The sequence below is a fragment of the Pleurodeles waltl genome, chromosome 1_2, assembly GCF_031143425.1.
Source record: "Pleurodeles waltl isolate 20211129_DDA chromosome 1_2, aPleWal1.hap1.20221129, whole genome shotgun sequence".
In the NCBI taxonomy this organism is placed as follows: domain Eukaryota; kingdom Metazoa; phylum Chordata; class Amphibia; order Caudata; family Salamandridae; genus Pleurodeles; species Pleurodeles waltl.
In genome coordinates this window covers 1,071,291,759-1,071,435,937 of record NC_090437.1, presented here as the reverse complement: position 1 = coordinate 1,071,435,937, position 144,179 = coordinate 1,071,291,759, and positions in this window count along the sequence as shown.

The following is a 144,179-nucleotide window of genomic DNA, read 5'->3' as shown; positions in this document are numbered from 1 at the left end:
TTCTGAAGACTGACAAGGTCTTATGAAGGCTTAGACAGGCACAATCCTATGTCTCAATACTCATAATTATTATAGTGTTGACAGTCGCAAATCATGGATCAGAAACCAAATGGGCATATTCCACTTTGGGAATCATGACTGAGGCCTTGGGGAGAAAAGGCAGTGGTCTAAAGTATCAGCGCTTACTCTTCCTAACGTCTCCCCAAATGGCAATGCTTTGAGGCCGCACTCATTTTTATAATACATATGGTCTTCTTTTGAAAAATATGTTCCCTGTTTGGGAAAGGAATGAAAAAACGTATGTCTGCCATGATTGCAGGTTTCCATCACTGCATTTACAGACATTAACAGGGGGTTGTAAATTGGGAACTACATAATTATTATTCATTAGGCAGTTTGTTCTGTGACACCCTGTGAATGTACAATTTGTGATATGACCTGTTCGTACTTAGGCCACATTGCAAATTGCACTCTCAGTCTCAAACCCTTAGGAGTGCAAACTGGACATCTCTGGGTTGTGAATGGACATAATACACAATGCCCGCTATTGCCTACCTTTGTAGGGGCTCTTTCTTTGCACTTCTCTTGTCTTAATTATCCAAAAGCTCCCTTATATGACGTGTGGATTGCTGTCAAATATAAAGCCATTCTAGAGAGTTAGGAGGACTTTAGTCAGGAGGTTTATCCAACATTTTACTCTGGAGAGGAAACTTTTGGCATTTAGCCAGTTTGTAGCAGCATCAAATTATTTTCAGGACCAGAATTTTCCATGTGATTTTCTCGGTAGTACTATAGTTTGGTGTTTGTGATGAAAGTTGCATGTGATTTTCTGGCTCATTTTTAAAGTTTTAATACACTTTGCGTCTAACAGTTCTCTATACATCGCTGATAGAAATGGGGCCTTTGGTTGGCAGTCAGGTTACCCCCTGTCCATGCAAGGACCCTCACTCTAGCCAGGGTAAAAGAGAATCACCCTCAGCTAACCCTTGCTTACCCCCTTTGCAGCTTGGCACGAGCAGTAGGCTTAACTTCACAGTGCTAGGTGTAAAGTATTTGTACCAACACACACAGTAACCTAATGAAAACACTACAAAATGACACAACACAGGTTTAGAAAAATAGAGAATATTTATCGAAACAAAACAAGACCAAAACGACAATACACAAGTCAAGTTATGAATTAAAAAGCAGCAAGAGCCGTCATGTAATTTTAAACACACACTAACACTGTTAGCGTGAAAATGTACCTTGGGTGAGTCAAAAATAACCAGCACGGGTGTGTGTGCGTCAAAAAGGGTTTGCGATGCATCAATTTCACTCACGAGCGAGACCTTGTGTGGTTTCTCCTTTCGTCAGGTCGGGTGCGTTGTTTCTTCTCTCCGCAGGAGAGCGATGCGTCGATCCAGTCAGCACTCTCGGGTCCGGGCAGGCCTTGTGTTGTTTTTACACACACAGCGTTGCTTGCATCGGAAATCCACCCACATGATGATCCGAAAACCACAAAGTGCGAGTTGCTATCTCACCAGCCTCCGTCAGCGATGCTGCGCACCATTTCCCCAGCTCCGAGTGTCGATTTTTAGCCGCCAAGCCGGCTGCTCTTCGATTTTCCAGCCGCAGATCTTTTCCCGCACAGCGTTCTGTGCATGGATATCTTCCTCTTAGGCTGCCAACTTTTCCTTTCAGGCCCCCAGGAACTAGGTAGACACCACAGGGCAGAGTAGGAGTCTCTCCAGAGACTCCAGGTGCTGGCAGAAAGAAGTCTTTGCTGTCCCTGAGACTTTAAACAACAGGAGGCAAGCTCTAAATCAAGCCCTTGGAGATCTTCACAAGATGGAAGGCACACAAAGTCCAGTCTTTGCCCTCTTACTCTGGCAGAAGCAGCAACTGCAGGATGGCTCCACAAAGCTCAGTCACAGGCAGGGCTTCTCTTCTTCCTCAGCTCTTCAGCTCTTCTCCAGGCAGAGGTTCCTCTTGGTTTCCAGAAGTGTTCTAAAGTCTGTGGTAGTGGGTGCCCTTCGTATACCCAATTTCTCCTTTAAAATAGGCTTACTTTAAAGCAAAGTCTCTCTTGAATGAGAAATCCTACCTTGCCCAGGCAAGGCCCCAGACACTCACCAGGGGACACTAGTGCCCCAGACACTCACCAGGGGGTTGGAGTCTGCATTGTGTGAGGGCAGGCACAGCAATTTCAGGTGTGAATGACCACTCCTCCCCTCCCTCCTAGCACAGATGGCTCATCAGGATATGCAGACAACACCCCAGCTTCCTTTGTGTCACTGTCTAGTGTGAGGTGCAACCATCCCAATTGTCAAACTGACCCAGACAGGAAATCCACAAACAGGCAGAGTCACAGAAATGGTATAAGCAAGAAAATGCTCACTTTCTAAAAGTGGCATTTTTAAACACACCATCCTAAAATCAACTTCACTAAAAGATGTATTTTTAAATTGTGAGCTCAGAGACCCCAAACTGCACATGTTCGTCCGCTCCCAAAGGGAATCTGCACCTTAATCATATTTAAAGGTAGCCCCCATGATAACCTATGAGAGGGACAGGCCTTGCATCAGTGAAAAAAACAAATTTAGCAATATTTCACTGTCAGGACATATAAAACACATTAATATGGCCCTCATTACAACATTGGCGGCAAACGCCATTTACTGCCGTGCAGAAGACCGCCAACACACTGCTGCGGCTGCGGAATTCCGCCACAGTCATTATGACCCACTGCTCAGAATCTGCCAAAATTCAGACACCCACACAAGTCCGCCACACCAAAGGTCACTGATAAACTGGTGAAAACAAAACCTCCACCCTCACGCCAACAGAAATACACCCACACTATCACGACCCATGAATCCACGCGGCGGTCTTTCAACCGCTGTATTCCATGGTGGTACACACCACCGCGCTCAAAATACACACACTCTTACAAAACACAGCCACATTGGACAAATCGAAATACACACACCTGATACAAATACACACACCACTCCCACACACTCATTACAATATAAAACACACACCCGCATCACCCACAAACCCCTATGACAAAATTACAGAGAGAAGGCCAGAGAGAGACACTACAAACAACTACCAAGCATCCACAGGCACACAATACAATCACTTCCACACACCTCACACAACACACCACTAAATATCACCCCACTTATAACTACACACACCACCCCACACATCACCCACATCACCCCATGGCACGGCAAAGACAGCCCAAGTTCTCTGAGGATGAGCTCAGGGTCATGGTGGAGGAAATCGTCCGGGTAGAGCCACAGCTATTCGGATCACAGGTGCAGCACACCACCATAGCTAGGAAGATGGAACTATGGCACAGAATAGTGGAGAGGGTCAACGCAGTGGGACAGCACCCAAGAAATAGGGATGACATCAGGAAGAGGTGGAACGACCTACGGGGGAAGGTGCGTTCAGTGGGCTCCAGACACCACCTTGCGGTACAGAGGACTGGCGGCGGACCCCCACCTCCTCCCCCACAACTAACAACATGGGAGGAGCAAGTCTTGGTGATTCTGCATCCTGAGGGCCTCGCAGGAGTAGATGGAGGAATGGACTCTGGTAAGAGAATCTTAACTATTACATCCCCCACCCTACTTGCATGCTATCACATACCCCCTCCCTCACCCTCACCCCCATCACTCCAACTCCTCACAAATGTCCCAACATCACAAACCGCACATCCAAACACCAAAACCCTGCATGCAAAAACAAAGCATGGACACCCATCACCAAAGCATGGCCACTGCACATACCCATACACCCCCCTAAACCACCATCACACAAGGACCCACACAGGAATGCAAGCACTGGGGTACACGGTCACCTACCCATTGCACTCCATGGCACACACAGATGTAATAAACATCCTTTTATACACCTGCAGGACCCCTACCCAACGTCACCGGACAGGAGGGTCCACACATGTCCACACCACAAACAGAAGAGGCCCACAGTGAAGACAGAAGCTCTGTCCAACTGGATCTAGATGACCAGCCCGGCCCATCTGGGACCTCAGGACAGTCGGTTCCCCTGACAAAGTCACAGGCCACCACAGAGCTTCCCCCCTCTGGAAACACCAGCACAGCACCCACCCAGTGGGCCCATACCTCTGTCCCCAGAAAACATCAATCAGCAGTGTGTCCACCACTACAGGGAACCCAGGCTAACCCACCACCCCAACAACAACAGGGATCTGGGGGCAGTGGCAGTGGGCACACGGTCCAGGGGACGGAGGTCCAGGAACACAGGGGAACTGGGAGGGCTGCTGTGCGACAGGGAGAGGACAGGCCAAGGGAATCCACTCTCCACAAGGCCCTCTCCAACATCATGGGAGCCTACCAACATTCCCAGGAGACAATGGCAACGGTACTGGCCAAGTTTCAGGAGTCCCAGCACCTGCAGGAGGAAAGGTATATGGGCTTCAGGGAGGAACTCAGATCCATCAATTCCACCCTGGGCACCATCGTAGGGCTGCTGAAGGAAGTCCTCAACACCAGGAGGGACATTGTGGCACAACAAGGGGCCCCTGACACTAGCCTGGATGATGAACTGCCTACCACCTCCTCCGGCGCTAGTGGACAGGAGGCACCGCCACAGGACCACAACACCAGCACCCCACCCCCTGCAGATGGAGAACCACCCGCAAGCGGTCCCTGAGATCCAGGACAAAGACAGAGAACAATGCCAAGACCCCCGCCAAGAAATGAGACCACCCTGATTGTCATCCTTTTGTCCCACCTTGTCACCCTGTCCATCCTCAATCTGCCCCAGCTGCACTTCCTATGCTCATTTGGGCAATGCACCTGTGAGACTAATAGACTGGACTCTCCCATGGACATTCCTCCACCATCACCCCTCAACATTTCACAACCCCCTCCAATATTGAGCACAGAAATAAACACCCTTAAAGCACAAAACAATCTGGAGTCATCTGTGATTTCGAAATAATGTATTAGCAATTACAGTGACAAAATGCTCTTACAATTGTTATGTCAACATACCTATGTCACACAGCTCTAGTCCATGAGGAAACAAAGCAAATGTCACACAGTGGGACCCACATCTGTGAAATCGTAAGGGAAAGTGAAAACTCAGTGACCATACACTGGGTGAAAAGGACAGACAGTAGAGAGGTAATAGTGTTAAAGTACATGTAGTAGGCGTGTTTGTAATCTTACCTGTGTGTCACTGGAAGTATTGCAGGATAACCGAGTTCCTGTTGTCGATGTCCTATTCTTCTGCTTCCTCATCTTCACTGTGCACAGGCTCCACAGCTGCCACAACACAGCCACCTGGACCATCCTCCTGCAGAAAAGGCACCTGTCGTCCCAAAGCTAAGTTGTGAAGCATACAGCAGGCCACAATGATCTGGCACACATTCTTTGTTGAGTAGAATAGGGATCCACCTGTCATATGGAGGCACCTGAACCTGGCCTTCAGGAGGCCGAAGGTCCGCTCTATAATCCTCCGAGTCCGCCCATGGGCCTCATTGTAGCGTTCCTCTGCCCTTGTCCTCGGATTCCTCACTGGGGTCAGTAGCCATGACAGGTTGGGGTAACCAGAGTCACCTGCAAATGGCGGGGGCAACTGTTAGACACACACTAACCTGTAGGGATATCCCCAGACCCAGACAACCATTCCCACTGACTTGCTTCCAGGTGCTCACCTAATAGACACATGGTGCCTCTTGAGTTGACCCATCACATAAGGGATGCTGCTATTCCGCAGGTTGTAAGCGTCATGCACTGAGCCAGGGAATTTTGCATTAACATGGGAGATGTACTGGTCTGCCAAACACACCATCTGCACATTCATGGAATGATAACTCTTCCAGTTTCTGTACACCTGTTCACTCCTGCGGGGGGGGCACCAAAGCCACATGTGTCCCATCAGTGGCACCTATGATGTTGGGGATATGTCCCAGGGCATAGAAGTCACCTTTCACTGTAGGCAAATCCTCCACTTGAGGGAAAACGATGTAGCTCCGCATGTGTTTCAGCAGGGCAGACAACACTCTGGACAACACGTTGGAAAACATAGGCTGGGACATCCCTGATGCTATGGCCACTGTTGTTTGAAATTACCCACTTGTAAGGAAATGGAGTACTGACAGCACCTGCACTAGAGGGGGGATTCCTGTGGGATGGTGGATAGCTGACATCAGATCTTGCTCCAGCTGGGCACACAGTTCCAGGATTGTGGCATGATCAAGCCTGTAGGTGATGATCACATGTCTTTCCTCCATTGTCGACAGGTCCACCAGCGGTCTGTACACCGGAGGATGCCGCCATCTCCTCACATGTCCCAGCAGACGGTGCCTATGAAGGACAACAGCGAGCACAGGGTCAACCAACTGAGAGGTACGTACCCACAGCTTACACAGAACACAAATCATAATCCAAAATGTGGCCTGTATGAGTTTTGAGTCAAGGCCTAGGTATGTGTGACGCAGTTAAAAATTAAGCCATGTGGGCCCCTGAAATGGCAGCTGCCTGACCTGTAAAGTGGGACAATGGGATGTGAGGTAACTGCTCTGGCGTTGTACACCGTCGAGTTAGGCAGTCGAAGACCGCAGCGCAATTCTGCATTGGTTAACATTGGACCCTATGGGTCCCAGGAGCCAATGACGATGTACGCCGGCGGTGACAGTACGCACCGCCGCGGACATGACCGCCATTTTCTATCTGTTCAATAACTGGATACCTGAACTTTGACAGGAGAGGACCTACACTGCAAGTGCTGCTGTGACCTCGGTCTGGAAGAGACAATGGCTCGTGCGTCTGGGGAAAGGGCCCCTGCCTTCACATCAGAGGAGTTGGAGAAACTCGTGGATGGGGTCCTCCCCAGTACACGCTACTCTACGGTCCTCCAGACAAACAGGTAAGTACACTGGGAGCATGCTGTATGGGCTATGCCTGTGTGGAGTGGGGTGGATGAAAGATGGGAGGGATTGAGGCGTGCATGAAACGGCGGTGAGTGCATGTGCCACATGGCAAGGGTAGGGATGGGGGCCAATGACTGTGACAGTGCAGTTGGTAATAACTTTTCTTTTCCCCCTGTACAATTCATGTAGGTCAGCGCCCACCAGAAAAAGGATATTTGGCGTGCCATCGCCAAGGACGTCCGGACCCTGGGGGTCTACCAGAGACGGAGCACCCACTGCTGTAAGAGATGGGAGGACATTCACCGCTGGAGCAAGAAGACGGCGGAGGCCCAGCTGGGGATGCCCTCCCAATGTGGGAGGGGTGCCCATCGCACCATGACCCCCCCCGATGTTCAGGATCCTGGCGGTGGCGTAGCCGGAGTTGGATGGGCGCTTGAGGGCATCACAGCAGCCACAAGGGGGTGAGTACAGTCAAATTCTGCTGATTTTGCGCGCAGTGGAGGTGTCTGGGTGTGGGAGGTGGGCTGAGGGTTTCCCTAGGCCAGGGCGAGTGTGCTAGTTAGGTCCCCTTGTTCTGGCAGACCCTGTGGCACCCCACCCCACCTGTGTACAGTGCCAAGTACCCCTTGACTGGCTCCTTTGATAGCCATGTCCCAGGGATTGAACAGTGGAGCCCAAGTGTGTGGCATAGTGCAGGGGGCTTCTGTGTCTGTCGTGTCCGCCAACGGTAGCGGTAATGCATGCACTCAACATGTCTTTCTTCTGTCGTTCCCCCCCTTTTTGTGGTCTCCCTGTTCTTGTGTGCATTAGCATCATCAGGCGGACGAGCAGTTGGACCAGAGCAGGAGGGAGCTGCATCCCACATGGCCCTGGAGGGCGAGACTACGGACTCGGAGTTCACCAGTGGGACGGAGGGCGAGGGGAGCTCCACGGCGGGGACAGGAGCTGAGACCAGTGATACGGACTCGTCCTCTGATGGGAGCTCCCTTGTGGTGGCATCCACATCTGTGTCCCCCGCATCTACAGGTACAGCCGCCACCCCCCCTACCAGCACCGTCCTCCCATCAGCCCCTCAGCCTTTGCCCCGTGCCCACTCACCCAGGAGGGTGGGCATCACCTTCGCCCCAGGCACCTCAGGCCCTGCCCCAGTCACCCCTGCTGCCCTCAGTGAGGAGGCCATTGACCTCCTCAGGTCCCTCACTGTTGGGCAGTCTACCATTTTGAATGCCATCCAGGGTGTAGAAAGGTAGTCGCAACAAACAAATGCATTCCTGGAGGGCATTCATTTTGGTCAGGCGGCCCTTCAGTGAGCTTTTCAGACTCTGGCCTCAGCACTGATGGCAGCTATTGTCCCTGTCTCTATCCTCCCCCCTCCAACTTCTTCCACCCAGACCCAATCCCCTGTACCTCAGCCTATAGGAAGCACACCTTCAGACCAGCATGCACACACGTCAACACACAAGGGAAGCTCTGGCAAACATAAGCACACAGGCACTCACGCAAGCATCACAAACATGCAGACACACCAACATCCACTGCCTCCACTGTGTCCCCCTCCTCCTCGTCTCCCTCCTCCCTCCCAGTCTTGTCTCCACTCACACCTGCATGCACTACATATACAGCCACTACTTCCATCACCAGCACACACACCACCACACCCCGCTCACGTGCACTCAACACCCCCACTACCATTCACACACACCCTGTGTCCTTTCCCAGAGAGTCTGTGACGCCATCTCCCAAGATACACAAATGCAGGCACACACCCACCCAGCAGCCATCCACCTCACGACAGCCTCCAGCGCATGCGCCTTCACCCAAAGTCACCAAACGAACACCTTCTACAACTACAACCTCTTCCTCCACTCCCAAACCCCCTCCAGCTACCTGTCCCAGTGTTCCCAAGAAACTTTTCCTGTCCAACCTTGACCTCTTTCCCTCATCTCCCCCACCCCGTCAGTCTCCTAGGGCCCCACTCTCCAGGTCCCAACCTAGCACCTCAGCCACAACATCTCCGGGACCAGTGGTGCCTGTAGTCACTGGAATCTGGATTGCACCGGGCAGCAGGGCAGCCAGTGTGGCACGGAGCCACAGCATGGACAGTCCCCCACCTGTGAAGCATCAAAAGTTGGCCAGTGCCCAGGGGGAGAGGGGGAAGACTCCAGACACCAGAGCCGCTCCCAGGGGTACAGGTGGGAGTGTGGAGTCAGCTGTGACACCTTCCAAGGTGGGGAAGGGCCACAAGAAACTCAGCAAGTCTGGGAAGAGCAGCACAGTGGAGAAGACCGCCATCATACCCGCTGCCCAGGAGGCCACTGCCATCATCCCCGGTGCTCAGGAGTTCACCGCCATCATCCCCGCTGCCCAGGAGGCCACTGCCATCATCCCCACTACCCAGGAGGCCATCGCCATCATCCCCGCTGCCCAGGAGGCCACCCCAGCACCAGCCCAGCTGCCCAGGAGACCACCGCCAGCACCAGCCCCACTGGGCCATAAAGGACCGCCAGCCCCGCTGGGCCATAAAGGACCACCAGCACCAGCCCCTCTGGGCCAGACAGGACCGCCAGCACCAGCCCCGCTGGGCCAGACAGGACCTCCAGCAGCTGAGTCACTGCCAAGGACCCCGCCGCCACAAGCACCGCTGAACAGGACACTGCCGCCACAAGCACCACTGAATTTGGCACTGCCGCCACAAGCACTGCTGAACAGGACACCGCCGCCACAAACACCGCTGAACAGGACACCCCCGCCACAAGCACCGCTGAACAGGATACTGCCGCCACAAGCACCGCTGAACAGGACACTGCCGCCACAAGCACCGCTGCCAAAGACACCGCCGCAACAAGCACCGCTAGCCTATGAGCGCCAAGGGCACTGACGCTACTGAGTCCGTCACGAGCAGGATGAAGCACTCTGGGCACAAGGCACCCTCCAGGACCAGTGGAGAGATACATCCACTACTTCTGTCCTTGGCAGGATGAAGCACTCTGGGCACAAGGCCCCCTCCAGGACCAGTGGAGACTGTTATCCACTTGAGAGACTGTGGCTTTGCACTCCCCAGGATGGAACAGTGGGCAACCAACCCACTGTAGAGACTTGAGAGACTGTGGCTTTGCACTCCCCAGGATAAAGCAGTGGGCAAACCACCCACTGTAGAGACTTGAGAGACTGTGGCTTTGCACTCCCCAGGAAGGAACAGTGGGCAACCCACCCACTGTAGAGACTTGAGAGACTGTGGCTTTGCACTCCCCAGGATAAAGCAGTGGGCAAACCACCCACTGTAGAGACTTGAGAGACTGTGGCTTTGCACTCCCCAGGATAAAGCAGTAGGCAAACCACCCACTGTTATCCACTTTAGAGACTGTGGCTTTGCACGCCCCATGATGGAACAGTAGGCAACCCACCCACTGTAGAGACTTGAGAGACTGTGGCTTTGCACTCCCCAGGATTGGACAGTGGGCATGTGGCCCCCTCGTGGATTTGGCGTTGTGCACTCAACCGGCTGAGGTGCCCCCCCTTTCCCTTCCCCCTGAGGTGCCTGTTTGATTGCTATCTGATGCCCCTGCAGTGTTCTCTCCGTCATGTTCGGGGATTGAGTGTGGGCCTCGCACATGCCGTGTAGGGCCAGTGTTCCACGGACTTCAATGGAGCACTACCTGGACTACTATTCTTGGTGTATATATTTGTTCATAGTGTATATATATTTTTGCGTACTGGATTTTAATATATTACAATGGTTACACTCATTTTCTTTTGTCTTTGCATTCTTCCGGGGCGTTTGGGGGGTGTAACTGTAATGTATCATGCTGTATTAGTGCGTGTGTTGTGGTGGGTGAGGGTGGGGTGGTGGTGTTGCGTGTGTCCTTGTTTTTTCCCTCCCCCCTCCTCTGAGTCGTAGGTGCAGTACTCACCGTGGTCTTTGCCGCCGGCATGCGTGCTCCTGGTAGAGGAGAAAGAAGATAAGGGCTGGCAGGATCTGGAGCTCGGGTTCCATGGCATCCGGATTCCGCGTGGGGTGTGTAGAGGTTTCACTTCGAAGTCCTATTTCCGCCGTGTTTTTGTTTGCGGTGAATCCACCCCGGAAAAGGTGGCAGATTGGTAGGTTGTGATACGGTGGGCGGTACATTGTCCTCCGCCTGTCTGTTGGCGGTGACCGCCGCGCTGTTTGTACCGCTGTGGAGGTCAGAGTTTTAAAGTGGCTGTCTTTGTTGGCGGTTTCCGCAATGGTCGTGATTCCATTTTGTTTACCGCCGGCCTGTTGGTGGTCTTACCGCCGCTTTAACACCGACCGCCAGGGTTGTAATGACCACCTATATGTCCTACCTTAACCATACACTGCACCCTGCTCTTGGGGCTACCTAGGGCCTACCTTAGGGGTGCCTTACATGTAAGACAAGGGAACATTTAGGCCTGGCAAGTGGGTACAAGTCGAATTAACAGTTAAAACTGCAGACACTGGAGTGGCAGGTCTGAGACATGATTACAGAGCTACTTATGTGGATGGCACAACCAGTGCTGCAGGCCCACTAGTAGCATTTGATTTACAGGCCCTGGCACCTCTAGTGCACCTTACTAGGGACATACTAGTAAATCAAATATGCCAATCATGGATAAGCCCATTACATACATATTTTGTAAAGGAGCACTTGCACTTTAGCACTGGTTAGCAGTGGTAAAGTGCCCAGAGTAACAAAAACAGCAAAATCAGAGTCCAGCATACATCAACAACCTGGGAAACAGAGGCAAAAAGTTAAGGGAGACCAGGCCAAGGTTGGAAAGTCTAACAATCTCAAATTGTGTTTAATTTCTTTTTGCTTTGTATCTGCCAAGGCACTATTTTAATGATTTACTCTTATTTTTCTTTTTGATGTTAAGGAAGGTTTATAATATTATTTTATAGTGTATTATAAATGCGTCAAAATAGGTTTTCACAGAATGAGACAGGATGAAGCTAAACGGTCATTGACAATATTGTTCTGCAATGGTTTTAAGGTTTTCATTTCTTCTTGCTATATGGCTTTGCAGTGGTCTTAAGAGGTATGGCCAGATTATATACCTGGTTTAACCTTTTTAGTGCGGGCGTCGGCCACTGGCCGACGCCCACACTCCTTCCCTGGTGCGGGTCACTACCAGTGGCTGACACCAGGAAGGGTATTAATAAATCCTCGGGTGCGTCGCACCCGAGGATTTTATTTTATTTTTTTCCTTTCCCCGGGAGACACGGAAGCTTCCGTGTCTCCCCCCCACCCCCCGCCCGCCCCTTTGTGACGTCAGCACGCCGTGAGGCGCGCTGACGTTACAAAGTTGTTTTCCCCATCAAAGCAGGAAGCAGCCTTGTAAACAGCTGCCTCACGTAAGGACCAACATTGACTGTTGTGTGATCTATTCCTGTCGCGGGCACCAGGCCTACCCACACAAGTGAGGTATCATATTTATCGGGAGACTTGGGGGAACGCTGGGTGGAAGGAAATTTGTGGCTCCTCCCAGATTCCAGAACTTTCTGTCACCATAATGTGAGGAAAACTTGTTTTTTCCGCCACTTTTTGAGGTTTGCAAAGGTTTCTGGGTAACAGAACCTGGTCAGAGCCCCACAAGTCACCCTATCTTGGATTCCCCTAGGTCTCTAGTTTTCAAAAATGCATGGGTTTGGTAGGTTTCCCTATGTACCGGCTGAGCTAGAGGCCAAAATCTACAGGTAGGCACTTTGCAAAAAACAGCTCTGTATTCTGTCAAAAAATGTGATGTGTCCACGTTGTGTTTTGGGGTATTTCCTGTCGCAGGCGCTAGGCCTACCCACACAAGTGAGGTATCATTTTTATCGGGAGACTTGGGGGAATGCTGGGTGGAAGGAAATTTGTGGCTCCTCTCAGATTGCAGAACTTTCTGTCACCGAAATGTGAGGAAAACTTGTTTTTTAGCCACTTTTTGAGGTTTGCAAAGGATTCTGGGTAACAGAACCTGGTCAGAGCCCCACAAGTCACCCCATCTTGGATTCCCCTAGGTCTCTAGTTTTCAAAAATGCACAGGTTTGGTAGGTTTCCCTATGTGCCGGGTGAGCTAGAGGCCAAAATCTACAGGTAGGCACTTTGGAAAAAACAGCTGTGTTTTCTGTCAAAAAATGGGATGTGTCCACGTTGTGTTTTGGGGCATTTCCTGTCCCGGGCACTAGGCCTACCCACACAAGTGAGGTATCATTTTTATCGGGAGACTTGGGGGAACGCTGGGTGGAAGGAAATTTGTGGCTCCTCTCAGATTCCAGAACTTTCTGTCACCGAAATGAGAGGAAAACTTGTTTTTTTAGCCACTTTTTGAGGTTTGCAAAGGATTCTGGGTAACAGAACCTGGTCAGAGCCCCACAAGTCACCCAATCTTGAATTCGCCTAGGTCTCTAGTTTTCAAAAATGCACAGGTTTGGTAGGTTTCCCTATGTTTCCCTGAGGTAGAGGCCAAAATCTACAGGTAGGCACTTTGCAAAAACCAGCTCTGTATTCTGTCAAAAAATTTGATGTGTCCACGTTGTGTTTTGGGGCATCTCCTGTCGCGGGCGCTAGGCCTACCCACACATGTGAGGTATCATTTTTATCGGGAGACTTGCGGGAACGCTGGGTGGAAGGAAATTTGTGGCTCCTCTCAGATTCCAGAACTTTCTGTCACCGAAATGAGAGGAAAACGTGTTTTTTTAGCCACGTTTTGAGGTTTGCAAAGGATTCTGGGTAACAGAACCTGGTCAGAGCCCCACAAGTCACCCCATCTTGGATTCCCCTAGGTCTCTAGTTTTTAAAAATGCATAGGGTTGGTAGGTTTCCCTATGTGCCGGCTGAGCTAGAGGCCAAAATCCACAGCTAGGCACTTTGCAAAAAACAGCTCTGTTTTCTGCCAAAAAAATGGGATGTGTCCACGTTGTGTTTTGGGGCATCTCCTGTTGCGGGCGCTAGGCCTACCCACACAAGTGAGGTATCATTTTTATCGGGATACTTGGAGGAACATAGAATATCTAAACAAGTGTTATTGCCCCTTATCTTTCTCTACATTTTTTCCTTCCAAATATAAGAGAGTGTGTAAAAAAGACGTCTATTTGACAAAATGCCCTGCAATTCACATGCTAGTATGGGCACCCCGGAATTCAGAGATGTGCAAATAACCACTGCTCCTCAAAACCTTATCCTGAGCCCATTGTGGAAATGCAAAGGTTTTCTTGATACCTATTTTTCACTCTTCATATTTCAGCAAATGAATTGCTGTATACCCAGTATAGAATGAGAACCAACTGCAGGGTGCAGCTCATTTATTGGCTCTGGGTACCTAGGGTTCTTGATGAACCTACAAGCCCTTTATATCCCCGCAACCAGAAGAGTCCAGCAGACAAAACGGTATATTGCTTTTGGAAATCTGACATCGCAGGGAAAAGTTACAGAGTAAAACATAAAGAAAAATGGCTGTTGTTTTCAGCTCAATTTCAATATTTTTTTATTTCAGCTGTTATTTTCTGTAGGAAAAACTCGTAGGATGTACACACATGACCCCTTGCTGAATTCAGAATTTTGTCTAGTTTTCAGAAATGTTTAGCATTCCGGGATCCAGCATTGGTTTCACACCCATTCCTGTCACTAACTGGAAGGAGGCTGAAAGCACCAAAACTAGTAAAAATGGTGTATGTCCCAGTAAAATGCCAAATTTGTGTTGAAAAATGTGGTTTTCTGATTCAAGTCTGTCCGTTCCTGAAAGATGGGAAGATAGTGATTTCAGCACCAGAAACCCTTTGTTGATGGCATTTTCAGGGAAAAAAACACAAGCCTTCTTCGGCAGCCCTTTTTTCAAATTTTTTGGGAAAAAACAAAGTTTTCACTGTATTTTGGCTATTTTCTTGGTCTCCTCCAGGGGAAACCACAAACTCTGGGTACCATTAGAATTCCTGGGATGTTGGAAAAAAAGGACAAAAATTTGGCGTGGTTAGCTTATGTGGACAAAAAGTTATAAAGGCCTAAGCGCGAACTACCCCAAATAGCCAAAAAAGGGCTCAGCACTGGGGGGAAAAGGCCCAGCAGCTAAGGGGTTAATGAAATGTCCAATACTTTTAAAGTATTTGATTGATCTAGGCTGATAAGTATCATGCTCCCTTTGTTGTCAAATGCAAGAAAATAAGAGACACATTAATGTCCTGGATTGCAATGCTCTTGCACCACACAATGTGATGCAAGAGCAACGCATACCTTAGGTGAGATTTATGAAGTCACACAAGGCCACCTTGCATGGCCCTGTGTGGCTTCTTTAATCTCGAGTAATGTAATCAGGTGGATATGAAGACTGTTTCAAGAGTGGAACAATCTTCCTATCCACCTGCAACAGACACAGGAACTGCTTACCTTCAGGAGACACACAGGACCTGCTTACCTTCAGGAGACACCCCAAGACCTGGCTGTTCGAGCAGTAGCAGCACACCCCCCTCAGCTCCTTGAGACCCTCACGGTGAGTAGTACGCTTCACAAATGCTATGATTGATTAATTGATAATCCATCTCAAATTGCTGTGTTAAATTACTCTGCAACAGGGAGGCATTTCCATGGGTGGTACGCAGGTTTCCCATGTAACATCCATGGATTGTGATGCATTCCCAGATTTACAAGAACTTGTAAACCTGGGAATGCGCCAAAAAGATACGCCTCCCGAAGAAAGGCATAACAAGGAGAAATATTTGTATTTCTCCTTGTTTTTTCCTCCTTCTATGCATGCTGCGTCCTGCAAAAGGCGTCTCAAGATTGTTTTTGCGTGGGAAGATGGTCCTTCTTGCACAAAAATAATCCAGCCTGCAACACAGGCTCCCTTTCACTATGGTGCAAGGGTGCATGCATTGGTGCTAGGTTGTCAAAAGAGCACCAGCGCAGAGGGAAAGGACAGGCATGGGCCATGTTGAATAAATACAGAGCATTCCTACCCTTTAAATGTGATGCAGGTGAAGGGCAGGACACCAACTTCACTGTGCCACAAATCCCATAAATATGGGCCTAAGGTTGGGTTTATCAGTAATGGTAGGTATCATTTTTTAATGTGTTCTTAGTTGAGTTTTATTTCTTCTTTCAGAAGAAATGGACTCATCTTAGGCATAAATCACTTGAGAAGCTAAAGCCTTGGACACAAAAATATTTTTTACGAGTTGTAAAAATCAAGCTGTATTGAGATGGGCAAATTTTTTGTGTGAATACGATGGTCAAAGAAAGTGAGATGTTTTTGACTACAAAGAGAGGTGCAGAGCAGGAAACGGATCGAGAGATAGTCATTTTGTAACTACAGCACTATTCATGTGTTAAGACAAGTCCACCTCCTGAATAGTTTGGAAAGAATCTTCTTATATTTGGGTCATCAATTTTTCTGTGAAATATGAAGATCATCAACGGTAAGATTTTTTTGCCTACAAAGAGAGGTGCAAAGCATACATCAAGCGGAGAGCCTATAGGGACTGCCAGATATTGGAAGTAAATAGTATTTGTATTTTATTTTCACATGTAATTACTTCACTCATTTCAAAGATATTAAAATAAAAATAGTAAAAACGTTAAAACAAGAATAATATTCAGGGCTGCAAGCAATCTGGTGACACATGCTGTAGCTTCTAGCAGCCCCGATCCATTGAAATGGGCACTGAGGCAGGTGGAGAGCACTGAGTCTCAACCAAGCACTGGGCTAGTGACTCTAGGGCTACTCACAGCCTCTGCACCCACAATATGTGGCAACTGCAAGAGCAGTAGTCCTGGACTGTGGCCTCAAGTGTACGGGTGCCAGCGTTAGACTTGCAGGACTGTGGCAAAGACGTATGGAGCTGGAGACACACACCAGCAGCCCAAGGCAGCTTATGACCTTTCATCACAACTCGCTGCCATCCTAAAGCCCTGACTAGGGTAACTAAGTACCTGTGTTAATACTGGATTAATAGATGTTGACCCCCACAGTGATGAAGTTATGTACATGAACAAAGTCACATCACCATTATTAGTTTCCCCCATCATGAACTCTCTGTCAACCCTGGCATGTAGGTAAATGATCATGCAGGCTCTGAGACCTAGGCCTGAGTATAATGAGTGACAGTTCACAGGTGGGGTAACACTTAGCCGGCAGTCAAATGCACAAATAGGAAAACTTAGATCAGATTCCACAGATAGGCAGCAACACCACAGTGGTCCCCAAAGACTGGTCACAATAAAGCACACATGGCCAGAGGGACGTGGCATTTCCAAACACACCATAAAATTAGATGCCACATGTAGTTAGGAACACATAGCCAATCACAGCACAGATCACGCAGTGACCATGTGTCCCTGCGGCCAAACATCTGGACACTTACTCGCTGGCCCACATTGTGACCACACCAGGTCAAGGCCCACCTGCGTCCATTATCTGGAAGTATATGTATGACTCCTTGACAATTGTTTGCATTTTGTACCAAGAAAAGAATGTCCATTATGGTTTTATTGCACTCAGAGAAACATATAAAAACTTGCTTCAATCCGATGTATAAGAGACAGTCCACCGACCCCGGTTCTGTAACTGCTTTCCCAGCCATAAAGTTTAAATCAACAAACCATTTCCTTTCTTGCCAGACACCTCTTGTCTTTTATTTTTTAAGGTAAATTTTCTTTCAAACAACATTTTGCAGATTCAGATAGGAGTTGATTGGTTACTCTGACCTGATTGTGACCAAAGGACGGGGACCCAACCCAGACAGATTCACATTTGTACAACAAGAAAGGTGAGCAGATGCTTCAATTGATAGGGAGTTCTGCTGAATCCGTAGATCAGAGGTCTGTTCTGAAGCTGGCCTAAGAAGGGAGAGAAACTACATCACAGCTTTATTCCTAGCACTTGGCATGTGGCAAACTATAAACAAAGAGTTCCAGCACAATTCGCTGAAGTCACCTTTGTTGATCATCAGCGTCAGGGGGGGTGAATATTGTTTGTTTTTTTGGTTTGTTATTTTTGGGGTGCTGATTGCTTGGACAGCTGGGCGTGACACAGATGGTACACATAGGCTCTGGGTGTGATATGGGGCCCGCATTTTGATCTTTTTAGATGAACTGGTTTTCTCAGTGCCACCGGTTCCTTAACACTTGTGGTATTTGAAAAAAGTGAGAGGTGTATTTGCCTGGACCACTGGGCATGACTCAGATGGTACACATGACTCCTGGGTATGAATTTGGAAGTTAACGAACTAGAACGATTGGGATCCAGGAGATTAGGCATACCATGTGTCTTGCCGGGAATGGGCTATGTTTATTGAAGGTACCTCTTCCTTTCTCTGAATAAATAGTAGTTTTTTCACACCTGACCTGATATTGGCAAGATTATCAGGCTCTCCTAGTCCCGCGCATTGCACAGAGTTTCCTTTGGTTACAGGACATCATACACTAGGAGTGGGCTATGGTAATTCTGATAGGCCATTCCATTTATTTCTTAATGTGTTTTGTCATCTTTTTCTTCGTACCAGTTGGAAAGGTGTTGGTTTGATATTGTGATCCTGGTGAATTAATATGACTGTGTCTTGTCTTGAGTGTTGTGTCTATTGGTGACCAAGTGTACAGTATCAGCAAATTTATGTAGTTGTGTGTTGCCTTAAGTACTTAAGGGTGAACAGGCCCAGGCACATACTGCACCACCCCAATCCAGTGCTATGGCTCCCCAGAGTTCGACGCTCCCTTCCCTTCGGACCCCAGCAGCACAGGGAGCGCACCCAAGTAACAGGGAGAATTGTAGCAGGTGCAATTAGTGACAGGGAGGAAGGGAATACCAGTTTTTTGGGTCTCGATGACAAGAGTGGATGCTACCTAGCCCGGGCACATGAAAATCTCAGGCTGACCCATCAAGAAGTAGTTGCAAGAAATATGGGGAATTCTTTGCACGCCCATTCTACGGCTTGCTGCCAGAGTAGACTAAGGAGGGGAAACAATTTTATTGTTCCTGACGTAGGTGAGGATTATTTGAGCCAGAGGACATGGTGATGGAAGAGGACTGCATCAGATATGGGAACTGGAGTACTGACGGAAATTTCACCTACAGGCAGCAATGCCTTATAAAGTGGGAGAGAAGGCAAGTTAAGGCAAGGAGAGAAGAGAAAGAAGGCAGGAAATTGGTAGGATTGAAACAGATCATTTTGCAAGATCCCTGAGCTGGGAGCAGACGTTCTAGATGAGAATAGCAGTGACCGCAATGGCGCAGAAGGCGTGGCACCGATGGTGGCTCCACTGCAGAGATTCAGTGAGAACAAAGCCTGTAGTAGCAGGACGTGAGGAAACTGTACAAGAGTCTCCCAAGACCGGGTCTGGGTCGCAAACCCCCTTCTGCTACCTGGGCTATATAAGCCACGAGGCCAACATGTGTCAGCCCTACGTCAAGTGGACACTCATCCATTCTTGAGTGTTCTGTACTGTCAGTAACTTGACAATTAGAGGATGAGCCCACCATGACATTACTAGTAGATAACATACCCTATTGCTTCCTAATAGATTTAGGAGCAACAGAATATTGATTAAAGGAAGGGATAGTGCCCTCATTCAGAGACTCCATGGACGCACAGGGGTTCTCAGAGACAGTCGTGAGCATCCCCTCTGCAAAATCCCTGGAGTTAGACATGGGAGGCAGCCGTGTGAAGGGACAGCAGCTCCATCATCCCTCATCCCCTACTAACCTAGTAGGGAGAGACTTGGGGCCAGATGTAGCAATTTCCGATTCGCAAAATCAGATGCAGTACGGTGTCTCAGACACCGACTGCGAGTCGCTATGGGGTCGCAAAGACCCACCTCATTAATATTTTGCGACCCCATAGCGAGTCCCTGCAATCACAGGGATGGTGGTCTGCTGAAGTCAGCAGACCTCCATGTCTGTGACTGCTTTTTAAATAAAGCAGTTTTTTAAAATTTTTATTTTGCAGCCCGTTTTCCTTAAAGGAAAACGAGTTGCAAAATAAAAAAAATAACAAAACCTTTTGGTTTCGGTTTTTCAGAGTAGGCAGTGGTCCATTGGACCACTGCCTGCTCTGAAAAACCCTTATTGGCAACATTCACAAAGGGGAAGGGGTCCCATAGGGACCCCTTCCCTTTTGTGAATGGGTTACCACCAGTGTGACACTGGTGGTAACTGCAAATTGCTTTGCGAGTGCATTCGCGGTCACAAACCAATTTAGCATAGCGATGCGAGTCGCAAATAGGAAGGGAACACCCCTTCCTATTTGCGAGTAGCATTCACAATTTGCGAGTCGGTACTGACTCGCAAATTGTGAATGTGCATTGCAAACGGCATTTTGCATGGCGCAAACTGTGATTTTCGCAGTTTGAACCATGCAAAATGCTTTCTACATCTGGCCCTTAATTGCCAAACTAAACATGACCATTAGTTTCTTGGAAGACGGAACAATAACTTGCTCAACCAGTGAGGTTACCCACTCAAATAGCACAGACCATCTGATAAGAGCAGCGCCCATGGACCTGACGGCCTTACTAATGTAGGCCTCACATCGCTAATGCACCGGGACTGCTGAGCCGTAGGCTGCAGCTACCCCACAAATGCATGTTCTGCCGGGAGGGTCACCTTAATATGGAACTCTGAGAGGAGGCTCTACTTTCTTTGGAGACCATCTAGGACCAATCTGAATACACGATCCTGCCGGCCTCTGACCAAGCGGGTGCCACGTGGGCATGCATCACCTAAGTCACACCTGGTTTCAGTGTACGGGAGGTAACTAAAGAACAACTGTTCAGCGAGTGTCCAAGAGCCTCAGAGATAGTATTGGGAAATTCATTTAAGGTGATTGTAGAGCTGCTGAATGTTGCTCCATCTCCCATGGCGGTACTGAAAACAGGGCAGGAGCAAGACTTGTCAGTAATATCCCTCAGCTATGGGTGAGAGGTTCCTATGACGTGGGGCTCATCAATACTGCCAAGCTGGTAAAGATATCCTTGCAAGAACGTACCCCAGGACTCATCTGTACCCTCTCTCCAAGGAAGCTGATGAGGGTATAGCACCCATAATGCAAGCACTAATTGATCAAGGGGTCCTCCACATGGGGTTATCCCCCTGCAATACGATGGTCTTCTGAATCAAATGGAGTAAGGGAGGGACACGGAACCTGGTGCAGGACCTGCTCCCCCTCAATGACATTGTGGTACAGGAATTTCCCATGGTGCCAGATCCCTCCATCATACTAACCAACAGAAGCCCACTATTTCTCAGTGATACACTTTGTAGAATTAGCCTCGACACCTGAGATGCACAATGCCTTCTGCAAATCCAAGAAAGAGATCATGTATTTCCCATGTTAGAGACGCCGGATTACAGGGAGGAATTCTTCTTATTTAGCCACAGTGACTGTTAAGTTATATCAGCTGTTCTGACACAAAAATACCCTGTGGGGCACAAGCCACTGGCATCATACAGCTGGCTAGCAGCTGCAGCCTTTGCCATTGACAAGAGCACCTCCATTGTGATGGGGGCACCGCTGATGCTGTATGCAGAACATTCAGGGCCTGATTTATTCCAAAGTGGCACATTGCGGTGCTGCACCAAAAATACCAGGGCCGCGCTGTGCCACTTTTGAAACGCAGGCATGTACCATATTTATAGAAATACAGCGCACCCTTTGTTTCCCCCTGCGCCGGTGCTGAATTAAGCTGCTTGCGCCAATGCAGGCATACTTGCACCATAGTGCAAGGGTGTCTGTGTTGAGGGGATAGAATATTTAAGTGCCCAAGGCCAGCAGTAGTCATGGTCCATAGCCACAAGCCCTCAGGTCTTCACTCAGCTAACTTTCCTTTCCCACCTGTCAGCAGAGCTGATTGCACTAATTGAAGCCCTCACCCAAAGCACGGGTTAGAGGCTAACAATTTATTCAAACTCAGCTTATGTCACTACCATGGTGCACTCAAGCATAGAAAGGTAGAAAACGTAAGGTTTTCTGAAGTCAGGCAGCACATCCATCACACAGTGGGGCCTTCTAGAAATACTTTTCAATGCGCTGACCCTACCCAAGCGTGTTGCCATGGTAAAATGTGCTGCCCATACCGGGGGCAAGGATTTTGTATCCCGGAGAAATGCACTAGCTGACCAAGTTGCAAAAAGAGCAGCATATGGTATGGTTGAGTAGGCCTGTGTACTGTCGGTACAACAGGCATCAGAGTTGGAATACCCTAAGGACAAGCCTTACACAGAAACAGCAGGATTGTACTTGAGGAGGCTGCAGAAAACTGCATTACCTGAAGAAAAGAAGTGATGGGTAGCCAGAGGCTGCACACAGGCAGCACATAACTTCATACACAGACACAAACTCACAGTGAAAATAGCCATGCCACAGAGCTTAGTCATGTTAGCTATGCCCCAATTATATTTACCAACACTTAAGCCAAGAACATGATAGTGGAACTTTAGAGCGACTGGTTTATTCCCATTCTCTCTGAAATAGTTGAATGAATGCAAATTCTGCCAGTTATACTTCCACAAACCTACTCTCAAGGTTGTTACATCGGTTATCCCCAGACAACGAAGACTTTCAGGGCCTTACACATTGACTTCCTTGACATGATCGATCAATGTGCTAACTATCAGCTGGTCCTTGCGTGCACTGCGATGCCAAGGCAGTAGGAATGTTCCTAGTGAGAGAGGTGGGTACCCCCCAGGTGGCGGGTACCCGATGTGATCTGGCCAAATTACAGAAAGAACTTTGTAAACTTCATGATTGACCACATCTGCATCTTATTAGGTATTACACACAAATCATTATGAGATTCCACCGTCGTAAACTCTCTGTCAACCCTGGCACATAGGTACATGATCAGGAAGACTCTGAGACCTAGGTCTGAGGTACTGACTGAAAGGCCATAGCTTAGTTTAGTTTACTGAATTTATAGAGCGCATGGCTACCCAAAGGCTTCCCAGAGCTAAAGTAAGAGTAATAAACTAAAAGAGGGCCTATGCTGAGAATAAGTCTTCAGTTTCCTACGAAAAGCAAGTTATGAATTATCTTGCTAGAGCTCCAGAGGAAGAGAATTACAGAGATTGGCTGCTCTAAAAGCAAAGGATCTGCCTCCCCATATTGCTTTCTTAACACAAGGTGTGTTGATTAATTAAGCTGTACTGAAGCTGTTGATGATCTAAGCGATCTCTGAGGAGTGTAGAATGTTACGATCTACCTGAGGACGGCCAGAACCTTGTTGTGAAGGGCTCTATGCACATTGCACATTGCACATAGCTTTGAAGTTAATATGCTGTTCAATGGGGGGCCAGTGGAGAGAGACTAGGGGGGTCATTACAACATTGGCGGTATAAGGCGCTTACCGCTGTGCAGAAGACCGCCAATGCACCGCCGGGGCCGTGGTAGACCGCAACAGCTATTATGACACACATCACGGAATCCGCCGAAATTCAGACACCCACACAATACCGCCACACCAAAGGTCAGTGAGAAACTGGCGGAAACACATCCTCCACCTCCACGCCAACAGAAACACGCCCATGCCATTACGACCCACAAATCCACGTGGCGGTCTTTCAACCGCGGTATTCCATTGGCGGTACACACCGCTGCGCTCAAAATACACACACATCTACAAAACACCGCCACATTGGACAATTTGAAAGACACACATACACACACCGCTCCCACACACCCAATACTATATAAAACACACACCCACATCACCCACAAACCCCTACTACCAAAAATTCAGAGAGAAGGCCAGAGAGACAGCACAGAACACAGAGGCACACAACACCATCATCCACGCAACATCCAAGTCCAAAACACCACATACCACTACACTCACCACACTCATCAACACATACACCACCCCACACATCACCTACACCACCCCATGTCACGCCAAAGACACCCCCGCTTCTCCAAGGAGGAGCTCAGGGGCATGGTGGAGGAAATCATCCGGGTAGAGCCACAGCTATTTGGCTCACAGGTACAGCACACATCCATAGCCAGGAAGATGGAGCTATGGCAAAGAATAGTGGACAGGGTCAACGCTGTGGGACAGCACCCAAGAAATAGAGAGGACATCAGGAAGAGGTGGAACGACCTACGGGGGAAGGTGCGTTCCACGGTATCCAGGCACCACATCGCGGTACAGTGGACTGGCGGCGGACCCCCACCTCCTCCCTCACAACTAACAACATGGGAGGAGCAAGTCTTGTCCATCTTGCATCCTGAGGGCCTCGGAGGAGTCGTTGGAGGAACGGACACTGGTAAGTCTAATCTTAACCATCATACCCCCCACCCTACCTGCATGATATCACACACCCCCACCATCACACCCTCCCATATCCCCCCAAATCCTCACCTATCTACCCATGACACCAACCACCCATCCCAACCCCAAGACCTGCATGACATAACTAAGCATGGACACCCATCACCAAAGCATGCCCACTGCACAGACCCACAACACCCCCCAACCATCAGCACACAAGCCCCCACACAGGAATGCCTGCACTGGGGTTCACAAACACCCAACCATTGCACTCCATGAAACACACACATGCAATAATCATGTACTTATACCCCCGCAGGAACCCGAAGGAACGTCACCACACCAGAGGGTCCAGACAACACCACTCCACCCCCAGAAGAGGCCCACAGTGACGACAGCAGCTCTGCCCCACTGGATCTTGATGACCAGGCCGGACCATTGTGGGCCTCAGGACAGTCGGTTCCCCTTGCCCAGCCACAGCCCAACACCGAGCTTACACCCTCTGTTAACACCAGCACAGCACCCACCCTGTGGGCCCAAACCTCCCTACCCAGGACAGGTCAATCAGCGGTGTGCCCACCACTACAGGGCACCCAGGCGAACCCACCACCCCAACAACAACAGGGACCTGGGGGCAGTGGTAGTGGGCATACGGTCCAGGGGACGGAGGCACAGGAACACAGGGGAACTAGGAGGGCTGCTGTGCGACAGAGGGAGGACAGGCCAAGGGAACCAACTCTCAACGAGGCCCTCTCCTCCATCATGGAAGCATACCACCACTCCCAGGAGACAATGGCGACGGTCCTGGACAAGTTGCAGGAGACCCTGCATCTGCAGGAGGAACAATATTTGGCGTTCAGGGAGGAGCTCAGGACCATCGGCTCCGCCCTGGGCACCATCGTAGGGGTGCTGACGGACATTCAAAAGACCTTGAGGGACACCGTGGCACTCCAAGGGGCCCCTGACACTAGCCAGGACGATGAAATGCCCACCACCTCCGCCGGCGCTAGTGGACAAGATGCCCCGCCACAGGACCAACACACCAGCACCCCATCCCCTGCAGACAGACAACCACCACGCAAGCGGCCCTGAGATCCAGGAACAGGACAGAGCAAGATGGCAAGACCCCCACCAGGAAATAAGACCACCCTGATTGTCCCCCCACTGTCCCACTTTGTTACCCTGTCCAAATCGGAACTGACCTAGCTCCACTTCCAATGCCCAGATGTGCAATGTACCTGTGAACCAATAGACTGGCCATGGACATTCCTCCACCATCACCCATCACCAGTTTACAACCCCCCTTCATTTTTTGAGCACTTAAATAAACACCCTTGAAACACTAAAAACAAATGGAGTCAGTCTATGATTTGTAAATCTGTATTATAAATTACAGTTTCATAATGGGTTACCCATTGGAAGGCTAACATACCTATGTCACACATCACAAGCCCTTCAAGGATGCAAACAGTTGACACGTAGGTTGCCACACTTGTGAAACTGAAATGGAAGGGTACAACTCAATTAACAAATAGTGAGTGAAATGTAGGTACAGGATAGAGGTAGATGTGTGAAAGTCAATGTAATGGTAACAATGAAAATGTTCTCACCTGTGTGTCACTGGAAATATTGCTGTATGACTGACTACCTGTTGTCATTTTTATCTTCCTCCGCTTCATCCCCATCACTGTCCACAGGCTCCACAGACTTCACAGCTGCCACAACACCGTCATCTGGATCATCCTCCTGCAGAAAAGGCACCTGGCGTCGCAATGCCAAGTTATGGAGCATGGAGCAGGCGATGATGATGTCGCACACCTTCTTCGGTGAGTAGAATAGGGACCCACCTGTCATATGGAGGCATCGGAACCTGGCCTTAAGGAGGCCGAAGGTGCGTTCGATAACCCTCCTAGTCCGCCCATGGGCCTCATTGTAGCGTTCCTCTGCCCTGGTCCTGGGATTCCTCACTGGGGTCAATAGCCAGGAAAGGTTGGGGTAACCAGGGTCCCCCAATAGCCATACACGGTGCCTCTGGAGTTCACCCATCATATCAGGGATGCTGCTATTCCGCAGGATGTAGGCGTCATGCACTGAGCCAAGGAACATAGCATTTACCTGCGAGATGTACTGGTCTGCCAAACAGACCATCTGGACATTCATTGAATGATAACTCTTCCTGTTCCTGTACACCTGTTCACTCCTGCGGGGGGGACCAGAGCTATATGGGTCCCATCAATGGCACCTATGACGTTGGGGATATGTCCAAGGGCATAGAAGTCACCTTTCACTGTAGGCAAATCCTCCGCCTGAGGGAATATGATGTATCTCCTTACGTGTTTCAGCAAGGCAGACAACACTCTGGACAACACGTTGGAAAACATAGGCTGGGACATCCCTGATGCCATGGCCACTGTTGTTTGAAATGACCCACTTGCAAGGAAATGGAGCACTGACAGCACCTGCACGTCAGGGGGGATTCCAGTCGGATGGCGGATTGGTGACATCAGGTCTGACTCCAACTGGGTACATAGTTCCTGGATTGTAGCACGGTCAAATCGGTAGGTCACGATTAAATGTCTGTCTTCCATTGTCAACAGGTCCACCAGCGGTCGGTACACCAGAGGATTCCTCCATCTTCTCATATGTCCCAGGTGACGGTGCCTAAGAAGGACAACTGCGAAGAACCAGTCACTATTCCTCCGGGTATGTACCCGCAGTTACACACAAGACTACAGCAGACACAAAACCCTTCCTGTATGTGTGTTGAGTGTAGGCCTCAGTATGTGTGACGCAGTTGAAAATGAATCCATGTGGGCCCCTGAAATGGCGGCTGCCTGACCTCTAAACTGGGACAATGGGATTGTGGGGTAACAGCGCTGGCGTTGCACACTGTCGCGGTAGGCGGTCGTAGACCGCGGCGCAATGCTGCATTGGTTAACATTGGACCCTATGGGTCCCAGGAGCCAATGAACAGGTGCGCTGGCGGTGATGATGCGCCCCGCCGCGGACGTCACCGCCGCGGACGTCACCACCATTTTCTATCTGTTCAATTACTAGATACCTGACCTTTGACAGGAGAGGACCTACACTGCTAGTGTTGCTGTGACCTCGGTCTGGAAGCGACGATGGCTGCTGAGTCTGGGGAAAGGGCCCCTGCCTTCACTGCACAAGAGTGGGAGAAACTTGTGGATGGGGTCCTCCCCCAGTACATGCTACTCTACGGTCCTCCAGACCAACAAGTTAGTACACAGGGAGCACGTTGTAGGGGCTAGGCCTGGGTGGACAGGGTTGGGTGGAAGAGGGAAGGGGGCAGAAGTCATACTACAGTAAAGCATGGGAATAAATGGGCCACATGGTCAGAGTAGGGAAGGGGCCACTCACATTGATGGTGCAGTTGGTAATGACTGTTCCTCTTTCCTTGTGCATGTCATGTAGGTCAGCGCCCACCAGAAGAGGGACATTTGGCGTGCCATCGCCAAGGAGGTCCGGACCCTGGGGTCCCACCAGAGACGGGGCACCCACTGCCGTAAGAGATGGGAGGACATTCGCCGCTGCAGCAAGAAGACGGCGGAGGCTCAGCTGGGGATGGCCTCCCAACGTGGGAGGGGTGCCCGTCGTACCATGACCCCCCTGATGTTCCGGATCCTGGCGGTGGCCTACCCCGATTTGGATGGGCGCTTAAGGACATCACAGCAGACACAAGGGGGTGAGTACACTCTCATTCTGCGGACTTTGTGTGCAGTGGAGGTGTCTGGGTGGGGGAGGTGGGCTCTGGGTGTCCCTAGGCCAGGGCGAGTTAGGTAGGCAAGGCCCCTCCGTAATGTAGGCCATGTGGCACTCTACCCCACCTCAGTAAATTATCAAGTTGAGGTATAGTTGCCCCTGTGGCATCCATGTGTGCAGATTTCCACCAATGCATGTAGGCCATATCCCAGAAATTGCATGTGCAGAGGACAGGAGCGCGGTGTTGTGCATTGGGCTGCTGCGTCTGTCTTGTCCGCCAACGGTAGCGGTATGCCATGCACTGAAACTCTCTTTGTTCTGTCTCCCCCCCTTTTCCTGCTCTCCCTGTCCTTTTGTACATCAGCATCAACAGGCGGAGGTACAGTGGCACCGGAGCACGAGGGAGCTGCATCCCACATGGCCATGGAGGGCCACACCACAGACTCTGAATACACCAGTGGGACGGAGGGCGAGGGGAGCTTCACGTCGGCCACCGGATCACCAACCAGCGACACAGACTCGTCCGCTGATGTGAGCACCCTTGTGGTGGCGGCACCATCTCTGCGCCCCACTTCTACAGGTACAGCCGCCACCCCCCCTACCAGCACCGCCCTCCCGGCAGCCCCTCAGCGTTCGCCCCGTGCCCGCTCACCCAGGAGGGTGGGCATCACCTTCGCCCCAGGCACCTCAGGCCCTGCCCCAGTCACCCCTGCTGCCCTCAGTGAGAAGGCCATTGACCTCCTCAGGTCACTCACTGTTGGGCAGTCTACCATTGTGACTGCCATCCAGGGTGTAGAAAGGGCATTGCAACACGGTAATGCATTCCTGGAGGGCATTCATTCTGGTCAGGCTGTCCTTCAGCGAACAGCAATTGTCCCTGTGTCCAGCCTCCCCCCTCCAACTTCCTCCACCCAGACTCAATCCCCTGTACCCCAGCCCATCCCAAGCACACCTACAGACCAGCATGCACACAAGTCAACACCCAAAAGTAGCTCAGGCAAACATAGGCACCACACATCCCACAGGCACTCACACAAGCATCACACCCATACAGACACAGCAACATCCACTGTCTCCACTGTGTCCCCCTTCTCCTCTTCTCCCTCCTCCCTCCCAGTCTCATCTACACACACACCTGCATGCACCACATCTACAGGCACTAGGACTCGCACCAGGACACCCAGCATCACACGCCGCTCACCTGCACTCACCACCTCCACTGCCATTTACACGTCCCCTGTGTCCTCTCCCAGTGTGTCTGTGACACCCCCTCCCAAAGTACCCAATCACCGGCAATCACTCACCCAACATCCATCCACCTCACGTACCTGCACCTGCACCCAAAACAGCTAAAGTGACACCTCCTACAACCACCTCCTCTTCCTCCACTCCCAGACCCCCTCCAGCTACCCATCCCAGTGTTCGTCAGAAGCTGTCCCTCTGTCAAATTGACCTTTTTGCCCCCACCCCCCCCTCCAATTCATCAGTCCCATCGTATCGCCTCAGCCAAAAAGCCACCAGTACCAGTGGTGCGTGTTCCAGGTTTTTGGAGTGCACCGTCCACCAGGGCAGGCAGTAGGGCCCTGAGCCAAGGCACTGGCAGCCCACCCCCTGTGAAGGCTCCGAAATTGGAGAGTGGACGACGGGACCGTGTCAAGACTCCTGGTGGGACAACAAGTGAAATGGGATCGAAGGCGATTGGTGAGTCAGCTGTAACTCCAAAAAAGGTGGGGAAGGTCCCGAGGAAGTCTGCCCAGCCTGTTGTGAGTGTCACGGCGGAGAAGTGCGCCATCATTTCCGGTGGTCGAGACACAACCGCCAGCACCGTCGTCACTGGTCCATAGCCCACCGCCAGAGCCAGTGCCCAGGAGGGCCCAAGTATCGTAATGGGTCCAGAGCCCACCGCCAGAGTCAGTGCCCAGGAGGGCCCAAGTATCGTAACGGGTCCAGAGCCCACTGCCAGAGTCAGTGCCCAGGAGGGCCCAAGTATCGTAACGGGTCCAGAGCCCACCACCAGAGTCAGTGCCCAGGAGGGCCCAAGTATCGTCACTGGTCCAGAGACCACCGCACAAGACACAGCCCAGGAGGGCCCAAGTATTTTCACTGGTCCAGACACCACCGCACAAGACACAGCCCAGGAGGGCCCAAGTATCGTCACTGGTCCAGAGACCACCGCACAAGACACAGCCCAGGAGGGCCCAAGTGTCGTCACTGGTCCAGAGACCACCGCACAAGACACAGCCCAGGAGGGCCCAAGTATCGTCACTGGTCCTGAGACCACCGCACAAGACACAGCCCAGGAGGGCCCAAGTATCTTCACTGGTCCAGAGACCACCGCACAAGACACAGCCCATTCGGGGCCAGGATGCCACAGCCCCGCTGGCCAATGATGGAACGTCATTCCACACACCAATGTCCAGTATGGAGATCGTCATGCCACACACCAATGTCCAGTATGGAGATCGTCATGCCACACACCAATGTCCAGTGTGAAGATCATCATGCCACACACCAATGTCCAGTATGGAGATCGTCATGCCACACACCAATGTCCAGTATGGAGATCGTCATGCCACACACCAATGTCCAGTGTGGAGATCGTCATGCCACACACCAATGTCCGTATCAGAACCGCCATGGCAAAGCACAGCTGAACAGTCCAGAACCGCCATGGCAAACAACCGCTGAACAGTCCAGAACTGCCATGGCAAAGCACCGCTGAACAGGGCAAAGACCGCGGTGTCAAAGCACCGCTGAACAGTCCAGAGACTGCCATGGCAAAGCACCGCTGAACAGTCCAGAACCGCCATGGCAAAGCACCGCTGAACAGTCCAGAGACCACCATGGCAAAGCACCGCTGAACAGGGCAAAGACCGCCATGTCAAAGCACCGCTGAACAGTCCAGAGACCGCCATGGCAAAGCACCGCTGAACAGTCTATAGACCGCCATGGCAAAGCACCGCTGAACAGTCCAGAACCGCCACGGCAAAGCACCGCTGAACAGGGCAAAGACCGCCATGTCAAAGCACCGCTGAACAGTCCAAAGACCGCCATGGCAAAACACCGCTGAACAGTCCAGAACAGCCATGGCAAAGCACCGCTGAACAGTCCAGAGACCGCCATGGCAAAGCACCGCTGAACAGGGCAAAGACCGCCATGTCAAAGCACTGCTGAACAGGGCAATGCACCGAGTAGGAATGAATGGCCCTCCACATCAGGCATCCTTATCCCATGTGCAGCTGGGACAGTGACAGGACACTACCTTTCACAGGGAGACTCATCCATTCTGGGCACCAGTCACCCCCCAGTACCAGTATGGACCTGCATCGACTTGAGAGACTGTGGCTTTGCACTCCCCAGGATGGTACAGTGGGCAAGCCACCCACTGTAGAGACTTGAGAGACTGTGGCTTTGCACTCCCCAGGATTGAACAGTGGGCAAGCCACCCACTGTAGAGACTTGAGAGACTGTGGCTTTGCACTCCCCAGGATTGAACAGTGGGCAAGCCACCCACTGCAGAGACTTGAGAGACTGTGGCTTTGCACTCCCCAGGATACATCAATGGGCATGGAGCCCAGTCGTGGATCTGGCTTTTCATTCATCTGGCTGAGGTGCCCCCCCTTCCCTTCCCCCTGAGGTGCCTGTAGTGTTTCTATCTGATGCCCCAGCAGTGTTCTCTCGGATTTTGGTCAGGTATCTATTGTGGGCCTCGCCCATGCATTTTTGGACTGTTTGTGCACGGACATTGTTGTGTACATATCTGCAATACTTCTCGGATTATTTATGTAAATATGAGTGATTTTGGAATACATATATTTGTATATTTTTGTATGACATGTATATTGGCACATTATAATGTTTGCTCGAAATTCGCATTGTCTTTGCATTCTTCCGGGGGGATTGTGGGTTGTTACTGTTCTTTTTGTGACTGCATTGGTGTGTATGTTGTACTATGCGAGGGTGGGGGTGTTTGGTGGGTGTCCCCCTAACTTTTGCCTCCCCCATGTCATAGGTGCAGTACTCACCGGTATCTTCTGCGCCTACGTCGCTGTTGGTCGTGAAGGAGCAGAAAGACAAGGGCAGGTAGTATTTGGAGTTCCGGCTCCATGGAGTCGTCGTTCCTCGTGGGATGTGTAGAAGGTGAGCATTTTCCCATAGCAAAAGCTGTTCCCGCCGTGTTTTTATCCACGGTGAATCCGCCCCGGAAAAGGTGGCGGATTGGCCTGTTGTGATACTGTGGGCGGTACATTGTCTCCCGCCTGTCTGTTGGCCGTGACCGCCGCGCTGCTTGTCTGTAACGCCGTGGCGGGCGGTGTGTTAAAGTGGCTGTCTTTTTGGCGGTTTCCGCCAGGGTCATAATTCCCTTTTTTTGTCCGTCTGACTGTTTGCGGTATTACCGCATCTTTAACACCGTCCTCCAGGGTTGTAATGACCACCTAGATATGGTTTGGCAGAAAGATGAATAGGGGTGTTCTTGAGTAAGTGGGCAGAATTTTGCACTACCTGAAGTACATAGCGAGGAGAGCTCAAGAAGAGAACATTCCCATAATCTAGGTGTGACATTATAAGGGCCTGGACAATGAGTCTTTTAGGCAGATAAGGGAGGACTTTAAAGATTTTCCTAAGGATTCTTAAAAAACTGAAACATGTAGCTGCAGGTTTTTTGGAATGACATTCCATCGTAAGGCGAGAGTCCAACCAAAAACATAGGATTTTTATATTCTCTTTTGGCGGGGCTCAAAGTTAGCCAGCAGCCACACACACAAACAGGAAAACTTAGATCAGATCCCACAGATAGACAGCAACCCCACATGGGTCCCTAGAGAAGAGTGTCCCCAGTAAAGCGCACATGGCCAGAGGAATGTGTGTAATCTCAAACATACCATAACATTAGATGCCACATGTAGTTAGGAACACAAAGCCAATCAGAGCACAGCACACACACAATGGCCATGCATTCCTGAGGCCGTACATCTGGACACATACTTGCTGGATCATGTTATGTCAACACCATGTTCAGGCCCAACTGCGTCCATTATCTGGACGTGTATTTAAGACTCCTTGACTTGTCTTTTTTAGCAAGAAAATAATGTCTTTTATGGTTTTAAATGCATAAAAATCTGCCTCGCAAGAGACATTCCTCAGACCCCAATTCTGTAACTGCTCCCCCGGCTGTCATATTTAGTTAAACAAACCTTTCCTCTACTGCGAGGTGCCTCTTCTCTTTTGTTTTTTAAGATAAATTCTCATTCGAGCAGCGCCTGCCTGTTCCACGGCTTATGGGGAACTGATCTGGGAAGCAGAATCGCCACAGGGAACAGCATCGACAGAACGGAGAGAGACCCATATTGATAAAAATGCTGAACTTGCTGCTTTACTGACGTCCTTGGAGGAAGCTTATCTCCTCTGGGGTCCATCCCATGATTACTGACAGGCCATGGCCCCACCTGACCAGTGACCAGCGGCAGCAACATATAGCCTATGCGGATCCCGGGGCCTCCCTTGTAGGGTCATTCCAGTCACGCATACCAGCATCTAATAACTGCACTGATAAACCTGGAGAACCAGGTCAGGTGCGAACTTGTTTGGGATTCCTCGGACCTCATTACAGTCGATATGGGGCACCACCTTCCATCTCCCCTCTTGCCTTCCACATCTCCTTTATACCTGGAAGCAGGCTTCAGTGGCCTAAGAATGCCCAAAGGCAAAGCCACCTGCCAGCTCCTATTCTCAGAAGCCGTGCGGTGAAATCAACCCGAAATCATGTATTCAGTTTTGGAGGACACCAGGTCATTGTCCAGTGAACTCAAATCTATAAGGGTAGAATAGACCACATTTAAAACACAGCTGGAGAAAACCAACAAGAAAGCTCTTGCACTGAATGACCACTGGATGATGCATGCAAAAGAACAGGATCTGTGACAGCAACTATGGCATCTGAGGAGTAAACTGGGCATGGAAGATTACAGCAGACATAACAATGCATGATTCTTCGGAGTACCAGAAAGGCTGGATACAGGAGACATTGAGTGATTCTTCATGACCTTTGCAATTGAACTCACTGGTCTGACATTCTCACCTCCTTCGGAATTCCAGAGAGTCCACAGGATCTGTCCTCAACCATCTTGGAACTGCCCAGTACCCCAACCTATTAAAGTTTGACTACTGTGTCACTAACAGGCCAGACAGCTCATCTAGGCATTGAATTAGTTCAATGGGTCATTTGTGTAACTCAAGCACTTTTTGTATCAGCTGGGCGCTAATGACATCAATAAAATATGCTCTGAATTTCATAACAGCTGCAACGCTGACTGGGACCTTCAACATAGAGGCCAATCCAGAATAGCAAGAGGCCTCTGTTGTGAGATGACAATGGCTGGAGTATATCACGAGTTAGTGCAAGGAGGGGAGTGGCAGAGATCCTCCCACCTCCACTGACAGGGGAAGAGACAAGTCATGCTCCTCCTTGAAGACTTAAGTTGGCTGATGGACAGTCCACTATGAGAGAGGTCCAACTGGCAGGCCAGGAACAGAGGCTTGTACACCTACACCACAGGTAAAATCCACCCATGCCTACTCCATGTGAAACACTAAGCGGGGAGAGAGCAATGGGCCTAAACCCTTGGAGTGTGGGAAATCGGGACTCCCAGGTGCTCAACTGATCATAAGACTACAATTTCTAGAATGGGTTTCCTTGAAAGAACAACAACTTGCATTTTTAAAATGGACTAAGATTTCAGAGGATTGCCAGATTCAGATTTAGGTCACTGTGACGGGCCAGAGCCTGCGCGCCCGCACATGGCTATCACTTGTGCTGACTCTGCCCCTGTTGCTCCGAAGCTTCCTGGTCATGCTGCCTGTGATTGATCAATCGTTCCGCAGCGGCGGGACGCCAGCAGGTCAAATATACCAGAGTCAGCACTTTCAGTGTTGAGAGGTAGAAAGGAGAGAGACGAGGAGCAGAGCTCGACAGTGAACCAGCCCCGAAGGTACCATCCGGGTATCGGAAGAGGAACCGGGAGGCGGTTCCGAGAAGACCCTGTTCCATCCCGCCACGCTCCAGAAGAAGCGTGGCCATTCATTTGCGTGGGACTACGTCCCGGAGTGACTGTAAATAAGAGAGAGAGAGAGAGAAAGGAGTGGAGCGAAAAGGGTAACACAGGGAAAAGGGAGGAGGGAATAGACAATCACCAAGGAAATGGGAAGGCACGAGCACTAGGGTAACAGGAGGGGAAAGGGAAAAAAAAAAAAAACGAGGAGCAGGGAGGAACACTAAAACTTACCGACAGGCACTGTAGACCGCCATTACCATTAAAGGGGCCGCCGAAGCCCAAGTATAGAAACTGCTGAATACTAAGGGAAAACAGAAAGACAAGAAAGATTAGGAATCAGAAGAGTACGAAAACAGAAGACAAGTACTGGCTAACCTGAGAAAAGGAGAGTAATGTAATATTGACAAACAGAAAGACAGGAAACATAACGACATTGTGTAAGAAAGAGATATCATTAAAAGATCACTTACAGCTCTTGTTCTTTTTTCTCCACATGCGCTTCCCGGGGGAAAGTCCTGTGAACAAGAAAGAGAGAGAAGGTCGAGTAAGGAACGAACCTCAAGAACATCCCACCAATTAAAGCCCCGCTTCGCAAAGACTGAAACAAACCTACCTGAAGTCCACTATATACCATAACTTCAATAAAAATCCTTCATTTTTAAACCTTTAACACAGTCTGGAGTGGTTCCTCCACACCCACACGGTTACAGTCACTGACACTTTATTAATCTCTTGTAACACCATCTTTAATGATGCATGTTTTTGCATGGATTAACTGACAGTAGTATTTGATGAAGGATGACTTAAATTCTATGTGCTGTTTTGCTAAAACAAATTCCAGGTGTATCCAGGCCTGGAAGGTATACTAGGGTGGCTGCAAAATCTGCCTATATGAAATACATTGCAGTGATTTTATAGCAGTTTTAGCTGGAAAGGCTTGGTGATCATGTCGGATGCAGAGATCAGCTTTGATGTAATGACTGTTATGATGACCTCTCCTGAAGGCCTATGCAAGTTTAAGCTGAAGAGGTTGAAAGTTAAATTGGTAACTTTTTTCTTAATGAATGTTACATTAATAACCTGTTTGCAAGAATCTGTGAGCAAGACCACTGATGATTAAATGGTGATGTATAAGCGATCACAACAAAAGTCCTCATTTGCACAAAAACCATAATATGATTAAATGTTTTCCAAAACCGTGCGTTTGGTTTTATTTGCATTATCCACCAGCTTGTTACTTAAGTCATACTTTTGTAGTTATTTTATTGATGGCTGAAAACTTATTTTTGTTTGATACAAAATAACTAAGTTGTCCACTTATTGTAAAATCAAACATTTGTAAGGACCTGTCCTTTGAGGAAATGCCTCCACCTTTTTTAGTACACTTCTGAGATCAGCAGGGTACAGATTGAACAAAATGGGCCAAAAAAAAAGCCTACACATGGGAAACCTCTTCCATAGCCCAGTTTAATGCACACCTATATATCAGAATTGAGTGCTGGTATTAGAATAAATAGAGCTTGTGGAATACCACAGTCAGAAAGTTTTCTCCAAAGTATTTTCACATTCTACAGTGGTGAAGGCTGCAGTTAGATCTGAAAGACTTATGGTGGTCTACCCCCCAACTTTTTGTCTGTATCCTCCACTTTTCTGATCTTGTTTTGGCTGTTATTAGGACTGTGTGCAAACTAGTGCTAAAGTGCTTGTTCTCTCTTCCTTAAACATGGTAATATTGGTGTATCCCCAATTGGTATATTTAATTTATCTATCAGTCCCTAGTAAAGTGGTACGATGTGTACCCATGCCACGTAAATTACATGCTAGTAGTGGGCCCGAAGCACTGATTCTGCCCCCACCTAAGTAGCCCCTTAGCCATGTCTCAGGTCTGCCACTGCAGAGCCGGTGTGTGCAGTTTTACATTGCCAAGTCAACCTGGAAAAAATGCCCTTTTGCCAGGCCTAATCCTTCCTTTTTTATATTTATATGTCACCACTAAGGTAAACCCTGGACATCCCAGTGGGCAGGGTGCAATATATTTAAAAGGCAGGACATGTACTTTTAAGTTTTACGCATCCTTGCAGTGAAAAACTCCCAAAGTCAATTGTCACTGCAAGGCCTATCTCACCAATAGGATAACATTGTGAACACTGTATTACATTTTATAACTGGAATTTACAGTTGTGAAGAGATAGACTTTTCAACTTTGGTGTCTCTGGAATTACAATTTAAATCCAAACTTACAGTGAACTTGTGCTGACCTGCTGCTTTCTGCCCTCTGCCTGGGTGAGAAGGATTGGACTTGCATCACTTGAAACTAGAGTGATTCTGAGTGCTGGTTAGCTGGCCTCCTGATATGATCTGAAGTCTCAGTGACATAAAAGACTTCCAGGAAATCTGCTTCTGTACCTGGACTCTGCCATCTGTGAGCCTAGTCTGCCAAATGGTGCCAACCCAGTCCTGGACCTTTGAAAGTAGGTCTAGGATGCTTTTTCAGCAGAACCAACACATCCACTCCTGAGCGACGCATCCCTCAGCAGAACCAAAGCATCTCCTCAGTTGAGTTTTGCTCATCATCAAGCATTGCCACTATTGCGTTGATTGGATTTGTTGCAAAAGATTCACATTGCCTCAGCATTCCGCTACTTGAGTTCAACCCATCAAGTTTGGAACTGCCACTGCAGAATGCTTTTCCTGGTGCAAGCTCCTCACATCTCCCAATGTCTACAAAATTGACGATTATGTCCTCAACACCTGCCTTTGCATCTCAAACCCTGTTGATAGGATCCTTGATGTTGACACAGCAGGACCTCTGACCACAGCCTTGCCATATCTCAGAACCGATGCATCGCTTCAGCTGTATAACGCACCTTCAACGTGGATCCATGCAATTCTCTGCGACCAGGATTTAAGGTACTTTAGTTGAGCTGGCATAACTGGATCCCTGTAGCAATATTATGCTCAATCGTGGTCAGCCCGAACTTTTGATTTTGTACCGGTCTGACATGACCAGATATCCCCAAAAGAGCTTTTGGATTCTTGGTGCTATTTCTAATCATCTTATTGGATTTTTGTCATTGTGTTCTTGTTTTATTTATTAAGTTCAGATTTATTTCTCTAACTTGGGCTGGAATCTTTTCATGGTGTTTTCATTGTTGCAAATTAATTTACACATTGCCTCTAAGTAAAGCCTGACCTCTTTGTGCCAAGCGACCAGAGAATGAGCACTGTTTAATTAAGGGTTTGCTTGTGCCTTTCCCTGATTAGGACTGTGTTTTCTGCAAGAATAGGGCTTATACCCCACTTAGCCTATCACGTGTCCCTAACAAATGGGTGGTTGAATAGGCCAGAGTGAGAGATGAGCCATATGTGAGAGGGCAACAATATTAGCCATAAAAACATACTAAGGGCCTCATTTACAAAGTCCTAGAAGCATACTGCACCACCAGAGTGTCATTTTAGTTGATGCTCCGGTGGCACAGTGTGCCAGCCCATATTTACAAGGCCACGCAAAGCCACCTTGTATGGCTTTCCATTGCCTTGTAAATATGGACCCCTTTCACGCATAACACTGTGTGAAAGGGGTGTTCCATGGGTGTTGCTTGGGGTGCTCCCATGCAACACCCATGGAAACCGAAGGAATCTAATGCATTCACAGATTTACAAGTCTGGGAATGTGTCAGATTCGAACGTCACCTCAGGGGAAGCATACCAGTGATGCAATGGGGAGAAATATCTTTAAATCTCCCCGTTTTTCCTCTTTCAATGTGTGCTGCATTCTGTAGCACACATAGAAAGAGAAAAAACATCCCTTTGAATTGCTTTTGTGCAGGAAGGTGTTCCTTCCTGCACAAAAACAATCATCCCTGAAATGCAGGCACCCTTGCACGATGGGGCAAGGGTGCCTGCATTGGCGCTTGGCAGCAATTTCTGTGCCAGGGCAGAGGACTGGTTGGGGGACATGTTTGTACAGCAAATAAAAAGTGGTACAACTGTGTTATGTGTGTGGCCCAGAAGTCAGGATCTGCTTTCAAATGTGAACCTAGCTGACCATGTTGAATAGGGACAGCATTTATCAGCTCTAGGACATTTGTAACAGCAATTCGATTGAACATATCCTCCTTCATGGTTGATAATATGGGCTGTTCCCTGGGGAACTTGTACCTTCCTGTTCAATGTTTTCAGTTGTATATAAACCTTCAATGTGTGCCATCCATTATTTTCTACTATGTGGTTTCCGTCCGCATAGGAAGTTTTGTTCAGACGATGTACTTAATACCAGAATTTAGCCTGATTTTTATGCCCCAGTAGTCCGTGCACTAGGCGCCACTGCCCTTCATTATGGTCACTTTTTGCTGATACATTGGCCTTGCATCTTTTACGCGTCATTCAGCTGCTTTATTTGAGTTGCCTTTCCTAAAAGCTGTAGTTGCATTTTTTAGGGCTATATTATATTTTTTGACTGTGTTCTTATAACAGGTACTGGCTCTAGAACAGACAGCACTCCTAGTTGTCATCCCTTATGTTCGCCTATTTCCTACTACACAGTTGTATAGGGAAGCAACTTTGTGACTGATTATCTAATTATTAGTTTCTTTCCATTTGCAAAGTTCACGGCTGTCGTTACTTCAATTGAGAGAACCTGCCACTGTTTGTATCGCTCATGATCAAAAGTACTACACTTTAGCCTCTTCATAAGTCTGTACGTTTTGGAGCTGCCTGAGGCCCCCAACCACGGTAAGCTTAGTTCCCGTTTCGAATTCCATTGCAAATAGTGTCATTTAGAGCAGACGGATTGTGACGTGTAAATACGAAAGAGAACGGTTTTTTAACGTCTGCCTAAAATTGTTCAGGGCGAAGATCTCCTTATCTATATTAACAGGCCTCTATATTTATAGACAGTTGTAAGGGAATCACCATGAAATCCATTGACATTAGCACTTTTAGAGGAGGCTGCAAGCGCTTGTTAGAATGTCTGTCAAGATCAAACAGAAAACATGACACATGCAGAAAAGTAAAACATTTTTGTTATTCAGAATGGATTGGAGTCAATTAATGCAGCACACTTATACATTTCTACTTATTAACTATTGTTTTTGCATTTAAAAGACACCGTTTCACCTTCAAGGAGTTGCTCGACTTGGAACATGAACCAGCCAGTACTTCTGTGGAGCAGAAATGCTGCACAAAGGCTCTTAAATGTGGGTTATGAAATATATTTCTTTAGGTAATATTTGAATTATAGCTTAAACATACAGGGCCGTATTTATACTTTTTGGCGCACAACTGTGCCAACGCAGTTGTGCGTCAAAAAATTTAATGCCGGCTAACGCCATTCCAAAGCGCCATGCGGGTGTGCGTAAAAAAAAATGACTTACACCAGGCAGCGCCGGCGTAGGGGAAAATGGAGCTTGGGCGTCTAAAAATGGGGCAAGTCAGGCTGAGGCAAAATTTTCGCCTCAACCCGATTTGCGCCATTTTTTTGGACTCCCAACCCCCATTGAAATGACTCCTGTCTTAGCAAAGACAGGAGTCATGCCCCCTTGACCAATGGCCATGCCCAGGGGACTTATGTCCCCTGGGCATGGTCATTGGGCATAGTGGCATGTAGGGGGGCACAAATCAGGCCCCCCTATGCCACCCAAAAAAAAAAAAATACTTACCTGAACTTACCTTAAGTTCCCTGGGATGGGTCCCTCCATCCTTGGGCATCCTCCTGGGGTGGGCAAGGGTGGCAGGGGGTGTCCCTGGGGGCATGGGAGGGCACCTCTGTACTCCTTCCGAGCCCACAGGTCCCTTAACGCCTGCCCTGACCAGGCGTTAAAAAATGACGCTAAAGCGGCTGGACGTCATTTTTTTTTACCCGCCCACTCCCGGGCGTCATTTTTGCCCGGGAGTGTAAATACGGCGCACATGCCTCGGAGTCATTTTTTAGAAGGGAACGCCTACCTTGCATATCATTAACGCAAGGAAGGTGTCCAAGCTAAAATATGACGCAAACTCCAAGATCTTTGGCGATAGACGGGTCTAACGCCAAAGTATAAATATGGAGTTAGTTTTGCGTCGGATTTGCGTCAAAAAAAAAACGACGCAAATCCGGCGCAAACAGAGTATAAATATGACCCCTAGTATTTAAAAAACTGAGTGGATGCTGTTTGTGTTGAAACAGAGCTTGCCTGTAAACTGCAGCTCGTGCTTGAATTTACCGCTGTAAGTCAAATGACCCCCAAACTTTTTGATTAATTTATCATTATTATTAATGTGGTGTGATTCACATATTGGTCAGGACCACAATGTGTAGAACCAAGTGATGCATTTGGAATTTTGATCATTGTCGAGGCTTTCCAAGGAGGCCGTGTAAACTTGACGTTGATACTACCGTTGCACAATACCACAAGGTTCCATCCTTTTCCAGTCTGACTTCAGGGCTATGCTGAAAGTGAAGGTCAACGACACTCCAGTTCGTGGATTTTTTTTCATTTTAATAAAACGTCTAATGATAGACAATAAAGCCCACTGAAGGACTGTAGTGTTCACAGGGGCATTTCCGTCTGAACTGGAACCGGTTCTTTCCTTGTGATAAAATATACATCTCGAGTAAACGTGCCATGGAAAGGAACAACTTTAAATAGTTACATTTGAAAAGATAAAAAGTGTATAAACTAAACCATGTTATTTCACACTGTGCTCATTTCATTAGCAACATCTTGCAAGAGGAAGGAGATTGATCACTAAATCATAAAGTTTCTGTACTGTCTGCCTGTATAATGCAAAGCCCAGCAAGGGCCCAGGCTTCCACGTCGATTGGAAGGTAACTCTGCTGCCATCTAGAACAGTGACTCAAAGATTTGGGAATACAAAGACGTGGCAGCATGAAACCACCTGCCCATTTGCTGAATTCAGCACTTTTCGTTTCTAACTATGCTCATGGAAGTGCTTCATTAAACAGCTCATGGGCAAAAATGTTCTTCATTTATTCCTCATCCTACCCTTATACTCATCATGTAACTCAAACCGTAATTGATCAAAATGATTGTTTTACTAACCCTTCTTCCATGTCATTAAACAAATTGTTACAATGCAAACTGAAAGGAAAACATTGGGGACAATGACTCGTGATGTAAAAGGCCACATCCTTAAACTATTTACCCAATTAACCGTTACTAAATTTCTACCAGTGCTGATACTAAACATATTGAATAGCCCAAGATAATATTCCTTCATATTATCGTCTAAATTGTAGATTCTCGGTATTAGCACACTTAGAATGTCCTAACATACCACATAATGACCCACAGTTCACTGAGCTAATGGGAATGAATCATTGTTGAACAATGAAAATGTGAGTAGAAGATCTTCTCTTGCTAGAAAAATAACTAAGATCTTGACCATCCGAGTATGATATGAACTGAAAATTAGGGCATGGATAAACAGTGTTTAGGTGTTTACATCGCCTCTAAAATACCAAACCTCTTTACTTCTTTTCAAAACAAAGACACCAACACTTGTTGTAAAGTGCTGCATGTGTGGTTTATTATTCCATCACCATGCTGCTATTCTCCTGCAGACATGTTTCACTTGCTTCTGCAGCCTTGCTCACTGACCGGGAGCACCATTTTTTGCCCTTATTTACACTCAACTTGGCGTGTGACGGCATCATTAATAGTAACAACAGACTATTGTAAATGTGAATAATACATATGCAGCAGTAGTGCAAATTCATTTAGACAATAAATCCATCTTGAGCATAATTGTATGTATTGTTTACATTTTCACGGTGTACTGCAGTTCTGCCCATGTGGGCCCAAATAACAGTTTTAGAAACATTAACGTGCAATGAGTCACTTACCATGTATTACCAAACTTCTTCACAACATCATAAAACCATATACATATCTAAATATTGACCACGCATAAAAACTCATACAAAATATTACTCACTCATGTATATACTTTGAATAATAATTTAAAATGCTATAAACAATTATGCTCATGGTGGGATTGTTATCCATACTATGGTTAAGTTACATAATGAAGACCAACTTCTCTTATAGATCTCACCTTTCCAAAAGTTACATCTGGTTTGCGTGCATAATAAAGCAATTCCATAATTTGACTCCTCTAATAAACTTAAATAGGTCTAGTCTCTTTTGGGTGTAGTCCATATTGACACTTGGGCTGTAAAATAGACTGTGTTTAAGAATAGCCTCTTCTTCCTTAGCTATGGGGTATATCTGTTAAGTTAATTAATACATTACTATTATTGTTGTTTTCCAAGCATAACATGTCTTTACCCATTTGTGTGCTCTTTCTGCAGATTAATTTTCTTCATCTACTTTGGCACAGCCAATTCCTCATCTGCCTCTTCCTTTTTTGTGCTACCGTATCTCTTGGATGCAGATTGAACCTGCAGTCTCTTCTTACAAAATACACATGTTTCACTATTGAGGGAACTGGATGACTAATTGCTGGCCTCTCACCAAGGTCAGTGTCCACCTCCAAATTGGACACACTGTCTTCCTCATGTGCTACTTCTTCACTGCACCTATTCTTCTCACTGAGGCGCTATTGTCTTAACTGACCTATTTTTTTGGCAAAAGTGAACATTTGGCCATGGTCATAATCTGCCTTTCCACATTAGAATTTTTGTGGCCTTCTTGTTTTAATTGATTCCTCTAATTTGCTCAATTTTGCTCACAACTCATCATAAAATGTCCTTGTATTGGCTGCAATCTCAGCCAATATTTTGTTTCTAACAATGTCTGCATACTTGATTGATATACCCAACATCCATTTTGATGTCTCATTGTTATTTTCTGCCCATTCGTGTAACATATCTTGTTTGTGATTTCCATTACTATGAGCCACAGTATGGGCAGTCCACACGAATACGTACCACCTCCAAATACTGCTGTAAGGACTTGCTTTCCCACCACTTGGATATGTCACTGTGCTTCACCTTCTCCTATCTCCTCAGGTTTGTTGATACATCATCTCCCTGTAACTTGCCACCACTGTTTGTTTGCCCCGCAATGATGTATGCGCCTCATTGTCAATGTTTAAAACGTCTTGATCCCTTTCTAGGACTTTGACAGCAGTCAGTAGCATCTCTCCTTGTTTGCAGCACTATACAACCAGCACTGGTTTGAGATTTCTAAATATAGATGGAAAGAGAAGAAACCCACTCACGCAGCTCTTACTCCTTCCACTGTATCACACCCGCAGTCTTACCTGAGGAGTAACACTCTGCAGACAGTGAACATTGTGAGGGTGCTGGTGCACCCTGCTGGCTACATCATTGCCACCAGAGGCAAAGCTGTAGCCTGATTCCTGCAAGGCCAGTGGGTTGAAACTTAGTTTTCTGTCCCCCAACCTAGTGGGAAACTCTTAATGACTCCGGCGGAGGAGTTCGCTGAGTAGGCAGCAGCCACCCTGTCAGGAGTTTGGCGGACAGAGTTTTTTATTCGTCAAACTCTTAATGAGGCCCATAGTCTTCTATGCAAAGGGGTAGACTACCTCTAAAGCATGTACCAAACTAAGGGGCCTTATGAACAAAACTGTATTTTTGCTAGCCAGAAATAGCAAGATTTTTTTAATTGCTATTTCTGAATCACAAAATGAGATTATTAACAGTTATCAAATAGCAATTTCTTAAGACTCGCAATCTTTAGATAATGATTCCCTGTTTGTGATTTGGTTTTAACTGGAAATAGCTTGTCACCATTCACAAATTCTGTACATCTCAATGTCAGATAATGTTAAGATATTGCATCCAGGGCGTGGTATACAGTCGTTCATTCAGAGCCTCAAAGAGGACAAGTCTTAAAATAATATTGAAGCCAACAATATATTATTAAAAAAAGCCACAGGAGGAAGTAGTGAGAAAAAGAAAATGCAAATTCATGATAAGGTGTTGGAAATCCTGGTAGTGTGTGACAAAAATTAGAAATTATTTTTCAACTCATCTCTTACAGGTCGAGAAGCAAAAAACAGACCTATAAAAGAACAAAAAATAAAGTTAATGCTGTTGAGGTGACTAATCAAAGTTTAAAAAATATTCAAAGGAGGAGGTACGAACTTAGGTTGAGAACAAAAGAAAAGCTATCCACCTAGAAGAAGGACTCAGCTGCAAACAGCAGGAGGAGACAGCTCACAGGAAATATCAGCATCTTCAAATTAATTTGTCAAGTCTATTCTCCAACCTGAAGCAGTATAAGGCATTTCAAACATTGACTCGTTGGCACCAAGGAAGAAATTTATGGGGAAGATTCACAAAGGTAACTTATATGTTGGAATAATTCATATTTTTGAGTAAGTTTACTATTCTGGCTATGCTGAAAATCAGAGTGTAAGTAACTGTAAAAAAACTGTTGTAAGTCTATCCCCACACATTGCCAAACACTGGTAATGAAACACCATCCCATTGAAAATAATGAAGGTAGAGAATTAAAATAGAACCTCAGAGGACACACTGTTAACAAAAAGTAATTAATCTAAAATAGTTCAAATATAAATGTTATAATTTAATGTTATAAACATAAAAATTGAACAGATTTATTATCTAATTATAACAAATTGAGATGCCTTATTTTGAATATAAAAATAATGCAACATTAATTTTGGATGAATAATAATTGTGCATTAGCAATAATTTTGTATTAAAATATTTGCCTCTGATTTTGTTGGGTTGGTGTGTCCCACAGCTAACAACAGCCTGATGTAAACACCTGCTTGAGAAGAAAGGAATTTCCTAAATCTCAGGTGATCATTATCAAGCTTGTCAGTGTGACTAAACATTTTTACACAAAATCTTTGCACAGAAGCTGCCAGTGGCTCAGACATGCTTTTTAAGCTATATCTCAGACTGTTCCTCAGCTCGTTTCCTTTGCACACCTACCTCTTCCTGTCTTCCTGTCTAACAGTTAGCAAAATGAGCTTGGATCCAGGCTGTATTTGAGCATTGATTAGGGAATGCAAGATTCTATCATAGCCCCCATAAAATATTCACTGATGAGGGTGTATCCTTCTGACATTAAATGCTTCACTCTACCATTTGCTCATCTGCATCGAGGAATAGCTTTAATATGAATATTAAACTGAATATTTTCAGAAATTTGACTCTGCCTGTATGTTGGCTGTTATTTAGGGGCATATTTATATTCCGTTTTTTTTTACGCAATTTCGACGCAAAACTAACTCCATATTTATACTTTGGCGTTAGACGCGTCTAGCGCCAAAGTTCATGGAGTTAGCGTAATTTTTTTACGTGAACACCTTCCTTGCGTTAATGATATGCAAGGTAGGCGTTCCCGTCTTAAAAAATGACTCCCAGGCATGTGCGTGGTATTTATACTCCCGGTCAAAAATGACGCCCGGGAGTGGGCGGGGCAAAAAAACCCGCATTTGCGCCTCTTTTTAACGCCTGGGTCAGGGCAGGCGTTAAGGGACCTGTGGGCTCAGAATGAGCCCAGAGGTGCCCTCCCCTGCCCCCAGGGACACCCCCTGCCACCCTTGCCCACCCCAGGAGGACACCCAAGGATGGAGGGACCCATCCCAGGGAAGAAAAGGTAAGTTGTGGTAAGTATTTTTTTTAAAAAAAAATTGTGGCATAGGGGGGCCTGATTTGTGCCCCCCTACATGCCACTATGCCCAATGACCATGCCCAGGGGACAGAAGTCACCTGGGCATGGCCATTGGGCAAGGGGGCATGACTCCTGTCTTTGCTAAGACAGGAGTCATGTTAGTGGCGTCTGGGTGCCCCAAAAAAATGGCGCAAATCAGGTTAAGACGATTTTTTTGCCTCAGCCTGACTTGCCCCATTTTGGGACGCCCAAACGCCATTTTTCCCTACACCGGCGCTGCCTGATGTACGTCGTTTTTTTTCACGCACACCTGGCAGTGCCGGTCGGCTAACGCCGGCTAACGCCATTCAATAAATACGCCGCCCGCATGGTGCTTCAGAATGGCGTTAGCCGGCGCTAATTTTTTTGGCGCAAAACTGCGTTAGCGCAGTTTTGCGTCAAAAAGTATAAATATGGCCCTTAGTATTTTGTAGAGCAGTCTTACTCAGTTTAATATTCCAAACCCCAACCCCCAGCAAGAAAATTGCAAAAGAATGGGTGTATTTAATACAAATGTCTGTCAATTGTTGATTGTTTGCAAACAACTGTTTCAAGCCATGTATTCAATTGTTTTCATAAATATTAAGTTCAGCATTGCAAGGAGATAGATTTTGCTAACAAGAGGATGCTGGTTACTTTATCCGGATCACTGGCTTTTGGTAGACGATAAGGGTGAAGGGTAGGACTTCAGTTTCTGTTGCTGAAGATTGGCAATGACCATGTTTTGCATCAAGCACCCCAACACTTTTCCAATATGAAATGTTAAAACGGTAGGTACTAGCTAGACGCATTTCTAATATTTATTAAAAGTTAAATTCAATGGTGTTGTCAGATATTTTTATAAATATAACAAAGGTACTTTCAAGAAGCTGCTTTTTCCCTGCCTAAATCTGCTGCAGAGTTATTTGCATTAACTTTCAGCTGCAAACCTCTGGGCCCATATTTATACTTTTGACGCAAACCAGCGCCTGCGCAGGTTTGCGTCAGAAAGTTTACCGCCGGCTAACGCCATTCCAATGCGCCAGCCCGGCACCTTATTAATAAAATGGCGTTAGCCGGCGCTGTAGCCGGGTTAGCGTTAAAATAAATTACTCTAACCGCTCAGCGCAGGCGTAGGGAATAATGGGGGTTGTGCATTAAAGATTGGTGCAAGTCAGGTTAGAGTAAAAAATCTTGGCTCTAACCTGACTTGCGCCATTTTTTGACACACAATCCCCATTGAAATGACTCCTGTCTTAGCAAATCCATGGCCATTGGGCACAGTGGCATGTAGGGGGGCCCAAGTTAGGCCCCCCTATGCCACTTTAAAACAAATAAAAAATTATACTCACCTCTTCTTACCTGTATTTACCTGGGATAGGTCCTCCCATCCATGGGTGTACTCCAGGGGTGGGTGAGAGTGGCAGGGGGTGTCCCTGGGTGCAGGGAAGGTCATCTGTGCACTGCTTCCATGGTCAGAGACCATGGAAATGAGCCCACAGGTCCCTTAATGCCTGTCCTGACCCAGGTGTTAAAAAATGCCGCACATCAGGCTTAAGGCCCGGCCCCTCCTGTGTGTCAAAATGAAGAGGGAGGATAAATAAGGCACAGATGCCTTAAAGTCATTTTTTGCACTGGAACGCCTACCTTGCATATCATTAGTGCAAGGTAGGTTCTCACGTCCCAAAAATGACACAAACTCCAAAACGTTGGCGCTGGATGGGTCCAACGCCAAAGTATAAATATGGAGTTAAGTTTGCGCCGAATTTGTGTAAAACAACATGATGCAAATCCAGCGCAAACAGAGTATAAATATGCCCGAAGTGTTCCAGCTCTTTATTAAGTGCAAAAACTGCTCCCAGATTAGAGACAAAGGGCTGGGTAGGGAAAGGTGTTTTTGCTACAATGGCAGGTTGACCATTTGGGCTGTGCCTAGGAAGTTAATTTATTTCAAAGGGTCCCCACTTTCACAGGCAGATGTCTGATTGTACCTGGCCAAGCCTCTTCTTCTGTTCCCACACTCAGGCAGGCATCAAACCCTGTGGGAGAGGAGCTGCCATTTAGTACTGGTTTAGAGTGAACACAAAGCAAGTGGTAACATCTCTAGGGTTGGCATTGAGGCCCTGCACAAGAGGTGAAGGGGTTCATCATCTTGGATTCAGGCAGAAAGGAGCCCTGTGGGATTGTTTGCAACAGGGCACACAGAAAATGCAGCACAATTGTATAGGATAACCACTGGAAACCTTTAGCCTATTGTTACAGGAGAATCCGAAAGTCACCCCTACCAACAAAATGGGGCAGACTTGAATGTGGCATCCTAATGCCCTCTGCAGGCATTACCTGAGGAAGATCACAAGAGCACTTATCCTGCTTCCTGTGACCTGAGAAGAACCCCAAATGACTGGCCCAACTCTCTCTTGCACCTTGGACTATGAGGTGGTCCCCCTGGGTCTTAAAACTTTCGTGCTGTTTAAAGAAAATAGCAAGCTACAAGAGGAGATTTCGGCAATTGCCCATGTGACCAGTTACATGTGGACCTGCCCTACACCCTTCAGTTGGTCACTGCTGGATTTGGTCCTGGCCTCCAATTGCTGTTCCTGTGGTCCTATAAGCCTTGGATATGTGTAGTGTTGTACATATGAAGCTGGACTCCTTCTATTATCCCTGGAAACTTCCTGCTTCTATCTTTTACACTATAGCAGGTCTTCTGCAGCAGAGATGGTATCCTTCCTCCCTGTGCCCTCTTTGGCTGTAACATACAACTTTGCCCTGCTGAGGAATCTGAGCTGCAAACAAGTAACTAAATATGAATGAAGAAATATTGACCACAAGCTGGCGTCAAAAGTGTCCAGCTGGCAAAGGATCACTCCTGAGCATAAAATTCTAATTTCTCACACTCTGCGTTTTCTCATTAAAAACAAAATGGCTTGAATGGGACCTTGTCAAGCCATTGTCCAATGTGAAGCTATTTGTGACTGCAGTCTACTGCTTTGCCCCACTGAAGATTATTGACTTCAATTTTTTAGACTAAGGGTCTGATTTAGAGTTCGGTGGATGGGTTACTCCATCACAAATGTGATGGATGTCCTGTTTGCTGTATGACAAGCGCATTATATCAAATGGCACTTGTCATACAGTGATGGGCTGTCACAGTTGTGATGGAGTATCCCATCCATCGGTCCCTAAATCAGGCCCTAGGTCTCAAGGTAAAACCTCTGACCCTGTTGAAACCAATTGCTGTACCTGACTTGTGTTCCATCACAGTTGGCCTCAAGTTGTGTCTAGGTACAGGTTTACATGGCCAGTTGATGCTTAAAGCTTTCTGGTGCAATTATTTATTTAAAAATTCATCTCGGGTCCCCTTATAGGATTTTTGTCAATTTGGTGTTGTTTTCTTTTAAAAAATATACTCTTTTTTCTAAATTTGTGTGGAATTTAACGTTTGTTGACTTTATTACTGTTTTTGCACTAGGGTAAATACTTTACACTTGGCCTCCAAGTTAAGCCTGTCTGCTCTGTGCCACAGCTACCAGGGAACCAAGCTCAGGTTAATTTGACTTTAGTGGTTACCCTGACAAGTACTGCGTTTATTACCTAAGATGGGTAGTAACACAATTTCCTACAAAGATAATGTGGTTTGTTTTTAAGACTGGTCTTTTTGTTTGACCTTGATTGGAGTTTTAGAGCATCTGAAGACAAACTGGTTGAGAAACCTCATAGTTCATTGTGTCAATGTTGTGGGTGTTTCACTTTGGATTTAACCTAGTGCTACTTGCTTTGCTGTGAGAAGCATCACTTTACACAAGTGCTATGTCTAGAGACCCTAAGAAGGTAATTCGAAAGAGAATGATCCCAAAACGATCTTGGAGGTTTAAAATAGTGTATCATATTGTTTCCTAGAAAATGTTTTGCTACGCTTTACCAAAATTACCCATTTATTTCAGTTCCATGTTTCTCATTTCCAGGGAAGGTAATGCTGTACACGTGCCCCACAGTGTACATGAATAACTGCTGAGTGAACTGGATCGTGTCCTCCAGACAGCCAGTCTTCTAGGTGTATGGAGAAGTGGCCTGAAGTTTGCAATTTATGCTTGAGGAGCAAGAGCTGTGCCACTATAAGAACAGTATTTACCATCATCCATCTGCACAGGAGGTGACACCACTGGATATTCAATTATCCACCTCCACAGAAAGTGGCATCACTGGTTTCCCACCAAATCCATCATTAAAAGAAGAAGCCAAGAAAGAGGACTTCATTTCTCACTGTCCATCGGCCCTGAAAGTGACATCACTGCATTTCACATCATCCATTTTCACAGGAGGTGACATCACTGTTTTTTTCCAAAAGGATCTTTTGAAGAAGAAGCAAAGTAGGAGGACTTCATTTCCCATACCCATCTGCAGAGGAAGCAACATTACATGTTTTCCCATTATCTATCTGCAGAGTAAGTGACATCACTGGTTTGCTGTCTCTGTTCACTTCCTCACTCCCAGGACCTACTTAATGGAGGATGGATCATGTATGTGCACTGGTCATGAGCAGTTACATGCTGCTGGTGCACCAAAGGCACACCAAAGGCAAGCCCATCTCTACCTCTTGGCACCTGGAATGGCACAGAGGCTGGAACCCTAGTCCTCCCCATATCTACCACTGCCCTGCCTCACTCGTCATTACTCTGAGGCCCATGCACAACTCACGCCACCACAACCTACAACACCGAAGCAATGTTGACATGCACCCCCTGCAAGTTCTTTGCACTATAGCAGTGGTAGTCCACAATGATTGGGTTGCTCTCTGCTCTATAGCAATGACTTTCTGCAGATCTCTCCCTGTTTCTAGCAGCATCTCCACCTCAAATGGAACTCTTCAGGATATACTTTGAGAAGGTAACTTTTTCAGTCTGTTCTGAGACGCTACCTCCAGCATATATGGAACACCAAGTGCAAAGCGCTTGGAGACCCCATCAACACCGGCACAAACAGCAGCGAGGACATCTTTACATTCATCAAAGATCTCACAGCTCCTCCTGCTGCAACATCACTGTCTCATGAGGCAGTTGCGGCAGCACTCAGAATTCTTCTTCTGAATATTCACCTTCGTATACCTCAACTTTGACCTCCAACTGTAGCCTGTCACCATTGCAGAACTATTTCTTATCATGTCAGAAGGAAGAACTCTTTCCTTGTGGCCCTCTGTCACTACTGTCAACAACCCTGCTGCCATAAGACCAAACCTCAGTGGCTGGATCTGACCGTTGCCCCCACCATGCCTTCATCAAGCGGTACCTACTGATCTACGAAGCACTAACACTCATTCTCAATGCCGCCATTAAATCAGCCTGAAATCATGCCACCATCACACCCCTACACAGAAGCCATCCGCTGATCCATCCATGCTTCCCTACTACAGCCCCATCTTCCTCCTATCATACCCAGCACCCAGCAGGACTTAAAGAAAGTAATAGATAAATGCCTCAATAACCACCTCAGCAACCACCAGTTCTTCAACATAACACTGTCAGCCTTAACTAAAGCACAAAAACAGCACTCATTACCTCAAAAAATGACATCTGCATGATCATTGACAAAGTAGACATGGCAGCCTTCATTCTTCTGAACCTCTCTCCAGCGTTCGACACAGTCTCCAACCCCATCCTCTTCAGGCTCCTGCATGATGTTAGCATCCATTTATCCACTCTTTGTTGGATCTGCTCCTTCTTCTTGGATAAAGTACAAGCTCTCAACTTGGCACCGTACTCTTTGAAAACCATCATTTGGAATCATGGCATCTAGTCGATGAAAAATAGAACAAAGTATTGAGAGCGATCATGACCTTCTGACAGCATGCTTAAGTGTGCCAGCAAGGACTGATTCTAATGCCACCAGTGTCCTTGTCCAATTAACACCTAACAGAAAGTCTAATACATGGCATAAGTACAGTGATCCAAAACTGGGCCCCGCTAGAGCCCACAACGTCCTACAAATAGCACTGAGGGTCTGCCAGGAGCCTAGCAATTATGATGACCCGGAGTTCACTCCCAGATTCTAAACTTTGATTAATGTGTCTCAGAGGCATGGTGGTCAAAAACCAGACCGTGGAAACAGGTACACCAGTAAATGTAACCCTTTGCATATAGAATGTTTGATCAGGAGTGCAGCAAGCTAAAATCTGAATTTTCACTGGCATTGAAAACAAGGCACGGCACTCCTGATGGGGATAATCATGTAAAAGAGCTAAGGCAAAAGTACAAGCATCTCATTAATGTAAAAAAAAAACAAGAACTAGTAAAGACCTGATAGGCACTCATGAAATCTCTTGGAAGCAAGAACACCAGACACTTTTGGAAGTTAGTAAGGTGGGGATCACAAACCATCCCAAGACAGTTGAAGAATAGTATTATACATGATTACAGGTGCAACTATTTTTCCACAATATAGAATCTACAGGTGGAAGGAACTCAGATATAGAGAGAATAAATCTGCGGAATAAAGGACATCAGAATAATGAATGTCATATGGAGGAGACTCAAATCACTGTAACATTAAGGATATTAGAAGGCAAACCAACAAACAATGAATTCTCTGAAAGTGAAGTTTAACTCACAATCCACAGCCAGAAATAAAACATGCCCCCACCTCCATACCAGATTCCAGTGGACAGGTATAGATCGGAGCTTTCTTCTCGAGTACCTAACTTAACTGCAGTGTATTAAGCAATTTTGTTCCAGGAGATGGTTCCGGCATCATAGAAATCTGCAATAATTGTCCCATTACACAAAAGATCCTCAGTGGGATGCCTCTATTTATTGACTAATCTCCTTATTTGATGCAGCAGGGAAAATATATGTTAAGCTTTTGCACACCCACTTAGAAAATTGGCTAAGCAATGATGGGATCATCAATGCATTACAGACAGGTTTCCAGAAGGGGCATGGAACAATTAACCAAGCAATGCCACTATTTAACATTGCCCTGAAATAAACCAGCATTAAAATATCAAAGCTATACGTGACTTGTATAGATATAAAAATGGCTTTTGATACTGTAAGCAATCAGCTACTCTGGAAAATATGATTAGCCCTGCACTGACTATTAAAATTTGTGACAGCAATTAAGCAATTATATAGAAATAATACGTCATCGGTCAAGTATAGTCCAAGAGGCGAAGTTACTGAAAGCTTTTGTTTGAGTATTGGAGTCAGAGAAGGGTGTGTAGTGGCACTAGCCTTATTTAACAATCTCATCAACAATGTTTCTGACTACCTGTGGGCTCAAAATCTTGATGTACCAGTCTGTCAGGGCTAACAAATTGAATTTTTGCCTTATGCCAGTAATGCTGTTCTTCTGTCTCATATAGAACTAACAATGCACAAGCACTTGAATGCATTTGAAAACTATTGTAACGAAAAGGAACAATAGAAAGTAAATGATTATAAAGGGTAGTCCTAAACTGAGGAATTCTTTTAAAATCTATGGAACACTGTTGGACCGCATCAGCCACTATGATTATATGAGAGTAAGGTTTGACTCCAAGCTGGCTTGGTCTTCCCAACTACTTAAAGGAGAGGCAACACTGAGTCAAAATGCTGGTGGGGTACTCAGCTTTGCTAGAAGCAAGGAAAACAGACTGAGTGACTTCCCCTCTGAAGCCTATAGAGCACAAGCCTCTGCTGCAGGCCTATATGGGGCAGAGTTATAGGGCTATAAAAATGTGAAAGAGTTGGTTACTTATATGAACCGCTTTCTATGTCACCTACTTCTGCTTGTTCCATTGAGGCATGAGCTGGGTGTTAAATGTGTTGAGCTGTGTGCAGCAATACATCCCATTCAATATTGGGTAAGAATTTGGACAAAACCGGAGTTGGGACCAAACCTGGGCATCATGAAAGAGGTTTGGGCGCAAGTCTAACAAGTCAAATTACTATGGTTTAGTCATGTGGCTAATACTTTGCAAACCATAGGATATGCTGATTGTTGGTGTGAACTGAGAAGAATGAAGAAGGATACTGGGCAGGCTGTGAAGGAAAGCTTTTGACAATATTTGTCTATGAATCTGTCAAAACAGAAGATGGAGCAGCTTCAGATACCAAGCCCTTTCTCATTTTTCAAACTGTATATGCATAAGTTGAACCCCACTTTTAAAAGATCACTCTATATTAATTTAAGGCTAGGTACTCAGTGAAGCAGTACACCAGCTCACGGAAAAAGGGTGTGAATAGTTAATCCAATTGTGGATCTGATATAGTGGTGGTAGAGTCTATAATGCACTTTATGCTGCTTTGTACTTTTATATAGAAACCCAGAAGAGAATATCTCCACCTACCTTTTATTGCCTATGGTACTTAGAACTTAATCTTGTGTATGTTCTCTGACTTTGATAAAATTATTAATTAAGTCTCACATATATATATATATATATATATATATATATATATATATATATATATATGTAGTGACGTAAAAATAGCAAAGGTTCCAGAGACTTTACAGTTAGGCTCACATTTTAAATGTACCAAACCATAGAAATTAATCTGTTATAATTAGAGTTATCTCAAATAATTATACCTCGTGCCCTAATGTAGCTATAGCTCACGAACCAGCCATTCACATTTTTTTGTCAAAGTAATACATTGATATTATCAGTGATGCTATCAAAGATGTCATGAGTGATGTAATTTGAGGGGTAATTAGCAGTGCATGGGAACGGCTACCTTAGGGCACAACTTCAAATACATATATTGTTAACTGTCCTACAGTCATTGGTATGAGTCTGCAGCAAGTGGTGGGATCGTTGATCAATTTTGAATGAATTTGTATGTATATGTCTGTAACCTTTCATCCAGATGTTGTTTTGGTCCGCTATAATAAATCTATTTATTTCATTAATAATTTGGAGCATGATTATGCATGTGCAATTTCTATAGTATTAGGACCACTTTGAAATGGTCTTAATTAGCAAGTCTTGGTTGGTACAAAAGTGATCAATGCACATCAGCAACTGATATAGTTCTGGCCAGTGGTAATAATATGTTGTTGTTAGAGCTGACAACCTTAGGCTTGTCTTCCCCCAACGTTTTGACTGCCTCACTTCATTCTTCTGACCTAGTTTTTACTGCATTAGGACTCTGTACACTTTACCTCTGCTGTTCAGTGCTAAAGTGTGTGTTCTCTCGCCCCTAAACACAGTAATATTGGCTCATACCCAATTGATAGATTTAATTTGTCTGAATACTTATCGGCATTAATTTGTATTTTGACAGTGGAATAGGCAGTGCTTGCCCCAATTTAAAGGGCTAATTACCCATACTGATAGTTTGAAGCCAGGGCTGGGAACAAAGGGCTTATGTGCACCTGAAAGACCGTTCTTTGAAGTCTCCCTCAATTCAGAAGCACAACTGGGTAAAAGTGCTGGGTCTCTGACCCCACCAAATCAGACACTTTGGGACCTAGAACTGGACTCTGTCAGAAGAATTCCTCTGCTGCGATAAGGACTGCTGACCTGGAAGGACTTCTTTTCTGTTGTACTGCCCTGCTGCGTGTTGCTCTCTGACCTTTAGGAGGTAGAGTTGGACTCTGTTGTGCAACCAAAGTGATCTCCAAGGGTTTGTTGACTTCCCACCTGCTGCTTTAGGTTCAGGGATATCAAAATCTCTACTCCTGCTCCTGTGCGTGGTTTACTGGAAGTGGAACCAGATATTTGCATCAGGATGGTTACGTATCTACTGTGTAGCAGAACAAACTAACTCATTGACCTGGTTGTGGGAGTAGAATCAGCACATCATTCATGGAGCTGCTGCATTGCCTTGAGACCCTGACACATCAGAACTATGCTTTGCTACCACAGCAGTCTACAGAGACTGAAGCATCCTTCGACAGATTGACGCATCACCATCCCTGTGAGGGCCTGATTGATGCATCTCACCACGCATCGTACTGTTGCGACCAGGAAAGGTACTTTGTTCTCCAGGGCTGGTTTGGGTTCTGTAGCCAGCCTGCGCTGCTCTGCAGTCAGCCCAAACTTCGATTCTGCTCTGGTCCAGTACAGCCTAAAGTAACACCTAAAAGCGCTATTGGATTCTAAGTGCTGTTTTGCATTAGTTCTTTGAAAATTCATATCTCTGCTTCTATACATTGGATTTTTGTCATTCTGGTCCTATTCTATTTAGAACATCATATTCAATTGTTGTAACCTACTGTGGAGACTTTTTGTGGTGTTCCTACTGTATTATCGTATAAATTATTGCACACATTACCTTCTAAGTTAAGCCTCTCCAGCCAAGCTACCAAAGGGTGAGCATAGGATAATTTAGTTTTGGTTGTGACTTAACCTTATTAAGATTGTGGTCCCTACTTGGACACTACCAAATAGAGACCCAATTTATAACACTTCTCATAAGAATTAACACTCCAAAAACTGGCCAGTGCCCAGGTACTAGTACTTCTCTAGTAGTAGGGCCACCGTGCCAAGCACTTTGACAATGTCTTAATCTAATATGGTAACCTTTTAATGATTTATGTGGCTCAATGATTGCTGCCACTTTGATCAGCCTCAATGAATGTACTTTTAAGTACTAATATTTTTTGACCTGACTGTTTGCTAAGTACTGGCATGTTTAATCATAAGTTAATTATTGAAATACGGTATTACTTTTTAAAAGTATGTATAGTTTGGTATGTACATTGTATGTATATTGTATGGCATATCTATGCCCGATTCACACAATAAGTAAATAAATAAATAAATAAAGTCTACTGAGTGCCTCATGGTTCATCACTCAGCCACACCCTCTTCAACACATACATGATACCTCATTTCAACTCTAAACTAGATGAAAGCCAACTGTTTCAAGCTCAACACTGTCAAGACAGAGGTACTGATCTTCAGCAAGAATACATCACCATGTGACTCCAGGTTGTTGTAGGTCAGACTTGGACATCTACAAACACCTGCACCTACACCAGCAACCTCAGAATCATCAGCAACAGCAAACTGTATATGACCACACAAGTGCATCAGTGCATCCTGCTTCCACACCCGGAAGATTCAGAGGGAAAGGTTCAAATGGCTCCCAAGCAGCACCAGAAAAACCATCATTCAAGCTTTAGTCAACAGCAAGTAGAATTATGGGAACACCCTTTATATTGTGATCACTAAGCTATTCACCAGAACAGAACTTTGGGGCCATATTCACCCTTGCCCTCCCACACAGAACTCACATCACACCTCAGAGAGCTGCACTGACACCTGATAAACAAACATGCTCATTTCAAACTCCTTACACACATACAATACACTACACAACATAGGCTCCACCTAACTGAACAGCCAGATCTCTTTCCTCCAATTACCCACTCACCTCTGCTCTACAGAACTCCTACTTGCACACATCCCATAAACATTCCACATTCACACATAACCAGATCAGGAGGATGATCATTCATTTACATTCCTTCCAAAGAATGAAATGGCCTCCTATTCCACATAAGTGCCTCATCCTCCTCCCTCATTGCATTCCACAAGAAGCCGAAGATCTGGCTTTTCAATTAATCAACCTACTCAAGGCAAAGTTATGCACAAGCACCTTTTGATCCTTTGCTCTAATTTATTATTCAAGACGAAGTAGTGAACAGACTTGAAGTTACATTAATAAGAGGCCTATTAAGTCACCCAAGAAAGTTGAAAAATGACTGCACGCCCAATACAAAGGTTGAAGAAAAGCACAGGAGCTGATCAAGCTGCTTTTTGCTCTCTGACTCTGGTCCTTGCGAGCTCCTAAAGCCTATAGAAATACTTAAAATCTTATGAAGCAAACACAAAGTTGATTCAATAAAAACAGAATAAGGCCTAATAAAAAACATTACATGTAATTTCCTATTCTGGTAACAAATGTTTAAATCTTCAAAATATTACCTGCGACTAAATATGTTTTATTCAAACTCAACATTGCATGAAATGTTTGAGCTAAAAGAATTGAGACAAACTAGGAAAATGCATCAAATGAGGCCATATTTTTGGGGGTATGCTTGGATTGTTTTTTCTCTTCATCACAGGAGGAGCATTTCAAAGTCCCAACTCTTAACCCCAGAGGAAATGTTTTTTTTGCGGCAGAAGCTCATGAAATTTGGGAATTTTTCATCATATGAAAGTATTTTTATTCTCATTTTGCAACTGTACTAAATCTGATAATTTACTAAAGTTGGGGACTTCTCCAAGCAGAAAATGTCTAATACTGTCTTATTTGACTTTTTTTTAACACATGGTAATGCCCTTGCAAGAACATTAATATGAAATAACATGCAAGTAAATTTCACATTCAATGAGTAAATTTGGGTAATTTCAACAAACATTAAACAGTGTCCTGGCCCTGCCTAGACTAAAGTAAAAAAGGCATATTGAGGAACAGCTCATTTCGGAAACAGCCAAGTGTTCTGTAGACATCAATATACAGTAATAATTTTTTTTTTTACTACAAAACAGGTTTCCTCCATTTTGCTCTTTCATACTACCTCCCAAATTGAGCAACACCCATCACCAAGAGACTTAAGCAAAAATTGCACCATTTCTAGGGACATTTGCTGGCATGCACATATCTGTACTGATGCTCCTTCCTCCACCCCTGAACACCCACGCTCCACCCATGTACTGCCCTCACCATGCTGTGTAACTCAAGGCAGCAACTTGACTGCCTTGTGCTACACTGTATTTATGAGACCAGCGCAGGGTGGTCTTGTGTGTCTTAATAAATCTCATTGTAAGATTCGTGCCACTTTGTGCTGCCATGAGTTACGCAGGGCAAAACAAAACCTATAATAAATATGTCCTCTCACTTTTAGCGACGTGTTCCACATTTTTTCTGTGAAAAATTGTTAGAGTAGAAATATTGTGTATTTCATTTTTTGGTGTATAATAATGTTTTAAAAAATATAATTGTATTTCATATTGATGGCTTAAATATAGTTGTATACTTTTTTGTGTGTAATTTAATATATAGTAAATATAATATAAAGTTTAGGTGTTAGTATTGTTGGAATAATTTTTGTAATATACTTTGTAAATTTAAAAATTGTATTTATTTTTTAATCACGTTAGTCATTTATAAATTAGTAGCAGAGTTTGGGGTTTGCAGGTGAACTAGGCGAGAAATCATTTAAATTACATTCAATTTAATGTTATTGCTAATTAGTTATTGTATTGTAAATGATATATGTCATTCAATCATAATTATTCGAATAGTTCAACTGTGTATGTATTTAAGATTAATTTGGTATTTTAGTGCATAGTCAGATGTTCAAATTTTCCATAACTTTTCAATCAAATAGTTTTTTTTTTTTTAAGTAATCTTTTAGCATGTACGTATTGTGTAAATTATTGATTTATGGCATTTCCTTTTTTTTGGGTAGAGAAGTAAATATTACTTGGATTGATTACATTTTTCAAATTATGTTGTATTAACCATTTATTTTGTATTTAATGTTAATTATTGGCATATACTTCATACAAAATAATTAGGAGGTGCATTACCTTGTAGCCCCCCCCCCCAATCTTACATTTTCTCTACTGTTTTTTTCACTGGTGTGTGAATAGTAAACAAAACAACTATGGATTTCAAAACTTTAACCACTGTTGTGTAGATTGAAAAGAGAAAAGTAAATCTAACCTATCTATAGTACAACTCTTTTCCCATGTTGCATAGAATGGAGTACAAATATTAAATGCAACCACTCCAGAGTCCAACATTTATCTACTGTTGCTTAGATTCAATTGGGAATAGTAAATGCAATCCCTTCTGAGTCTAATACTTAACCTATTGTTAGTTACACTGGAATGGGGATAGTAAATCTAACCCCTCTGAAGAACAATACTGAGCCCTACTGTTTTATAGAATGGATTTGGAATAGTCAAATCATTTTTAGGAAATTTTGAACAGTAAAATCATTTTTATGATTTTTTTTTTTATATAATTATTCTTTACCTGCAGGTATAGTCATTTGTTTTGTAAATTATTTCTATTGTATAGGTTTTATATTATTATTTTCAAAAATGTAATAACACACTCTGTTATCGAGTTTTCATTAATACTCGCCTTTATCAGTGCCATGTAGTCTACATGGGGCCGGGGAACGGCACACAAAGCAGCACCATACCCTTGACGAATGTGTGACTACAGGGTGGTGGTCCCACCCGGCACTGATAAAGGCGAGTATTAATGAAAACTCAATAACAGAGTGTGTAGATTTATGAGAAAATGTCTCAGAAACACGGATGACTAAGGGCCTGATTCTAACTTTGGAGGACGGTGTTAAACCGTCCCAAAAGTGGCGGATATACCACCTACCGTATTACGAGTTCCATAGGATATAATGGACTCGTAATACAGTAGGTGGTATATCCGCCACTTTTGGGACGGTTTAACACCGTCCTCCAAAGTTAGAATCAGGCCCTAAATCTCCTGACTAAAGGACAGATAGGGGTACACACAAACAACGGGACAGGACGAGGTCCTGAAGAAGGCCTAATGACCCCAGTTGGCAACCCTAAATGGCCGAAACACGTTGCCAGTTTACAGACATTGGGTGTACAGGTAATTAGTTCCTGGTAACACCACCTTTGATACATTTTTAACCCTGTCCAGGTGACACTGGAATAAATTACAAGGAGTGATCAGCCTGAGGCAGTTTTATATTTTTCTGTTGTTCGTCTTTGTTTCCTGTGCTATTTTGTTAGTTACGTCTGATGTGTTTCATGTTTCCCTACCCTTACTGCTCCACTCCAAAGTGGATATGTCTCAGAGTGTGTTAGCAGGGCCCTATGATGAGGCATGCCACAATGTGTGGGTGAGGGCTGTTTCTACACACGGTGTTTAACCCCTTTGGGTTCTCTACACCAGTTATATATTTTTTTCTGTCCTCTAATGTGGATTATAACACTGAATAGTGGACCATGTGTTATTATCTATTGAATGTCGCTACATTTTGTCATTCAAATATGTCACAATGAACGTTTGTAAAAATACCCTCAACATCACTAGATATCGTGGGTAATCACAAAATTATAGTAATAGAAAAAAATGTATTTTAAGACTCAGATTCTTGGGCATATTTATAAATACACAGCTTTTTTCATACCTACTTTTTATTAATTGACTTATCCTTATTGTTAAGGTATGTTTGAAACAGTGATTATAAGCTGCAACTTGCTGCAACTTGCCTGATTGTGTTTCTGACTGTATGCTTCTTTTGTAGATCAGTCTTTAAATCAAAAAATCTAAATGTTACAGGGGAAAATATTATCATCTCTTTCTATCTTTTCTTTTTTACATCCACTATTTTTATTTCAATTATATATCTTTTCAGGTTCGCCTTTGGACTTGCACCTTTGTGTCCCACAAAGTGCAAGTAAAGAGGCCAGAGCCATAGAATATATGGATGACCACTTATAAAACTGTTTATGAAAGCTGGAATAGCTGGGAAATCTAATCACAGCAAACCTTTGTTTACAGTATTATTAGAAATACAGTCATTCAGCTTATTTCAAATCAGATCAAAGGAAACAGCCAACCCTCAGTAGCTTTAGAATCCACAGCATTTGGAAAAAAATATATAAATTAGGGCTTGGATATGTTTTGCACAAGAACGCTGGTCTTCTTCTAAAGGCTTGAGTTCAGCAACTTTGACCCAGTAAAAGCAGCTTTTCATGCTGCTGTTAGGACTGTACCCAGAACCAGAAGATCATACCATGCTAGCCCGGACTGCAGTCAAATGGCTGCTTATTGAAGACAGAAGCTCATTCAAGTTGTCCTAAGTAAAGACAAAAGTTGTAACATGTGAGAATCTACTTTTTTTGTTGTTTGCTTGTTTGATTTTTTGCAACTGGATTACTGGTTTTTGGACGTCTCATGAGTAAGACAGCCTAATGTAGTCTTGCCCACAGTAAGTTATTTGTGACAAGCAGATTTTAGTATTCACATGTAGTATCCACCTCTTAAAATAATGTGCGTTTCTACACAGATGGGGCACAAGGCTCTGTGCATGTTATGAATAAACACATGCACATACACATCTGAAATCTTAGAGGAGAAGACTGTTGTGTGACTTAGATTAGCAATTTCACATACATGACATGGTTGCAGCTGGGACCAAACGCTAATTGACGGTGTGTTGTGACTTATTATACAACCGAGAATCTAAAATTAAATGTTTCATTAATTCTGTCAGTAAAAGAATATTGGATTTTCATATGGTAGGAAGGAAACTGATGTGTCCTGAGAGTTCAAAGCTCGCACTGAACAATAGGCCTTTTCTAGGAAAGTAGCTTTCATCTTGGAAGGGCAAGGGGGGTGAGGATGACATCTCTACTAAGTAAGTATCCACCTTTCTCTGACAACACTGGCAGGAATTTCTCACAGGGGATAAAGGGAAAACAGGTAGACCTCTGGCTTCAGTCCACCTAAGTGGTTTCTTTAAAGCTTAAAGATAGAAAACCAGGCCTTGTTGGATGAAGTTCATATTAGACTGATGGATCAATTCCAGTTTGTTTCATATTGCAAACTGATATGTTCTCGGAATATTGTGAGTGGGGTAGGCAGCCAGCGGTTGCTTTTTTAAATTGCGGTGTGTGATGTCTGAATTGAGTGGGGACTCCCACTTTAAAAAATATTTCACATCCACCCTTAAGTCCCTGCAGAGAGAAGAACAGAGCAGGAGAAAAGTAACAACACAAGAAGAAGCTTCGGAGGACATGGCCATAATGTGGTTGATTTGCAACCTGCTTGCATAGTAGGGAAGGCCTTGGCTGCTTGAAGAGTGCAGGTTGGGAGAGTGGTCTGCTGGAAAGAACCATGGAATGGGAGTTCAGGATGTTACCAAGGGCTGAACAAAATGACAGGACCTATTTATCACAGCACAATGTTGCTAATAAGCACAAAGCAGAAGTGTCAAGGAAATCAACATAAAAAATGTCTGACATCAGAACATCAGTAGGCCCCATAATAACACTCCTTCAGCTCAAATAGGTCACCAGGATTACAGGTACCCTATCCTCTTCTGAAGTTGCAAACATAAACAAAACAAGTTATTCCTGTGCAGCGGTGAAAAATGCTACAGCAACTGTCCTGCAGTATTGTCTCATCCCTAAAAGTATGTCTGTATAACCCTTGAGATTTCCTCTCTTAAGGTCCCCGTGGATCACCAGATGTACCATTGTTCTCTCTTCAAACATGTGTCCCCAGACACAAAGGTCAGAACCAACAGCATCTGTCTTTTACTTGGTAGACTCTGGGAGTGACATGAATTGTCCTGTGAGGAAAGATGGCCTTCCACTTAAACTCGTTCTCTCTTTTCTCTCTGTACCAGAGGAGGTGAGCTTGTGCCTTCTGATGGCTTGTCATAGATAAAAGAAAATGTAGGGTATGTAGCAACAGGAGAATCCATGTGTTCCTAGAACAACCTTGTAGCCCTATGAGGGATGAGAGTGGTGCCCAGAATGTAAGAGATTCCACCAGAGAATTCGCTAATCAAGCACATTAAACAATTGATAATAAGAACAAAAGAGAAAAAAAATATACAGGGTATATCACAGGAAGGTCCTTGTGGTAAAGAAGCACCATGCCTACGACCGTGATGTAGCAGCTGTGTTGTGAAACCAGCCGTTCCTCCTTGCTGCAGTGATGCCTTATGCATTTCCACAAATAGTAGCTTCTGGGACCTTTGATTCCACAACTCTATCCCATTATGTGTTTGAGCCACCCTTAACTTTAACAATAGCACCACCCATGGCACAGGAGGCCCAACACATGAGATGATGAAGATGTGGAAGGAACAACATTCACACAAAAAACCTCCCAGTAGCTGCTGTTTGTGCCACATGGACAGCTTCACTATAGGTGTGTGCTTATGATCATGCCAGTGTTGTGACAGCTGGCAACATGCCCTCTTCACTGTACCACTGTTGAATTATCATGCATGGACTACAGCCATTAGTGTGCCAGTATCCATTCCCCAAATAAGGTTGATGTTAATGTGCTAAACTTTTCAAGAATCATTGTTACAGACCGTAGCACTAACAATTGATGTAACATGTCTAAGATTTTGTATCCCTACACAATCCGAGTGTCAGGAACGGCGCTGAACAGTGTCTTGAGTAGCTGATCTTATAACACTGCAAATCAGACAGGTCCTTGGTCATAGGAGATACACATAGTAACACATGTAAATCAATACTTAATGCATACCCAAAGGCATTTTCTAACGTGGCCAGTGCAGACATGAGAACACCCAGCCATCAATCACCATGGACACCTTATCGTCGAAAACTAACAGGATTTACTGATACTAAAAAACACTACCTATTAAAGCCTAAACTACACTCTAACCTACACTAAGATAACCTATACTAACTTATATATACTAATCCCTAAAGCCATCTATCCTAATCTAAACTTATTTTATACATGTAATGCTACACAATAAACATTGTTCCACCAGCCCTCTTAAGAGACAAAAGACGAGTAGGACAATATGAATTAAAGCTAACTAAGCCTGTTGCCTAAACAAAACAAAAACAAAATATATATATATATATATATAAATATATATATATATATATATATATATATATATATATATATATATATATATATATATATATATATATATATATACTGGAAGATGCAGGATCACAAGAAAACAACAGCCAGCCAGGGCAAAATTCTGGATCCCAAAGGATACAAAGAGCAACAAGAAAATGTAATATCCAAGAAAGAAGTGACTCAAACTGATGATCTCATTAAAGAACAAAAATATATTTCTACTACAACGTTTCAGCTTTCGCCTTCCTTAGGTAGTACAAGATGGTTTGCTCAGTGGCTGCACAGCTGACACTGGTGGATTTTCAAAAAGCATCATGAGTGAAGATTCCAATTGAGATCATCTGTTTGAGTCACTTCTTTCTTATATATATATATATATATATTTATTTTAATTGGTTTTAATTTTTTTAAGATGAACAAAACAAAAATAATACCAACCCCCTAACTATGTCCTACAACTAACCTAATCCATACTACCTAACTAAAACTATTTACAATGGGAACTAGGGAAAGGAAGGAACTTTCCACACTTTTTTAGTTTCTTCTTGATGAACTTCAAGAGTTTGTAATTACGGACATTGTCACCTACATTTTTGCCAACCTTGCCTTGATGTCCGCAGTGTCCCTCCTCATATCTGCCTTAAAGGTGGTGGCTCTTGCTGGGCTGCTGGTGTAGCATGTGCTATGGATGTGCAGGGGGTGGAACCTGCTGAGGCACTCCTGACCCTTGCTTTTGAGGTGATACCTTGCAGCTAGGTGCAGGCTGTTTTGCAGGTCCTCCATGTGGAAACACCAGCCACAACCCTGATTCCTTCTCCCTGTGGCACCTCTTCGCCATCTTGCAGTAACCTGTTTGCACTTCGCAGATTTGGCAAAAACACTTGGGGCCGTATTTATACTTTTTGGCGCACAACTGCGCCAACACAGTTGTGCGTCAAAAAATTTAACGCCGGCTAACGCCATTTCAAAGCGCCATGTGGGCGCCTTATTTATGGAATGACGTTAGCCGGCGGAGCTGCCTGGTGTGCGTAAAAAAAAATGACTTACACCAGGCAGCGCGGGCGTAGGGGAAAATGGAGCTTGGGCGTCAAAAAATGGGGCAAGTCAGGCTGAGGCAAAATTTTTGCCTCAACCCGATTTGCGCCATTTATTTTAACTCCCAACCCCCATTTAAATGACTCCTGTCTTAGCAAAGACAGGAGTCATGCCCCCTTGGCCAAGGGCCATGTCCAGGGGACTTATGTCCCCTGAGCATGGTCATTGGGCATAGTGGCATGTAGGGGGGCACAAATCAGGCCCCCCTATGCCACCCAAAAAAAAAAAAAAAAATACTTACTGAACTTACCTTAAGTTCCCTGGGATGGGTCCCTCCATCCTTGGGTGTCCTCCTGGGGTGGGCCAGGGTGGCAGGGGGTGTCCCTGGGGGCATGGGAGGGCACCTCTGGCTCCTTCTGAGCCCACAGGTCCCTTAACGCCTGCCCTGACCAGGCATTAAAAAATGACGCTAAAGCGGCTCGATGTCATTTTTTTTTTACCCGCCCACTCCCGGGCGTCATTTTTGCCCGGGAATGTAAATACGGCGCACATGCCTCGGAGTCATTTTTTAGACGGGAACGCCTACCTTGCATCTCATTAACGCTAGGAAGGTGTCCACGCTAAAAAATGACGCAAACTCCTAGATCTTTGGCGCTAGACGGGTCTAACGCCAAAGTATAAATATGGAGGTAGTTTTGCGTTGGATTTGCGTAAAAAAAAACGGTGCAAATCCGGCGCAAACAGAGTATAAATATACCCCTTGGTCCTCTTCTCAAATGCAGACTTCTGTGCTAGGGTCATAGTGGCTCCTAAAACATGAGGAGAGCATGTCACCAAAAACTGCATTGGGTAGAGGAAGAACAACAATGCAATGTTTACAGCATCTCCAGATGACACATGTTGCCCACCACACATACTACAAAAATGTATTTGTACAATTGTAAACAATGTCAAGACCCAAGTCCATACAAATCTGCCTAACAGGCATTTATTGCATCATGTTCATGTGACAGGTATAATGTATATCCAATGTCACACACTAGGGCCCATATTTAAGAGGGACTAGCACCTCCTTGCACCACATTAGCATCATCATTATTGTGTTGCTGATGTGGCCAGACAAAGCAAAAACAACAAGTGATGGACGGAATGCTGACATTGTCAAACACTCACCCCCAGTCACAGATCTGGGTTTAATCCATCATTCTTTTGCTCACCATGCCACCCCAGTTTGGACCCAGCCATATGCAAATCAGTCTTGACCCTGTTCCTCATGGGAACAGTCCAGCCCGAACTGCCAAGCCAGGTCCTCACTGGACCGGAAACAAGCATCCTAGGACCGGTTTCGGGGTTTCACCCCTCATCAGCCAGGCTAGCTTGAATCCAGTGGCATGGGAAGCACGGGCCAGACAAGCCTGAATCCCCTATGTCGTAATAACAAAGTGGCACAATGCATGCATTGAGCTACTTTGTCACCCCTTGTGCCACATTATTTCATAGCTAGACAGAATGTATGCAAGGGGGGTGTTCCCCCAGGAAAGGGACCGCAAAACAAGGTGCAAGGGAATCTAGGAGATTCCACAGCATCATTTTTTTGGCTACTTTTAACACCTGCTCAGAGCAGGCAATACAAGGGAGCACAGCATTTGTGGCAATGTGCCCCTATATACAGATGAGGGTAAGTGCAAAATTATTTTTTGCTAACCCGAGACAGTACCTCAATAGCGTCAAACGTTTTGCTCTATTGGCCCCCTACCCTGCACCATGGTGTTCTGAATTTCAAATGTGGTGCACACATGGTGGCGGTAGGAGTGCGCTAAAGGGCGCAGGAAAAGTGGTGCTGCACTGGGAGCAGTGCCACTTTTATTTAATCTTATACAAACTTATACAAGCATCTTAATCTCCTAAGGACCAAATAAACACTCACCACGCACATATCATAAATATGTGATGTGATCATGCTCGCTCACAATTATCATGATGAGCAAATGATGTGGGTTAATCTGTACACATTTTGTTTGTTACAATCTGAAGACATCCCACATCTATCTGGAGAAGAACTGAAATATCTATGTGTACTTAATTGACTGTTGCCCTTCACAGAAAGCCCCTTCCATGGCCTGTGGCTCACTTCCTTTCTGAAGAGTAGTGATGTACCGGTGGTGCAAGTGTCTCATTGATAAGCCCCTTGGAGACCTCAACACATGTACACAAATTGTACCATGTCCAGAGTAAATTAGTTCAGTATGCAGCACGCAATCCAGCAACATGTGCTGTGACAAGTATGTTGGCAATATCCAAGCAATTCTAAAAGCCAGCACCTCTGACACATATCTGACATCACTGTGTTTGTGGGCATTTACCTTTTCCTCAAAACCACAAATCCATTGCAGCACACTTTGGCACCTGTGCATCATTCAACTCATTCACAATCCTCAACTTAACATCAGACATGATGTTGATACATGATGGTGTCACAACTGACATACATGCCATTTTAACATGCCATTGCACACATCATACCCTCTCACACACAACCCTCGAACTTCACCTGTGACATACAAAGTGACACTTAATAGCTACATGGGGGTCTTCAAACCTGGAAACCTCTCCAATAGTGTAGGGTAGAGTTCCACCTGCAAGACATGACAGGAAAACATAGCTTTCTGATTGTTGAACAAATAAAAGCATGGATAAATGTCACACATTCCACTTGTTTAGCTGAGTGAGGTAGTCAACTTAGTGTTAGGAATGAACAACTACCATCCATTACATGTCAGGCAAAAATACATAGTTAGCCCACAAAAATATGTACAGATATGGGATGCACACATACATACATGTCTCAGATACATACATATCATTGACAGAAGCTTAGAACTTTGTAGTCAATCTATGTGAAAATTATCAACCACTCAGATGCTTGATTCTTTTCAACCCCATACCACCACCATATAACTTCATTATGTATGTGCCATAGCTAACATATGGCACACCATGGCTCATGTCATGACACTGACGTTTCAAACTATGACATTATAGTGGCACTTAGCATGCTTTGCACCATACATGATGGTGCTAACCCTGCTAAGAGAAATTAGTCATTTTGATAACAATGGACTTGTCATTTTACCAACCTGCCTTAGGCACTAATTCAATTTAGCTTCAAAAATTGGCACAGTGGAACCAAGTTGATTTAAAGGCTCTTTTTTCATGTGCCACCTACAGCAGAACTGCACACCTTGTATTCATCAGGCCTGGTTCTGGCATCATGTGGCACCAGCCTTTAAAACTGCCACAATGCTTGCATTACCCAACTTTTTACATATGTATAGGTAATACTTGCCTCCATCAGCAACATTATCTTCAAAAACGATGCCACTGATATTGCATTAGGATCCAATTAGTCCTTCTAACATTGTGTTCTTCTCATGTCACTCTGCACAAACATGACTCAAGGAACACGCACACCCATGACCTCAAATACTCCAGCGTCATGTTTGTCATCACTTAAAAATTATTTAGCACATTTCCACTTACAGTTGTAAAGCCCACGATTGACATATATTTGTGCCTGGGAAACATGAAGGCTTGCACCATTGGACATGTGTGTACCTTTTTCAGCACTTCAATATGTATCTGCGATAAACAAGGTAGACAGAGAGGAATGTGCAAATTGTCTGCAACTAGTGCATTGCTGACCTCTCATAAATGCAGGTTGGTTAAGACACAAACTTTGCTGTCCTCACCCATGTCATGACATGCTGCAGTTATCCTTATGTCCTATTGTCATGCATGTGCAAATGAGGATGTTGTGATGTAAAAGGGATACTTACCAACAGGTCCGCCAACCCGAATCACCAGGGGATCCAAGATATCTCATTCACGGGCAATGAGCTCTGCCTACCAATGTTTAAGCTGGTGCTCTGTGCCCTTCACCAAGAGGATCCTACATGGCTGGTAGAGCACCTTGCCACCATCACAGCTTCCTGTCATCCGTTGGGTAGCCAATGATGACCCAGCCACCCATAGCCACCATGTTGGGGAGGAAGTGACACACTAACCAGAGGAACCCTTCCAGTTTATCACCACTCACACTATGGGGTCTCCCTTTCCTCGACATTTTGCAGTTTCCATCCACTGCAAAAATAATAACCCCAACAATAATAAACTATACCCCACTTAACCCCTAATATCCCCAAAAAATAAACTACCCCAAGACAGGCACCCAACAATATTTAGACAATAGAAGGACAACAATGTGCAAAAAACAAATTTTACAAAAAGGACTGGACACAGACAGGACAGAGCACAAAACAGTCACGATCAACCACTACCCACACCATCAAAAGCACCTCACAACTTCTCTCAACCACAGACTACAAGTCTATAAAGTGAAAGTGAAAATAAATTAACTTTTCCATGTGTGCAGCAAGAAAGTCAGGTTACATCACTTCCTCGGTGTATGCGTCACATTTTCTGAAATGCGTTGTTTTTTTTCCTCACATGACGGCCATGCGTGGAATTTTTCTATGAAGGCTGACAAGACCTATTGACTTAGTTTTGATGTGCAAGTGACAAGCGTAATTTTTGGCATGGGCGATGTTTGTAGGACTATGGTATGAGACATTTTTTGATGCATGCTAGGCATGCATTGATTTTGGATGGAAGACGAGCATGGTGCCAGGTGTCATTTTTGTGATTTGCAATGTATGGAGAAGTACTGTGTGTGTCATTTTTTTATGCATGACTCCCATGAGTGGATTTTGGAAGAAAGGCTGACAGAGCACCCATATTCACATACCTTGCTACAGGGGCGATGCATCTATGTATTTTGCATGGTATAGCAACATGTGTATGAATGATCATTCCACTGTGTACCAGTAACATAGGAATGTGTTACTATATGTTCATAGGTGTGTGTGATGCATGGGAGGACTGATAGTGTCTGTAGATGTGCATGTATATGAAGAATGTTTTCCACATACATGTTTACACATGTGTACTGAGTGTACACATGTGATGCTACTCATATTGTGGGTCTACCACATTGTCATGTCAGAATTCAGACTGTATGTTTCATAACACAGAATAAGATTGGATGAGACATGTATAATACATGTTTATGCATACATTACACTTGACACATCTTTAGCAAAAGATGCTGTTGCCTTAGGCTGGGATAACATTGGGTGAGCCATGACGATGTGAGTGTATGTATGTCCTCACTCTGGTGTGCTGTAAGGGCGACACTTCATGATGCAAAGCAACATATGTAGTATATGGTTCCCCCTGCATGCAAAATGTTGGAGATGGTGTGCTGACATGTGTCATTGTAGTCATGTGAGAGACATGCTTGTGTGTGAAAAGTGATGCATGACACAGTTGTGTGTTTAGGAATTTTACACATACCAATTGTTGATTACAGTAGTGATATATGTAAGTCATTGTCTCAAAGCTGTTGACTCATATCTGTGTTCACTGTATTTCCCAATATGGTAACATTTGTACTGGTCATCTAATTTTGTAAGTAATCATGTGACACATGTACATTTTCTCATGGAAATTGTACCATTTTGTCCCTATGCAAATAGACGGCACCAAGCCTGGTCCATCTAGGTGTAAATGTAGGTCTTATGGGTTAACAGCATACACTTGGATTGTCCAATGACTCAAACTTTGTTTTAATTGCCAGACTTGCAAAACTGCATACACTCTGTATGGCAGGGCACTTCCATATAAGATGCCAATAAGTGCCCTCCAGACAGCACTCCCTCAGACAACAAGTTTTTGTCCATGTTGGACCATGCATGGTACGTAGGACTAATGCAGGATCCATGGTTGTACCAGGCGAAACTGGGCTCAAATTCTCGCCTCCCACAGGGAAGCTAGAGCTGCGTACCATTGGTCATTATCAGGATGTCCCACTCCCATCTTCCCTTGATGTGTTTAAGTTGGTGTGGCGTATTATTGAAGTTAGGGGTATGGCTTTTGTGTACAGGTGTTCTTCCAGCAGTCTAATTTCCAGAGGGGAGGACTTGGGCATGGCTACTTCTAGGACCATGCTGAAAAGAAGGGGGAGAGTGGGTGCCCCAGTGAAGCGCAAGTGGTTCAGATCATGGGCCTGGGAGGCAGCATATAGGAGTTGCATCCAGCTAAAAGAGCGAGGGCCGAAGCCCAGCCTCTTCAGCACTGCAAACAGGTACGGTCATTCCACGGTGTCAACGGCCATTCCTGAATGGTGTCTGTGTGGCTTAGTACCCTGTGTAGACTACGGAGCATAAGAGCCTGACCACTCTGGGCTGATCAAGTTGTGGTCTACGGGGATCAACCGCAAGGCCAGCACTTTGGGTAATATTTTCACCTCAGCATTCAGCAATGAAATAGGTCTGCAGGACTCCCTTCTGGCTCTCCTCATACATCTGCTTCAGATGTGGGGCAAGCTTAATGGCTGTCAACTTATAGAGTTCTATTTGTACCCCGTTGAGCTCTGATGCTTTGCCAGGCTTCAAATCCCTGATGGCTCGTACTATTTCCACCTGGGAAAGTTCTTCTTCTAATGCTTCCCTATCCTCTGTAGGGAAGGTTGAGAGGGGGATGTCACCCAGGAGTTTGGCTGCTTCGCTTTTCGTGGGCAAAGGTTCCGGCTATGGCTTCTCGACTACTAGCAAGTTCCCATTATTCCTTCTGGATCCCAGCAGCCCATCTATCCACTGCCTCCTTCTCATCCAGTCAGGCCAATAATTTTCGTGTCTTGTCCCCCATTTCATAAATGTGGTGATGTGTCGCTCTATGGTGCATTTTAGCAGCTTCCTGGTGTAGAAAAGTACCATCTTGCCTGGCATGTTACCCCCATTTTTACTTGTATGTCAGTTTGTTTTTGCCTGTGTCCTGCTAGCCAGGAACCCAGTGCTCATAGTTTATAGCCTATATGTGTTCCCTGTGTGGTGCCTAACTGTGTCACTGATGCTCTGCTAACCAGAACTTCAGTGCTTATGCTCTCTCTGTCTTTTAAATTGTCACTACAGGTTAGCGACCATTCTTACCAATTCTGATTGGCACACTGGAACACCCTTATAATTCCCTAGTATATGGTACCTAGGTACCCAGGGTATTGGGGTTCCAGGAGATCCCCATGGGTTGCAGCATTTATTTTGCCACCCATAGGGAGCTCAGACAATTCTTACACAGGACTGCCTGAGAAAAATAAAGTCCACATTATTTGACAGCCATTTTACACTGCACTGAAGTAATTTATAAGTCACCTAAATGTCTAACATTCACTTGGTGAAGATTAGGTGCAAAGTTACTAAGTGTGAGGGCACCCTGACACTAGCCAAGGTGCCCCCCCCCACATTGTTAAGGGCAATTTCCCCAGACTTTGTGAGTGCGGGGACACCATTACACATGTGCACTACATATAGGTCAATACCTATATGTAGCTTCACAATGGTAACTCCGAACATGGCCATGTAACATGTCTAAGATCATGGAATTGTCCCTCCATGCCAAAACTGGTATTGGGGTGCCAATCCCATGCATCCCCGGGGCTGCAGCATGGACCCCGGGTACAGCCAAACTAGATCTCTGGGATTTTCACTGTAGCTACCGGTGCTGCCAACCCTCAGACAGGTTTCTGCCCTCTTGGGGACTGGGCAGCCCAGTCCCAGGAAAGCAGAACAAAGGATTTCCTCTGAGAGAAGGTGTTACACCCTCTCCCTTTGGAAATAGGTGTTAAGGGCCTGAGAGGAGTAGCCTCTCCTGGCCTCTGGGAATGCTTTGAAGGGCACAGATGGTGCCATCCTTGCATAAACCAGTCTACACCGGTTTAGGGATCCCCCAGCCTCTGCTCTGGCCCGAAACTGGACAAAGGAAAGGGGAGTGGCCACTCCCCTGTCCATCACAAACCCAGGGGTGGTGCCCACAGCTCCTCCAGTGTGTCCCAGACCTCTGCCATCTTGAATGCAGAGGTGTGAGGGCACAATGGAGGCCTCTGAGTAGCCAGTGCCAGCAGGTGATGTCAGAAACTCCTCTTGATAGGTTCTTACCTGGTTAGGTAGCCAATCCTCCTCTGAGGGCTATTTATTGACTCTCCTGTGGGTTTCTCTTCAGATAACGAATGCAAGAGCTCACCAGTGTTCCTCTGCATGTCTCTATTCAATGTCTGCCAAGGATCGACCGCTGACTGCTCCAGGACGCCTGCAAGTAGTGCCTAATCCTACCGGCTTTCTCGACTGTTTCCTGGTGGTGCATGCTCTGAGGGCTGTCTGCCTTCACCCTGCACTGGAAGCCAAGAAGAAATATCCCGTGGGTCGATGGAATGTTCCCCCTGCTAAAGTAAGCACCAAACTTCAGCATCACTGGTTCTCTGGGTCCCCTCTCATCTTGACAAGCGTGGTCCCTGGAACACAGGAGCTAGATCCAAGTGACCACAACAGTCCAGAGGTCCTTCTGTCCAAATTTGGTGGAGGTAAGTCCTTGCCTCCCCACACCAGACAGTAATCCTGTGTACTGCATGAACTGCAGCTGCTAGGGCTTCTGTGCACTTTTGCAAGGAATCCTTCATGCACAGCCTAGCCCAAGTCCCCAGCATTCCGTTCTGTATTGCTCAACTCGCTGAGTTGACCACCGGCTTCGTGGGACCTTCTTTTGTAGTGTTAAGATTACCGCTGTGCTCAGATTTCTTGTATGCCTGTTCAAGTGCTTCTGTGGGTGCTGCCTGCTTCTGCATGGGCTCTCTGTGTTGCTGAATGCCCCCTCTGTCTCCACCTCCAAGGGACAACCTCCTGGTCCTTCATGGGCCCAGGCAGCACCCACTTTCTTCAAATGCGAGTCTTGCAGTTAGCAAGGCTTATTTTCAGTATTTATGTGGGTAAACAACTCAGCATCCTCCAGCACATCATGCAACATCTTCTGTACAAAGAAAAGTGCCTGGCACCTTCCGCTGTTGCAGAATCTTTGGCTTCTTCCACCCACAGTCAGCCCCTTTGCACCTTCATCCGGGGTTTAGTGGGCTCCTGCCCACCCTGGACCCTTGCGTGACTCTTGGACTTGGTCTCCTTCCTTTACAGGTCCTCAGGTCCAGGAATCTGTCTTCTGTTCTTTGCAGTCAGTTGTTGCCTTTGCAGAATCCCCTATCACGACTTTACTGTGTTTCTGGGGTAGTAGGGTAACTTTACTCCTACTTTTCAGGGTCTTGGGGTGGGGTATCTTGGACACCCTTAGTGTTTACTTACACTCCCAGTGACCCTCTACACATTACACTAGGTCTGGGGTCCATTCGTAGTTCGCATTCCACTTTTGGAGGATATGATCTGGGTTGCCCCTAGCCCTATTGCATCCTATTGTATACTACAGTGATTGTACTACTTTTCTAACTGCTTACTTACCTGAATTTGGTTTGTGTGTATATTTTGTGCATTTTACTTACCTCCTAAGGGAGTATATCCACTGAGATATTTTTGGCACATTGTCACTGTTAGAAATCGGGTCTTTGGTTGACAGTCAGGTTACCCCCTGTTAAAGCAAGGACCCTCACTCTAGTCAGGGTAAAAGAGAATCACCCTCAGCTAACCCCTGCTTACCCACTTGGTAGCTTGGCAGAGCAGTAGGCTAAACTTCCTAGTGCTGGGTGTAAAGTATGTGAACCAACATACACAGTAACTTAATGAAAACAACACCAGTTTAGAAGAATAGGAAATATTTATCTAAACAAAACAAGATCGAAACGACAAAAATCCGACATACACAAGTCAAGTTATGAATTTTTAAAGACTAAACTCAAAAATAGCACTTAGAAACACAAAATGCTTCGCTGAAGTGTTAACACGGCGCCGTGACGGAGTTGTTCCCAACAAGCCGACACCAGCGGCGCCAGACACGGATTCGCGTAGACTCCCAAATTCAGTACCTTTGGTGAAGAGTGAAAACAAGTCAATGCGCGAAGTCGGGGATTGCGGCATCAGTGCGAAATGTTGAATCTGTGCACTTTGAGCGGCATCGGTCACGACGTGGTGCGGCGACTTCCGCAGAGTTGCGGTCTTTAGCGGCATGCAGCAGCGTCGGGCTTGCGAAGGTCGTCGCCTTCCAGTGAAGATCACGGAGTCAGATGCAGGCGGCAAAGTCCAGTTTTTGCCCTCTTACTCAGGTAGAAGCAACAACTGCAGGATAGCTCCACAAAGCACAGGCACAGGCAGGGCAGCTCTTCTTCCTACGCTCTTCCACTCTTCTCCAGGCAGAGGTTCCTCTTGTTTCCAGAAGTGTTCTAAAGTCAATGGTTTTGGGTGCCCTTCTGATGCCCAATTTCCCCTTTGAAGTAGGCCTACTTCAAAGTAAAGTCTCTTTGGAATGTGAAATTCTGCCTTGCCCAGGCCAGGCCCCAGACACTCACCAGGGGGTCGGAGCCTGCATTGTGTGAGGACAGGCACAGCCCTTTCAGGTTTAAGTGACCATTCCTCCCCTCCCTCCTAGCACAGATGGCTCATCAGGATATGCAGGCTACACCCCAGCTCCCTTTGTGTCACTGTCTAGTGTGAGGTGCAACCAGCTCAACTGTCAAACTGACCCAGACAGGGAATCCACAAAAAGGCAGAGTCACAGAAATGGTATAAGCAAGAAAATGCTCACTTTCTAAAAGTGGCATTTTCAAACACACAATCTTAAAATCAACTTTACTAAAAGATGTATTTTTAAATTGTGAGCTCAGAGACCCCAAACTTCATTAGTCCATCTGCGCCCAAAGGGAATCTACACTTTAATCAGTTTAAAGGTAGCCCCCATGTTAACCGATGAGAGGGACAGGCCTTGCAACAGTGAAAAACTAATTTAGCTACATTTCACTGTCAGGACATATAAAACACATTACATGGCCCTCATTACAACATTGGCGGTAAATCCTGCTTACCGCCATACAGAAGACCGCCACTACACCGCTGCGATGGCGGAATAACGCTACAGCTATTACGACCCACACCCCGGAATCCGCCAAAAACCAGACACCCACACAAGTCCGCCACACCAAAGGTCAGTGATAAACTGGCGATAAGAAAACCGACACCGTCACGCCAACAGGAATACCCCCACACTATCATGACCTACGAATCCACACGGCGGTCTTTCAACTGCGGTATTCCATTGGCGTACACACCGCCGCGCTCAAAATACACACACACTTACAAAACACAACCACATTGGACAATTCCAAATACACACACCTGATACACACACCACTCCCACACACTCAATACAATATAAAACATACACCCACATCACCCACAAACCCCTACGACAAAAATTGAGAAAGAAGCCCAGAGAAAGACACCACCAGAAAGAACACTAGCATCCACAGGCACACAACACCATCACTCCCACAACATCCACGCACCTCAGACAACACACACAAACACATCCCCTCACACATCACAACACACACCACCTCACACATCACCCACACCACACCATGGCACCGCAAAGACACACCAGATTCTCTGAGGAGGAGCTCAGGGTGATGGTGGAGGAAATCGTCCTGGTAGAGCCACAGTTATTCGGATCACGGGTGCAGCACACCTCCATAGCTAGGAAGATGGAGCTAAGGTGCAGAATCGTTTACAGGGTCAATGCAGTGGGACAGCATCCAAGAACTAGGGATGGCATCAGGAAGAGGTGGAACGACCTACGGGGGAAGGTGGGTTCTGTGGTCTCAAGACACCAGATTGCAGTACAGAGGACTGGCGGCAGACCTCCACCTCCTCCCCCACAACTAACAACATGGGAGGAGCAGGTCTTGGCTATACTGCATCCTGAGGGCCTTGAAGGAGTAGCAGAAGGAATGGACTCTGGTAAGTCAAATCAATCCTAACTATTACATCCCCCATCCTACCTGCATGCTATCACATACCCCACCCTCAACCCATCACTCCAACACCTCACAAATGTCCCACTATCATAACCCACACATCCCAACACCAAGCCCTGCATGCAACACCAAGGCATGGACACCCATCACCAATGCATATCCACTACAGACACCCACACAGACCCCAAACCAATTATCACACAAGGTCCTACACAAGAATGCAAGCACTGGAGTACAGGGTCACCAACCCATTGCACGCAATGGCACACAGAGATGCAATAATCATGCCTTTACACCCCTGCAGCACCCCTACCCAATGTCACCGGACAGGAGGTTCCAGACATGTCCCCCACAGAAGAGGCCCACAGTGATGACAACAGCTCTGTCCAACTGGAGCAAGATGACCAGCCCGGCCCATCTAGGACCTCAGGACAGTCGGTTCCCCTGACACTGGCACAAGCCACCACAGAGCTTTCCCCCTCAGGAAACACCAGCACAGCACCCACCCAGCGGGCCCATTTCTCTGTCCCCAGGACACATCAAGCACCAGTGTGTCATCAGGGGCCTGGGGGCAGTGGCAGTGGGCACACGGTTCAGGGGACAGAGGCACAGGAAAACAAGTGAACAGAGAGGACTGCTGTGTGACGGGGGAGTACAGGCAGAGGGAACCCACTCTCCACAAGGCCCTCCCCAACATCATGGGAGCGTACCATCATTCCCAGGAGACGATACTGGCCATGTTTCAGGAGACCCAGCGGCTGCAGGAGGAACAGTATCTGGGGATCAGGGAAGAACTTAAATCCATCAACACCACTCTGGTCACCACTGTAGGTGTGCTGAAGGACCTAGTGTACACCAGTAGGGACACTGTGGCACAACAAGGGGCCCCTGACACTAGCCTGGATGTCGAACATCCCACCACCTCTGCCGGCACTAGTGGACAGGAGGCACCGCCACAGGACCACGACACCAGCACCCCACCCCTTGCAGAAGGAGAACCACCCCACAAACAGTCCCTGAGATCCAGGAAAAAGACAGAGAACAATGCCAAGACCCCTGCCAGGAATGAGACCCCCCTGAATGTCATCCTTCTGTCCCACTTCGTCACCCTGTCCATCCATCAACTGCCCTAGCTCTACTTCCTATGCCCCTTTGGACAATGCACCTGTGAAACAAATAGACTGGACTATGCCATGGACAATCCTCCACCATCACCCCTGCCCATTTTACAACCCCCTCCACTATTATGCACTGAAATAAACACCCTTGAATGACAAAACAAGCTGGAGTCAGTCTGTGCTTTCAGAAATGTGTATTTACAATAACTATGGAATATAGCAATGTCGATTGTATTGTCAACATACCGATGTAACACAGCTCTAGTCCATGAGGTAATATAGCAGAGGTCACACAGTAGGACCCACATCTGTGAAATGGAAAGGCAAAGTGACAAGTCAAGGTCCATACACTGGGTGAAAGTGACAGACATATGATAGGTCTAACAATTGTATGAGAGGTGTGAGGCAGTGACGTCTTTTTACCTGTGTCTCACTGGAAGTATTGCTGGATTACGTTGTTTCTCTTGTCAATATCCTCTTCTTCTGCCTCCTCTTCTGAACTGTCCACAGGCTCCACAGCTGCCACAAGACCTCCATCTGGACCATCCTCCTGCAGAAAAGGCACCTCTCGTCGCAAAGCCAGGTTGTGCAGCATACAGCAGGCCACGATGATCTGGCACACCTTCTTTGGTGAGTAGTAGAGAGAACGACCTGTCATATGGAGGCAACAGAACCTGGCCTTCACATCCATTTGACTCTGCACGCATTATGAGGTGTCTGGGTGGGGGAGGCGGGCAGTGGGTTACCCTAGACGAGGGCGAGCTTTGTAGGCAAGGACCCTTTGTGAGGCAGGCTATGTGGGCAGGCTATGTGGCACCCCAACCCCACCAGTGGTAGGAGCCATCTACACCTAGTCAGGCTCCTGTGACTTCCATGTGTGCAGCAATGGGGCATAGGGCATGTGATTAATCTAGGAATTCTAAGTGCATGGCGTAGTGTCCGCCAACGGTAGTGGTATTGCATGCACTGAACATGTATTTCTTCTGTCTTTCCCCCACCCTTTTTGTGGTCTCCCTGTTCTTGTGTGCAATATCATCATTAGGCGGAGGAGCAGTGTCACCTGAGCAGGAGGGAGCTGCATCCCACTAGGCCCTGGAGGGCGAGACAACGGAGTCTGAAGCCACCAGTGGGACGGAGGGTGAGGAGAGCTCTACAGCGGGGACAGGAGGTGACATCAGCAACAGGGAGATTAGACAATGGATGCGTCAGACCTTTAAATCATGCCTGTTTTTCAGAAGTAGCTCTGTTATATTTACTGTGGCACTTATGCCTGAAGAATTTTGTTCTCTAATATGATATGCCTTGAGAAAGCCCTGGCGTATTCGCAGTGTGGGGTGAAACACGTGTTGTCTGAAACTCCGTTGAACTTTGGCTGCAACTCCATTGAACTTTGAAATTCAATTTTGGAATATACCACTTTTTCTCAAATCAAAGTGTGTCAAATTGGAAGCTGAAACTCCATTGAACTTTGAAAGTTAAATATTGGAATATACCACTTCTTCTTTAATAAAAGCGCACAGAATTGGACCTAAGAGACTTAGCTCGGATCGTTCCTTCATTTGCAATATTACAACCAATAATATGATATCTCAATTGTGGGATCTTACCAATTAGCTAGCTAGTAGACATCAGCGACAGCGACTCCTCCTCTGATGGGAGCTCCCTTGCGGTGGCGAGCACCTCTGTGCCCCCGCATCAACAGGTACAGCCGCCATTCCCCCTACCAGCACCGCCCTTCCAGAAGCCCCTCAGCGTGTGTCCCGTGGGTGGGCATCTCCTTCGCTCCAGGCACCTCAGGCCCTGCCCCAGTCAGCCCTGCTGCCCTCAGTGAGGAGGCTATTGACCTCCTGAGATCCCTCACTGTTGGGCAATCTACCATTCTGAATGCCATCCAGGGTGTCGAGAGGCATTTGCAACAAACAAATGCATACCTGAAGGGCATTCATTCTGGCCAGGCAGCCCAACAGAGAACATTTCAGGCTCTGGCCTCAGCACTGATAGCAGCCATTGTCCCTGTGTCCAGCCTCCCCCCTCCAACTTCCTCCACCCAGACCCAATCCCCTGTACCTCAGACTATCCCAAGCACACGATCAGACAAACATGCATACACCTCATCACACAAGGGTGGCTCAGGCAAACATAAGCACCACACATCCCACAGGCACTCACACAAACATCATTCCCATGCAGACATACCAACATCCACTGCCTCCACTGTGTCCCCCTCCTCCATGTCATCCTCCTCCCTCCCTGTCTCGTCTCCACTCACACCTGCATGCACTACATCTTCAGCCACTACCTCCATCCCCAGCACACCCATCACCACACACTGCTTATGTGCACTCACCACCCCCACTACCATTCATACATCTCCTGTGTCCTCTCCCTGTGTGTCTGTGGGCCCACCTCCCAAAGTACACAAACGTAGTCACACACCCACCCAACAGCCATCCACCTCACAATAGCCTCCAGCCCATGCACCTTCACCCAAATTCAGCAATCACACAACTCCTACAACCACTACCTCTTCCACAACTCCCAAACCCACTCCATCTACCCATCCCAGTGTGTCTGAAAAAAAAATCCTGGCTAACATCGACCTCTTCCCTACACCTCCTCCCCGTCCATCCCCTAGAACCAGGCTTTCCAGGTCCTAACCCAGCACCTCACCCACCACATCACCAGGCACAGTGGTCCCAGTAACAGCGGGCTTTTGGACTGCGCCAAGCATCAGGACAGCCAGTGTGCCACGGAGCGAGGGCAAGGACATTCTGCCACCTTCAAAAGTAAAAAGGTTGCCCACATCCTGGAGGGAGAAGGCGAAAACACCTGCCACCAAGGGCTCACGGAAAACAAAAGGGGATAGTGGCAAGACAGCTGCACCACCATCCAAGGTGGGGAAGGGCCAGAAAATCAAGGGCAGGTCAGGAGAGGGCAAGGTGGCACCTGGTGGCGACCTTTTGTTCACATCTACGCCAACCGGTATGGCGGAGAAGACCGCCACCTGCACCGCCACCTGCACCGCCACATGCACCGCCACCAGCACTGCAGTCACTGAGCCCGCCACCAGCACCGCCGCCACAGAGCCCGCCACCAGCACCGCCACCACAGAGCCCGCCACCAGCAACACCACCAGCACCGCCGTCACAGAGTCCGCCACTAGCACCACCACCACAGAGCCCGCTGCCAGCACAGATGCCACAGAGGCCGCCGCAAGCACCGCTGCCACAGAGTCCGCCGCCAGCACTGATGCCACAGAGGCCACCGCAAGCACCGATGCCACAGAGGCCGCTGCCAGCACCGATGCCACAGAGGCCGCCGCAAGCACCGCTGCTACTGACACCGCCGCAAGCACTGCCAGTGGCCCCCGACATCCTGAGCCAGTGGCACCACCGCAGACATGGCTGCCATCCCGAGTGGTCAGTTGAACAAGCCTGGTGGTACAGTTCCAGGAGCCTGGTTAGTTGGAGGTGAGTTCCCACATCAAGAATTTCAATTAATAAGCACAGTGCTTAATATTGATGAATGTTCAACAGTCGTTTATTATAATTAGAAAAAGGAAACGTGAGTAGCTGAAAGGTAAAACATTGCGCAAATTCCACTGTTACCAGGGGTTCCACAGATTTAGAGCCCAGTTAGTTCATGACAATCTTGAAGCAAATGTTAAGTTCCAAGGATCAGCAAGAATACAGTCCAATTGAGTAATGCCAAAGTTGGAGATAGATCAGGTAGCAATGTTCGGAGGAGTAACAGCCAACACGTGTTTCGCCCCTTTAGCGAATAAGCAAGGGCTTTCTCAAGGCTGTGGGAAATATATATGGACAGTATGAGTCACATACCGAACAAGAATGTTACCAGATTAGTAGAATGCTATCGGTGCAAGTCATGCGAAACATAATGTGCTCCCTTTGGGTGAAACCAATAAATATAAAAGTATAGCCCGGACAGAATCCCTAGTAAGAACCTAAAACTACAGGTCATAAGAAAAATGATGAAATACGGCCATATGTGAAATTAGGAGAAATAAGTATACTACTCATTGATGTGAAGAAGAATGAAAAAAAGTTCGGTAGAGCAAAATAGAATTATTACTGTCCTATCATAGTAGTGAATAAAGTAAGAAGGTACATGTTGGCACACGCGTGGTGTTAATGCATACATGCTTAATAAAAATGCAGGCAAACAATTACTGTTTTAAACATACTGTGAAAAATATGTAAGTGAAGGAGAACTGGAATAAACTGAAGAGTAGATAGCATACCTAGTTCAGTACATATTGAAAAGCTTCTGACATCAATTGTCTCAATTATAGGTATGGATCTAGACATGGAATTATATGTAGCGTATTTAGAAAGAACTCATATAAAGACATTATTGACAAAATAGCAAGAATAAGAACACCCTAAAATTTATGGAGACGAATGGTGGCCCCTTCTAACATGGCACGCTGGGGGTCGCGTAATTAATATTAGTAAACTAACAATGCTAAAAAGGCTGTGTAGCTAAAAACAGATAAGGAAATATCATGATGTAAAGAATAAATGTGGGCAACATGCTCGTTATTTACTATGCATAGAGTAGCCTTAGGTCTTGAACTAGTACTCCCCTTCTATTTAGCTTAAATGGTCTCTGAAACAAAGTTGCGTGACTGAATAAACGGAGTCTAAATACTCAGTAAAATACGAATGAAAAATCTTTTACCTAACGAAACGGGAACAAAGGAATACAGCCGAGAGATCCCGGCGCGTCCTGCGTTGAATCGCTAAGACGCCGCTGGAGAGCAACGCGGCTTTACTAACAGTCGTCCCTTCTCTGTTTCGAAGGAAACGAAACAGAGGAAGGACACAAGGTACAACGTTCAAAACAATGTCGGCGGCCATTTTAAGAAAGAGCAAGGCCAAAACTAGTTAGAAATCCAACAAATCAATAGTATTAATAACATAGTAGAAGTGTGGAAAATTAGAAACATACACAGCAAGGGGAAGTGACAGACAAATAAACAATGACCAGGAAAAAATTGTCGGCAAAAATAAATTTAAAGCCCAAAAAGAAATAGATATTGCAGAGAGAGAGATAAGCATAAAAGACAGAAATGATAAAAAAGGAAACATCAAAAGGATTATATGGAAAGTCATGAGAGATATGCTTGCTGTAATCTAAGAACTGGACAGAAAGAAAAAAATGAAAAAAATGAAAAAATGAAAAGATGAAATAATGAAAAAAAAAAAAAAGAAATGAAAAAAAGATAAGAGAACAGATTGGGACTCATGGTAAAAAACGTAAATGTAGAGAGAAGAAAGATATTGATAGGTCAAAACAAGCGAAGCATTAACTGCAGTCCATCAAGACAACTTGGACAATACAAAGTTTACAATAACCAGTAGTGCCATTCGTGGTCCTTATTCAAACCTTTGTTCACTGTATCATATTGGATGATCATCCTTCTTTCTTCTTGGCGTAATCGTAGATGTAGATTACAACCCGGTGGGGACGGAGTGATACGATGTATTCCACTGAATTTGAAGGATCGTTCATTAAAGTGGAATGCTTTATAATGCTCCACTAAAGGCGCCTTGGCCTCCAGTTTAAGAATGTTCCTAAAGTGTTCTTGAATTCGAAGTTTTAAGGGGCGGATCGTACTTCCAATGTAAACTTTTTGGCATGGGCAATATATGAGATATACCACATTTCTGCTTTCACAGTTTATGAAGTCCTTAATCATAAGTTCTTTGTCATTGATATACAATATAGTAGATCTATTAAGTCCCAGTTTACATATTGAACACTTGGTACAGGTGAAAAATCCTTTTGGTTTGGGAAAATAAGGTTCAGAAACTTTTAATTGAAAAAAGGAAGAACAAAGTTGGTCTCGGAGATTAGGGGCCCGACGGAACCCTATTTGTGGGTGTTGAGTAATAAATTGTTGGATGGATGGATTACTGTTAATGAGATGCCAATGTTTTTGAAGATGTTTCCGTATTGTATGATGACCATTGTGAAATTGGGTAATGAAGCGGATAGTAGTATCCTCTTTGCGTCGTTGTGATGAATTGATCATCTTGTTACGGTCCATTTGACCCAATTTAATATTGGAAGTATTCAGTAACTTTTGATTGTATCCCCTAGTCAGAAGTCTCTCTGTTATTTGTGAAGAGAACAAATCATAGTCACTAAGATTTGTACAATTAACTCCAGCTCATCTATACTCGCCTTGTGGAATATTTTTAATTATGCTTGGAGGATGACAGCTGGTGGCGTGCAAGATCGAATTCGCCGCAGTTGATTTTCTGAAAAATCTAGTCTGCAATTTCTCATTTTCCACATCGATCAAGAGATCCAGATACTCCACCTGCGAGTCCGAAATGTTATATGTAATGTCTATGTCCCATTTGTTGGGTACTAGGGACTGAAGAAATTGAGTTAGAAGGGTTTTATGCCCTTGCCAAATCAACAAAATATCATCGATATAGCGTCCCCAAAAAATGATGTTATGGGAGAAACATTCATTCTGATCACTTCACAACCATTCCCGGTCTACAGCTCCCATAAGGATGCAGGCATAGGGCGGCGCAAATTTGGCCCCCATCGCCGTGCCCTGTAATTGTAGGTAGAACTGGCCATCAAATAGAAAATAGTTATTCTCCAAACAGAACTGTAACATATTCAATATCATATGGTTGTGGGTAGTGAATGATACTGGTTTAGTCGAAAGTGCTTGTCTAACTGCTTCTAGACCTTCATGGTGTTTGATGGAAGTATAGAGACTGACTATATCTATAGTAGCGAGGAGATAGTCAGGTTGCCAGTCGATATCTTGAAGTTTTTGAATGATATCTTTTGTGTCTCTCACAAAGGATGGTAAGTTGGTCATGAAAGGCTGGAGTACATGGTCAATTAGAGTCCCTAATTTTGAGCAGATGGAATCAACGCCTGATATTATAGGCCTGCCTTTGGGGGGAAGATCTTTCTTCTGAATTTTTGGTAAGAGGTACAAAGTGGGGACAGTTGGCTGAGAAAGGAATAGAGCAGTTCTTTCTTGATGTGAAATGACTTGACGAGAGAGCCAGTGATCAAGGAGTACTGAAAGTTTTTGTTGTATATGTGCTGTTGGATTAAAGTCTAAACGTTTATAGCACTTGGAATTATGTAATTGGCGATAAGCCTCTTGAAGATAATCTGAAGTATTTAAAATAAAAATGTTCCCTCCCTTGTCTGCTTCCTTAATGATGATATTGGGATTAGTTCTTAGATTGGACAGAGCTAATGTTTGTTGACGAGTAATATTTGAAGGAAAGAATTTACGCTTATTACAATTGCGATTGTACTCTTTATCAAGATCTTTCAAAACAGCTTGTGCAAAAAGATCAATGGAGTTCCCTGCTGGAAGGATAGGAGTGAAGGTAGATTTTGATCTCAAACCCGAGGGATGATACTGATTAGTGTTTAGCTCTAGTTGTTCAGCTAGCATGGGAAGAGGAAGATCTGGTTCAGAGGTGTTGGCTAAATTACAGAGAAGCCCAATATATTCAAGGTCCTGAACAGTAATGTCACTAGAGAGTGATGAGGATGATGGCAGGGGGGGAGGGGAAGTGAATGTGGAAAAAAAAAGACTTAAGTTTGAGTTGACGTATAAATTTGAAAAAATCAATTTTAGTTTGTGTAATGTTCCAAAAATTCGTGGGACAATAAGACAGGCCAGTTCCAGGAGCCTGGGCAGCTTCTATGATGCAACACATTCAGTGGAGAAAGGCATCCACTACCTCAGTCCTTGGCAGGATGAAGCACTCTGGGCAAAAAGCCCCCTCATGAACCAGTGGAGTATCACATCCACTACCTCTGTCCTTGGCAGGATGAAGCACTCTGGGATCAAAGCCCCCTCCAGAACCAGTGGAGAAAGGCATTGACTACCTCTGTCCTTGGCAGGATGAAGCACCCTGGGCACAAAGCCCCCTCCAGAACCCGTGGAGTATCACATCCACTACCTCAGTCCTTGGCAGGATGAAGCTCTCTGGGCACAAAGCCCCCTCCAGAACCAGTGGAGAAAGGCATCCACCTGATTGACTGTGGCTGTGCACTCCCCAGGATAAAGCAGTGGGCAACCCACCCACTGCAGAGACTTGAGAGACTGTTGTTTTGCACTTCTCCGGATAAAGCAGTGGGAAAACCACCCACTGGAGAGACTTGAGAGACTGTGGCTTTGCACTCCCCAGGATAAAGCAGTGGGCAAGCCACCCACTGTAGAGCCTTGAGAGAGTGTGGCTTTGCACTCCCCAGGATAAAGCAGTGGGCAAACCACCCACTAGAGAGACTTGAGAGACTGTGGCTTTGCACTCCCCAGGATAAAGCAGTGGGCAAACCACCCACTGGAGAGCCTTGAGAGAGTGTGGCTTTGCCCTCCCCAGGATAAAGCAGTGGGCATGGAGCCCCCTCATGGAGCAGTGGCATTGTGCACTCATCCGGCTGAGGTGCCCCCCTTCCCTTCCCCCTGAGGTGCTTGTTTCATTTTGATTTGATGCCCCTGCAGTGTTCTCTCCATTTGAACTCTGGTATCGAGTGTGGGTCTCGCCCATGCATTTTGGGCCCAGTGGTCCATGGACAATTATTGGTGCACTATCCGGACTTGTGTAGTTGGTGTACATAATTGCAAATACTGTATTTCGAGTTTTGACTACTGGTTTTTTTCATGATTACAATCGTTCAACTGATTTCCTTTTGTCCTTGCGTTCTTGAAAGGAGGGTGGTGGGGTGTAAATGTAATGCTGCAGCATGTATTTGTGTGTATGTTGTTGTGGGTGAGGGTGGGGGTGTTGCATGTGTGTGTCACACTCTTTTCCCTCTCCCCGTGTTGTAGGTGCAGTACTCACTGTGGTCATCGCTGCCGTCTTTGTTGCTCCTGATAGAGGAGCAGGAATACCATCGCAGGGAGTATTTGGAGTTCTGGCTCCATGACCTCCTGATTCCTTGTGGGGTGTGGAGAGGTGAGTGTTTTCCCTTCCAAGTCCTGTTTCTGCCGTGTTTTTGTTCGCGTTGGATCCGCCCCGGAAAAGGTAGCCTCTCATAATAGTGTGGGCGGTACATTGTCTTCCGCCTGTCTGTTGGCGGTGACCGCCGCGCTGTTTGTTTGTACCGCCGTGGTGGTCGGAGTGTTAAAGTGGCTGTCTATGTTGGCGGTTTCCGCCACAGTCGTGATTCCATTTTTTTTCCGCCGGCCTGTTGGCGGTATTACTGCCACTTTAACACCGACCGCCAGGGTTGTAATGAGGGCCTATGTGTCCTACCTTAACCATACACTGCACCCTGCCTTTGGGGCTACCTAGGGCCTACCTTAGGAGGGTCTGACATGTAGGAAAAGGGAAGGTTTAGGCTTGGCAAGTGGGTACAATTGCCAAATTGAATTTACAGTTAAAACTGCACACACAGACACTGCAATGGCAGGTCTGAGACATGATTACAGAGCTACTCATGTGGGTGGCACAACCAGTGCTGCAGGCCCACTAGTAGCATTTGATTTATAGGCCCTGGCACCTCTAATGCACTTTACTAGGGACTTACTAGTAAACCAAATATGCCAATCATGGATAAGCCAATTACATACACATTTTGTAATGGAGCACACATCAACAACCTGGGGAACAGAGGCAAAAAGTTAAGGGAGACTAGGCCAAGGATGAAAAGTCTAACAGTACCTTTATTTTCAGTAACTCTGAGTATTGTGTTTCTTATGATATGGTGCTATATGAGATAAGTGGTACAGTAAGAGCTTTGCATGTCTCCTAGTTCAGCCTAAGCCGCTCTGCTATAGCTACCTCTATCAGCCTAAGCTGCTATAACACTACTAATTTACTAATAAGGGATAACTGGACATGGTATCAGGTGTAAGTACCCAAGGTACCCACTACAAACCAGGCCAGCCTCTTACAGTGTTCCTTCCTGCACAAACGCAATCATCACCACAATGCAGGCACCCTTGCACCATGGTGCTAGAGTTTCTGTGTTGGTGCATGGCCGCAAATTGTGTGGCAGCACAGAGGGAGAGGAGAGAAATTCACTGTATCTTGTAGATGCAGTGCATTTCTATCCTTTACCGGTGGCACAGCAAGGCACTTTCTGTGCTGCCCTATGCCACTGGCCTATCATATGAGGCCCTCTGTTTAATCTCACAGAACACGTGTAACACCAATCCAGGTATATGGTCAATTTCTTAGCTCTGTTTGCTCTTCATTTGCCTCAACAAACTTTGCAAATCAATTTATTTAGTCCAGACACATCCTACACAGGCATGCTTACTTTTATGCCGTACAAACCCAAACAATATTAATCAGGTACAAATCAGTTAGGACACTCAGGAAGGATCAACATTCCTAGCTGTTATTCCATCACTTTAATAAAAACAATGGCGCAATCATGTATATTATCTCTGATTGCTAAACAGTAACGGAATGGATTTATGTAAATATCTTCCATAAAAAAGTCAAAACCATTGACCTCCAGGAAGCATGTCAGCAATCGTATTCATTTTAACAAAAAGTGAGTGCCTCCAACACCGACACATTTCGACTACCTAGGTCGTGATCATGGATATGGCCCAAAATTACTTGACAGCACAAACTATACTATAACTGCTGAATTTCTGTGGCTTTGTGTGGATGAAATGTGAACCTCACTACAACATTCCTGTAACTTTTTTTCTTTTTTGTGAATATATATTTTTTCAAAGTAAAGTAATATATAATTACTGTAGGTTAATACAACCACTGCCATGGACCTGTGGCCAATCACCCCTCACATGCACCCAGCCCCTTGCTGTGCACAGCCATGCACAGGGGTTTGGGTATGTGAGTAGGTGTATTCCTTTGCAAAGTTACAATGGGGGCCATACTGAGCCCCATGGTGGATCTATGGATCAACCCAAAACAGAATATTTGGGGAGTGTTTGCCAATAAGGGGTCCCTGAGAGATGCCTGCAAATGTCCTATGGGGTGAAGATACCTCTATCCTGAGCCTTTATGTAATTTTTCACTTTCTTCCCCCTCCCTCAGGCTGACCGAGAAGCAAAATGGTGAGCACAACTTTTCTCTCAGTTGCTGGCCAGCGAATCAGGGCCTTCCTTTCCGTTCGGATCTGAGGATCCCCCAAAGTGGATCTGCGAAGGATTTGCATCCCTAGATATCTATATTTTTCTTATCTTAAAAACTACAAAACTAGTGAATAGATTTACTCCAAATAACAATAAGCACAATCTGCGGACCTAGATCTAACTTTCTGCTAGATTTGGGGTATTTCTATTCAGCAGTTCGGGCATTATCGTTGTCTAAAAAGTACAAAATCACCATAGACTTTGCATAAGAAAAAGAGTTTTTGGGACCCGTCCTGTTTCTCTTCCCCCTCTTGATGAATCACTCCAAAACTTTCTAGACAGCTGCCGAACTAACTTGTATACTAGTTTTGAAAGTTTTGCGAAGATTTGTTAAAATGCACCAACGTTATTATCAAAACAAAAATGCTTTTTCTATAGGAAAAGTTGATCCTAACTATAATTACCTACTAACTATCACAATAGCATAAATGATAGACCTTCTGATCTTTTTCTTTTGAAAAAGGAAAAAGTACATTTATTAGGCACACACACTACTCAGTACTACGTAGAACTTTACAAATATACAAAAGCAGATGGAAATGCTTCTTGATGACATTGCATAATCACTATTAGTCCTACTTTGGGGAGACATAGATAATCAAATCACCTGTCAAAATATTCACTTATATGAAAATGCAACAACTGAATCTAACTTTAAATAAACACCCTCAATATGATCAATAGAGTAGTCTGAATTTTGAACATGAGTGGTTGTCAGAGACATTATTTCATTAAACCATTTGCCAGTGGCCATATCTATACATGTCTGAGTGATCTGTGTATTCAGCCTAGCTTTAGTTTGAATAGCGCAAATTAGACATAGCACCTGAAGGGCATCACATCCATAATCAAAACATGTACAATTATATCATTTCGCCTCTTAAGGGTGTTTATAACATAAATTTCAGATAACCTTTAGCATAATATATTACAATTCAACAATACCCCTAAAAGACATCACATTTGTAAACACACCAGTGTATTTATAACATTTAACCTCTAAGTGGTGTTAGCAAAAAATATAGCCCCACATTTACCAATTTCAGGCCACAACAACAGCAGGCACAGTTTTACCCCTAGAAGGTATAGCACTTCCACCCATGGAGCACGTGCTCCAGCCTGGAAAGTGCTGAAAACTTGCATAAAAACCCTTCAAGGGTTATTCTTTCAGAGTCCTGAACAACTTAGGGTGGATACGTAGGTAGTACCTTTAGGGGGGGGCTGTGCACTCCTGAAACTCTTGCTACACTTCAGGAACCCATTGGTGGTGTCCCCATACTCCTGCAGCCTCCACAAATCCAGAGCGAGTAGTTTTTATCTGAAAATGTGGGCAAGCCCTGCAGGGCATTATCAGCACTCCTCTTTAGCACCATGCATATTTGATGAGCAGCTATCCTACACCGGGGAGAGCCTTGTCTTGCTTTTAATTTTTAGACTTTTTGTATTTCTTTCTTTTAAGCTGCTCCTCCTGTTTGGGGTGCCTGGTTCTACTCGGGCAACACGCATGTATTAAGTGGGAAGAGGGAAGCTCAGGGAACCCACCACAGGCTGCCCTTGCGGGCTCCTGAGTAGCCAGCACAGTGGCGTGCTGCCACAGAAGCCAGCAGCTTCACTCTGGTCTGCATATTTCCCCTGACAGACACATGATGTGTGGCAGGCCTTCCTGCTCCCCACTGACATGGACATGAGGAAGACCAAAGATTGTCATGTGGGGTGAGTGATGCTGTCCTGAGTCCCTTGCCCGTGATTGCAAGGGAGCACAACAGTGCTCCCTTGTGCTCAGAATCTTTATGGGGCCCAGGGATGGGAACTTTGGCCCCCTTTTATGGGGCCCAGGGATGGGGAATTTGGCCCCCTCCTGCCTTCGTTGGGGAATGCAGTGGAGCTCCCTCGTTATTATTTTCCTTGGGGACCAGGGATGTGTTATATCATAAATTATGTCATAAAATATGTTATTACTCATCAGACCTCCTGGACAGCATCTGCTCGCCATCCTCTGCGCAGCTCTAGATGTTGCTGCTGCCTCTGCTGCAATCAAACTGAGTGCCTGCCTGACTCTCGAGGCCTATCCCCCCCCACAGACTCCCACCTGCGCCTCAATCTGTATGTGAGTATCTGTGCTTGTCATTTATTTTTGCTTATTTTTCTGTGCTTTATCATCCTTATTTTCCTTATTTATCTTAATTTTATTTCTTCATTCTCTTTCATGTCTCTTTCCTTTTAGCACCTTTCCCTTACCCAGTGCTCAGTTTCATTGCTGCTTCTGCCCCGCAGACCTGTACCCTCCCTGTGAAGCAGGTTCCCACCCTCCCATCTCCTGGCTGACTGGACCCTCCCGCCTCCCTCTCATTCTTAGTGGTGGCTGTTGTGCAGCCGCACCACACGTGTGGCAAAGCTAAGCTCGTCTGTGCCTGTCTGTGCCTGAACAGCACCCAGTGCCACAAACCCTGGTCCTCCGCTTCAATCTGGAGACCCTCCACAAGCTAAACACAGGACGCTCTACTTCCTGTAATCTCACATCATCCAGAGACACCCATGGACCATTTTCCTGTCTCTACTGCCAGCACACCCTCACCCTACACTAAACGCCGCATCCTCCCATTATTGGACCATCGAACATCCACCCAGAGTGCCTCAGCTACATCCTCCTTAACATACGCTCTTTCCACCAACATGCTGTAGAACTCAGGGAACTGCTAGACTCCACCTCCCTGGCCATCCCCTTTCTCACCGAAACATGGACAAATCCAGCATCAGCACTGGACATCGCCAACCCCAGCAACTGCAAACTGCTCCGCAAAGACCGGCCCTCTCGACCAGGTGGCAGCCTGCCCAATGTACACAAATGCACCCTCCACCTAGCAGCCAACGCGGAAGAACACTCCCCCCTCATGGAACACCTCCATTTCCAAAGCCACGTCACACTTTCCCATTTTTCCAGCCTTCAGCGAATCCAGCTTTGACATCATATGTCCCCATGTACTCAATAAACTACCTTCTTCTCTGTGACCTCAACTACCACATCGACAACTGCAACAACATCAACACCAGTTACCTGCTCAAAAACCTCACCACAATAGGTCTCAAGCAACTGGTCACCTCACGAAAACACATCACTGGGCACACACTCAATCCTAACTTTTCTGCAAGCAACAATATCACTATTGACACCTCCATGCTACACTGGACTGACCGCCACTGCATCAATTTCTCCATCACCACACAGGCCATCCACCCCCTCACTCTCCCCTCCCCAAGAAGAAAATGGAAGCAGCTCACCAAGGAAAAGCTCACTAACGCCATAAGCAAGTCTCTAAGCTTGTCTGTGCCTGTCTGTGCCTGAACAGCACCCAGTGCCACAAACCCTGGTCCTCTGCTTCAATCTGGAGACCCTCCACAAGGTGAACACAGGACGCTCCACCACCTGTAATCTCACATCACCCAGAGACACCCATAGACCATTCTCCTGTCTCTACTGCCAGCACACCCTCACCATACACTAAAAGCCGGATCCTCTCATTAATGGACCATCGAACATCCACCCAGAGTGCCTCAGCCACATCCTCCTTAACATATGCTCTCTCCACCAACATGCTGTAGAACTCTGAGAACTGCTAGACTCCACCTCCCTGGCCATCCCCTTTCTCACCGAAACATGGACAAATACAGCATCAGCACTGGACATTGCCATCACCAGCAACTGCAAACTGCTCTTCTCTGTGACCTCAACTACCACATCGACAACTACAACAACATCAACACCAGTTACCTGCTCAAAAACCTCACCACAATAGGTCTCAAGCAACTGGTCACCTCACGAAAACACATCACTGGGCACACACTCAATCCTAACTTTTCTGCCAGCAACAATATCACTGTTGACACCTCCATGCTACACTGGACTGACCGCCACTGCATTAATTTCTCCATCACCACACTAGCCATCCACCCCCTCACTCTCCACTCCCCAAGAAGAAAATGGAAGCAGATCACCAAGGAAAAGCTCACTAACGCCATAAGCAGGTCTCGTCCTCCCCTCACCACAGACACAAACATCTCAGGACGGAACATCCACCAATGGATCTACAACTGCGCCAAAATCCTAGCACTAATCTGAAAGACCTCAGCAAAACACAACCTCAAGAAGGCCAATTGGTTCTTTGCCACACTACAGGACTCCAGGCGCACGTGCAGATGGCTAAAAGAAATGGAGAAACAGTGAGTCCCTGGAAGACCTTGTGGCCTTCAAACCCGCAATCAAATCCAACCACCACCTCATCAGATTCACTAGGAAAGCCACCATGCAGGATCGTATCAGTGCCACCGCTCATAACACCAAAAAGCTCTTCTCCATGGTCAAGGAGTTCACCAAACCCTAATCAGAAGCAGCAAACATCCCTCCATCTCAGGACTTTTGTGACAGACTAGCAACTTTCTTCCACTGAAAAATCAAAGACATCTACAATAGCCCACCAACAACCTTTCAGTTCGGACCCTCTGAACCTTCACAGATCCTGCACTGCTGAACCACCCTCACCACGGACATCCACTCCAGAGCCCCTACTGACCCTGTCCTCCCCACTTTTTCAACAAAGCCAACAACTCCATCGCACCCAAGCTCTGCCACACTCTCAGCTGTTCCCTCGAGATGGCTACCGTCTCCGAGGACTTGAAGCACGCCAAAATCAGCCCACTCCTGAAGAAGCCCACGGCTGACTCCCTGGACCTCAAGAACTACCGCCCCATCTCTCTGCTGCCTTTGGCAGCCAAGGCCATCAAAAAGGCCATCAACGCACATTTCCGTCAACACATTGAGGACAAAAACATCCTAGGCATCTCCCAATCAGGGCTTAGGAGCAATCACAGCATGAAGACCACACTCCTCGCCAACACAGATGACATTTGCTCGCTCCTCCACCGTGGCCAAACAGCATTCTCCTCTTCTCCAGACTCCACGCAGCTGGCATCCGTGAAAGGCACTACAATGGACACAGACAGTCAGACTCCTGCCTTACCTATCAGAACCTACTGAGATCAGCTGCGGAGTTCCACAGGGCTTCTTCCTGAGCCCCATACTCTTCAACATTTATATGGTCCCACTCGCATCCATTGTCAGGAACCAAAGACTGAACATCGTCTCCTATGCTGACGACACGCAGCTGATCAACTCACCGACCGAAAAACCCCACAACTGCCAAGAACAATTTCCACAATGGGATGGAAGCCGTTGCCACCTCGATGAAGGACAGCTGCCTCAAGCTGAACTGTCACAAGACGACGATGCTCATCCTGGGACCCTCCACATCAGCCTGGGACAACTCCTGGTAGCCTGCTTCCATCAGCAGCCCCACCACCACTACAAACTATGCGTGCAATCTTGGCTTCATCCTGAATACATGGCTCATCATGACCCTCCAAGTCAACTCGGTCGCATCCTCCTATTTTCACACCGTCCGACTTCTGCGGAAGATCTTGGAATGGATCCCAAATGACTTCCGCAAAACCGTAACCTATTCCTTGGTCACTAGCAGACTTGACTATGGCAATGCCCTCTATGCCGGCACCTTCCAGAAGAACCTGAGGAAACCAAAGCACATCCAAAATGACTTCGCCAGTCTCATCCTGGACATCCCCCACCGCAAGCACATCATCAGACACCTAAGGGACCACCACTGGTTCCCCATCAAGAAGAGGATCAACTTCAAACTCCTCGTCCACGCATACAAGGTACTCAACGATCTAGGACCCACATACCTCAACCACCACATAACCTTCTACTGCCCCACCAGACATCTCTGCTACGCTCAACAGGCACTAACCACCCTACCCCACATATGAAGGACCTCAGTCAGAGAACGATCCTTCACCTACCTCACGGCAAAGAGCTGGATCACCTTGCCTCTTCACCTCAGGCAGTCACCATCGTTGCCTCAATTCAGGAAGGACTTTAAGATCTGGCTCTTCGATTGAAGCAGAGGACTGACCTCCTCGGTGCCTTGAGAACCTTACAGGTGAGTTGTTGTGCTCTATAAATATGATTGACTGATTGATTGATTACTGTTGTAATATGTGGGATAAGCAGCAGTGCAGGGTGAGGGCACAAGTTATACTTAACTAAGGACACTAGTAATAGTTTTTTAAAACCTATTTCCTAACTTTTTTAACATTATGTAATATTAAATTGCCTTATCTTAATTCAAACCTTTCTGCACAGGCTCTGTAGTCAATCCCCCATAGTCAGCCAATTCCACACTTCATGTACACCCTTACGCCATGGACAGAGGGGATTGGCTGCAGGTCCTGACCGAGGACGAGGCCTTGCTGCCAACCACTCATAGACAGCCAACCCTGCATGAACAAAAGGGAAGCAGGCCAGGAGACACCATCTCCTGGGGCCCAGCGAAGTTATGAAAGGGAAGGGGGCACATTGCTCCCCTCCCTGGGCCAATTGTGGTCTCGGGTAGCCCATCCTCCTGGGGCCTATCTAATTCATGGAAGAGGAGAGGGTCACATTGCCCCCCTACATGGGATGATTTTGACCCCAGGTACCCCAACCCCTGAGGCCCAGCCAAATCATGAAAAGTTAGGGAGCAGTGGGGCCTCCCTTCCTGCACTGATTCTGTCCCCAGTGATTTCACCCTCTGGGGCCCAGCCAATCCAATGAATAAAAAGAACCCCCCTTCCCAGACTGATTTTGCCCCTGGGGACCCCACGCCGGAGACCTAGACAATTATTGGAATTGGAGGGGGCTACATGACACCCCTCCCTGGGCCAATTTTGGCTTCAGGCACCCCATCTCCATGGCCTGGTAAATTCATAAAAGGGGCTGGGGGCCACAAGGGGCTGTGTGGTCCTACTCCAGTGGTCCTCCTCCCTTGGCCCCTTTGAGCCTCAATTCCCCCACATTCAATGGGACATGCTCCCTGCATGTGGAAACAGTTGTTTCATCTGATTTCCTGACTGCTTCACAGAGTGCATGAAAACAGGTGAAAAGTCCACTTCCAGTGAGTGGAAACAGTTTTCCTGCTCCCGCCCTCTAGGAGAAGACTTACTGATTCCTCTTGTTTGGTGGGAATTGTCATAGCTCCTGCCAAGCAACAGCAAACAACTATGTCCAGAGGAGAAGCACTTTGGGACATGGGAAGCTGGCCCTCGGTGGAGCCAGTTCCTGGGGCCATTAATGGCTCCATGATGGGGGTGTGCAGTTCCTCGCTTTTGTTTTTTTAGGGCCAGCCCCAGAATGGTGGTTGTCCTGGCGGGACAACAATGGCCCAGGAGAGGGGCAGCCGGGCCCTCTCCCAGTTAAAAATTTGCCAAAGCGCAGGGGAGGTGATGGTCCTCACTGTCCAATATGTCCCAGGTGGGACCACGCAGCCCCCCTTCCCTAATAAATATTTCAGTGGCCCCGGGGAAGTGGTGATCCCCGGCCACAAATTATGCCCCATAAGGGCATAGCTCCTTTATTAATTTTAAGGCCCAGCCCCAGGGAAGTGGCAGTCCTCCGAGCTATAAATAGCATTTGGAAGGGAGCTGTGTGTCCCCCCTCCACCGAATGTTTGGCCTTCCCTAGAGAGGTGGCAGTTCCTGGACCAAGAATGGACATGGGGAAGGGGGCCATATACACCCCCCTCTCCAAATTAATTATTTAAAACTGCCCCAGGACCTAGCCTATCTTGGTTCCAGTTTAAACAAACGTGGGAGACTGTGTTTGTTTTTTCCAAAGAAATTTGCAGGGCTTTGTAGTTCCTCCACAATTTTTGCTGCAAAAATGTAAAAAAATAATGATTTTCGACTGCAACAGAGTATTACTACCCAGCTCCTTTTTTATGCTTGGAAGTGGTTTATTATTAAGTGCAAGTAGGAACTTACATTTAGTAATAAGGCTCCTATTACAAATAAGCACCAGTCAAGGTCTCAATAATTTAATCCTTGCTCAACCTTTGGCAGCTTGACCCACGAACAGTTAGGCTTAATTAAGGATACAGGTGTGGAAAACACCTATTAATAAAAATAGGAAATATTTGTATCTTTAAAATTACACCAAAACAACAAAAATCTAATGTAGGGAACCAGGTGTTGGAAAATGGGTTATTGGTAAGGGCAGGTAAGTACCTACACTTAGCAATAGGCCACTAACTTCCGCTTAGGTCCAGTCAGGTCTCAGTAAATTCAACCTAGCTCAACCCTTGGTAGTTTGGCAACAAGTGACAAGGCTTAACTTATGAGACAAAGCGTAAAGCATTCAAATATCAAAAATAGGAAATATTTGTAGCTCTAAAATGACACCAAAACGAATAAAATCGGATGAGGCGAACCGGAGATATGAATTTTTAAAGAATTAATGCTTTTTAGCTCATAGAAACAAAAAGCGCCAATCTGGTCATCTGGTCGCACCTTGACTGGGGCAAAGTCAAAGTTCAAGGCCGACCGCAAAGGAGCCCGGCTCGGCTACAGCCCGCGGAAGGCCTCGGTCAAAGGTTTACCTTAGGACTTAGTCGTTCTTCTGGAGATTTTCTTCAGCGGGCCGAACCTGCCAGTCCAATCTGACCTCCTGGAACCCTTCCTCGGACACACGTCGCGGGAGCCCTAGGTGGAGATTTTTACCTTCGGACTTAGTCATTTTTTGGAGGTGGAAATTCTTCGACCGGGGCAAACCTGAATCTTGATCCAACGTCCTTGGAGCCCTCTTGGGATTCGCTGCCTGGGAGGTCCCGGTCAACTTCCTAAGTTCGGAAGTAGTAACTTTTTGGGAGATTTTCTTCACCGGGACGAACCTGCAAGTCCAAAAAGCTCTGGAGCTTCAGTTGGGCAAACCAGAAGTTCGGGGGGGGTTACTGCTCAACATCACCTGCTTGACTCTCAACAGCAGGTCAGGAACCTTATGGAGCTTTTTTCTAAAAATGCTCCAAACATCAGAAAACATCTGGATCTTCTTCCAGAAGGCACTTTAGGGATCCTTCAGGGATCTTGAGGTGTTCATAACCACAATACAAGGTTCCAGAAGCTCTGAGTTGCTCTTGGGAGTTGAGATTATAAATCCCACAATGCACCTGGTCAAATCCTTAAAGGTCCACTGGATCCTGGGCATATGGGCTCTTCTTGCAGAACTTGATGCTGGGGATGTTTGGTAGCTCCTTTGTACCTTTTGCTTACAGGGAGTCCACTCCTGTATCTTTAAAAACCCAGAGTGTGCAGTACGCACAGTCCTTCGGAGTGCAGTACTTCTTGGTGGAGACCAGTGTTTCAGCAGGGCAGTCCTTCTTCTTTTTATTTCTTCCAGTATGTATCTGTGTTGCTGGGCAGCTCTTCCATTTTATCTAGGTTTCTGGTCTAGCAAGTATGGCCCCGACTAATAGGGTGCAGGGTGCTACCCTCTGGGGTGACCACTTCCTGCCAAGTGTGGCACATTTCTGTCCCAAAAGTAGTGCTTCTCAAACATTCAAAATGAAGACTATCTCTCCAGGGGGATCAGGTTTAGCTAAAATGTCTATCTAACTGACGCACCTTCCTAATTTGTTAGTAGGTGCTACCTCGTTGGGTGAATGGCCATTATAGGGGAGGAGGGCCACGTGTCCAACTCCCTCAGCAGATTTCAGCCCCAGGGACCCCATCCCCCAGGTCCTGGCCTCAACATATACTTTTTTGGGGGGAGGGAGCTGTGTGTCCCCCCTCCCTGGGCCAATCTTGGCCCTGTGCACCCCTACCACAGGTCCTGGCCATGTAGCTCTCCTCCCCCAGCCCATTTCAGCCCCAGGGACCATATTTCCTAGGGCCTAGCCTTACAATATTTTCATTGGGGGAGGGGGAAACATGTGGCCTCCCTCACCCCTGACAATTTGAGCCCTGGGAACCTGATCCCCCCAGGCCCATCTATCGCTTTGGGTTGCCCTCCAGGCCACTCAGTGTGCAATTAGACTGCGTGGGGAGTCTCAAGGACCCTACAGTCCCAGCTAGCTCCCTGCCTCCTGTGGGAGCCAGCTTTGCTGTCTGTGAGAGCAATTGTTTCCTCTGTTTCTCTGCCAGCAGACATGTGGGCTCCCAGCGCGCGAGCAGTACATGGCCTTCAGCTGACCCCCTATAACCTCCCAACCCCATGCCGCACGGTGGGGGTTTGCTGCAAGGCCTGACGTCAAACCCCTACAGTCTGCAAACCCTGTGCCACAGTAGGGGTTGGGTCTAAGCCCTGGCCACAAGCCCTGTGGCCAAGCCCCTTTGGTCCCCCTCACCTGGCCGACTTTGGCCCCAGAGATCCCAACACTGGGCCTGGCATAATTTTTTTTTTGGGGTGGGTGGCCATGTAGCCTCACTTCCCGGGGCCAATGTCATCCCCGGTAACTCCATTCCCTGGAGACCAGCCTAAACATTTAATTTTTTTTTTTGGGGGTAGAGAGCTACGAGGTTCCCCTTGTGAGGCCGATCTTTGCCCCCGGAACTTTATCCCCCATGCCCTGGCCATCTCACCTGGGTGCCCTCTAGGTCACCCAGTCACAATGTTGTGGACCACGGGGGAGCCTGAAGTCAGCTCCTCACTTCCTGTGGGAGCTGGAATTGTTGTTACAGACAGGAATTTGATAAACATGCAGCTCCCTGTCTGTGGGAGCAGTTGTTTCCTCTGTTTCCAAGCCTGCATCTTTCGAGGCAGGGAAACAAAGAAAACCATTGCTCCTAGTAAGCAAACAGCTATGTCCTGGGTTGGGCACCCCAGGACATAGCAGGAGCAAACCCCAGGGGGTGGGTGGCAGTCCCCAGGTCCATTATTGGCTTCACAAGAGGGGCTGCGAAACCCCTTCTAATGTTTCAAATATGCAGCAAGGTGGTGATCCCTTGGGCAGGATACGAAACAGAACCCCTGACTTGTTTCATTGTAGCCCAGGAGAGGTGGCAGTCCCTGGGGCTGCAGGGGACCAGGACCCCCCCACATTTCTTCAAATATATTCTGCCCTGGGGAGGTGGAGGTCTTTGGAGCTGCAGGGGGGGGCTGGGCAGCTCTCTGCATTTCTTTACACATATTCTGCCCCTGGGAGTTGACGGTCCCTTTGGCTGTAGGGGGACTGTGTGGCCAACCCAGATTTCTTTAACATAGTCTGTCCCGGGGAGGAGGCGGTTCCTGGAACTGTGGGAGGGATAGTCAGCCCCCCAGCATTTCGAGACCGTCAGGTCAAAATGCATCGGTCAGCTCTTACATGTGAAATATATCAAGAGTTTGTGTCAGTTTATCAAGTGCAGCATTACTCTTTTTATTAAAAATAATAATTATATATATGTATATACATACAACATATATATATATACATATATATATGTATATATATGTATATAGATATATATATAGATATTCACTGAAAAATTAAAGGTTACAGAGACGTTATACCTAGGCTCACATTTTAAACCTACAAAACCACAGAAATTCTTCAGTTATAGTTACAGTTACCTCAAGTAACCATAACTTGTGTCCTAAGGTAAGTACGATGCAACTAAGACTCGTGCCCCTGCAATGCACAGTTTTTTCATCAAAACTTTTACTTGCAAATATTACATTGATATTATCAATGATGTTATGAAAGTTGGCATGAGTGCCGTAATTTGTGGGCCTGTGACCTTCACACTGAGTTATGTTTTTTTTTTTTTTTTTTTTTTCGTCCTTTCTGGGCTTTCTGGGTCCATGAGAGAGCCCTCAAGAGCTTCCCCACAGTGCTTATTTATTTATTTAAATGTTGTTTTCTTTTAAAAAAAAGGTTTTTATCAAACAGCCCTTACGGATTCATTGGCACTGCGATGGGAGCTTTAGAGCTTCCCTTGCACTCCCATTCCTTCAGCAAGCACGGCCGGAGCTGCTTTGACAGCAGCTCTGTGCTTGCTGAAGCATTTTATCTCTGCATGCAAGCTGGGGACAGAGATAAAAGCTTTGGATTTTGACTGCAGGGCTTGCTTTACAGGTCCTGCTGTCAAAATGTGAAGTGTTTGCTGTGGTTTGGCTGCAGCAGCAGAGCTTCAGCCAAGCCACAGCAAACATTTATGTCCCAGTGGTTGCCACCATGTGACATAACAGGAGCCAGCCCTGGGGGGTGGCGGTCCCTTGGGCCATTAATATATACATGAGGTGGGCCACAGGCCCCCCGTCCAATGAGGACATAGCCCCGGGTGAGGTGGTGCCCATGGCTAATGGGGGTCCCATATATATATATATATATATATATATATATATAGATATATATGTATATATATATATATATATATATATATATATATATATATATATATATATACATATATATATATGTACATATATATCTATATATATATATATCTATATATATATATATATATATATATATATATATATATATATATATATATATAAATAAATATATATATATATATATATATATATATATATAAATATATATATATATATATATATATATATATATATATATATATATATATACATATATATATATCTATATATATAGATATATATATTTGGAAATCAAAAGCACCATAAATCTTCTTATAAGTAAGAGAAAATATCCCTACATCCATGGATGATCTCTGAATGACTTGGCATTAGCAGCTATCACTGGGAAGTCCATTCCACTCTCTCTCTCTCTCTTTCTCTCTCCCTCTCTCTCTCTCTCTCTCTCTGTCGCTCTCTCTCTCTGGGAATGGTACAATAGGGACAGTGGTTGTGGTCAGCGAGACATCTGCACAACTCCATCTGTGAGCTTCTCCGAGGGATCTGCACCCCACCTTTAATAAACTAAAAGCTGGCTTACACAACAACAGGTTTCTTCCCTGTGCTTTTTGTTTAGGGTGGTGTTACCAGTGTTTTTGCTATACCAGGATCCTCCTGACTTCAATCAGCTGCATCTCACACCTTTCTTTTACTGGTACCAAACAATCATTCTCCCAGGGCCTTCATGCTACTCCCAGGCTCATTTGGTTCAGCATAACCTCAATGTTATGTTTCTCCCATTGCACATGCATTGGCCTGTTGCAGTAAACCCAGCACCTTGGCATTACATATAATTTTGTCTAATAGGAATGGCAAACTAAGCATCACAAGCTCATCTGCTATCTAGCTAAGCATGTTACATGGGTTTTCTGCATGCATTTCACTCAGTAAACACTGCCTAAGCTAGTTAACCCTTTCATCTCACAGTGTCTTCCACAAACAATCCTTAGTCATTCCTGCATTGGTGCCAGCTATGCAAAGTCTCCTGCCAAAGGCATACTGAGTCAGTTTGAAAGGATATCACCTGATTTTACAGGCAATTCAAAACTCAGCAATCATATATAATTACAGTGTTCAAAGCTCATGTTGGGTAAGCCATGAAATTTTCTTGTTAACTCATGTGGGTGACAGGTGGCATGGCTTCAAAAGGGAGGAAGGGCATAGATCCCTTCCAAAGTGTGTGAAATATATAGCGTTAGACAATTTTCAATGGACAGTGTAGTACACTAAAGGACTATTAAGAAGTGAAATGAGACAGAAAATGGTCACCCGACACAAGGCACAGAGCAGACTGGCAGCAATGGTGGCTTGTCATAATGGGAAAGAATGTGACGGGAAATAGACCCAAACTAAAAATCCACTGGCCAGCATGGAATGTGGCAGCAACAAAAGCAACACACAGAATGTTTTTGAGAATTATAATGTAAATAATGGGGTTTGAGAGCCTGGCAAGGTCATAATGTTAATACAGTAACATAAAAGGCCTGCCAACAATACTAAGCAAACACATATTAATGTGCATGTCTCATGTATCATACTGTGGCTTTTGCAATTTTAAAGCACTGGAAAAAGAAATGCTAACATTGTTTGATGTTATGGTTTCCAGTGTATATGTTACATTATATTGCCTGTAATTTGATATGTTTTTGTGAGCATTGTACTGATTTCAGGGTTTGGTCAACGCGTGAGGTTATCTGACAGGCCAGTCAACAGGACAAAGATATACTAGCTAAATATGTCATGTATCTTCTATCAAGAGGGCCCTAAAAGTGTGGGTCGCTGGGGTACTATCCACTTTACACATGCCCTAAAATGTTCTAGGCAAGATATTACTTAACTACTATGAGAAAGTAAAATAGGATTGAATGTTGTGTGATACTACATACTCCTTTATTGGCAGCACTCTAAATAAAACAACCTTTTTTGCTTCAAAATGAAGCATACACTTGAGGAATGTTTGGTCCGTAATACATGTAATGCACTTACTTCATAAACCAGCCAACAAAGAATCTGAGGACTCCAGAGGGTAAAGGAACATTTCCTATGCAACTTTTATATTATCTCTAGGTACTCAGTGGCTACTACAACATTGGAAGTTGGTTTGTGTACACCTTGGGAGCAAAGGTCCAGAAGAAACAGAAAATTAGATTTTAGAGTATTTCTAGTTTGGTACCGTTACAGCCTAAAATATAGAAACATGACCTGAGGTAACATGCTTCATGATAGGTGCTTCTTCATAAGGTATGCTCATAACTTGGGACAGATCGCCCTGACACCTTCACCATGAGCTATTGGGATAGTTTCAGAATTGTGAGCTTCTCAGCGTTTAGGAATGGCATTTCAAGGTTACAGAAGTATCCTCACACCTACCTTTGGGAACTCATAATGAGGCTGTCAATGTAGTAGATATTGTACCACCATGGTAGTGTATGGAGTAATCCTATTATAGGTCAAATTCCAAATCAAAACTCTAAATCAGTCTTTGTTTTCCTTTTATTCTGAACTGATGTATTTTGCTTTGCTGTGTCATATATCACAAATCATATTGCAGGGTTTAAGCCTTGAGTTTGATGAAGCTACTAATATTTAAGTAATGATAGCCATAGGGTTACTTTGGTTCATATATGTTTCTGAATAGTTGTGTCCAACTGATGTTGAAACATGGGGACAGTTTGTTAAACATTCAGTGGCAGATTTAAGAGCCCCTAGTGCCACCTAAGCACCCTATAGCGTCATTTTTTGATGTTAATGTGGCTCTAAAGTGGCTTTTTCTCCACATCATATTTACAAAGTGGCACAATAACTGCATTGCACCACTTTGTAAATCCTTGTAACCCTTGTGCCACAGTATGTATGCTCAGAGCAGGTGTTAAAAGGGGGCATACCATTATTGATATTGGGCCCCTATGCACTCTGCAGGACCAGTGCCAAACATTTGGTGCTACTCCTACAGAGTACATCAATAGCGGCACTCAAAATTACACTATTGCCCCCTACCCTGCACCATTGTGCACCATATTTTAAATTCATCACACTCATAGTGGCGGTAGGGGAGTTCTAAGGGGGGGCAAGGAAAGTGGTGCTGCAATGTCACAGTGGATGCATGGGCCATGCCTGGCCAAAGTCCAGGCCAAGGGCATATCTTTCTGTGCCTGTCAGCAGCTGAAAAGGTTGGGCTGAGCCATCCCCCTTTCATCTGGGACACAGTGCAGTAAGTATGCCTTCTTGCTTATTTAACAATAGGGTTTCTTAAAACGGGCAAATGAAAAACGAACTGCAACCATGCCACTGTGAACTCATTTGCAAGCTTTATAGCAAGGGCTATGTCTATGGTAAATCAAGAAATTGTTGATGTTGAGGAAATGTTGGAGGTTACACAGTATGTGGCATCTGAGGCTCCTGCTATTGGGGAAGCACCCAATTGAGATAGGCTAGATACTCCAAAGACTGTATCAGAGCTGCCACTCAAATTGCACTACAATGTATCAAATGCTATCCCCTGCCCTATATTAAACCTCTCACCATCAATTGCAAGGCCCTCACCAGCTAAAAAGAAAAGGAGCCACCCCTTCGATATTCATGCTCTGAGTGAGCATATAAAAGTGTGGTAGTAATGGTCAAGCAAGCCTTAGAGTGGATGACTCACAAACTGATCCTTTTAGAAACTAGTTTAAAAAAGTCTTGAGGCTACTCGAGAAACAATTAGACCTTCTGGATCGACACACTATCAGGTAAAATGAGGAAATGACAATGGGAGGTGTAACTAGCAAGAGGTGAAACACAATCGGGCTCCCCAAAGGAGTTTAGTCCACCATGAAAGTGCAAATAAAAATTATAATCCTAACCACATTGCCATTATTGACAAAAGATCAGGAACTTCATTAGTTACAGAGGAAGGCCTCCTAACCAGGTGCTGACCAGGCTGAAAGATCTGAATATGCAGTATTCTAAGTATGTACTACATCTCTGACCAGAGGATACTACCTATGCATTGATTTTAACTGGGGCCCAAGGCTTGAGTCCCAAAACCAAGGAAGCTTAGAGCAATCTTAAAAACAAGGCAAATATGTGATGAGTACCCAAAGTCAATGCACTATTTAAGGAAATTCTGATTGTAAGATGAGCCGGGGGGGGGGGGGGGGTAGGACAATCACAGCAAACAATGGAAGGGGACTGTATAATATTGAATTTTAGAGATCCCCATTTGATTGAATATATTTTACAGTCACTCCAGAACCTGCATCTTTTAAATGGCTGTCTGAAGAGCAATATAAAAGTAGTCACACTGGGGTAATTTTATAGACCTCAATCACTGACACAAACAATAAAACAAAGGCCTGACAGAGAAACCATGAAAATGATGGCTCAGAGCTTTTTCCCCCCAACTAATAATTGATTTGTACTCCTAGAGGGCTTGGTTGAGCTGGATTGACTTACACCTTCAGAGGAATTGGCTCCTGTAATTACAGAGTGCCAACAGTACCAACATTATCAACAGTTCATAGTGTACAATCTATAAAGAAATTAGAGGTCATTCTGGGTAAAGATACTCCTCCCTGGGCTGACCAAGCTCCATCTGAAGCATCCATGGTATCACAGAATATTGCTGGTCTGGCCAGAAAAACAAAATGTGTATTAAATAACTCGGCTTTTAAAGCCAATTGACTCTGATGAGATTACATCTTATTTCAGCCACTTGTCCAAATATGAGTAGGGCCTTTCTTTGTACTAGTACCTACCAGTTTAACACTAACTAGTACCTACCAGTTTAACACTAACTCTACTATCAATTTGTGCTATTCACACCAGAAGGTAACCCAGACATTCTATTAATACATGTTTATAATAATATTTTGATTCCTCCAGGGTTGATGTGGTTAAATCTTTGGAAAAAGACTTGGGTTATTTTATTGATTGTCACTGTAAGGATGTCATTATAACTTGGGCTAGGGACTTAAATATTACCAAATGTCCATCCAAACAGATGTGTGGTCTCACTAACGTGAGGGGTGATGACACCGACCATTTTAAACTCTGCCCTTATGGAACATCTTTAAACCACTTTCTGCTCGAACACAGTCTAAATATGGCTGATTTTCACAGTTCTAAATGTGAACCTTAACGTTCACCCTTTATTCGGAGAGGATGCAATTGTAATATCAATAATTTTGTCACTTCATAGAGTGATAGAATTGCAACATACAATAACCACATGTGAGACAATGGTATCGCCAACCATAACCTAGTAAGTTTAACATTATGGATTAGACCACATCTTTTTATTGATCCAGGTTAAAGTGCTAATAAAATCCTAGTAGAAATGAATGGCATAAAAATTAACTGGGTTGGCATGATCCTTCTAGCTTTGTAAGTGACTTGGTACTCAGGAATATGGAGTTTTTTAATTACTGGTTTGGCTTCAGAGAATACGTATGAAGAAACATTGGTTTAACGATTCTTGCACTCAGGCCAGGAACAATCTTATCAAAATACTACAATCAACCCCAGGGATTCACAAGTCTTTCGGGAAGGCAGAATCAGGTATAAACAGCCATTAGGTGTGAGAAGCACTACAAGCAGAAGCATGGGATAAATTAGTTCAAGCCAAAGCGACCATGGATACACACTCTTTTGAGAAAGATCAATGCCCCATTATTTTCCAAAGGGATTGGGCCTGACTTCGAATCTTCCATACCAGTGTCAGGGTGGGTGGTCCATTTTAGTTATGTTTATTTTTCTACTAGAGCTTTGGAAAAAGGGATAATGACACCCACCCTCATGTTTTCCATCAATCTCCATGATTTGTACCCTGGAGGAGGTTACAAGGTCACTGAACAAATGTCCGAAGGGGAAGGCTCCAAGCTCCAATGGTGTCCCCATGGACACCCATAAGGCTTACCCTGCCCTTGTGGCCCCCTTCCTGACTAAGGTCTAAAACTATGCAGCAGCACGCTTTAAATCTCCATCTTGATCTAGTTAATTTATTGTCCCTATTTTTAAGACGCATGAGCTGATGAAAAAATAAATCCTAACAGGTGCCCAATATGGGTTTAGGAAAGGACTGGGTATGATTGAAAAGTCCCTTAATTTGAATCTCTTGATGGGAATATACCATGGCAAAACAAGGCTCCTTGCACATGTGCTTCACAGACCTAAGCTTGCCTTCAACTTGGTTAACCACAATAAACTATGGCCCCTAAAACTTGTTATGATTGGCTTACACCTATTTGGCATAGTTAATTTACCTGTTGGTCCTTTGCAAAGTGGTATATCATATACTCAGGGCCTGTAAAATGCAATGCTACGAGTAGGCCTGTAGCACAGATTGCGTAGCCCAGAGAAGAATCCTTTCAAACATGTCTCAGGTCTGCCACACTAGGGCCTACATGCATGGTTTACTGCCACATTATCTTGATATTTTAAACTACTTGCCAAAGCCTAAACAAACCTTTTTACTATACTTAAGTCACCCCTAAGTTAGGTCCAATGTAGCTGTATTGTAAGGACTCACTGGATTGCCTTGCTACCATCTACTTTCTGACTGTGGTCAGACCAGACACCATTGGGCTGTCAGGAGGAACAGCCACATGAACTACTATCTTTGATATGTGCTGGCCTGTTCGCCTATTGGGCTGCTGGAGAGACTGACGCCCTGCAAGAAGGACACTTGTGCTGGCTGCCTGCCCCCTTCTGCCCCCTCTCTGTGTTCTCCCAAGACTTGGTGGCTTGCGCTGAGCATTTACTACCCAGTGCGTGGGGAAGTACTGTTTTTGACTCTTTGTCTCCCTCTCTACTTAGACACATAAAATGTCCCTAGTACATGAAGAGTGTTTTCATTGTGGGCACTGTAGTGCAGGGTGAGCGCTTCCTCTTTCCTGGTGATAGTGTTCACCTACCAGGTGCTCTGGCGGAAGTGCATTGTGCACGTTCAAAGCAGAACTTCATGCTGCAAGAGAGAAGGGAACTCTATTCCAGGCTGGGGATGAGGTGCTGACATCCACGTCACCTCTTTTTGTTTGGCCCAGAAGAGAGTTCCTGGCTCCTAATATGTACTGTTGAAAAGATACAAACACCCCACACTCCTTGAGACAGGGGTGGAACTTCACATAGTAATGACAGCCACACAGCGTGCTTGCGGGCTTCTGCCATTCACCACTTTGTAACACAGGGGACCAATTTGGCCTCCCCACCATCATCCACATTGTGTGTGTCCTCCCCCATTTTGGACCTATGTTGGGTGTACTGATTCCACCATCACCTTAAGGAAAGAAACCACAACAGTGGACCCAGAGCACGGCAAGAGGTTGTCGATAGGAACTTGCTCTATCTGAGAGAAATACAGGTTACCATAATGCAGGTAATAGGTGTGCAGGGAGCCCTGTGACCTATGTATAGAAGCAGAATTCCATATAAAGTTGAGTAGGAGCACAGGTATGCTAAGGCCTACGTATTGTGATAATATGGTGTGATCCATGTGCTTTCCATGCAAATAGGTGTTGAACCCTGTCAAGATATTACATTCCTGTTCATGCATGTACATTTCTGTACTGTTTACTGAGGTATCTATGGTAACATTTAGGCCATCATTATGACCCCGGCGGATGGCTATAAAATGGAGAAAAGTACTGCCAACAGGCTGGCAGTACTTTTCCCCATATTTAGACATCAGCGGTTTGGCTAGAGCCAAACCACCAATGTACCACACCGCCCGTCACAGCGGTAATTGCCGCAGGGCTGGAGACTTCAGTCCCTAGCCCAGCAGCCATCACTAGCCCACCTGCGAGAATATGACCCCACCTACCGCCATTGTTTTTGTGGCTTCCTTACCGCCACAAAAACCATGAGGGTAGGCACTATCAGTGACAGGGAATTCCTTCCCTGTCACTGATAGGGGTCTTCCCTGCCCCCCTCCCACTCGCCAGGTTTCCCCCATCCCCCGCCCTCTCCAGACCCCCCTTCCTTCATGCACTTTCATTCACACACGCACAACGCATTCACACACTCATTCTCACATTCAAGCATGCATGCAGACATCCATTCACATATACATGCACACACACTCACATACATACAGGCACACACTCATGCACACAATACAACATACACTCACTCACACATTCATACACGCACACATACACAACACGCAACAAACACCCAGATTCACACACGCACAGACATACACACCCCCCACTCCCACCCCCTGCCCTGTCGGAGCACCCGACTTACCTTTTGTGAGGGGACCCTCCGGCAGGAGACAGGACAGGAAGCTGATGCCAGCAGCAGTGTCCGCCAGCAGAACACCACCAGGCCGTATCATGTGTCATGATACGGTCTGCGGCAGTCTACTGCTGTGATGCTGTGCTGGCAGCAGTGCCACCTAACCGCCGTCCGCCAGCATGGCCACAGCCAGATTTCCGCCATCCTTCTGGCGGAAATCCGCCTGTGGTCATAATTTGGTGGACGGACGGTAGCCGCGGCGGCGGTCTTTTGTCAGTGATGTCTGTGTTTCAATGAAAACCCTTAATGCCCTAATTTTTTAGGTCTGACCATATGAATCATTCACTAAGCTTGCAGGATATTGCATGATATGTAACATTTTCTCTTGCATGGTCAGAATACTAAACCTTACTAAAAATAATTAAATCCTTTGCTCCTTCTTATGACACATATTTGATATATAATCCTGTGAGTAGTTTCTTTTGTGATGCATTTATTGTGTCACTGGTGTGAGTGTGTTGCGCACACTCTTTACACATGTCCTCCGGGGATAAGTCTGACTGCTATGTGCAAAGCTCACAGGGGGTAAGCACAAATTATCTTTGGTGTGTCACATACTTGCCCTGGCTAGAGTCGTGGGTTCTGTCTGGCTTGGAGGCATACTCTACCCAACCAGAAACCTCATTTCTAACATCTGGGGATACAGTTGTCCTCAACTGTGGGCTGGATACACCATAGGGATATCAGCACCTTAGATATGTCAAGAACCAATGGGGATATTTTTATCTTTGCCTCCAAGTTATGGATCAAGTCGATCAGTAAGTTGATGATTCTATATAATGTGAAATTGGTCTCACCAGTCACTAATGGTGCTGGAATATAAGGTATTGGAGACAATCCAAACTCAAGAGAATAAGGGGGTCATTCTGACCCTGGCGGTCCAAGACCGCCAGGGCCACGGATGACTGAAGCACCGCCAACAGGCTGGCGGTGCTTCATTGCCCATTCCGACTGCGGCTGTAAAGCCGCTGTCGGAAAACCGGGTCTGGCGGTTTCCCGCCGGATTTCCCCCGGCTGGGCGAATCCTCCATGGCGGCGCTGCAAGCAGCGCCGCCATGGGGATTCTGACCCCCTTCCCGCCAGCCTGTTTCTGGCGGTTTTTACCGCCAGGAACAGGCTGGCGGGAACGGGTGTCCTGGGGCCTCTGGGGGCCCCTGCACTGCCCATGCCACTGGCATGGGCAGTGCAGGGGACCCCTAACAGGGCCCCAGTATGCTTTTCACTGTCTGCCTAGCAGACAGTGAAAAGCGCGACGGGTGCAACTGCACCCGTCGCACACCTGCAACACCGCCGGCTCCATTCGGAGCTGGCTTCTGTGTTGCAGGCCCCTTTCCCGCTGGGCCGGCGGGCGCTACCTTAGGTAGCGCCCGCCGGCCCAGCGGGAAAGTTAGAATGGGCCCAGCGGTCTTTTGACCGCGGGGCGGCCGAATGGCAGTTCCCTCCAGGCGGGCGGCGACCGCCGCCCGCCGGGGTCAGAATGACCCCCTAAGTTCTTAAGAAGACTTTTAACACTAGCCCACTCAAATCTGAAAACCACCATCCATATAAAATTAGGAATCTGTCTTTCTATCAGATGTGTTAGAATCTAAATCACTCCTCCTATGGCACTCAGTAAGGTCTAAAACTGAGACACAATTTAACAGACCTACTTTGAAAGATTATTTAGCACTGTAGGAAAGTCCTTTTTTTTTGCCTGATCACCCCCACTCTTTCTGGATAGGTACTGGTGGTTACTGACTCTTGGCTGTGCCCTGGGTACTGCTTACCAGTCCCAGGGCCAGTGCTCTGTGTAAAATGGATATGCAAATTAGGCTAATTATAAATTGGCTAAGTTAACCTACCTATAAGTCCCTAGTATATGGTAGGGCATGTAGGTTTAGGGACCACAGCATAGGTGGTGCACACCTAGGTGCATTGCTGAGGTGCCCAGTGTCATTTTAAAAGCAAGCCTGCCTTGCTGGCTGCTTTTAAATTAAAGTTATATGCAAATTCGACTTTGGAATTAAAGTTACTTCCAAAGTTATAAACTACCTTATTTTTACATATAAGTCACCCCTAAGGTGTGCCCTATGTGCCCCTAGGGCTGGGTGCCATGTAACTATAAGCAGGGACTTTATAAAAATAGATTTATAAGCCCTGGTGAGGTAAAAACAGCCAAATTCGTTTTTCCCTCATTGAAGTAAATGGCCTTCATAGGCTAGAATGGGCAGACTTTATTTTAAATTTTAAAGTCTCCTTAAATGTTACATACCAAGAATTTGGTATCAAATTGATTGTTATAATAAATCCCACAACTTCCAGTTGTTGGATTTAATATAACTAGTGCAGGTAAAAAGTTTAGACTTTACCTAAAAAGTTGCCAATTTCAGCTCTGCATTGTTTTTGCTGCTGTGCTCTGATTGGCCAGCCTGCAGCAGCTTCTGCCAGGCCACTTTTATGAGGTGTGAAGTGGCCTGGCTTTACACAAAGGAATGTGCTTGGGGGAGAGAATCTCCCCTCAGCAGATGGGGAAGCAGGAAGGGGGAGGGCTGCCAAACTGGTCTTCAAAGGCAGAGAAGGACATCTGGAGCACCCAGCAACACCCCCACATCCTGCAACCCCAGACAGCTAGGTGCCCCCTTGATTAGATTAGGAGAGGGCAGGAGAGGGGTGTGTTTATGATTTTTAGCCACACCAGTGGGTGGGCTCAGCCAGATCTCTCCTCTAAAAATCAGATTCATCCATTTTGGATTTTTAGAGACTATTGCCTTCTGGGATGGATTTTTGCCACACTTCCCAGGAAGTGGTCATCACAGGGGGACGACCCTGTCCCTGATTGGAGGACCAGGGCCCCCCTGCTTTTCACCCAGGAGCAAGGATAAAACTGGCAGACCTGCACCCACGCCTCAGATCCCCACCAAATTTCAAGAAGAAAGAACTACAAGGAGAAGAAGGACTGCCCTGCTGGACCCCTGGCCTGCACCTGGACCCTGCACTCAGAAAGACTGCACCAGCTGCACACTTGGGCTTCACCACAAGAAGGACTTTGCCTGGCTTCCACTGGTTCAAGGAGGGACTCCCTGTTTGCTACAGGTGAAAAATTGCTAACCAGAGTCCCCTGCACCAACTCCTGAAAAAGTGACCAGCTGACCACTGCCCAGTGGCCAAAAAGGAGTTTGCGCCAGGTGCACTCTGGGAGTTGAAGTCCGCACTTCCCAAGGACCATCACAGAACTTCTGGACCCTTGGGGTGAGCTGTGGACCCCAAAAGAACCTTAAAAGAACATCTGGGTGAAGCCCCAGAAGTTTGGAAAAGATTGGAGAAATTTTAGAAAAAAGCTCCATAAAGTGACCGACTCGACGCGGAAATTCTAGCCGGCTTGCCTCAACCGCGACCCGGCCTGACTTCGTGGTTCGTCCCGGTCAAGAAAAACATCCGAAAAAAAGACTAAGTCCGAACGTAAAAAGTTGACCGGGACCTTCCAGCCATCGTATCCGAGAAGGGCTCCACGGACGTCGGATCAAGATCCAGGTTTACCCCGGTCGAAGGATTTTCATCTCGAAAAAACGACTAAGTCCGAAGGTAAAAATCACCACCGAGGAAACCGACTTCGCGTATCCGGACAAGGGCTCCAGGAGGTCGGATCCAACTGGCAGGTTCGTCCCGGGGAAGAAAAACATCGAAAAAGAGACTAAGTCAGAAGGTAACTTTTTGACCGAGGCCTCCCGCGACTTGTAGCCGAGCAGGGCTCCATCGCGGTCGGCCTGAAAGTTTGACTTTGCCCCGGTCCTGGTGCAACCAGATGACCCGATTGGCGCTTTTCGTTTCTGAGCGCTAGAAAATAATAATACTTTAAAAATTCATATCTCCGGTTCCCCTGAACCGATTTTAATCGTTTTTGTGTCATTTTAAAGATAAAAATATAAGCTATTTTTATAAATTGGTTTTGGATTTTTAAACTGTTTCCTGTGTTTTATTTAATTACTGTTTTGTGATATTTGAATGCTTTACACTTTGTCTCCTAAGTTAAGCCTTGACGCTCGATGCTAAGCTACCAAGGGTAGAGCTGGGATTAATTTACTGAGACCTAACTGTACTTTTGTGGAGGTTTGTGGCTTGTTGCTAGGTGTAGGTACCTACCTGCCCTATCAATAACCCATTTTCCAACATAATTGGTGGCAGCGACGGGATCCTGTACTTGTGTTCAATATCACGTTACAGTTTTAGATAAAACAAATTAAAAATCCTTTAAATTGTCCTAGTGCAAAAATTGTTTTTAATTTTTAATTTTAATTTTTTTTTTTTTTTAAATTAATTTGGATTAATTTCAATTATTGAATTTTTGTAATTTTTCTAAATTCTTGTTTCCAATTTTTGCAAAAAGTTTTTGTTGACACAAAACTAGGGAACCATGGAGCTTGATCTGGCTAGCCTACCTACACTGACAGTAGTCCAGCTTAGGGGGTTGTGTGTTGAGAGAGGGTTGCCTGCAACCACTAATCTCAGGAAGGAAATCCTAATTAAATCCCTGACAGCATGGGCTGAGGCCCAAGAGGTAGAGACAGAGGAAGCTCCAGAGGAGGAAGAAAAAGAGGAAGATGCTAACTCTAACCATTCAGGGGAGGGAAGGCATCAGACCCCAAGTGAGGAAGAGGAGGAACGGTCCTCACTGGACACAGTCACTAGGGGGAGACCCAAAGCTAGTGGTAGGAAGGGGGTCCTTTCAGGAGGAGAGAACCCATCCATCAGGGAGAGAGAGCTGGAAGCCCAGCTAGCCTACATAGCTTTGGAGGCAGATAAGCTTGCCCTAGAAAAAAAGAAGTGGGCAAGCAAAGAAAAAAAAGATGGAAGCAGCGAGAAAGAAACTGAGGTGTCCCTGGGTGGGGGTTTTGCCCCCAGATTACCCAAAGGGGTGGTTCCTGCCTATGTAGAGGGGGATGACATTGATAAGTGGCTGGGGGCCTTTGAGAGGGCCCTCCAGATGAGGAAAGTCAAGCCTCAGTACTGGGGTTCACTCCTTTGGGAGTTAGTTCCCAACTCTGGGAGGGATAGGCTCCTAACCATGAGTGGGGAGGATGCAGACTCATACCCCAGTATGAAGAGATGCTTGACTAAAAAGTTTGGTCTAACCCCAGAGCAGTATAGGCTTAAGTTTAGGGACACCCAAAAGACAAGCACCCAGTCCTGGGTGGACTTTGTGGACATTTCAGTGAAAGCACTGGAGGGCTGGATACAGGGCAACAGGGTAAGTACCTTTGAGGGGCTGTACAATTTGATTATGAGGGAGCACCTTCTAACTAATTGTGTCCAAGAGAGGCTCCGCCAGTATCTAGTAGACTCTAGGTTGACCAACCCCAGAGAGCTGGGGGAGGCAGCAGATGACTGGTTAAGAACTAGAGTTAACCAGAGACCCCCAGGGGGTGATCAGAAAAAGGGAGGACATGGTTCTTCTCAGGGGAAGAACCAGGGGAAAGATGACAAAAAAACCAAAGAGTCCTCACAAGAGTCCCCAAAAACTTCTCAGGGAGGGGGAGCCCCGAGCCAATTCACTTCTAAAGGGAAAGGGTATCAGGGAAAGAATTTTGATCCTGCTAAAGCAGGAAGGTTTCAGGAGCTTGCTAAGGCCGGCAAGTGTTTTGACTGTTATCAGCCAGGACATAAAAGAGGAGATGCTATCTGCACCAAGAAGCCCCCCACTGGTGGGCAATCCCAGGGGATTGCTAGTGTAGGGTTGGGGGTGGAAGTTGGCCCAGGGGTGGAATCAGGGTACACTGAAGTCACCTTAGTATCCGTGGGTGGGGTGGACATTGCAACTATGGCCACCTTACCTCCCATCATGCAGAGGTATAGGCAGAGGCCTAAAGTCAATGGGACTGAAGTGGAAGCTCTGAGAGATACAGGAGCCAGTGTGACAATGGTCACAGAAAAGCTGGTTTCTCCAGAGCAGGTCTTACCTGGTGTCTTCCACCAGGTGACTTATGCAGATAGCAGAACCAAACTCCATCCCATGGCTATGGTGAGTCTGGAATGGGGAGGTGTGACTGGCCCTAAAAAAGTAGCTGTAGCTCCTGCCCTCCCAGTAGAGTGTCTACTGGGAAATGATCTTGAAGCATCTGAATGGTCAGAAGTGGAGAGAAGGGTCCATGCAAAGATGCTGGATCTCCCTGAATGGGTGTGTGCTGTGACCAGGTCACAGGCAGCACAACAGGGAAATGCTGGACACTTGGACCCTGGAACAATGGGCCAAGCCTCCAAGAAGAAGAGAAAGGGCACTGGGTCTGGCTTGCCAGCCCCAACAAGTACAGAGGGTCAGGAAGAATCCAACCCTGAGGGGGAGGATCTGAACTCTGAAGGAGGGACACCTTCCCTGCAAACTCTGCCTGACTTGGCAGAACTGCAAGGGGCAGGTGGGCCCACCAGAGAAGATTTGTGCCAGGGACAAAGAGAGTGTCCCACTCTTGAGGGCCTGAGGCAGACTGCTGCCAGGCAAGAACAAGGGGATACCAGTGGTACCCACAAGGTTTACTGGGAGGATGGAGTTCTCTACACTGAGGCTAGGACCCTCAAAGAAGGGGCTACTAGGAGAGTAGTGGTCCCCCAAAAGTATAGAGAATTCCTCCTTACCTTAAGCCATGATATCCCCTTAGCTGGTCATTTGGGACAGACCAAGACCTGGAACAGGCTGGTCAACCATTTTTTTTGGCCAGAAATGTCAGAAAAAGTCAGGGAGTTTTGCAGCTCCTGTGTCACCTGTCAAGCCAGTGGCAAGACAGGGGGCAAGCCAAAGGCTCCCTTAATTCCACTGCCAGTGGTTGGGACTCCCTTTGAGAGGGTGGGGATTGACATTGTTGGTCCCCTAGACCCACCAACTGCTTCAGGTAACAGGTACATTGTGGTGGTAGTGGACCATGCCACCAGGTACCCTGAGGCAATACCCCTCCGGACAATCACTGCACCCACAGTGGCTAGGGCCCTACTTGGTGTGTTCACCAGAGTGGGATTCCCAAAGGAGGTGGTCTCAGATAGGGGCACAAACTTTATGTCAGCCTATCTGAAAGCCATGTGGGAGGAGTGTGGTGTTACTTATAAGTTCAGCACACCCTACCATCCACAGACCAATGGTCTAGTGGAAAGATTCAATAAGACCCTGAAGGGCATGATCATGGGTTTGTCTGACAAACTCAGGAGGAGATGGGATGTCCTCCTCCCATGCCTGCTGTTTGCCTACAGGGAAGTGCCACAGAAGGGGGTTGGATTCAGCCCCTTTGAGTTACTGTTTGGGCACCCTGTAAGAGGCCCATTGTGCTTGGTGAGAGAGTCTTGGGAAAAGCCTCTCAAGGAAGCCAAGGAGAATGTGCTGGATTATGTACTAGGCCTGCGGTCTCGCATGGCTGAGTATATGAAGAAGGCAAGCAGGAACCTGGAGGCCAGTCAGGAGCTCATGAAGCTCTGGCATGATCAAAAGGCTACCATGCCTGAGTATCACCCAGGACAGCTGGTGTGGGTTTTGGAGCCCATGGCTCCTAGGGCACTACAGGCCAAATGGACTGGGCCCTATCCAATCCTAGAGAAAAAAGGTGAGGTCACCTACTTGGTGGACCTTGGCACCCCCAGGAATCCTCACAGGATCCTGCATGTTAATAGGATGAAACCCCACCAGGACAGGGCAGACATGACCATGCTGATGGTCACTGATGAAGGGAAGGAGGAGGAGGGTGAACCTCTGCCAGACCTCCTGTCCTCAAAGGAAAAAGATGGGTCAGTGGAGGGAGTGGTACTCTCTCCCAAACTGACAGATCAGCAACAACAAGACTGTAAGCAAGTCTTGGGACAGTTTGCTAGTCTGTTCTCCCTGACCCCTGGACTCACCAATTGGTGTGTCCATGATGTTGACACTGGTGACAGCTTGCCTGTCAAGAACAAGCTGTACAGGCTGTCTGACCAGGTCAAGGCCAACATCAAAGCTGAAGTGGCTAAGATGTTGGATCTGAAGGTAATTGAGCACTCTGATAGTCCTTGGTCCAGTCCAGTGGTACTGGTGCCCAAAGCTAGTCCCCAAGGTGGGAAGAAAGAATTAAGATTCTGTGTGGACTACAGAGGTCTAAATGCAGTCACTAGGACTGATGCTCACCCCATACCTAGAGCTGATGAGCTCATTGACAGGTTGGGGGCTGCCAAATTCCTGAGCACATTTGATCTGACCTCAGGATATTGGCAGATTGCCTTAAGTCCAAGAGCCAAGGAGAGGTCAGCATTTTCCACACCAGAGGGCCACTTTCAGTTCAAGGTGATGCCCTTTGGGATGAAAAATGCTCCTGCCACCTTCCAACGGTTGGTGAATAGAGTCCTATCTGGGTTGGAATCTTTTAGTGCAGCTTATCTAGATGATATAGCTGTATTTAGTTCCACCTGGAGGGACCACCTGGTCCACCTGAAGGAAGTGCTTCAGGCCCTGCTTCAAGCAGGCCTGACTATCAAGGCAAGCAAGTGCCAGATAGGGCAAAGTTCTGTTGTGTACCTGGGCCACCTTGTTGGTGGAGGCCATGTACAACCTCTCCAGCCCAAGATCCAGACTATCCTGGATTGGGAGGCTCCAAAAACCCAGACTCAGGTCAGGGCCTTTCTTGGCCTGACTGGGTATTACAGGAGGTTTGTTCAGAATTTTGGGACCATAGTGGCCCCTCTGACTGAGCTTACCTCCAAGAAACAACCCAAGAAGGTCATTTGGACCCCAGAGTGTCAAAAAGCTTTTGACACCCTAAAACAGGCTATGTGTTCAGCACCAGTGTTACTGGCCCCTGACTATAGCAAGGAGTTTGTAGTGCAAACAGATGCTTCAGAGGAAGGGATTGGGGCAGTGTTAGCACAAGTTAATGAAGAGGGCCATGATCACCCAGTTGCCTTCATCAGCAGGCGACTACTCCCCAGAGAGAAGAAATGGAGTGCCATTGAGAGGGAGGCCTTTGCTGTGGTTTGGTCCCTGAAGAAGTTGAGGCCTTACTTGTTTGGCACTCACTTCCGTGTACAAACTGACCACAGACCTCTCAGATGGTTGATGCAGATGAGGGGGGAGAACCCAAAACTGTTAAGGTGGTCCATTTCCCTACAGGGGATGGACTTCACAGTGGAGCACAGACCTGGGACTGCTCATGCCAATGCAGATGGCCTTTCCAGGTTTTTCCACTTAGCTGATGAGGACTACCAGGGTGTAGGTTAGTACCCATCACCTTTCATCTGGGGGGGGGCAGTGTAGGAAAGTCCTTTTTTTTTGCCTGATCACCCCCACTCTTTCTGGATAGGTACTGGTGGTTACTGACTCTTGGCTGTGCCCTGGGTACTGCTTACCAGTCCCAGGGCCAGTGCTCTGTGTAAAATGGATATGCAAATTAGGCTAATTATAAATTGGCTAAGTTAACCTACCTATAAGTCCCTAGTATATGGTAGGGCATGTAGGTTTAGGGACCACAGCATAGGTGGTGCACACCTAGGTGCATTGCTGAGGTGCCCAGTGTCATTTTAAAAGCAAGCCTGCCTTGCTGGCTGCTTTTAAATTAAAGTTATATGCAAATTCGACTTTGGAATTAAAGTTACTTCCAAAGTTATAAACTACCTTATTTTTACATATAAGTCACCCCTAAGGTGTGCCCTATGTGCCCCTAGGGCTGGGTGCCATGTAACTATAAGCAGGGACTTTATAAAAATAGATTTATAAGCCCTGGTGAGGTAAAAACAGCCAAATTCGTTTTTCCCTCATTGAAGTAAATGGCCTTCATAGGCTAGAATGGGCAGACTTTATTTTAAATTTTAAAGTCTCCTTAAATGTTACATACCAAGAATTTGGTATCAAATTGATTGTTATAATAAATCCCACAACTTCCAGTTGTTGGATTTAATATAACTAGTGCAGGTAAAAAGTTTAGACTTTACCTAAAAAGTTGCCAATTTCAGCTCTGCATTGTTTTTGCTGCTGTGCTCTGATTGGCCAGCCTGCAGCAGCTTCTGCCAGGCCACTTTTATGAGGTGTGAAGTGGCCTGGCTTTACACAAAGGAATGTGCTTGGGGGAGAGAATCTCCCCTCAGCAGATGGGGAAGCAGGAAGGGGGAGGGCTGCCAAACTGGTCTTCAAAGGCAGAGAAGGACATCTGGAGCACCCAGCAACACCCCCACATCCTGCAACCCCAGACAGCTAGGTGCCCCCTTGATTAGATTAGGAGAGGGCAGGAGAGGGGTGTGTTTATGATTTTTAGCCACACCAGTGGGTGGGCTCAGCCAGATCTCTCCTCTAAAAATCAGATTCATCCATTTTGGATTTTTAGAGACTATTGCCTTCTGGGATGGATTTTTGCCACACTTCCCAGGAAGTGGTCATCACAGGGGGACGACCCTGTCCCTGATTGGAGGACCAGGGCCCCCCTGCTTTTCACCCAGGAGCAAGGATAAAACTGGCAGACCTGCACCCACGCCTCAGATCCCCACCAAATTTCAAGAAGAAAGAACTACAAGGAGAAGAAGGACTGCCCTGCTGGACCCCTGGCCTGCACCTGGACCCTGCACTCAGAAAGACTGCACCAGCTGCACACTTGGGCTTCACCACAAGAAGGACTTTGCCTGGCTTCCACTGGTTCAAGGAGGGACTCCCTGTTTGCTACAGGTGAAAAATTGCTAACCAGAGTCCCCTGCACCAACTCCTGAAAAAGTGACCAGCTGACCACTGCCCAGTGGCCAAAAAGGAGTTTGCGCCAGGTGCACTCTGGGAGTTGAAGTCCGCACTTCCCAAGGACCATCACAGAACTTCTGGACCCTTGGGGTGAGCTGTGGACCCCAAAAGAACCTTAAAAGAACATCTGGGTGAAGCCCCAGAAGTTTGGAAAAGATTGGAGAAATTTTAGAAAAAAGCTCCATAAAGTGACCGACTCGACGCGGAAATTCTAGCCGGCTTGCCTCAACCGCGACCCGGCCTGACTTCGTGGTTCGTCCCGGTCAAGAAAAACATCCGAAAAAAAGACTAAGTCCGAACGTAAAAAGTTGACCGGGACCTTCCAGCCATCGTATCCGAGAAGGGCTCCACGGACGTCGGATCAAGATCCAGGTTTACCCCGGTCGAAGGATTTTCATCTCGAAAAAACGACTAAGTCCGAAGGTAAAAATCACCACCGAGGAAACCGACTTCGCGTATCCGGACAAGGGCTCCAGGAGGTCGGATCCAACTGGCAGGTTCGTCCCGGGGAAGAAAAACATCGAAAAAGAGACTAAGTCAGAAGGTAACTTTTTGACCGAGGCCTCCCGCGACTTGTAGCCGAGCAGGGCTCCATCGCGGTCGGCCTGAAAGTTTGACTTTGCCCCGGTCCTGGTGCAACCAGATGACCCGATTGGCGCTTTTCGTTTCTGAGCGCTAGAAAATAATAATACTTTAAAAATTCATATCTCCGGTTCCCCTGAACCGATTTTAATCGTTTTTGTGTCATTTTAAAGATAAAAATATAAGCTATTTTTATAAATTGGTTTTGGATTTTTAAACTGTTTCCTGTGTTTTATTTAATTACTGTTTTGTGATATTTGAATGCTTTACACTTTGTCTCCTAAGTTAAGCCTTGACGCTCGATGCTAAGCTACCAAGGGTAGAGCTGGGATTAATTTACTGAGACCTAACTGTACTTTTGTGGAGGTTTGTGGCTTGTTGCTAGGTGTAGGTACCTACCTGCCCTATCAATAACCCATTTTCCAACAAGCACTCAACAAGTTAAATAAAATACCCTGGCTAATGTACATCAAAAAGACTATGAGGGGGTTTCATCATACAGATAAGGATCCCTGGCTATATCTGGAGAATATTAGAGGGTATGCCAAAAGGGCCCTTAAGGTACAAACTCTCACAGTCTGACTAGAGAAAAGGAATTTGCTTGCTCAAAATAAAGTAACACTTATGAGATATACGTCATTGAATAATCATACTGGATGTCAATTATAAATCAATTTAATTTTATAACAACTATAATAGTTATCTCTTAACTTGCTTTCGCTTCCTTAGGATCTACTTCCTTGAATCATTTCTGAAAAGTAAGAGCTTGGGCCATTTGGCTCAAAAATGCCCCTGTGATGACAAATCTGAACAGACACCTCAGCACTTAACACATTGTTATAGATTTTATCTGCACATAGGAGGTAATATAGAACACCTATTTTAAAAAAAAAAATTGTACAACTTTTGTGAGGCTTTTCAGATTTTACTGGAGCTAAAGGATCTAACAGTATTCCACCATGTTACAATGTTCCTCATAAAGGTGTTACATACAAGTGAAACACCGGCTATAGTGAAAAAATAAATCAAGAAGTTCCATTCCATCAATCTAGCACAGTTCTGAAGAAATGTGATTACAGCTGAGATTATGAGAATATAGGGATTTCATTTAGAATGTTTAATTAACTTTTATACAGTGGCTTATCAATTGTAAGTTGTCTATTTAATGGATAGATCCATAGAACTATTATTATTTTAAGAGATTAATTTCTTGTTATTTTTATACTCAACTGAAATCAAATTCTAACTCATGGTTTAACATGTGATGTGATGCTTTTATGGTTTACTCTTTCAAAAACCGAACAAAGGGCCTGATTTACATCTTGGCATTATCGTCCCACCACATTTTGATGAAAAAAAACATCCACAGCCGCAACGGATCGCTCGTTTTATTTAGATGTTGGCTAGTCCATGGACGAAAGCCCACATTTGAATTGTTGTCTCCACCAAGAAGCATCGCCCATGTTGATGGCGGGAGAGGGAAAAGTGGCTGATGTCAGTACTCCAAACATCCTTGCCACTGTGCAGATTTGGATGTGCTTTACAGCCAAGAAAAAAGTGGCAGTCAAACGTTCACTTCTTACTTGGCAGATTGGGAAAGGGAAGGTGTGAAAACTCACCTTTACTCCCCATTCCACCTCCGTCTTCGACTGGACACTTCTGCCACCTGCCTTTCCTGCTGCCACCAACCCACACAGAAAACACAACCCCTCTAATGCCTGAATTGAAGGCAGGGATGCCACATTGCCAGGGTACGTGGGCACTGCATGGGAGGCTGGGACCACTGCAGGCATATGTATGTCACAGCAATTTTTTTAAATCACTGTGATGCATATATAGCATACAAAATGGTGTCACACATGCCTGGGGACACACTGGCACAACAATCATATCTCAAACAGACACAACTGTCATTGTGGTGTGATCATTCATGGCAAAATGAATGCTGGCACCACAATGAGAGTACACTCACACTAGACAATGATATTTATGTGTGTGCATTGCAAGGGGACCTGCACGGGTAGGATTGTGCTATCTATTGTGTATGTGAGTCAGTACATATATGTGTGTGTGTGGTTTGGCTGTTTGAGGTGGATGTGAGTCAGTACATATATGTGTGTGTTTGTGGGTTGGCTGTTTGAGGTGGAGGGAGCTGGCGTGGATGGCGTGGTTGTGTCTGTATGTGTGACACTAGCATGTGAGACCGATGTTATGTTGTGTTGCCATGTGACACATTAAGGTGAGGGTTGTTGTGTGGTGAACATTGTCATGATGTGTGTAGCCGTGCTTGTGTGTGTGAGTTTATGTAATTGAGTGTGTAGTTGTGTTGGTTGTTGTCGTTGTGTAATATCTGGGTGCGTTGTCAATGGTGTGTGTATTTTTTGTCATGGGTGTATGTCGATGTGCGTTTTTGGCATGTATGGGTTGTGTAGTGTTGGAACGGCAATGGGCTATTGTGCAAATGTGGTGTGTTGTGCAGAGGGACACATGTGGCTAAGGGCCAGTATGCGTGTGTGTCACTTACCTCTAGTTCACAGCCCCTGCCATTGTACAAAGTCCATTGGGCCTTGCCGCGATCTCCCTCTGTCAGCAATCCGCCGCCAGTCAATCCTCTTGCAGAACTGTAGCATCTAAGTGCAGCAGGCCGACTACCATTGACTTGATGGTAGTTTCAGGTTCACCATCCCCACAGTTTGTCAGTAATATCGCCAAAATCTAAATCAGGCCCAAAGTCTTTTGAATTGAACTGAAGTGATCCAAACCTACAACAGAGATGTTAGATGTGAGAGGTAGATCGTTTGTTTTCCTAACTTCCTGAGCTGGCTTTCTCTACAGAGGCTTAGCCTATCAATACTGACTCGTCACAAAAATGTGCCTTTTATTCCAACATAGGAAGTGGCATACCCACATTTTTTTTTCACTTTAATACGAACACATTAAATAATAAATGCACTAAATACCCTCATATTCCTGTTAAATGGAAATTCTGATTTAAGTTATATATATTTTTAATAACTCAAATAAAAAGATGACGGCATCGAAAGGAGTTAAACTCTACCAATGCTTGGTCTTCCTTTGTGACACAAAGGTGGCACTGTAAGATGGATTTCTTCTTTAATCCCTCTGGGTGCCCTGGACGTAATTTTTACGTCTTGGGCAGCACCACTCAGGTGCCCAGGACGTAACCATTACGACCAGCTAGGGTCTCAGGGGGGTAACGCTAGTGCTCCCCCTGGGGGCCTGGCACCCCCCCCCCCCTGGGCACGGATGGATGGAGAATCACTTCCCCTTCCACCTAAGCCACCCCTTGACCCCCTTTTGGCATCTGATGACATCAGCGACCTCATCACAGGGGTGCCCCTCCACGCTGAAAGGTCAGCTTCCAGCGCCAATCAGAGGAGAAATGCTTTTGCATTTCTCCTCTGATCACTGGAGGGTCCGAGAAAGGCATCAAAGGAATCGAAAGGCCATTTCTTTCCTTTGATGACTTTCTCAGCATTTCTGCTGCCCGATCGCATGCCCACTAGACACCAGGGATTTTTTTTTTTGTGTGATTGAATAAGGGGAGCAGCAATTTATTTTTAGGCCATTTCTGCCCCCTTGGGGCAGATCAGCCTATTATAATTGGGCTGATCTTCCCCCAGGGGGGTCAGAAACCGCTAGACAACAGGGATATTTTTTTTTAATTTATGTTGTTACATAAGGGGAACGGCCCCATGGGCAAGGACCGCTCCCCAGGGGGGCAAAATATTTTTAGGCTTTTTCTGCCCCACCCACCCACGGGGGCAGAAACCTCTGGACATCAGGGATATATATATATATATTTAATTTTTTTTACATATGGGGAGCGACCATATGGGGAGGCAAGGGTCACTCCCCTGGGGCAAATTGTATTAAAGCCATTTCTGCCTCCCTTGAGGGCAGATCAGCCTATTTGTATTAGGCCAGTCTGCCCCAAGGGGCGCAGAAACCACTAAACACCAGGGATTTTTTTTGTTGTCAGTTTCACGTGAGGGGAGCAACCCCTAAGGCAAGAATCGCTCCCCTGGGGGGACAAATGTGTTGTAGACCATTTCTGCCCCCCTTTTGCAATTATGCTGATCTGTCCCCGGGGAAAGGGGCTGGGGGGGGGCAGAAAACCCTATACAACAAGGTTTTTTTTGTTTGTTTATTAATATTTTTTTATATGTGGGGAATGACCCCTTAGGCAAGGGCCACTCCCCTAGGGAGCGAATGGTCTTTAGGCCATTTCGGCCTATTTTTATTAGGCTGATCTGCCCCCAAGGGGAGGAGAAACCACTAGACACCAGGTATTTTTATTTTTTTGCATCAATTTTACACAAGGGGGGTGACCCCTTAGGCAAGGGTCGTTCCCCTGGGGGACAAATATTTTTTAGGCCATTTCTGCCCCCCTTGGGGGCAGATCGACCTATTTTTATTAAGCTGATCTGCCCCGGGGGGCAGAAACCACTAGGCACCAGGGATTTGTTTGCGCCAATTACATGCAAAGGAAACGACTACTTAGGCAAGGGTCGTTCTCCTGGGGAGGCAAATTTATTTTAGGCAATTTCTGCTCCCCTTGGGGGCAGATTGGCCTTTCTATTAGGTCGATCTGCCCCAAGAGCTGCAGAAACCACTTAGCCACCAGGGATTGGTGTGTGTGTATGTGTGCATTTTGTTTGGGGGGCAGCCCATTGGGAAAGGCTCGCTCCCCATGGAGACACATTACTGTTGCCATATCTGCCCCCGTGAGGGTAGATCAGCCTATTTTTGGAAGGCCCTTCTGCCCCCACGGGGGCAGAAAGCCCACCAGAGACCAGGGAATATTTATTTTCCTAAATTAGAGGGTGAGGGTATGGTCATTTACCCCTGATCCACACCCCGGGGGCAGAAAGTCTACCAGGGAATACAAAAAAATAGTGGGGTGGTGGCTACCAACCAGTATGGGCCTGGTTATGCCCCCACCCCAAACGAAGGGGGTAACAGTCTTTCAGCTCTCCCCCCACACACTAAAACATCTTATCCCATGGCAAGAGGACATTTTATTATTTTGGGTTTTAGTTATACATTTGGGCCATCAGAGCTTGGCTCACTCTCAAAATTGTCCCACTTGGAATGGTGAGGGCTGCACTTTTTGGACTTTGGGACACTGCCATGTAAAAAAATTCACAAGACCTAGACACATCTGAAAACTAAACATTTGTGTGATTCCAGTGTGGTGTGCTTCACATGCACCCTGCACCATTTTCTTACCCACAATTCCCTGCAAACCTTCAACTTTGCTGGAAATCACAAATTTTTCCCAAATTTTTGGGATGGAACCTTCTGGAATCTGCAGAAATTCACAAAATTCCTACCACCAAGAATTGTCTCATCTATACCGATGAAAATTCTGCTGCACTTGTCAGCCTCAAAATGTTTTTTTTCAAACTGCCCTTTTGGACCCACTTTGGTTCCCCTTCAATTTTGACATGTTTTTGGCTCTTCCCTGCCACAGGCACTTGGTCCACCTACACAAGTGAGGTATTATTTTTACTGGGAGACTGAGGGGAACATTGGGTGGCAGGAAATTTGTCCTGGTGTGGTGACCCCACAGAGAAATGCCGAAAAAAATGATTTTATAGCTAAATGTGAGGTTTGCTGAGGATTCTGGGTAAGAAAACATTGGGGGATCCACACAAGTCACACCTTCCTCGGGTGTCTAGTTTTCAGAAATATCTGGGTTTGGTAGGTTTCCTTGATGGCTGCTGATCCCAGGACCAAAAACGCAGGTGCCCCCCACCCCCACAAAAACAAGTAATTTGTGTTGGATAATTTTGATGTGTCCACATAGTGTTTTGGGACATTTCCTTTCGCGGGCGCTAAGCCTACCCACACAAGTGAGGTACCATTTTTTATCGGGAGACTTGGGGGGTAGTTGGGTTGAAGGAAATATGTGGCATCTCTCAGATTCCAGAACTTTCAGTCACCAAAATGTGAAGAAAAAGTGTTTTTTGGGCCACATGTTGAGGTTTGCAAAGGATTCTGGGTAACAAACCCTGGTGAGAGCCCCACAAGTCACCCATCTTGGATTCCCCTAGGTATTTAATTTTTGAAAAATGTGCAGGTTTGGTAAGTTTCCCTAGGTGCCGGCTGAGCTAGAGGCCAACATCTACAGCTAGGCACTTTGCAAAAAAACACGTCAGATTTCAACATAAAAATGTGATGTGTTCATGTTGAATTTCCTGTCGTGAACCTTAGGCCTACTCACGCAAGTGAGGTACCATTTTTATCAGGAGTCTTGGGGGAATACAGAATAGCAAAACAAGTGTTACTGCCCCTTTTCTTTCTCACAGTTTTTCCTTCCAAATGTTAGACAGTATGTAAAAAAGACGTCTCTTTGAGAAATTCCCTGTAATTCACTTGCTAGTATGGGCACCCCAGAATTCAGAGATGTGCAAATAACCACTGCTTCTCAACACCTTATGCTGTGTCCATTTTGGAAATACAAAGGGTTTTTTGATACCTATTTTTCACTCTTTATAGTTCAGCAAATGAATTGCTGCATACCCGGTATAGAATGAAAACCCATTGTGAGGTGCAGCTCATTTATTGGGTCTGGTTACCAAGGTTCTTGATGAACCTACAAGCCCTATAAATCCCCGCAACCAGAATATTCCAGCAGTATCGGTATATTGCTTTGAGAAATCGGACATCGCAGGAAAATGTTAGAGAGTAAAACTTGGAGAAAAATGGCTGTTCTTTTCACCTCAATTTCAATATTTTTTTTTTTCAGCTGTTATTTTCTGTAGGAAACCCTTCTAGGATCTACACACAATACCAGTTGCTGAATTCAGAATTTTGTCTACTTTTCAGAAATGTTCAGCATTCTGGGATCCATCATTGTTTTCACACCTATTTATGTCACTAACTGGAACGAGGCTGAAAGCACAAACACAAAAAAATAGTAAAAATGGGGCATGTCCCAGTAAAATGCCAAAATTCTGTTGGAAAATGGGGTTTCCTGATTTAAGTCTGCCTGTTCCTGAAAGATGTGAAGATGGTGATTTTAGCACCACAAACACTTTGTTTATGCCATTTTCAGGGAAAGAACCACAAGCCTTCTTCTCCAGCCCTTTTTTCCAATCTTTTTAAAAAAAAAATGTTGCTGTATTTTGGCTAATTTCTTGGTCATCTTCAGGGGAACCCACAAAGTCTGGGTACCTCTAGAATCCCTAGGATGTTGGAAAAAAGGATCAAATTTGGTGTGTGTAGCTTATGTGGACAAAAAGTTATGAAGGCCTAAATGCAAACTTCCTCAATAGCCAAAAAAAGGCCTGGCACCTGAGGTGAAAAGGTCAGGCAGTGAAGGGGATAAGGAGACATAAAACATAAACGTTGAGCAATGAGCCAAGAAACACAAAATGTCACATACAATTGCAGTGTTGGCATGTGCAGTTTTTCCACTGCCAGCGAGTCTGGTCCTTAGTAAGTAAAGTTACAAGGGGACGCGTATAGGCCGATGAACCTTTTGGATCGCATGGAGTATCCTAGCCATGTAGTGACCAAAGTTATCAATATTTCATGTAACCAATCTATAATCACTAAGAATCATTATACATTAGATAATTAGATAAACATTTCATGGATTACCACAACTCAATACACGTTTTAACAATTTGTATTGCCCTATTAATTACAATTCTAGCGCATAAGGTTAACCCAACTTTATTCAATCAGCTCTGAATAAATTCATTAGTGACCACCAATAACATAATCCAATCAGAACTTCAGGAAACATATGCTCTAATGCTTCAGCATTAGCTAACAAAGATGAATATGAAAACATTTATATCAGAGTTCAGCAATCAGTTCATCAACCATTTGTCACTGTCAACGTCACCCAAAGGAACCTTATCTAACCCAGATTAGCATTAGCATGTGGGACTTCATGCAAAAACAATTTAGAACATGAATTTGGAAAACATCTAGCTAGGAGAAAAGCTATAAAAACTGCGCAATTGGAACCTAGAAGGAAAGGCACAAAGATAATCAGTCACATTGTAATAGCTACCTATCCACAGAATGGATCAGCAACAAAATCAGTTTTCGTCTTCAGGTCATCAATCGATCAGCAATGCATCAGGCTCTCAAGCGCATAAGCCCAATGACAGAATCTCAAATTGCGCCTTCTGATGTCATCAATTCTCCCCTCACATCTCCCTGCATATCATCTGAAGTTTTCCCCCTTGTCATGACTTCTCATTAAGGTTACCCAGTCCACCCCCTCATTCCTAATTGGTCAATTAATCACCAGTTATGACTCTACCCAATAATATTAATTTTGCAAATCTATGACTTCTAATATTTCTACATTCTCATTTCATTGATTGGTTCACTGTATGATGTCCTCATCATCCGGCTCATCAGGTAACGAAAATGTTGCACCTTCTTCTTCAGTCAGTGTCTCTATAGTGTTGAGTCCTGGGAAAGTACATCGAGTCTGACTTGCACCAAAATTGTTACATGTTTAGTTCCATCATCTCTTGTTCGTCGGTACATTGCAGAAAATTCTAACTAAACAGATTTTATTAACACAAGTTGTCAAGGTTAGTTTAACACGGTTTCTTCTCTACAATACGCAAATAATTCATCTTTTGCATGAGGTCTTGCAAAACTAGGCCACGACTTTGGCTAAGTTTACTCTACAATATAATGCAAACCATAGGTTATACATCTTAATATGACACACTACTAAATTGTTATTACACATTTTCATTATTTCATTTTTTTTTATCATTTTGGTACAAGTACGTATAAGTTGGCTGTCACAGAGGCACAGGACAACAGGGAAGCTGGGAGGACTGCTGTGTGATGGGGGCGACAGGCCCAGGGAACCAACTCTCCACGATGCACTCACCAACATCCTGGGAGCATTCCACCATTCCCAGGAGACCATGAGCCAGATACTGTACAAGTTGCAGGAGACCCAGCGGATGCAGGAGGGACAGTACCTGGGGATCAGGGGGGACTTGAAAGACAACCACACCACCCTGGTCACCATTGCAGGGGTGCTGGCTTACTTGTCCAACACCATGAGGGAGGCAATGGCACACCAACGGGCCCCTGACACTAGCTACACTGAAGAACAGCCCTCCACCTCCACCCGCACTAGTGGACAGGAGGCCCCGCCACAGGACCAACAGACCATCAGCACCCCACCCCTGCAGAAGGAGAACCACCCCACAAACGGTCCCTGCGATCCAGGCAGAAGCCAGAGAACATTGCCATGACCCCCGCAAGGAAATAGGACTCCTGATTGTAACCCTTCTGTTCCACTCTGTCACCCTGTCCACCTTGAACTGCCAATGCTCCACTTCATATGCCCTTTTGGACAATGCACCTGTGAAACAATTAGAATAGACTCTACCCTGGACTTTCCTCCATCATCAACCCAGCCCATTGCAATACCCCCTACACCTATTAGCACCTAAATAAACAACCTTTGAACAAAATCAAGCATGGAGTCTGTGAATTCTATGACAAATGTATTAGTTTCACAAACTGTAAACATTGCAATTCAAATGTACTGTAATATTAACATAGGTATGACCTGCAGTGGGAAGCCAGGCCAGGACCAGGAGCCAGAATGGGGCACCGAGATCTAAAAATAGAGATGCCAAAGGGTACAGTAAGCGGCCATAGAAATATGGAAATCAGGCTGCCATGTTCAATGTCAAACACAATACTGCAATGGAAGGTGAAGTTACAGTGTCTTACCTGTGTGTCACTGGAAGTACTGTTGAATGAGTGTACTTCTGTTGTCCACATCATCTTCCTCTGCCTCCTCTTCATCACTGTCCACAGGCTCCACGGCTGCCACACGACCATCTCAAGGATCACCCTCCTGCAGAAAAGGCACCTGGCGTCTCAAGGTCAGGTTGTGCAACATGAAACGATGATCTGGAAGACCTTTTTGGGTGAGTAGTACAGGGATCCACCTGTCAGATGGAGGCACCGGAATCTGTCTTTCAGGAGGCCAAAGGCTCTCTCAATGATCCTCCTTGTTCTCCCATGTGCCTCATTGTAACGTTCCTCTGCCCTTGTCCTGGCATTCCTCACTGGAGTCAGTAACCATGAGAGGTTGGGGTAGCCAAAGTCACCTGCAAATATTTGAGGGATACCTGTTAGCCACACACTCACCCTTAGAGCCAAACCCACACCCATATACCTACATCAACTGGGTGTGGACCATGGGCTCACCTATTAGCCACACCCGGTGCCTCTGGAGTTGAGACATCACATATGGAATGCTGCTATTCCTCAAGATAAAGGCATCATGCACAGAGCCAGGATACTTGGCATTGACATGGGAGATTTACTGGTCCGCCAAACACACTATCTGCACATTCAGAGAGTGAAAGCTTTTTCTATTTCTGAACACTTGTGCATTTCTTTGCAGGGGACAAATGCAATATGTGTACCATCAATGGCACCTATGATGTTGGGGATATGTCCCAGGGCACAAAAGTCAGCCTTCACTGTGGCCAAATCCTCCACCTGGGGGAATACGATGTAGCTGCGCATGTGTTTCAGCAGGGCAGACAACACTCTTGTCAGCATGTTTGAGAACATTGGCTGAGACATCCCTGATGCCACGGCCATTGTCACTTGGAAGGAACCACTTGCCAGGAAATGGAGCACTGACAGGACCTCAATAGAGGGGGAATACCTGTGGGTCGGTAGATAGCTGAAATCAGGTCTGGCTCCAATTGGTTACACAGTTCTTGGATTGTGGCCCTATCTAGTCTGTAGGACAGGATAATGTGCCTGTCCTCCATTGTCGCTAGGTCCACCAGGGGTCTGTACAAGGGGGGATGTCTCCATCTCCTATTCATCCTCAGCGGTTGAACTCTAGGGTGAAAAATGGTGAGCAGAGGGTCATATTCACACATATGACAAAACTAATATGCATTTTTCCCTTACAAAAACAGTATGTGAACTCGAGAGTCAGTTAATGTGCCAATGTCTGCTGTGACGCAGTTAGGTGCCATGGCCTGTGCCCCCTGAAATGTCGGCTGGCTGACCTGTGTGGAGAGACAAGGGGAAATGAAGTAATTCCGCTGGCATTGTGCACTGTTGTGGTCGGCAGTTGACGACCGACGTGCAACATCGCATTGGTTATAATTGGGCCCTATGGGTTCCAGGAGCCAATGGCGATGTACGCCGGCGGTGAAGGTATGCACTGCCACGGATGTGACCGCCATTTTCTATCTGTTCACTCACTTGCTACCTGACCTTCAACAGGAGAGGACCTACACTGCAAGTGCTGCTGTGACCTGTGTCTGGAAGTGACAATGGCACTGGGGAAAGGGCCCCCACCTTCACTTTGGAGGAGTTGGAGAGACTGGTGGATGGGGTCCTACCTCAGTACACTTTACTCTATGGTCCTCCAGACAAATAGGTGAGTACATTGTGAGCATGATGCATGGTCCATGAATGTATGGATTGCTGTGGGTGTAAGCCGTGTGTGGGGGGGGGCTCTGAGGGGTCCTGGGCAGAGTGCTGCATGTATGGTGGGGAATGCATGTGTGTAAGGGGATGGGAGGGATATGTTGGACCATGAGTATGACAGTCCGGACGGTATGACTAATCCCTTTTCTGCTTTATTTTTACTGCAGGTCAGTGCCCATCAGAAAAAGGGTATTTGGCGTGCCATCGCCAAGGAGGTGCGGACCCTGGGGGTCTTTGACAGGGGGAGCACCCACTGCCGCAAAGAGTGGGAGGACCTGCGCTGCTGGGCCAGGAAGACGGCGGAGGCCCCGCTGGGGCTGGCCTCCCAACGAGGAAGGGGTGCCCGACGTACCCTGACCCCCCCGATGTTCTGCATCCTGGCGGTGGCCTATCTGGAGTTAGATGTGCGCTTGAAGGCATCACAGCAGCCACAAGGGTGTGAGTACAGACTTTGAATCATGACTTTGCACGCGTTAAGGTTTTACCTGGGTGGGGAATGTGGACTGTAGGTGCCCCTAGGCCAGGGCGAACATGGCAGGGTATGTTGAATGATGGGCAAGATCAGATGCACTCCAACCCCAATAGTGTTAGTGGGGATCTCCTACTGGGCATGGTCCTGTGGGTTTCAGGTGTGCAGCTAATGGCGTTAGGCATTGTACCCCATGGGCTGGTGATTAGCAATGTAACTGGTAGTGCATGGCCTAGTGCATAGGGCTGTTCCCTGTGTGTTGTGTACGCCAACAGTAGTGTTGTTGCTGGCATTGACCAAGTGTATCCTCTGTCTCTCCCCTCCTTTTTGTTTTGTCACCCTGTCCTTGTGTGCATTAGCATCATCTGGTGGAGGAGCAGAGGCACCGGTGACAGAGGGAGCTGCATTCCACATGGGCCTGGAGGCCAAATCCACTGACGGTGAGGGCACCAGTGGGACGGAGGGCGAGGGTAGCACCACGACAGAGACAATAGGGGACACTACCAACAGCGACTCCTCCACCGATGGAAGCTCCCTGGCGGTAACGGACACCTCTGTGCCCACACCAACAACAGGAACAGTTGACAACCCCTGTAACAGCACCGCCCTCCCAGCAGCCCCTCAGCGTGTTTCCCGTGCCTGCTCACCCAGGAGGGTGGGCATCTCCTTCGCCCCAGGCACATCAGGCCTGGCCACAGTCAGCCCTGCTGCCCTCAGTGAGGAGCAAAAGACTACAATGCCCACTCCGGAACACATAACATACATGCAGCAAAATGAAAATAAATTAGAAAAACTAAATCATTTATTACTATAATAATACGAAAGATTAAATCACAAACAAAATTACAAATAACCCCCCTATCAAAACATTAAAATACAGAGGACAGAAAAAAGTGCTTCAGAAATAAAGTGCACATGATTTTGAAAAAGCAGGACAAAGAAGTCCATCCAATAACCACAGAAAAGAAGAGGAGCCTGTTGTTTCAACTTATTACTCATTGAATAATTCAGATAAGATCAGAGGTAATAAATCCTCATTCAAGTCCTCGCTACATATTAAGAAAGAAACTACATCCAGGCTCAAACACTCTATCGTCGAAGTTTCGACACATCCAGTTCTCGGGCTATTTCCGGGCTCACATACGGGTCTTTATCAGGACTAAAACGATAGGGGTCTATTGAAAAAATCAAATAAATAAAACTCAATCTTAATCTATTCTTATAAAGAGAAATTAGTTTCATTTATGCTGCAAAATCAACTACATCCATCACTTACATTTATTGTGATTCCATTATCACAATCTTCATCCAAAAGAGCACCTCATGACCCATTTAAAAACATACAAACAAACCACAATTTCAACTAAATCACTAAAACACACCAAATATCTCAAATAACCCTGGACACACCATATTCTTACCAAAAATTACAGGAATATTTATCCTTCCATCTTCTTTGTATCCAATTATTTCAAAATGGTCCCTAAAAAATCAACCATAGGTAACCCATAAAGATTCTTCAAACAACCTTAATAACTTATTACTACTAAAATACCATTTACATAAAACCTCCATTAACTATTAACAACAAATGCCATTTTACTTCCCAAACCTATCCTCCATACCTCAAGAAATTTGAGCATTAAGGTCTAGGGAAACTGGCAGCCTAAATCCCCATCCAGTCATCATAGAAAGAAAAACACCATTTGGGTAACGCACTTAAATAGCATTGCTCAATTGCCTTAACTCACCACAGGTGTGGAGCCCTTAGCCAAGGCGCTCCACACTGGTCCGCCTTAATCAATATGCACACTGAGCATTCTCCAGGCTACCCGGAAATAGCCTCTCTCAATATTGTCCAAACCACAACCTCGTTCCTTTCTGGTCCGACGATAAAAGGGAACGGGAAATCAAACGTTAAACTGCGCTTCCTATAGCACATTCCAACCAATACGCGGCATCCGGGAACCCTTAACAAAGGTGTCCCAAACTGGTCTGCCTTATTCAACCCGCGTACTGCGCAGTCTCGAATACAACTGGATGCCTTTTAACAGACCACACCTCGTTCCTTTCTGGTCCGACAACGCATCAAAAGACGTACTCTCAACGAGCTTCCCATGATGCATTTAATCCTCCCTAATGCAAAAACGTCCTCCAACCTTCAATTAAGGTTTTCCCACTTGTCGGCCTAGTCTTCTCGGCGGGGCCCTGTTCAGCGGTGCCTGTCTTCACGGCGGGGCACTGTTCAGCGGTGCCTTTCTTCTCTGCGGGGCCCTGTTCAGCGGTGCCTTTCTTCTCGGCGGGGCCCTGTTCAGCGGTGCCTGTCTTCACGGCGGGGCCCTGTTCAGCGGTGTCTTTCTTCACGGCGGGGCCCTGTTCAGTGGTGCCTTTCTTCTCGGCGGGGCCCTGTTCAGCGGTGCCTGTCTTCACGGCGGGGCCCTGTTCAGCGGTGCCTTTCTTCTCGGCGGGGCCCTGTTCAGTGGTGCCTTTCTTCTCGGCGGGGCCCTGTTCAGCGGTGCCTGTCTTCACGGCGGGGCCCTGTTCAGCAGTGCCTTTCTTCACGGCGGGGCCCTGTTCAGCGGTGCCTGTCTTCACGGCGGGGCCCTGTTCAGCGGTGCCTTTCTTCTCGGCGGGGCCCTGTTCAGCGGTGCCTTTCTTGTCTATCAAGGGAGCCAGACCAGGCCAGGACTCCCTGCTTAGTCGCCCTCCGACCGTGCAGTTGCTGGACCCTCCTGTGACGGAGTCCTGGGCCCGTGGGTGTCCTCCGTCACACCCGGGATGGGGCTTGTAGGGCCCTCCTGGCCGCGCCCCTGCTGGCTGACTTCTCCGCCCTGCTGCCCTTGCCCTCCTTCGATGAGGCTCTCTGGCCCTTGCCTGCCCTTGATGTTGTGGCAGGTGACGGGCCACGACTTTGCTCCTTGGGGGCAGCCGTGTCAGACTTCTCACGGCGGGCCTTGGTTTTACGGGTTCTCTTTCCAGTGGGGGGGGCTGGCTGTTCCCTTGCTACTGGCCGATGTATCTGTGCTGGGAAAGGGTGGACTCCAAAACCTGTGCACAATGGTCAGACTTGATGCAGGGCTGGTGGTGGCTGAGGTGCTCTTAGGACTCTTACCAGATGGAGGGGGTGGGTCAGGTGGTGCAAAGAGGTCAACTTTGGAGAGGAAAAGTTTTTTAGGAGCAATGGGAAGGGTAGGTGCAGTGGGTATGGGAGTGGAGGGAGAGGATGTGGTTGTAGGAGAGTCAGGTGTGCTGTCTATGGGTGCAGGTGCTTGTGACGTAGGCTGTCGTGTGGTGGTTGGCTGTTGTGTGGGTGGCTGCCTGCGTTTGTGTGTTTTGGAAGAGGGGGTGACAGACACAGTGGGAGAGGACACAGGGGACGTGTAAATGGCAGTGGGGGTGGTGACTGCACGTGTGCGGACTGTACTGGAGGGTGTGGTGGCGATGGAAGTACTGGCTGATGGTGGTGTGCATGCAGGTGTGAGTGGAGACATCACAGGGAGGGAGGAGGGAGACGAGGAGGAGGGGGACACAGAGGTGGTAGTGACTGTTGGCATGGCTGCATCTGGATGTTGCTTGGGTGAATGCTTGTGAGATCTGTGGTGCTTATGTCTGGATGAGCTGCCCTTGGGTGTTGAGGTGTGTGCAGGCTGGTCTGATGGTGTGGATGGGATAGGCTGAGGAACAGGAGACTGGGAGACGGTGGAGGCAGTTAGAAGAGGGAGGCTGGAAACAGGGACAATGGCTGCCGTCAGTGCTGAGGCCAGAGCATTGAACGATCGTTGATGGGCAGCCTGACCCGAATGAATGCCCTCCAGGTATGCATTGCACCGATGCACCTCCCTCTCTACCCCGTGGATGGCATTCAAAAGGGTAGACTGCCCAACAATGATGGTCTGTAGGAGGTCAATGACCTCCTCACTGAGGGCAGCAGGGGTAACTGGGGCAGGGCCTGAGGTGCCTGGGGCGAAGAAGATGCCCGCCTTCTTGGGCGAGCGGGCACGGAGCGAAGGCTGAGGGGCTGCTGGGAGGGCGGAGCTGCTGCGCTGGGTGGCGGCTGTACCTGTTGAGGCGGGGGGCACGGATGTTGCCGCCACCGCTAGGGAGCTCCCTTCCGAGGACGTGTCAGTGTCGCTGGTGTCTCCACGGGTCCCCGTTGTGGAGCTCCCCTCGCCCTCTGTATCACTGGTGACCTCGGTGTCTGTAGCATGGCCCACCGGGGCCTTGTGAGTTGTAGCTCCCTCGTGCTCCGATGCCAATTCTCCTCCGCCTGATGATGCTAATGCACACATGCACAAGATGATAAAGAAAAAGGGGGGGGGAGAAATAAAGACAGGTTGAGTGCATGCATTGTCAACACCGTTGTCGGAGAGTACAGACACAGGAGCCTCCAGCACTACGCCGCGCAATCGGGGTACACTACTCAGTACTTGTGACTAGGCCTACAGGTCTATGGACAACAAATGCACACATGGGTGATGCTGGACCATGGATTGCTGTACTTGGCACCCTACAGAGGTGGGGGACGGGGGCACAGGGCCATGCCTAAAGGAGGGGACTACACTACAGAAAGCGCCCTGGCGTAGTGTCACCCACAGCCCTCCTCTCCCACCCAGGCACCTCCACTGCGCACAAAGATAGCAGAAAGTGCTGATACTCACCCCCTTGTGTCTGCTGTGATGTCCTCACGCGCCCATCCAAATCGGGGTAGGCCACCGCCAGGATCTGGGACATCAGGGGGGTCAAGGTACGACTGGCACTCCTCCTACGTTGGGAGGCCATCCCCAGCAGTGACTCAGCGGTCTTCCTGGTCCCGCGGCAGATGTCCTCCCACCTCTTTCGGCAGTGGGTGCCCCGTCTGTTGTGGACCCCCAGGGCCCGGACTTCCTTGGCGATGGCACGCCAAATGTCGACTTTCTGATGGGCGCTGACCTATTTGACATGTACAGGGTGGGAAAGGATTTTTCAACATTTTTCTGCATGTTAGATGTGATTGCCCCCTCTCTCCCCAACCCTGCCATGTGGCACATGCTCCCATCTGTCGTGCCTTGCACTCCTCATTCGCTCCCCACCCCACCATCTTACATCCACCATACACAACCCAGGCATAGCCCATTCAATGTGCACCCAGTGTACTTACCTGTTGGTCTGGAGGACCGTAGAGTAGCGCATACTGGGGCAGGACCCCATCCAAAAGTTTCTCCAACTCTTCTGAAGTGAAGGCAGGGGCCCTTTCCCCAGTCGCAGCAGCCATTGTCTCTTCCAGACCGAGGTCACAGCAGCACTTGCAGTATAGGTCCTCTCCTGTGGATGGACAGGTCTCGAGTGGTTAAGCAGATAGAAAATGGTGGTCACGCCCGCGGCGGTGGGTACCGCCGCGGTGCGTACCGCGACCGCCGGCGCACATCGTCATTGGCTCCTGAGACCCATAGGGTGCAATGTTAACCAATGCACCTTCGCACTGCGGTCTTCGACCGCCTACCGCCACGGTGTGCGACGCCAGCGCATTGACCTCATATCCCACTGTCACACTTCTCAGGTCAGGCAGCCGCCATTACAAGGGCCCACATGGCTTAATTGCTACTGCATCACACAGGCCTAGGCCTTGCATTGCCACTCATACAAGCCTTTCAATGCATAGCGATTTGTGTACTGTGCAAGCTAGGTGAACGTACCTGTGGGTTGCTTGTCTCTGTGCTCCATGTTGTCCTTCCTAGGCACCGTCCGCTGGGACTTGCGAGGAGAAGGATGAATCCTCCCGTGTACCGACCGCTGGTGGACCTGTCGACAATGGAAGAACGACATATTATACTTCGATACCGACTTGACCGAGCCACTATACATGAACTGTGTGCCCAGCTGGAGTCAGACCTGATGTCCCCCATCCGCCAACCCACAGGGATTCCCCCTCTGGTGCAGGTTCTGTCAGTACTCCATTTTTTGGCAAGTGGGTCTTTTCAGACAACAGTGGCCATGTCATCAGGGATGTCTCAGCGTATGTTTTCTAAGGTTTTGTCCAGAGTGTTGTCTGCCCTGATGAAATACATGCGGAGATACATTGTTATCCCTGAGGATGGTGATTTGGCCACTGTGAAGGGTGATTTCTATGCCCTTGGACATATCCCCAACATCATTGGTGCCATTGATGGGACTCATGTGGCTTTAGTACCCCCAAAAGACAATGAGCAGGTGTACAGAAATAGAAAAAATTACCATTCAATGAATGTCCAGGTGGTCTGTTTGGCTGACCAGTACATCTCCCATCTAAATGCCAAGTTCCCTGGGTCAGTGCATGACGCGTATGTCATGCGAAACAGCAGCATCCCTTATGTGATGGAACAGCTACAGAGACACCGTGTGCGGCTAATATGTGACTCTGGTTGCCCCAACCTGCCTTGGCTATTGACCCCAGTGAGGAATCCCCGGACCAGGGCAGAGGAACGGTACAATGAGGCAAATGGGCGAACTAGGAGGATTATAGAACGGACCTTCGGGGTCCTGAAGGCCAGGTTTAGGTGCCTGCATATGACAGGTGGATCGCTAATGTACTCACCAAAGAAGGTGTGTCATATCATCGTGGCCTGCTGTATGCTTCACAATCTTGCATTGCGACGCCAGGTGCCTTTCCTGCAGGAGGATGGTCCAGATGGTGGTGTTGTAGCAGCTGTGGAGCCTGTGGAGAGTGAAGAGGAGGAAGACGACGGGGACGACACGGACAACAGGGACACAGTTATACAACAGTATTTTCAGTAGCACACAGGTAAGAATCACCCACGCCATTTGACATTTACTTCTGGCCTCCTGCATCTCTACTTTCTGTGTTTCCCCCCAGTTCCTTTTAACTGATTTTTGACTTTCCCTTCCCTTTTCAGAGCTGTATGACCCACAGCGTGACTGCTGCTTTGTTTGCCCATGGACTAATGCTTATTGACATTGGCATGTTGTCATCACAATGTGACTGAACATTATTGCACCGTTATGTGTAATACATTTGTAAAGAATACAAGCAGACTCCTGATTTTTGAAGTGCAATTGGTGATTTATTTTAAGTGCTGCATATAGGTCCATGATAGTAAAACGGTGATGGGTGGGGGTGGAGTAATGTCCATGGCAGAGTCCAGTTCTCAGTCTCACAGGTGCATTGTCCATATGCCTGTGGAAGGATGGAGCAGGGGCAGTTCAAGGTTGGACAGGGTGACAATGTGGGACAATGGGATGACATCAGGGGGTATCTTATGCTGGCGGGGGTCTTGGCATCCTACTCTGTCTTCTTGTGTGATCTCAGGTTCCGCTTGCGGGGTGGTTGATCTTCAGCAGGAGGTGGGGTTCTGGTGGCCTGTCGTTGTGTGGGGGCCTCCTGTCCACTAGCGCCGGCGGAGGTGGTAGGCTGTTCGTGGTCCGGGCTAGTGACAGGGGCCCTTTGGGGTGCCACATGGTCCCGCAATGTGGTGACTATCTGGTTGAGGGCCAGGACGATGGTCCCCATTGCGGAACCGATGTTCCTTAGTTCGTCTCTGAACCCCATGTACCGTTCCTCCTGCTGTGCCTGGATCTCCTGGAACCTGGCCAGTACCGTCGCCATCATCTCCTGGGAGTGGTGGTATGCTCCCATGATTTTTGTGAGGGCCTCTTGGAGAGTGGGTTCCCTGGGCCGGTCCACCCCCTCTCGCACAGCAGCCCTCCCAGTTCCGCTGTTTCCCCGGGCCTCTGTTCCCTGGACGGTGTGCCCACTACCACTGCCCCCAGGTCCCTGTTGTTGTTGGGGTGGTGGGTCAGCCTGGGTGCCCTGTAGTGGTGGACACACCGCTGATTGATGCGTCCTGGAGACAGAGGCATGGGCCCGCTGGGTGGGAGCTGTGCTGGTATTCCCAGAGGGGGTTGGGTCTGCTGTGGCCTGTGTCTGTGTGTGGAGAACCGACTGTCCAGAGGTCCCCGATGGTCCGGGCTGGTCATCAGGTTCTAGGTTGACAGAGCTGCTGTCATCACTGGGGGCCTGTTCTGGGGGCGGGATGGACAAATCTGGACCCTCCTGGCCGGTGTGTTGGCGTTCGGGCCCTGCAGGGGTAAAAGAGTATGGTTATTGCTTCTGTGTGTGCCATGGCGTGCAATTTGTGGGTGCCCTTGTCCCCCAGTGCTGGCATTCCCTTGTGGGAGGAGTTGTGAGGGTGGTTTGTGGGGGGGGATGGGTATGTGCAGTGGTCATGCTTAGGTGATGAGTGTCCATGGTTTGTGTTGGCATTCAGGGATTGGGGTTGTGTTGGGTGGGTTGTGCTGGTGAGACATTGGCAGGGAGGATGTGTGCTGGGGGTTGGGGGTGAGGGCGGGGGTGTGGGTTGGCATGCTGGTGTTTGGGGGGGTAAGGTAGTTGAGATTAGACTTACCAGAGTCCATTCCTCCGCCTACTCCAGCGAGGCCCTCAGGATGCAGGATGTTCAAGACCTCTTGCTCCCATGCTGTGAATTCGGGTGGAGTGGGTGGGGGTCCGCTGCCAGTCTTCTGCACAGCGATGTTGTGTCTTGACACCATCGACCGCACCTTCCCCCATAGGTCGTTCCAGCGCTTTCGGATGTCTTCCCGGTTTCTGGGATGCTGTCCCACAGCGTTGACCCTGTCGACGATCCTTTGCCATAGCTCCGCCTTCCTGGCTATTGTGGTGTGCTGCACAGCTATCGAAAACCCCAACAGACAGAGGAACACAACATCATCACCCACACCACATCCACGCACAAAACACCACACACCACCACACACACCACACTCATCACCACAAACACCACCCCACACCACCCCATGGCACCCCAAAGACACCCCAGGTTCTCGGACCAAGAACTCAGGGTCATGGTGGAGGAAATAATAAGGGTAGAGCCCCAGCTATTCGGCACACAGGTGGAGCACACCACAATAGCCAGGAAGGCGGAGCTATGGCAAAGGATCGTCGACAGGGTCAACGCTGTGGGACAGCATCCCAGAAACCGGGAAGACATCCGAAAGCGCTGGAACGACCTACGGGGGAAGGAGCGGTCGATGGTGTCAAGACACAACATCGCTGTGCAGAAGACTGGCGGCGTACCCCCACCCACTCCACCCAAATTCACAGCATGGGAGCAAGAGGTCTTGAACATCCTGCATCCTGAGGGCCTCGCTGGAGTAGGCGGAGGAATGGACTCTGGTAAGTCTAATCTCAACTACCTTACCCCCCCCAAACACCAGCATGCCAACCCATACCCCCGCCCTCACCCCCAACCCCCCAGCACACATCCTCCCTGCCAATGTCTCAACAGCACAACCCACCCAACACAACCCCAAACCCTGAATGCCAACACAAACCATGGACACCCATCACCTAAGCATGACCACTGCACATACCCATCCCCCCCCACAAACCACCCTCACAACTCCTCCCACAAGGGAATACCAGCACTGGGGGACAAGGGCACCCACAAATCGCACGCCATGGCACACACAGAAGCAATAACCATACTCTTTTACCCCTGCAGGGCCCGAACGCCAACACACCGGCCAGGAGGGTCCAGATTTGTCCATCCCGCACCCAGAACAGGCCCCCAGTGATGACAGCAGCTCACATGGCAGAGTTGGGGGGGGGGCTATCACATCTAACATGCAGAAAAATGTTGAAAAATCCTTTCCCACCCTGTACATGTCAAATAGGTCAGCGCCCATCAGAAAGTCGACATTTGGCGTGCCATCGCCAAGGAAGTCCGGGCCCTGGGGGTCCACAACAGACGGGGCACCCACTGCTGAAAGAGGTGGGAGGACATCCGCCGCGGGACCAGGAAGACCGGCGAGTCACTGCTGGGGATGGCCTCCCAACGTAGGAGGGGTGCCAGTCGTACCTTGACCCCCCTGATGTCCCGGATCCTGGCGGTGGCCTACCCCGATTTGGATGGGCGCGTGAGGACATCACAGCAGACACAAGGGGGTGAGTATCAGCACTTTCTGCTATCTTTGCGCGCAGTGGAGGTGCCTGGGTGGGGGAGGAGGGCTGTGGGTGACATTAGGCCAGGGCGCTTTCTGTAGTGTAGTCCCCTCCTTTAGGCATGGCCCTGTGCCCCCGCCCCCCACCTCTGTAGGGTGCCAAGTACAGCAATCCATGGTCCAGCATCACCCATGTGTGCATTTGTTGTCCATTGACCTGTAGGCCTAGTCACAAGTACTGAGT